The sequence below is a fragment of the Helianthus annuus genome, chromosome 6, assembly GCF_002127325.2.
Source record: "Helianthus annuus cultivar XRQ/B chromosome 6, HanXRQr2.0-SUNRISE, whole genome shotgun sequence".
NCBI lineage: Eukaryota > Viridiplantae > Streptophyta > Magnoliopsida > Asterales > Asteraceae > Helianthus > Helianthus annuus.
Window position 1 is genome coordinate 49,815,531 of NC_035438.2, and position 144,179 is coordinate 49,959,709.

The window sequence follows — 144,179 nt, forward strand, 5'->3', positions numbered from 1 at the left end:
CCTATCCATCATTGACACACAATTGGATCAACTTCCCCATTATATATGGGTGGTTTACAAGCCATGAATTCCTTGTACGAACAAGGCTTTCGTCCTCCAGATTTTTCCTTTGCTAGATTCGAGTTATCCTCTAGCTTCTTGATTCTTTCTTCTACTACTGATAAAACCGTATTTTGGATTTTATCAATGAAGTTCGATAAACTGTTTTCGATCGCCTTTCCAACCTCCTCGGCAATCACTATTCTCATTTGTTCGGTGACTCTTGGCACCGCATCACCATCACCTCCGCCCGCCATCTTTAGTACTGAAATGTTTACATATATTGTTAAACATTCCATTTGTAACACATGCTTTACTTGTTTTGATTTCATCAAGTTCATAACTTGATTTAATCATTCTTGTTTCATGCATTTCTTGTATTTGAGTGAGCTTACACACCCTTTTCATGCATATTTGTTCATGATTTATTTCTATATTCTCTAATTTTTACTTAAACGATTAACTCTTACCGGATGCTTGATCAAGCTTGAACCGAACACTTATTGGCAACCTTGGGCTCTGATTACCAACTTGTAAGACCCAGTTTATAATACTAAATGTTTATAAGTTAGAACCGTACATTTAGTGCCAAAACTTTAGAGTTTACAAAAATCCTTTGAAGATTTAAAGCCAACTAGTTACAACATTCACATCATTAACCTACTAAACGATGTTCAAGGTAAAACTATTAGCGTTTACATAGTTACCAAAACAAAAGATCAAGTGCGGAAGCGTTATAATATGTGTATTCGGTTCGACACGATTGCTTGATCATCATCCTTTTTCTTGAGTACCTGAAAACTAAATGTTTTAAACAAGCATTAGCACTATGGTTCTAGAATTTCACGTATACAATCAAATTCGAACACGCTATTCGAGAGATTAAAATAGAATTCACATCAAGCTGGGCTCCACCGTAATTTACGGTGTCACCGTAAATTACGGTGGCTTCTGGGCAGTTTGGGACCTACCGTAACTCAGTAGGTTCCCACCGTAACAGTATGCTGGCCACCGTAAATTACGGTACCACCGTAATTTACGGTGTGCCCTGCACAAAACCCCTTTGTTTCAAATGCAGTTTTGCTAGTTATTTTCGAGCGTCAAACATCTTAATCTCACATTAATTGTTAAGCGACTGGGCTAATTTCTCCATACTTGTATTTCACTTATGATAATACTCAACTATTATCATGAGGGCATGTCTACGGATTAGCTTACAACTAAATTACAAGGCATCTAGTTAGTCGTTCGTGCTATTGTCATGCATCAAATATCTAAACTTTAACTCCCATATTAAGAGCAAAGTTTCTTATCTTGCTTATGGTATTAGCTACACGGCTTACGCGTCATGTAGAGCGTGCATTACGTAATAGTGTCTTGCTTCTTGCTTATTACAAAAACTTGTTTGACCCATTTGGGTGCTGAATTTACACACCATTCGGGACATGCAAGATTTCATGCTTATCACTTGTTTTGACCCGTTCACTTGTTTAAGACGAAAAGTCTCTTTCGTGACACAAGGGTCTAACCTGTTTACCATGCTTTATACTATGACATAAAGTACACAATAATTAACCTTTACGTAACGAAACGGTAATTTCGTACCTTTAGAGCACACCCTTTCCCCGTGGATTCCCTTCGGCTTGTCCGCTTGACGATCCGGACTCTTTGCCTAGAAATTTCAGTTTACAACATGTTTAGAACTCTCTTTATGACCACAATCACATCATTATGGACCATTATCAAATCTGCGTTTTTATCAACATTTTACATTTAAATCCTCACTTAGGCATTTCAACAAACACCTAACGGGTCAGATTTTCCTACAATCATTACCAAGTTCATATCTTGTAGTTTTCTTCGGATTTCACTTTAATTAAACAACTTTGCACATATCTTATCATTCTAACATTTCAGAAATCACTTCCAAATCTATGATTGTGCTAGAACAAGAGTTTTAAATTCTGCATCTATCAAGTTCCTTAGAGTTCGCTACTCACCTACAATGGTGATTATGTAACCCTACAAGTATTATACAAGATTATGTCAAGAAATCATCTAGGGTTTGATCCTAAACCTAATAACCCTTCTAATTTCACCCATGCATCAGTAATCAAGCTGAATTTTTCATGTTTCACATTTAATCTAGAATTTGTGATGTAACAAAATTACTAAATTTTACATACCTTTTGATCCTTACAACGAGGTGTTCACTAATATGTGTTTAAAACTCGATTTGGAACGGATTTGAGGCTTCAATTGGGAATTTTTGTGTGAAACTTAGGGTTTTGGAGAACCCCTTTGTCGCCCCCTTCCTCTTGTTCGACCAGGCACACCCAAAAATGGTGTGTTTGGTGTATTTTGTTACAATCAGCCTATAACTTTCATTCTTTGGCAACTTTAGTCCCTCACTTATCATTTATTTTTAAATATTAGTGTTTTAACCAAGTGTAAGTTATTTTCAAGACTTGTAATTTTTAACTAGGTTAAAAATTTCTACATGGTTATCTCTTGTTTATGAAATCCTTAATTTCTAATATAAAGGTTATATTTTCGGGGTGTTACACTAATATAGATATGTAAGAGCATTCGCATCTATTCCACCATATTTTCACCCTAAATTACACAAAAACCACTACATATTCTGTCTCCTTTTCAGTTAAATAATATTTTTTATACCTTTATCATTAACTTTTCCCTCTTCTTCACTCACAACCAATTTCAAAATATATTAAAAAATTATAGGGGGTGAACAGTGTCCCCCCAAATATACAGTTGAACAGTAACATTTTCTCTCTCCTCCACTCACAACCACTTTTTATACTTTTTATATTTTAAAAACACCACACACACAATTTGATTATTTGGATGTGAATGCTCTAACTAGGATTACTTTTTAAAGGCACAAATATTGTTCCACGGAAAGTCTTTTTTAGATTGTGGCAAAAAATAAAGTGCCACTAAAAGCATAAAAACCATGTGCGGCACATCCAAAAAGTGTCATTAAAAGGCTTTATAGTCAGCGCTTCTAGTATTATTTTTTTGTGTGTGCATCTCATTCCTATAGGGGTCTTTAGTGACACTTTTTTTTCTGTGGCACTTTTTGTAGTGTATGTCACTATCAGTTTGTCAAGTTAAAATTAAGATCCATTAATCGATCAAGATTATGTAGCTGGATAAACAATCCTTATAACCAACTTGTGAACTAGGGTTGTTTTTCATTAGAACTTAAGGTGTCCATTTATTGTAGTAAGGCACAAGGAGGTCGGTTAGTTCAAGTATTGGACTTTAATTGCTAGGTTTACACGAGAGTATCGAGGTGAGTTTGACGACCCACTTTTTACAGTTTTATAAATGTTATTTTTTTTGGAGGGGGTGGGGGTGCATGCAGGTTTTCTTAAACAGTATTCAATAAAATAATCAACTTTCACAAACGGTTTATACAAGTTTATGCAATATACTTCACTTTTACAAAAGCATATAAAGTTTTACAAAACATGCATGATACATTGTTGTGGACTGGATTCTCCATATTAGTTACTTCTTTGCGGACTGGATTGTCCCTATTACATCTTTGCGGACAAGATTGTCCATATTACATCTTTGAGGATTGGATTGTCTAAATTACATCTTTGAGGACCGGATTGTTTGTGTCACATCACTGTGTCACATCTTTGAGGATTGGATTGTCTGTGTCATGTCACTGCGTCACATCTTTGAGGACTGGATTATCCATTTCACATGTCTTAGCTAGGCATTAATTTGGTCAGTCCCAATTTCATAAACTATGCATACATTTTCTAAACAATTACCATGTTGTTCAAATATCAGAGAGGAGATGATTTACGAGTCTTCACGGGTATCTCAAGGGAATGACTTAGGGTTTCAAGTATTTCAAGGGGTTGGTCTGCATTTCATAAAGATTTCTAGGAATACCGTACATGGATTCCCAAAAAGATGATTTATAAATTGTTTCCTAAATTAAATTCTCAAATAATTTCTGGAAAACGATTTATTTGAAGTTTCTTAAACTTATGAATTCACCAACTTTATGTTGACGTTTTAGCATGTTTTCTCATGTTTTATTTGGCAATGGAACGGTTGGAATAGGTGAAACCTTAGTTTGGAAGGCGTTCAAATCCAATACAAGCCTTAGAAATATTTTCCGTTGCATTTGTAAGTTATAGATTCGTTACGCCCAACTATGATTTTGCGGGTGTGAGAGATTAGTATAAAAGCCATAGGTTTCAGTGAATTAGGTGTCTGTAGGGATACCTAGCCTTTAACCTGATTTTTTTTAGGGACTGAGATTACAAGACTTGGGTTATGTTATGAACGCCTATGATTCGTTATGGGACTTCCAACCATTGCCTGAAACTTGAGTCAAATTTAGTATTACATGAAATGATTCATTTTGATGAAAATGTTTTCTGAAACATTGTTTTACCATGATGATTATGTGATTAATGTGATCAACATGTTGTCATACTTGTGATTAGATGAAATTAGGAATTTGTGATTTAGGTGAAAATTGAGACTTGTACATGATGATAAGTGATACAGGTGAATTTTCAAGGTGATATAGCTATATATTATGAGAATGTATATTAATGATACAGGAATTGATGATTTTGGTTGAGAATGTGATAAGTATGATTAAGTATGCTTTTGGATTGCTAAGTGATTGATAGGTAAACATGTACGTGTATGATTGAGTTGGTAGATATGAGATAGTGATTTGTGAATAAGTGATTGTTTATACCTTACATAAATATGTGACGTACTTGAGAATATTTTAGTAAAAATAAATATATGATATATTTATTTGACAAGGTGAAACACGATACAGGTTAAATATTATGCCTACTATATAAACCTGAACACGAGCGTCACGAGTACCCAGGGATACAAGTATAGGTCATAACGTAGGATGTTATGTAAAATCATATACTTTAATATATATGCACCTCAGGACTTTTAGAGCATGGTCAAAGGTCGTGGAGTTGAAGCTTCGAGAAGCGAAACACGTACTCACGTCATATCTAGCTTGGGAGAATTAGTTACGCTTGCATACAAGTGGTGAGGAAGATACATCGGAAGCATCACACCTCAAATTCAGAGTGTGGTATGTCATCAGAACTAACAACAATCTAAAGCATAAGTATGAAATCTAGTCACATTATTGATGTTGAAGGTGCTAGCATACCATCCGAAAAAAGGCACAGGGAAAGGGGCAGAAGTGATGCACACGACAAATTATGATATGCGTATTACGTGAGATGTCACGTCATTGCAAATTTACAGGTGCTCATGCTCGATAATTCCAAGGAATTCTATGGTGATCACCTATTAATAACATAATCATTAATATTACTAAATGATATATACAAAATGCCGGTTCTCCCCTGTACGTCTCATTTGTGACTTCGGTTTCTAGTTTGGATATTGCAATAAGGCGATAATCAGTTTGAAAATCTTGGCAATCTAGCATCTTAAACCTTTGGATTCACACCGTCATTTTTATCATGCATACCTAAGTAGACAAAAGGGAATACTTATGTTTTGCACCGAACTACGTCAGCAATTACCATCTACCATTTTATCCTAACCATTGAAGTAGTGTGACCAATTACAGAATCCATCCTACAATTCAACAAAATTATGTATTTTACATGATAAGGTAGGAACATATACAAATAGACTTAAATCTAAAAATCTAAGAACCAATATAACATTGCCACATGGCATATGGTTTAATTACCGGTAAGGGTATCTAAGTCGTATATTCATGAGCTGGTGTTGGTAAATCATTAATTTCATGGATTTCATTATTCAAAATATCAAATCGCAAATCATGCAACCTATAATTCCATATTTTTAATTCAATTTTATTTTAGGGATTCAGATTCTTAAGACAATGAAGGCAACGAGTCTAAATATTCATGCTCTTCATTCAATTATATCCAGTTGATATGCAACCAGTTATTCATTTTTAATTTATCACTGAATGAGCCTAATTAGGTGATAACATTCATTTGACATGCAACCTATTAGTAAAAATATCAATGGTTTTTGTCACGTCGAAGAATTTCAAAGATATTCTGATATGATCATTTTATGATGTGTGAGGATATCAATCACTTTCATAATTCATGATAATAAGAATAGTAATTAAGCATTAACAAAAAAAAATAAAAACTTATATTTGAAAGGCAAACTACATGACCTACTCCTAAGATCTAAAATATTTCTCTTTAATAGACTTGAACTCTCACCACATAAGATATAAATATCAATACAACACTCTTGATAACATTATTAACTATGTGGTATATAAGCTATAAATATTTTGAATACTTAAAATATTGATAATAGTAAAAAGAATAGTGAAATTTGAAAATGATATATTAAAATTTTAATTTAGACTCATGAACTTCTTTCAAAAAAATAATAATAATAACAATAACACTATTGTCCTGAATTTAATTAATAAACAGTAATGATAATTATTATGGTAAACTGATAATAGTAATTATGATTTTTATGGTAACATTGATCATAATTAGATTGTTTCCTAATGTATCCATGTTTATTTAGAATAAAACTAGAAAATAATTTTTTTTTTAAATCTTGCAAGTCTATTTATGATCAAAAGCTGTGAATAAAAACCATTTTTTAAAGAAATAGATAGCTACTTACTTACTTTAGTATGCATACCAAATTTAGAATATGTGAGCGTGTCATTAGGCATGGAAGTATCTTTTTCGTCAATAATTATAATGGTGCAGAGGATTTGAAGCATGCTTCCTTTCTGAATAAATTGGAAATTGAAGTTGTATCCTAGAATGAATTGTACCAAAATGGCTAACAAAAATTTGAGCATCATCATCCTCATAGCAACACTAGTGGCTCAAGCTACTTGGGTTAGAGCAGCAGAGCATATAGTTGGAGATGATAAAGGTTGGGCCGAGGGTGTCGATTACGATGCATGGGCTAAGGGTCGGGAATTCAAGCCGGGAGACAAACTTGGTAAATATTACACATGCTTTGTTGATAATTATATGTCTATGTCTTGCAGCAAGCTAACTATGTTGTTGGTTTAGTGTTCAATTACGATCCGGCAAAATATAGTGTATTATACGTCAATATTTGCAACTACAAGTGCTGTTGTGCTGAGGGACCAATTATGCATGTACAGGATGTGGCCGTCTTAGGAGGAGGGGGCGACTATACGTTTATTTCTGATCGAGATAAGTGTTTGAAAGGTATGAAGCTTCTTGTCCCTGTCAAGCCATCTGGAGAGTGTCCCGGTGGGTGTCCTGGTGGATGTCCCGGTGGGTGTCCCGGAGGATGTCCCGGAGGATGTCCGGGTGGGTGTCCCGGAGGGTGTCCGGGTGGGTGTCCCGGTGGGTGTCCCGGAGGGTGTCCCGGTGGGTGTCCCGGAGGGTGTCCATGTCCTGCAAAGCCATAATGTCCTGCAAAGCCATCATGTCCTCCATGATACAAGCACAAAACTCTAAGCTTTGAAGATGGCATGTCTTGTTTCTTTTTTTATTTGTTGTTTGTTAATAAATGTTAATATCTGATCAATAATTATATCATATGTATTGGAGAATAATGAATTTAAGATTTATCATGATCAATATCAGTTGTTAAGTAAAGTTCTGCATTAAAATAAATAAGAATTACGGAATCTTGAGTGATGATAACTACAATATGTTATTCTAAACCAAAAATATTAACTAGTCCACCATGAAACCATGATATTTGTTGGAATTATGGTGCACATCACGCAAAAAGACCTTTTGCAACAGTTGAAGGCGTTGCCGAACTGTCACAAGTGCTCTTTTGTGGCTGATTTCCGCATTTATGGAATCATTGATCGGAACCGATTTTTGGGACTATTATTATTTATCAAATGAAATTTCATCTCAAACTGGGCATCATATTTGTTTGCAACTAAACCAACTACCACATAATTCGCACCTAGATTGCTTTTGCCACAAAAATTGTGACAAAATGTTTTTGCAACCTACATAACTTTTGAAATTTATTACTTTTTGGTTAGTTTATCTGTGTACAATCTATTTAAGTTGCAAGAAATATATACAGAAACATATCTTAATAACCAAATTTTAGTGTTTGTGAAACATTTGTTGATACTTGATTTTTATATATTTTTCTAAACAAATTATAGGCTCCTCAAATATAATAGCCTTAATTGTTTGATACAAAGTTTAGAGTCTTTAATGTAATTAGTGTAAAGTATAGTTTGAGTCATTCTATGTATTTGTTAAGTGTACGTCAAAGGATTAGTTTGTAACAATTATACATTAGAAACTAGGGTAAATTACACTTTTCGTCCTTTATGTTTGTATTAGATTGCAATATATGACCTTTAACTTCAATACACAGTCACGGTCCTTGTTTTGGAAAACCCATTACACCTTACGTCCTTTATCACTAACCTTATTAATTTTTTTAGTTAACTATGGCATGTGCCCTGCACATGAGGGTAGGTTAGTCATTTTACTAGTATAAAGGACCAAAATTGTAATTTACCCTCTCTCTATCCAACTAACCCCGCCACTACCACCACTCCCAAATCCCACCCCCACCACCATCGCTGAGATAACTCTCCATCATTCCACGCCGACTGGCTAATTCAATCATCAGTTGTTTGGAAGCATGTCCCACAATATGGTTGTGTTTGTAGCTGAAGAAACACTAGATAAATGGTCGGGACCGAGATATCTAGGGGGTTTGATTCCGCATAAAAGGGTTAGCTCTCTCTCGGTTGATTCAGTTGCTGTCGAACTTCTTCTCCGGTGATTCTGCAAAACAGAGCACCGTTAGCCTCGCCAAGGGGAGAAGAGGGTTCTCTCCTTGACCCGACTCCGGTGTGAGAATAAGTATTGGTAATGGAGAAGAGAAAGTATTTGAGAAGTGAGAGTGATCTGAGTTTATACCTGAATAGTTCTCGTATTTATAACCGGGAGTTTGGGAGGGAAAACCTGTTATTGAAAAGATGACGGAAGATGCTAACGCCGTAGCGGTTATATTTCCTTCCGTTAAATTCTTTAATCCCACGTTAAGTTGCCTCGATCCGATGTGATTGCACACGGATCGTGGTTTGATCTATGGCTGGGGGATTGCCATGTGGAAAGTGATTAAGTGGAGATCATTCTCCAATTGCATGCTTTTGTTGTGATTTCAGGGATGCTTGTGATAATGACACGTGTCCAGACGGTTATAACCGTCTGGGTGGTGCACGATCATATTCTTTCTAGAAGATTACTGCTGTAATCTAGTGTGACACCTTACTGTGTGTACACAGCTGAATAAATCCCAAGTCTGGGTAAAATGATATCCAAGTTTGGATATTTGGGCGGAAGTATTGATCTCAGGGTTTTAATGGAAGAAGGCGCAAGGATTTTATGCTTTCCTTTGAGCCTGCGACTATAATTTGATGATTACTTTCTCCCTTTTGTAAGACCAATGCGCGGCCGCGCAAGGTTAAAAGGTTGAAAGGCCAGTTTGTGGTATGGTCTCAAATCCTTTTTATGAGGTTTTTGGGACCTTACCCCTTCAAGTCCCCCAAGTCGAGTGTTGTACTTATGCAAATAAGTGGAGCACTGGACTTATGAGAGGGAAATGTTTTTGGGCGCGAAAAATGCGGAATCTTCTATGGGAAGATTTAATTTTGTTGGAAAAGGAAAAAATGTGACTTTGTAATCATGCTCTGACATGTAATGACGTCATCTGGCAGTAAGAGTGGGTATTTTTCTCTTTGGTCTTGAGACTTGTAGTGGCGCTTTGTCAGACTTCATTAATGGGGAAATGACCCTGGTTCCTGTAGCGCCGTTTAGATGTGATGTAATTCTGACAGTTAATGATAGGTTTCTCCTTTCTCGAGGTTGAGTTCTCTTTATATATGTATTTTCGAGATACCTTGTCTTCCTAGTTGATTCTTATTAAAAAGGATGAAACGTTCTTACCGCACTCGTCTCTTGCTGGATGTTCTTAGGGTGTATGAAGCTGCTGAAGGTCTCGTACTTCTTTCTCGTTCACCACTACTCACTATTATTCCGGTAAAGAATCTGGTCAAACCTGCTTCTCCGGCGGTTGTTGATTCTGACTGCAAGGTTCTTCAGCATACTGATGTTACTGCTGGTGCTAATATTGTGTTGGATGTCGATGGGTTGATGGCTCGGTTCCCGATGCTTCAAAAAGGAGAATGCCGGTTAGTGTATCGACGCCGGAAAATTTGTCAGAGTGAGCAGGTGTCTGATGGTGATTCCGGTGCTGGTTAAGTGTTTTAACTTTAGGACCAGTTTCTGTCTTTTGTTAATGCTTTTTTGTAAGCTTTTGGTACTGGACAATTTTTTTTTTTTTTGAAGATCATTGCTATGATCTTGTTAAGTGTTTATGTTACACTTTTTTGATGATGTATATTGTGATATACTTTTATTCCGTAGGGTTTAATTCTTGTATGTGTGGATTACAATATGTTGCATGTGTATAATTACTTTTGGATAGGTAAGGCGAATGAGGGATGGTATTGTGCTCATGTGTGGACGTTTGTCTAAAAGGCACAACAGTTTGTCTGTTTTTAGACTGTTCATGAGGTGTACAATGTTTGACCATATCGTTTTCGCGCGAACCAAAGAAATTACATGCAATTTGTAATTAAGCAGTGATGCAAGTAAAAATGATGTTTGTATTGATAAGAGCGCAAGGCTTTGTGATACAAGACATAATAAAGAAATACATTGCCTGTATGTTCTTTCCGCTTTTGTAGACTTGGTTCATATGTAACACCTGCGCAACTGTTGTGCGTTCCAGGTGCGGGGAACTAAGGTCCCATCGATCCTTTTTAGGGTATATGCCCCCTTGCCTAAGACCTCGTTAATGACGTACGGTCCTTCCCACCTTGGCGCTAATTTGCTGGGCTTTTCGGCGTTTGAAGCCTCGTTGTCGCGTAAGACAAAATCGCCAGGGACAAAGGTGCAAACACGCACGCGCGCATTGTAATATTTTTCGAGCTTGGATTTGTACCTCGCTTCCGTTATGGCAGCGTTCTCGCACCTCTCTTCCAGAAGATCCAAATCCATTCTTCGCTCTTGTTCATTGTTCTATTTTTCCATGGCTAACATGCGCGGTGACGGTAAACCTATCTCAGCTGGAATGACCGCCTCAGACCCATAGACTAGACTGAACGGAGTTTCTCCGGTGCTAGTTTTTGGCATTGTTCGATGCGCCCAGAGGATGCTGGGAAGTTCGTCAACCCACCCTCTGCGCGCTGTCCCAAGTCGCGCTTTTATGCCGTCAACGATTTGTTTGTTTACGCTTTCTACCTGACCGTTCGCTTGAGGATGTGCAACGGAGGCAAAGTTGTGCTCGATCTTCATTTCTTTGAACCATTTTTGAAGATCTTCTGCGGCGAAGTTTGTACCATTGTCGGAAATAATGCGCAATGGTAACCCGAATCTGCAAATGATATGTTCCCATATAAATTTGCGGATTACCATTGCTGTTGTTGAGGCCAAAGCTTTAGCTTCCACCCATTTTGTGAAGTAGTCCACCGCGACGATGATGAATTTTACTGCTCCCGGCGCGTCAGGAAATGGGCCAACAAGATCGATGCCCCACTGTTGGAATGGCCAGGCGGAAGTAACGGGAATTAACGGATTTTTGGGTCGGAGTGTCTTTGGTGCGTGGCGTTGACATGCCTCGCATTTTCTTAATAGATCAACTGCGTCTATGTGCATTCCTGGCCAGTAGTATCCGGCGCTCATTATTTTTGCCACGACCATGCGCGGTCCCGCGTGTGTCCCGCATAATCCCTCGTGGATTTCTCTGACTAGGTATTAGGCGTCTGTTTTATCAACACAGCGTAGTAATAGGCCTATGAATGACTTTCGATAAAGGACGCCATCCGCCATCTCGTAATTTATTGCTTTGTGTTGTATTTTTCGAGCCTCTGCCTTTCCTTCCGGAAGTTTTCCGTGTTGAAGGTACAAGATGATTGGAGACATCCAGGATGGATCTCCCATTTCTATGACGCTTACTTGCTTGAGATGAATAGAAGGGTTGGATAATACCTCTATGCGTAACTCCTTTGCTAAGTGCTTAAAGTTGGTAGCAGCTAACTTGCTTAGTGCGTCAGCGTGCTTGTTCTCGCTTCTGTTTATGTGATTAACTTTAAATGTTTGAAATTGGCTGATTAGCATCCGCGCTTGTTCAAGGTACAACGCCATAGCTTCCCCTTTCGCATCATAACGACCATTAACTTGTTTAGCTACTAGCTTTGAGTCAACGTTGGCTTCAAGGTTTCTTGCCCCCATTTTGAGTGCTAGACGGAGACCTGCTAAAAATGCTTCGTATTCTGCTTCATTGTTGGTACTTTGGAAATCTAAGCGTATTGCATATGTAAGTTCGTGATTATCCGGACTGATTAATCGGAGGCCTGCTCCTACTTCATCATCGTTGGAAGTACCATCTGTGTGTAAGGTCCAGACTCTGTCGTCGAAAACAGGTGCTGGGTTCTGGATTGCCTCACATTCTTGTATTTTATCGATGGGAACTTCAGTGGCGAAGTCTGCTAGAACTTGCCCTTTGATTGCTGGTCTTGGTCTGTAAAAAATGTTGTAGCCTCCCAGCTCAATGGCCCATTTAGCTAATCTTCCTGCCACATCAGGTTTTGACAAGATTTGGCCTAAATGATAATTTGTGAGGACTGTGATGACATGGCCTGAGAAGTACCTGCGCAAGCGTCTGGATGCGTGAACTAGTGCTAGAACCAATTTTTCTCGTAATTTTTCTATCTTGATGTTTAATGCATTATAGTATTGGACAATATTATTTATTTAAAACATAGATTTTAAATTTGACGTCCCAAAACATGACATAACCATGACATGATAAAGTTGTCTTTGGTCCGCACGGATCTTATTACATTGTCCCAAAAAGTTTAAAAGTCAGTCCAACATTTTAAGTGACAAAACATGCACCAACAAACATAAGATACGCCATAATTCCCGAAGCCGAACTCAAGTACCTGTAGAACACGTTAAAATCAAGTGTCAACACAAAGGAAGGTGAGTTCACATATTCAAATCTAAACAATTTGATTTCCAAAGGAAAACTTTCTGATTATGTGTTTATTTTAAAACATCCATATAATTTTTAGAAAGTCCATTTACTTCCTTAATAAAATCCATGGGTCATCCGTCATAAGTTCAAAAACCCGACATTAAGGCATTTTCCCAGGTTTTGTATATTAAATTCACAGCGTCAATGTTCAGACTCGTATGTTAGCTAGACAAAACGAACTATATATTTACCATGCAGGGATAATCAATGCTAGACAATAACCAGAATCTAAATTCGTCGTTTGACTTGACACCAGACGACCGGTCAGACGGGGTTGACAACCCGATAGATCTACCAACAATTCCTCGCATACATTACTTAATCAATTAAACGACATCATGGGCGCAGGGTCCATATTGAGACCATATATTGATGTCTGCCTCACATACAATATATATATATATATATCTTACTAATATGACAAATTTAATATACGAAGTTTTACGAATCCCCTGAAATCCCCACCGAAATGTAAGCCGATGTTGGTACTTACTCTCTTGAGACCTGGCGGCATTCGTTCCAACTTCACGGTCGGTTTCTCCTCGGAAACACCGTATCATCCCAGTTTCTCCTCCAAACATACATTCATCAAAAACGTTTTACCTCGAAACGTATGATTTATCAAACTCCATATATTTTTCATATATTTTCAACGAAAATATATAATTTATATAAAAAGGTATGTTTTAATCCAAAAACATTATTAAACCCTTTTTGACGTGTTCTACCCCCAAAACATATACAAAGCAGTAAAAGAGGGTTTAGTGACACTCACCTTTGGGTGCGTATTTTTAAATAGCGCAATCCCATAGTTTGATTTCTACACGTCCTATTATATGTAGGAACGATTTATAAATCAATATATCACAAAAATCCTAAGTTTCTCTGTTTCTTAGAATCTTCACATAACTTTGAGATTTTCTTAAAAAGTTATTGTTTTTTATTATGTTGGCAAGTTAATATATATATGAGTCCATATATATAGTTTTAAGATTTTGCGACTTGAACAATTTTATTGGTGACCGTTATCATGTAAATCCATTAACACACCCGTTTATACGTAATATATCTACGATTTGCGCGTCGTAATATATATATACATAAACGTACACATAAATTATCATCGAAATACGTGTAATCTCGTTAAATTATTCATGTTGTCATTTTTAAGGCAAGCATACATAAAATAACTTATATGTATCAAATTTCATGCTCGACAAACAAGTTACACATTTAACCCGATTTTTTACCGTTTCTACCGCACATAACGCACAAGTATACATGCATAATCTAAATTTCCAATATCATGTTAAAACTTAACATATTTTCACATTCACATGTTTAAATCACATAACACATCTTAACACATAAGGTTCACCCAAAATTTACCAACACTAGTGTTCATCAAAAAATGCGTATTTTAGCTTTTCGGTAACGTTTTCGGGCGTCAGAAGTCACGTATGACCAACCAAAAACCAAGTAAACTTAAAATTAGTTAAAATACATATTTTTAAACTAAAAATATCAGTTTACTTTCTGATCTAATTCAGTTTCATAAAAATCATTCGAAAAACCGCTTTTTGACTGTTTTAACGCATAGTTTTGCATTAAACTTACTATAACCATCCCAACTCGAAATGACTTGATATTTTAACACAATACATGTTATTTACTGATTAAAATGATGATCATAATCAGATTAGTGTAGTTTTTGTGTAAGTCACATAAATCATGTGATTTCACATATTTTACAACACATAAAGCACCAAGTACAATATGCAAAGCTAGTAAACTTTATGACAAAGTTTTATACTATTTTAAAACTCCAAATATTCCTCTTTTTAATGTTTAGAATCTGATTAAAAATTATTTTCATCATATCGTACATAAATCATCATTTCATGACCATTCATTCTCATGCATGTTTAAGTACAAGCATCTAATGCATGCAATTCCTGTCATCATCAACATGCATGAATTAGATTATATCTATCATGCATTTAGCTCATGTTTAAACATTCAAGAACATCATCATCTTCATATGATCATCATTTAATCTTTTTACATAAAAACAAGGCATATACATTCTTTGTATATCTAAGACTTTTAATCATCAAAAATTCACATACATACATACATACACGACCATATACATATTCACATGATTCTAAAAATTCACTTTTTACTTAAACTCGTTTCAAATCAAAAAGCTTCCATATAACAACTTTTAAAACATGCATGCATTCTACTATTCAAGTAACATGTTAATCAAGAATCACTCAATCAAAAATCAAAACATAATCACCTACACACACACCCACACTCACGGCCACACATGCACACATGTTCATCCATTCTTGTTTCCTTTAAAAACCCATGTGTTTTAGTTTTATGTTTTGTGAAAATCTCAAGATTTAAGAGAAACTTTCCAAGTTTTACAACATCACTATGAACCAAGAACAAAATTTAGAGAAATGTTTTTTATACCTTCAAGGTTCTAGTGGGGTTTTGACAAAAATGATGATATGGATCTTGTTCTAGCTTGAATCTTCTTGAAAAACACCTTTAAACCTTCAAATGAACTTGAAACCTCCTTGAAATGGATTTGAATTCTTACGATTAAAGTTGGAAAATGGAAATGGATGTTGTAGAGGGGTGTTCGGCCGAATGTATTAAGAGAGAGAATTAGAGTGTTTTGAAATGAGTTTCTTGGATTTTGAAGGATATGAGAAGTATTACATGAAACATAATCATGACTCACCTTTTTTATCCAATAGGGGGAAGAGAGTGGAGAGAAAGTGGGCTTGCATGTGTACCAACTAATATTCCTTGTCTCACATTCACCTATATTTTCGAATTTATGTGTATACATATACATATATATATATGTAGTTTTGGCTAAAAACTGATATTTTACTGGATACTGGGTATTTTATCTAGCTTTTTAATCCCGTTTTAGAGCGTTATAAATTATTTTTATCATTCTATTAAAATAATCACACAAAATTATCACTGCCAGTTGCCTTGACTGGCTGTGTTGACGGTATTTTGGCTAAGGCGCGCAGTATCGCGCGGTACGCGCTTAAACTCGAAAAATAGAGTTTCTTAGCGTTTTAATTTATTTTTCCTCACGAATATGATTAAAATTACTATTCTAATCATAACAGACTATTTTTAGGATTTGAACACTGATCGGGTGGTCACCAACATTCGTTTCGCATTTTAACCGTTACGCGATAAGCGTTTATCTTACCGTTGCCAACATAACTTTTGCCGAGGTTTAAATTTACCGACACATTAAATATCATATATAACCATCAGAATCAGTCAAATATAGCCTTTTATCTATTCACAACACGTGTTGGAGTTGTATGGTACGACCTGAAAAGCCGGGTGTCACAGTCTCCTCCTTTTAAGGAAATTTCGTCCCCGAAATTTTACTCTACAGGTTTTGTTTTCGCACTAGGTGGAAATAGTAAAAACTGGCTTGCTAAATATGGTCTTGTAGTTTCTATGAGAAACTTTGATTCTTAGGAAGAATCTTCGTAGACCTATATTACATACATTCTTATTTCCAAATCTCATGTCTCAACGCTCTCTATCTTTTCCAAGGTTCAACATTTGCAAGCACTTAATCAGGAAATGTTAGATCAAAGTTCCACCATTTGGGGTTCATTATACGTATATTTACATATACATTACCCTGTACCTGAGGTAGTCTAAGTTTACACATGACTGATCCAACTCGAGATGGGCTCTCGAAAGTATCTAATCTCATAAACTCGTTTCCTTTCCTTCTTGCATTCATTTCAGATATCCACAAATTGCACAACCAATAAATCACATATACTACTAGAATTCTGTTATCGCCTCTCCGGTTATCATTATAACTCTTCTAGCCATCCGTACTGCTTCTACGGTACGTCGATAAACTTTCGATTATCGCCTGAATAAACCTCAACAAGAATATAATCAGTGTATTATCCATTATACACTTTCACAAACTGGACACATCTAACATATCATGTACTCCACTCATTCCCTATGGTAGCTTGAGCCTATAAGCGACTGATCCAACTCAAGATGGGCTCTAGAAAGGACCTAATCAATGTGGCTCAGCTTTTCTTTCTCTCCTAAACCTAATAACACCTTTTAAGATAACTCCTTCAACAAAACACACTCTTCGACCCAAAGCTGCAATAGTTCCCTTCAATTGTCCATGTAATTCTTCTGTCGATCAATGACGACTTTTAACCTTCCCTCGATCTAGGAAAACCCTGTCGCTGGTTTCCTGGATAAGCTCGGGTCTGGTTAATTGTCTTTTTGCCACATTAACTTATCAAAGTGGCGATCAACACTTCCATCCATACAAGGCTTGAAATTGAGCAACGTAAATACTAGCGTGATAACTATTATTGTAGGATAGCTATGCCAAGGGTATGAGAGTATCCTAACCTCCTTCGAAATCCATCGCACACGCTCTCAATATTTCCTCCAAAGGTTTGAAAAGCTTCCTCCTATTTTTCTGTCCAACGAATCCCCTTTTTCCTTTTGGGGTTATTAGTGTCGAAGGCTGCACTAATTTAGAGAAATTCTTAATAAATCTCCGGTAGCACACAGCTAGTCTTATGAATTGTCGTACTCCTGACGGGGTCTTTGGCGCTTCTCATCATTTGATTGCCCCAATCTTAGACTTATCTACATGCATGCCTTCCTTAGTCAACTTCAAATGTTACTCATGATTCTCTTTGGTTCGCGAATAGGCAAGTATATCGTCGATGAATATTATCACGAATTTATCCATTTAGGGTTTCCATGCCCTGTTTAGGAGATCCATGAATAAAATGGCGCATTAATTTAGTCAAAAAGGCATGACTAATAACTCGTAATGGCCATATCGTGTTCAAAAAGCAGTCCTCGAAATATCTTCGTCAACAACCTTCAACTGATGATACCCTGATCGTAGGTCGATCTTCGTGTAATAGTTGGATCCCTGTAGCTTGATCGAACAAATCCTCAATCCTTGGTAAAAGGGTACCGATTCTTGATAGTCAACTCATTCAGCTCTCTGAAATCATCACACATCTTAAAGGATCCATCCTTCTTTCTCAGAACAAAACAGATGCACCTCAAAGAGAAAAGCTTGATCGAATGAAACCCTTGTATAGTAGCTCTTGAAGCGATTCGACATTTCCTTCATCTCAGACGGTGCTTAATCTAGAAGGAGATTTTGCAATTGGTGCAGCACCGGGTACTAAATCGATCCGGAATTCGATCTGTCTCGCAGGGGGCAATCCAGGTAAGTCTTTTTAAAAAAACTTATGGATGATCACAAACAATAGGAATCTCTTCGATATTCCTACATTTAGCCTGCATATCCAATACGTTAACAAAGAACGTAGGATAGCCTTTTCGCAACAACTCGAGCATCCTCATAACACTGACGACTCTTGTAACGCTCCGCGTTTCCATAACCTTCCTAATTTAGAAATCGAGACTTAAAAATCTATTTTTAGAAGCTTGCCTCTTTCAAAAAAATTTAATCCATTGTAACGTCGAAAAACCTTTAATCCTTAATTTAATTTATTATAATTATGGTTATTTATTCCTTATTTTAATTAATTAAATTAATTAATTTTATTATTTAAAAGTTATTTTTTTATAATAAACTAAGTTAGTCTCGTTAAATCTTAAAGTTAGTAAACTAACTTATTGTTCTATAAAATTAGCTCCCTCTTTTAAACTATATAACTTGGTTAATTAAAGTTCAGGGGTAAATTATGTAATAAATGAAAATATAAGGGTTTTAAATCTGAAAAAATAAACAAATAAAAAGAATGCTGACCGCAGGGATCAAACCCGGGTCAACACATTCACAAGCACACGCACAAGCCAGTTGGGCTGGGTCTTGACATCGAACATAACTCGGCTCCTAATTCATTTAAACACTCGTTCAAGCGAAACCTAAACCCAATAACCAAACCCTACCTATTTAAGAGTGAAAACCCTATCTCTTCACTTTTAGATCAGCTGCATATAACGTTCCTTTCCCCTGTTTCCTTTTGTCTGCGACTCAAAAACAGCACGCACGCATCGGTCTCTCGCTCTCATTCAGACATCGGCGACAGGAGCCGCTCCGACCGTCTTCTCCGGCGTCGGTTCCGGCCGACCACAGACGCCCAAACACCCCTTCTTCTCCAGTGGGTGCCGACAACCACCACACACCTCCCTCGCTCACCCCTCCTCCCTGCTAATCGAATGACCGACCACCGCCATTGGTGGCGGCACTCGTTGGCAACAGAAACGGAACAACGGCAGAACCGTCGAGCGGCGAGAATGGCGGCGGGGCTAGGGATTTCTTCGCGGCGGCTCGTTTCAGTGTTGGTTTGACTCGTGTCGCGTCGGCTCGGTCCAGATTCGGTTCAATTCAGGTATAGGCTTCAACTTGGTTCTGATTCAGCTTTGGGTTCGGTACATGCTTGGGTTCTGTTTCGGTTATGGTTCAACCGTGTCAGTTTGGGTTGCGGGGTAGCTCGGGTGACGTCCGGGTCGGCTCAGTTGGTTCGGTTTCAAAGTTCGGGTCAAAGACGGTTTGATACAGTTCGAATCTAAGGTTCTGTTCGATGTTTTCGGGTCAACAAACCGGGTCAGCTCAGGTCAGTTTTGATTCGAGTTTCGTTTCAGTTTGTTTTGGTTAAGTTTCGTTTCATGTCCGATTATTTTAATTGTTCGGGTTAACTCGGTTCAGCAGGTTCGGACCTCGTTTCGGTTCAGTCAAATCTGGTCAACATAAAGCAACACAGTCAAGGTCGGTCAACTGTTGGTCAACATTAGGCTCGGTGTTGGGTTCGGGTCAAACCTGGTCAAACAGTCAAATCGGTCAGGTTCGGTAAAATTCTAAGCGTCTTAAAATTTATCCTTTCGTATGTATCATTGTTATTAAATTGTTGAATTTTGACAATAATAAACGACGCTTTGGTTGTCGGGATCGTCCAAAAATAGAGGAAACTCTGCCCGTTTTTCATAAAAAAATCCACGAAACAAAACATGTCTAATTTCAAAACGATTAATTATTTTGATTGGTTTCTTTTATAACAAAATCTCTAAATTTATAACATAGATGAAAATTCTTTTTATAACAATAATTTTTTTTTATGTCGAGATAAAATATAATGTTCGAATTCCAAATTATGCAAAACATAAATATTAGGGTTATTCTTTTTCAAAAACCAATAAATAATAACGAATTCGTGATATTTTAAATATCTTCGATATACACTCTCGTTCGTTCTCTTGGATTCCCGTTTACTCATGCACCATCGTTTTCCCATATGGGGTGACCACGGTGTTCCATCCTTTTAAACTCGTACACTCGTCGACACTTGGATAATCGGAAGACTTAGCAATTTGTGTGTATACTCGATCCCTTTTTCCCCTTTACACTTTGGGATGCAACATGTATAATTATGCAAACATCTTTAAACTAAACTAAACATACTCAATCCTTGTACAAACATGAAACTAATGTGCTTTACTTATGATTCTTGTATGCTCTATTTGAACAATTTGGAACGTATATGCTCATTAACTTTGCTAGCCCACCTTAACAATTATAGCGCTATAGGATTTACGCACCGCCCGTTAAACTTGGGGTATTGTTAAGTTAAACATTTACCATCCCGCTATCAATTGGGATTAGGCTATTTTATGCGTTGGATTCTTGGGTTTGATCATAGTGTACGCCAAAATTGCATACTAGTAATTCACATATTATGAATCATGTTGGATGTTGGATTTGAGCCTTTTTATTTTATTATGCTATGTAAACAAACTTATATACTCGCCTTTGCTTTTGCATTGAACTCTATTTTAATACATGTTGTAGGTTAAGTATTGAAATGATATTCAAGACGAAACAAGATTTAGGGTGGACTAGATACACACCTAGATTAATCTATCTTTGTTTGTTATGTTATGTTATGAAACAATGTTGTTATTTCTTTTGAATTTTGTATGACATTTAGTTTTGAAATGAAATTTGAATTTAATTAAATATTGTCACATAGTGTTATGACGTCTCTAGCAATCTATACACACTTCGTCTCATCCCGATGTTTCCGCCATGGGGTGTGACAGATTGGTATCAGAGCCATAACTATAGGGAATTTGGAAAAGTAGGAATGCTTTAACCTAGTCTATAGTTTTAGAGCTTTATTTTTGTGTTTTGCTTGAAACTACATTGCATGCTACTTTACTTGTCTTTATTCATTCTCTTTTGATCTTTTAAGCATACATGTCACTTATTTGTTAACACTTGACATGCTACACTTGTCTTATTACGTGCTAATACTTGTTTCCTCGTTCTACCCTTTATGTGTCATTCTTAACATATTTTTATGTGTTAATAATTGTTTCATTATTCCATTCCTTCTTTGCTATTCTTGACATGTTTATACTTGTTCGCCTAATCTTTAAGATACACTTTTCCTCTTACATTTTACTCGAGTAATCTAAATCCGACAACACTCATATTGTACAAAAGAGACAAGTTTACCAAAATAGGCGTGAAACCCACAATTTGGTAAACAACTCTCATCCCGCTTGATTTCATTTTTGTTGCACGAAATTACACCATTAAGTTAGGAGTGAAATCCACATCTTAATGGAAATTTCAAATTTCAAATTCAATTTCTAGTGGACCCTCGTTAACGTGTCGAAATTAAATTTTGACCCAACGAGTACCAACCACACTTAGGGTACGAACTCGTCAAGCTAGGGGTGAAACCCGCATCTAGTCGACTAGTCCCACTCCTTGATTTTACATAAATCTCGCCAAGTCTCGAATTTTCGATTGAATTGGAGCATGTAGTAACCGGAAGGGTTAATACCGTTAACCGACTTGTCGGCGAGAGTATACCACATATTAGGCCAAAGCATGCTCTCAGATTCAAAAGACATTTCGACCACTTTGGTTAGTCAACGTTCCGTTTTGGAACCATCCAAGTTTCTTTTTATCAGATGTGCGCTTTATTATCTTCGACCTTTTATGATGAAACTCTTTCTTGTCAATTTTGAACCATTTTTAAGATTTCACTTTTGCGCATACATCATACGATTATACATCATTAGCATGCATAATTTCACTTAATTTTAATTACACTTTTGTAACAACGAGTGAAGACATATCATCAAGATATGAGTGATTTCCTTACCTTGACGATTAACTCCGCTTCCTTTCTCATCTTACAACGACCTCACCAACGGATTAGGGGTGATTCCTTTACCTAGGTGATCGTTACCAATGCTTTCTTTTAATAGATTATTTTATGTAAATACGATCATGTTTATATCCAAATCGTTTATCATTACAAACCTCTAATTATTTCAAAATGCATTACTTATATAAAGGAATTTCTTACCTTACCATCTATTTTCCTATAGCTCACATACACGAAATTCTTAACTTTTTCATAGACGCTTGTTCTTCAACATTCGAAATTTCACAAAATGCTACTCATCAACTTAGTCAGTCTAAAAAAAAAATCCATGGCCCACGAAATTTCGCATTCAACATGATCATTAAAACACGCTCACCTCACAACATTAAACTAGGGATTTTTATTTTCAATCGGGAATCAACCAACTTTTTTGCACACGTCTATAAAACATTAAAAACTTTATTCAAACATTTACTAGAACTTCTTTCAAAATCAATAAAACATTTTATTAAAAGACGCTTTCAATAATCACTAAGTTCATGCACCAAATTTCTTTTCTAGGGATCAACTTTTTCTCAAGAATCTATAAACTTCAAAATTGTTTATATACAAAGCTATTTAACACGATACAAACTTATTAAACCCTAGAACTTTTCAAATCTCACTCGATACGTCAATTAAATTCAAAACACGTGGGTAAGGAAACTTCGTAGGAACCAATAATTTCGACTATATAAATTCTTCTAAAACCATAGTAGCATTCCCATTCGTCTACAAAGTAAAATTTACATAGTCAATGGATGATTTATACTCCCTTTTACATTTACAAACTAGATTTTACGCTCCATGATAACTCAATCTATTTTAACTTCACGTTTTGTTCAAACAACTATATATGCATATCATTTTACACGTTTTAGTCAATATCTCTCAACAATCTCACGCGCGTCACTCGTCCCCTTTTTCTTTCATACTCAAAACTTTTAATCTTTTACGCGCATAAACTCGTGCATTTCGATTTATACTGTAAATAAAATCATTATTTCCTACATCCATACTTATACATTCTATGCCTTTACTTATGTTCACACTTACACATTTATGTTATACTCATGATTCAAAATTCATACGTTTTACGTTTATACACACACTCACAATTATACATTTACGTTGTCCTTACATTCATGTCTATACTACATTCGTATTCATATTCATACGAGTTATGTTTTCATTTGCACTTTTACAACTTTGTTACACTTATACTCATACACATGTATTTTATTCATACTTAAACATTCATGTTTTACACTTAATTTTCACATTTACATCCATACTCATGCATCTTGTGTTTATACTCATATTTATACTCGTATTCACACTCGTACTCGTGTTTATACTCTCATTTATACGATTTACCTTATATTCGTACTCGCATTTATACTCACGTTTATAAGATTTCTGTTGTACTCGTACTTTTGTTTGTACTCTCATTTATACGAATTGTGTCTATACTCACGTCATTCGTTTGTGCTCAAATTGTGCTCACATTTATGCCCATTTTTAATACACGTTATGCTTATACTTTTACTCATACTCCTGGCATGCTTTTTGTGTTTATGCTCACGTGCGTGTTCAAATTTAAACTTATACTATGCTCATGCTTTTTACTCAAAAAATTATACATTCGCACGTGTACACGGGCGAAACCCGAAGGATTCGCTTACGTTGGACTTATACTATTTGGAACGTAAACATGCTTATATGCTACATTTCTATACTCACGCATTTTTGTTTTCAAAATTTATGTATACCTTGATTCATACACAACTAGTACAAACTATGTGGATCATGCGACGATCGGTATAATCGCGGGTGCACACGGGATTATAGTGATTGGCTCATGAGAACCATAGAGTGTACTACTGTGTATGGTAAGACACGGAACGTAACATGACACCGAGTAACGAAACGGACGTTACATGGTCAGAAACATGGTGGATACGCCGCTGGTACTTCCTATATATAAGTGTTTTCACCATGTTACCAAACTTTCGTAAAACGTGCCATGAGAAATTCGGTTTCTTGCAGACCTACTTAGACCTAATACGTGAACTTTAACAACTCACAAACGCACTATATCTGATTATCCATGATGAGACTTCATTCTTAACTCATTACTTTCGTCTATCCGATACTTACGCTATTCTTATACTCATAATCGTTTATTAGATCAATCGTTTACCCTTATACCTCAATTATTCTCCGTTGTCTCAAACTCCAAAGCCTCAATTTTAAAAAATCCTCTTCTGTTTGCCAAAACCCCTTCAAGTCTTCCTCCTAAATAAATTTCGGGACGAAATTTCCTAAAGGAGTGGAGACTGTAACGCTCCGCGTTTCCATAAACTTCCTAATTTAGAAATCGAGACTTAAAAATCTATTTTTAGAAGCTTGCCTCTTTCAAAAAAATTTAATCCATTGTAACGTCGAAAAACCTTTAATCCTTAATTTTCATTATAATTATGGTTATTTATTCCTTATTTTAATTAATTAAATTAATTAATTTTATTATTTAAAATTTATTTTTTTTATAATACACTAAGTTAGTCTCGTTAAATCTTAAAGTTAGTAAACTAACTTATTGTTCTATAAAATTAGCTCCCTCTTTTAAACTATATAACTTGGTTAATTAAAGTTCAGGGGTAAATTATGTAATAAATGAAAATATAAGGGTTTTAAATCTGAAAAAATAAACAAATAAACAGAATGCTGACCGCAGGGATCGAACCCGGGTCAACACATTCACAAGCACACGCACAAGCCAGTTGGGCTGGGTCTTGACATCGAACATAACTCGGCTCCTAATTCATTTAAACACTCGTTCAAGCGAAACCCAAACCCACTAACCAAACCCTACCTATTTAAGAGTGAAAACCCTATCTCTTCACTTTTTGATCAGCCGCATATAACGTTCCTTTCCCCTGTTTCCTTTTGTCTGCGACTCAAAAACAGCACGCACGCATCGGTCTCTCGCTCTCATTCAGACATCCGCGACAGGAGCCGCTCCAACCGTCTTCTCCGGCGTCAGTTCCGGCCGACCACAGACGCCCAAACACCCCTTCTTCTCCAGTGGGTGCCAACAACCACCACACACCTCCCTCGCTCACCCCTCCTCCCTGCTAATCGAATGACCGACCACCTCCCTTGGTGGCGGCACTCGTTGGCAACAGAACGGAACGACGGCAGAACCGTCGAGCGACGAGAACGGCGCCGGTGCTAGGGATTTCTTCGCGGCGGCTCGTTTCAGTGTTGGTTTGACTCGTGTCGCATCGGCTCGGTCCAGATTCGGTTCAATTCAGGTATCGACTTCAACTTGGTTCTGATTCATCTTTGGGTTCGGTACATGCTTCGGTTCTGTTTCGGTTATGGTTCAACCGTGTCATTTTGGGTTGCGGGGTAGCTCGGGTGACGTCCGGGTCGGCTCAGTTGGTTCGGTTTCAAAGTTCAGGTCAAAGACGGTTTGATACAGTTCGAATCTAAGGTTCTGTTCGATGTTTTTGGGTCAACAAACCGGGTCAGCTCAGGTCAGTTTTGATTCGAGTTTCGTTTCAGTTTGTTTTGGTTAAGTTTCGTTTCAAGTCCGATTGTTTTAATTGTTCGGGTTAACTCGGTTCAGCAGGTTCGGACCTCGTTTCGGTTCAGTCAAAGTCAAATCTGGTCAACATAAATCAACGCAGTCAAGGTCGGTCAACTGTTGGTCAACATTAGGCTCGGTGTTGGGTTCGGGTCAAACCTGGTCAAACAGTCAAATCGGTCAGATTCGGTAAAATTCTAAGCGTCTTAAAGTTTATCCTTTCGTATGTATCATTGTTATTAAATTGTTGAATTTTGACAATAATAAACGACGCTTTGGTTGTCGGGATCGTCCAAAAATAGAGGAAACTCTGCCCGTTTTTCATAAAAAAATCCACGAAACAAAACATGTCTAATTTCAAAACGATTATTTATTTTGATTCGTTTCTTTTATAACAAAATCTCTAAATTTATAACATAGATGAATAATTCTTTTTATAACAATAATTTTTTTTATGTCGAGATAAAATATAATGTTCGAATTCCAAATTATGCAAAACATAAATATTAGGGTTATTCTTTTTCAAAAACCAATAAATAATAACGAATTCGTAATATTTTAAATATCTAGGATAAACACTCTCGTTCGTGTCACACCCCGAATTCGGTCATTCCTTACAATCCTATCAAACCCAGGACTTCAGGAACGGGAGTTGTCAATTCCTATGGTACCACTACCTACTAACGAACGGCGTAGCTAATGTTAATGAATGTATTGTCCCATGTTTAAACAAACCAAATGTCATAACAAAATGAAGGCATGTGATGTAAACAATTGTACTAAGTATGCTAAGTAAACATACGAAGCAGAAATGTTCATGTAAATCAATGTGCCCATATGCTGAGTAAACATATGCAGCAGAAGTGTTCATGTAAATCAATGTGTCCATATGCTGAGTAAACATATGCAACAGAAATGTTCATGTAAATCAATGTGTCCATATGCTGAGTAAACATATGCAACAGAAATGTTCATGTAAATCAATGTGTCCATATGCTGAGTAAACATATGCAACAGAAATGTAATGTAAATCAATGTGTCCATATGCTGAGTAAACATATGCAACAGAAATGTTCATGTAAATCAATGTGTCCATATGCTGAGTAAACATATGCAACAGAAATGTAATGTAAATCAATGTGTCCATATGCTGAGTAAACATATGCAACAGAAATGTTCATGTAAATCAATGTGTCCATATGCTGAGTAAACATATGCAACAGGAACGCAATGTAAATCAATGTACTAAGTACGCACACAATGGGCATACATAGAATGAAATGTAATGAAATCGTGTACTATAATGTACTAACAACATAGCAGGCATATGATGTGAAAACATGGAAAGCATGAATGTAACAGATAGGCACATGTGTTTCACCCCAAAACAGTTTAGAAAACAGTAAAAGAGGGGTTCAATGTACTCACCTGAGATTGCTTTGGAGTTCTTGAATAATAACCAAATAATGCTAGAGATCACGGAATATCAAACGGCACATAATAGGTAGCTATGTTAATATACCGGACCAAATCAGAAGGATCGGATAGTATGCGGGTTCGTAAACCAAACGAGTATGGAGACTCGTGTAATATGGTTTAACAAAGCCTACATACTAAAATGAAACCTAACCTAAGTGCTTGCGACCCATCACGACCCGTTTAGGTATCTTATGCTACCTTAACGCGTCGTTCGCGTAGAACGCGTTTGGAACGCCTAACAACGTGACCACAAGGCATAACCTCGGGAGGTTATAGCTATGGTCACCTAATGTGTTTGGTCGGATCCTAATGATCGACCAAATGGGTCGGGTTCGAAAGTATAAGCGATGGTTTAGATCGCTTACCTTACGACCCTATATAAGCACTAAACTAAAAGTGACGAGCTAAGCATGTTAGAACATGCTTAACTAAGTTTAGAAAACAGGTTTGGCATCAAAACAAACGGCTTTGATGCCTACGAGTAGTTTGGTTAAAAAATACGCAAGAATGCGCATTTTGGCCGAAACTACGACTCGTCACTGAGCCTAGATAACGTGGTAATCAGTAGGTATAGTCACTACGGACTATAACCATCGTGATCACGCTCACGTTATGAAGTTCCAACGAACTTCGCATTGACCATAAACTGGTCAATGCAGAAAGTCAAACATAGTTCGACTTTCGGACGAAAAGCGAATAAAAGAACGAAAGAATACTTACGGAGGGTCCCCGAATGCTAATCTAGATCAAAATGGCTCAGGTATGAAACAATGGTTCCAACTTAGAGCCTTTAGATCAGATTGTGTGAGATTTTAGCAAAATGGGGGGGGGGTATTTATAGGAAAAGCATAACCGTTAGGATCGTTTATCGAATATCGTGCCATGATCTCGTCCATACACTTGTCACAATGTTGTGGTTACTGAAAATGGCCCTTGGCTCTTGATTGGGTGAAAGGGCATTGCCCCTTGAATGAACGAAAGGCCTACTGCAAGTGGATTCAATGAATCTGCTGTACTGGGGACCCCTTACGGATAGTATGGCTTATGGCTTACGGTCCGTAAGCGCGAAAGACGATCCAAATTGCGCGACGAATGGATTTTTCTCATGCCATACACTAAGGCATAATATAAGGATGCTTACATAAATTTTTGGATGTCCGGATGTATTCAGAACGTAAGTTATGCGCGAAAGTGCAAACTTGTGCACTTTTTGACACTTTTAGCCCCTGAATGATCCAAAAGTTTGTTTTAGCATACCAAACCCCTCAAAGCCTATTCCTAAGCTATGTAAAGGATATTTATGGTATGTCTAACTTATGGACATGTTCCGGAATGTTCGTTACAGTTCAAATTTGCATACTTTCGCAGTTTGTCAAGTTTAGTCCCTGTAAGCGAATTAACTTGTTTTTGCCATACCAAAGCCTTCAAAACTTATTTCTAAGTTATGTAAGGGTTATTTAAGGTATGTTAAGTATATGTTGCTGTTCCGGAGTATTTGTCACATTAAACTGAGTACGTTTACGCACCATTTTGCGTATAACTCCCTAGAAAGCGATGTAGAGCTTGAAATCGAACAAGAGTTGATATGTGCAAACGATACACATATTTATACAAGTCCAAAGTATGAAATACAATATTTCATTGGTTTGGCGTTTATTTGATGGTTGAAGTGACACAGGTGTCACAGTCTCCCCTACTTTAGGAAATTTCGTCCCGAAATTTAGTTTTAAAGGAAACTTGTGAAGACAGCTGTGACGGTTTCGCTTTCAGACAAATCCATTGAACCCTTAGGTAAAACTCTGGGCCATGTTAGGATCCTTAGCGAAAATTTCAACCCACAAAGTGAAGTCCTTGTAGTAACAAAACATGGAGTTTCGAACTACGGGCAGGAGAACGTTTCCCGTGAAGAGTTATCATAGGAAACTTGTGTGTGCTTGAAATCCGAATTGGGGAGTGTGAGGATAAATGACATTGGTCAAAATCCAAAACTTCTCCCGTATCATTACTCTTGTCACTGCAGGTCTTAACACATGACAAAACTTCCTGTGGTTTCTGTGCACTGAATTCCATAATTATGTAGGCCTCCATAATTATGTACTTCCTTGCACAGTCCGCACAGTTCATTTCATAATGCGTATGGAAAAAAAATTAAACGAATAATCTCTTCAGCTAAACTACCCAAGAGAAATATTTAACTACATCAACGTAGGATGTCTTTAACTAGATTGTCGAACCAATCTATTTAACTTAGATCGACGTAGGATCTCTTTAACTAGATTGTCGAACCAATCTATTTAACTTAGATCGACGTAGGATCTCTTTAACTAGATTGTCGAACCAATCTATTTAACTTAGATCAACGTAGGATCTCTTTAACTAGACCACCCGAGGGCCTTTTTAACTATATCAACGCATGATATATTCAACTAGATTGTCGAACCAATCTCTTTAACTTAGATCAACGAATGATCTATTTAACTAAACCACCCACGGGGAATATTCAACTAAACTACCCACGGGGAATATTTAACTACATCGATGTAGAATGTCTTTAACTAAATCAACACATATTGTCCTTAAACTTTGGAATAGTACATTATAATCCAAGGGACTTAACTACAACGTAGAAGTCCATTTAGGATTTAAGATAGTACCTTTTTGAATATCCTTCTACGAATCCCTCATATGAAGGTATGAAAGATTCTATGAGGATTTGGATAACGAATATCCAGAGTATACAGAAACACAAAATGCATATATGGAAAGACAAGATGTATAAACACATAGTCACATAACCACAAAATTGTTTATCTAGATCTCAAATTTGTTAATTTGTTTTGTTGATTACGTACATGAATTTAAAGCACCCTAGGAATGCATTTCATGGATTTCATTCGGTACTTTAAACATTAGCAAGAATCTAACTATGAAGATAGAAAGATCTCCTATAAATTCGATTTCGTTTTCAAGAAAACACAATTTTCGAATTAAGGTACAATAATTTTTGAATATACGGAAATATCCTTTGGTACCCTATTAAGAATTTATAGTGGTACTTTGGGTATTCGCGGGAAACACAAGAGATAATAAAATGGAAGAAATTACGGGGTTGTCTGTTCTTCAAGGAATACGGTTCCTTGATTGTTGGTATTGTAGAGGATACGTTGTTTATACATGACATCACATTTGTACATTGCAATGTAGAATAAAAGATTTATTTATAAACAACAACAACTGTTTCATGGACCTTGACTACAATAGAAAATAATACATAAGGTTTGATTATCTCTAAACAACATTGTCTTCTAGTTGGTCCGATGCTCATCCTTGCGCTGGATTCGCATTAGCAATCTTTGGGCAATTTCTCCGGAAATGGCCCATTTCATCACAGTTGAAGCAAGGACCTAGTGGAAGACGAGCTTGAGCAGGATTTACTTGAGGTTGGTTTGGACCCCCTTGGTTTGGGGTAAATCGACAAGCATTTGCCAGGTGATCGAGTCGCCCACACGATGCACATAAACGACACTGTAAGTGAGCTAAGTGGTGTGCATTACATTTGTCGCATATCGGTGCAGTACCGGCATAAGGTTTCTTTGCAGGAGGTTGAGTTGGTTGGTTGCGGGTGTTTTGGTTGGGTTAAGCAGCAATCGCAAAATTCTGCGAAGCCTTACGCTTCTTAGACTTCTCAGGGGATCCAGTCTGTTCATCCATGGTCTTTGATTCCTCGATTGGCTTCTTGTCACCCTTTCGAAAAAGTTTATGCTTTCTGATCTGCGATTCAGTCAAGGTTGCAAATAGCTCAATGGCCTGACGGAGTGTGGTAGGGTTGCTACCAGTGACAATGTCTTGTACCGAGTCAGGCAGGCCGTCGATGTACCTTTCGATAGCCTTGTCGAGTGGGGCGACCATAGTCAGGCAAAGTAGACTCAACTCCTCAAACCTATCAGTATATGCCCTGTGTTCGCCACTATCTTGTTTCAAATCATCAAACTCTTTCTCCAACGCTCGTTGTTCATGACGAGGACAAAACTCCCTCATCATAAGAACTCTCAGTTTAGCCCATGTTTGTGCTAGAGCAACATCTGCACCACGGTCTCTCTTTACCCCGTTCCACCATGTAAGAGCCCTCTTCTGAAACACACTCGAAGAAAACTCGACCTTGCGATTATCCAGACACTGTACGTGGCGAAAGGTATTCTCGATGCTCTCGAACCACTGAAGAAGCCCAGTTGCTCCCTCAGAACCACTAAACTTGAGTGGTTTAGCCGAGTTAAAGTTCTTGAAATTGCATGTACCATTGTTGTTGTTGTTGGCTTGGTTCCATTGAGCAAAGAGATTTGGGAATTGAGTAGCCATCTACTGCGCAATAATTTCTGCCAGCTCGGCAGTTGCTATCTGGTGTTCGCGTCGAGGAGGCATTCTAAAAGAGGAAAACATGAAAGGAAACAAATAAATTGGAATTGGGTAAGAATAGGATGTTACAATCACCGACCGTAATCACGGTTGATGGTCATTTGTTTGAATCATGAATCAAACAAACAACACCAAGGCTGAATCAAAGCAAATAGATCCTCATAGTGTATCGCGAAGACATGCTCGCCTATAAGTGGACACTCACCCCAAGAGTTCCCAGGTAAGAGTGACTGGTCCGATTATGTGGATTTGTACGAACACTCTAACCTTAGACAGAAAACCCAGGGTACAGGCATTCACTCTTCCAGTTCGCACGTGTTCACACTATTTAGGACCCAAAATTTTGACGAGAGTTTTGAAAATTCAAAGGGGTTCAAAACCTTATAACAGAGAGTTCAAAACCTAGTAATCAATCATCCTAGAACAGATGATTGGTTTTCAAAGCGGTTTTGAAATTTATGTTCTTGTTGTGGTCGTCGCCTAAGGATAGGTGACGGTATTGTTTTATGACTAAACGCAAGTGAACTCGCGTTAGGGTCCTAGAAAGGTTATAGACTAGGTCAAAGCATTACTAATAACCTAATTCCCTATAACCATTGGCTCTGATACCAACTTTTCTGTCACACCCCGATCACGTAAGACATACAAAACGTGGCGGAAACGTCGTGGAGTGTTGTAACAGAATCAATTGTTTCAAATCCATGGCAAATGAAGTTTCGTTTTATTAATCAAATATGAAAGTATACATTGTTTAAACAAGAACTAAAGAGTACATAACATTAATTAACTAGTTCTTGTCTCGTTTTAGGTCACTAAGGCACAGTTCCGCCTAAGTATGTCTTGATAAGTCCTATGCATCATTTCCTGAAAACACATGTGAAAATAGGTACGTCAGCATAAAAATGCCTATGAGATACATTGGTTTTATGAAAACGGAATTCATGACTTATGTTTGAGAAAATGTTTGGTCATGAACCTTGTAATTTGCTTTATCTTGTAAATCATTTGAAAAACGATAAAATCAGATGATATGTATAAATAAGAAGACACTGTATGGTTAAACGGATAACCATGTAAAATGGGTTTGTATAAGATAAGTCGTTTGTAAAACAATGTCTCGTGAAAAGTGTGTTATTTGTATAAAATGTCATATGTCTCAAATTGAAATGATTCAAATAACGCTACGATATGTAATACCATACAAACACTTATATATAGGAAGGACCGGCGGCGTATCCACCATGCTTGTATCATATTACACACGCCTCGTTACTTAATCACTTACCCAAACCATCCACCATGTAAGATTGTTCTTGTATAACTCAATTGTTTATTGTGTAAACCATGTCAAATGTCTATGTTCAATGTAAATCACCAAATGTGTATGTCAATGTCAACGTGTTTATGTTCAATGTAAATCATGTAATGTGTATCCCAAAATGTATCATGTATGGTAAGCGAAATGTATCAACTTAAACCATATGTAAAATGCACAAAACAAGTCGTTGAAGTAAAACGTGGTTTAAATCAATGTTATGTTCTGTGGAAAAATGCATGCTCTATTGATATTAACATTTATGCGGTATTGTTAAATATGCATACATCCAAGCCTTGAGACTGTGGCGATAAACCCTTAAACAAATTAAAGGTTTATCTAAGTTATGTATATCGAATTCGGTCATTCCTTACAATCCTATCAAACCCAGGACTTCAGGAACGGGAGTTGTCAATTCCTATGGTACCACTACCTACTAACGAATGGCGTAGCTAATGTTAATGAATGTATTGTCCCATGTTTAAACAAACCAAATGTCATAACAAAATGAAGGCATGTGATGTAAACAATTGTACTAAGTATGCTAAGTAAACATACGAAGCAGAAATGTTCATGTAAATCAATGTGCCCATATGCTGAGTAAACATATGCAGCAGAAGTATTCATGTAAATTAATGTGTCCATATGCTGAGTAAACATATGCAACAGAAATGTTCATGTAAATCAATGTGTCCATATGCTGAGTAAACATATGCAACAGAAATGTTCATGTAAATCAATATGTCCATATGCTGAGTAAACATATGCAACAGAAATGTAATGTAAATCAATGTGTCCATATGCTGAGTAAACATATGCAACAGAAATGTTCATGTAAATCAATGTGTCCATATGCTGAGTAAACATATGCAACAGAAATGTAATGTAAATCAATGTGTCCATATGCTGAGTAAACATATGCAACAGAAATGTTCATGTAAATCAATGTGTCCATATGCTGAGTAAACATATGCAACAGGAACGCAATGTAAATCAATGTACTAAGTACGCACACAATGGGCATACATAGCATGAAATGTAATGAAATCGTGTACTATAATGTACTAACAACATAGCAGGCATATGATGTGAAAACATGGAAAGCATGAATGTAACAGATAGGCACATGTGTTTCACCCCAAAACAGTTTAGAAAACAGTAAAAGAGGGGTTCAATGTACTCACCTGAGATTGCTTTGGAGTTCTTGAATAATAACCAAATAATGCTAGAGATCACGGAATATCAAACGGCACCTAATAGGTAGCTATGTTAATATACCGGACCAAATCAGAAGGATCGGATAGTATGCGGGTTCGTAAACCAAATGAGTATGGAGACTCGTGTAATATGGTTTAACAAAGCCTACATACTAAAATGAAACCTAACCTAAGTGCTTGCGACCCATCACGACCCGTTTAGGTAGCTTATGCTACCTTAACGCGTCGTTCGCGTAGAACGCGTTTGGAACGCCTAACAACGTGACCACAAGGCATAACCTCGGGAGGTTATAGCTATGGTCACCTAATGTGTTTGGTCGGATCCTAATGATCGACCAAATGGGTCGGGTTCGAAAGTATAAGCGATGGTTTAGATCGCTTACCTTACGACCCTATATAAGCACTAAACTAAAAGTGACGAGCTAAGCATGTTAGAACATGCTTACCTAAGTTTAGAAAACAGGTTTGGCATCAAAACAAACGGCTTTGATGCCTACGAGTAGTTTGGTTACAAAATACGCAAGAATGCGCATTTTGGCCGAAACTACGACTCGTCACTGAGCCTAGATAACGTGGTAATCAGTAGGTATAGTCACTACGGACTATAACCATCGTGATCACGCTCACGTTATGAAGTTCCAACGAACTTCGCATTGACCATAAACTGGTCAATGCAGAAAGTCAAACATAGTTCGACTTTCGGACTTGAAAAGCGAATAAAAGAACGAAAGAATACTTACGGAGGGTCCCTGAATGCTAATCTAGATCAAAATGGCTCAGGTATGAAACAATGGTTCCAACTTAGAGCCTTTAGATCAGATTGTGTGAGATTTTAGCAAAATGGGGGGGGGATATTTATAGGAAAAGCATAACCATTAGGATGGTTCATCGAATATCGTGCCATGATCTCGTCCATACACTTGTCACAATGTTGTGGTTACTGAAAATGGCCCTTGGCTCTTGATTGGGTGAAAGGGCATTGCCCCTTGAACGAACGAAAGGCCAACTGCAAGTGGATTCAATGAATCTTCTGTACTGGGGACCCCTTACGGACCATATGGCTTATGGCTTACGGTCCGTAAGCCCTCACTTTGGCAGATTTACAGTTTTGGTCCCTGCAGCTCCAAAACTTGGTATTTGATGCATTTTTGACACGTTTAAGCCCCGTTAACCCCATTTCAAAGCTCTAAAATGAAGTTAAAGTATAGGGAACTTAAAATGTGCTCAAAAATATCCCAGATGTTGGTTCATTTGGCCGTACGGTCGCGATGTTCGGTTAATTACGACGGAATGCGCATAAGCGCGAAAGACGATCCAAATTGCGCGACGAATGGATTTTTCTCAAGCCATACACTAAGGCATAATATAAGGATGCTTACCTAAATTTTTGGATGTCCGGATGTATTCAGAACGTAAGTTATGCGCGAAAGTGCAAACTTGTGCACTTTTTGACACTTTTAGCCCCTGAATGATCCAAAAGTTTGTTTTAGCATACCAAACCCCTCAAAGCCCATTCCTAAGCTATGTAAAGGATAATTATGGTATGTCTAACTTATGGACATGTTCCGGAATGTTCGTTACAGTTCAAATTTGCATACTTTCGCAGTTTGTCAAGTTTAGTCCCTGTAAGCGAATTAACTTTTTTTGCCATACCAAAGCCTTCAAAACTTATTTCTAAGTTATGTAAGGGTTATTTAAGGTATGTTAAGTATATGTTGCTGTTCCGGAGTATTTGTCGCATTAAACTGAGTACGTTTACGCACCAGTTTGCGTATAACTCCCTAGAAAGCGATGTAGAGCTTGAAATCGAACACGAGTTGATATGTGCAAACGATACACATATTTATACAAGTCCAAAGTATGAAATACAATATTTCATTGGTTTGGTGTTTGTTTGATGGTTGAAGTGACACAGGTGTCACAGTTCGTTCTCTTGGATTCCCGTTTACTCATGCACCATCGTTTGCCCATATAGGGTGACCGCGGTGTTCCATCCTTTTAAACTCGTACACTCGTCGACACTTGGATAATCGGAAGACTTAGCAATTTGTGAGTATACTCGATCCCTTTTTCCCCTTTACACTTTGGGATGCAACATGTATAATTATGCAAACATCTTTAAACTAAACTAAACATACTCAATCCTTGTACAAACATGAAACTAATGTGCTTTACTTATGATTCTTGTATGCTCTATTTGAATGATTTGGAACGTATATGCTCATTAACTTCGCTAGCCCACCTTAACAATTATAGCGCTATAGGATTTACGCACCGCCCGTTAAACTTGGGGTATTGTTAAGTTAAACATTTACCATCCCGCTATCAATTGGGATTAGGCTATTTTATGCGTTGGATTCTTGGGTTTGATCACAGTGTACTCCAAAATTGCATACTAGTAATTCACATATTATGAATCATGTTGGATTTGAGCCTTTTTATTTTATTATGCTATGTAAACAAACTTGTATACTCGCCTTTGCTTTTGCATTGAACTCTATTTTAATACATGTTGCAGGTTAAGTATTGAGATGATATTCAAGACGAAACAAGATTTAGGGTGGACTAGATACACACCTAGATTAATCTATCTTTGTTTGTTATGTTATGTTATGAAACAATGTTGTTATTTCTTTTGAATTTTGTATGACATTTAGTTTTGAAATGAAATTTGAATTTAATTAAATATTGTCACATAGTGTTATGACGTCTCTAGCAATCTATACACACTTCGTCTCATCCCGATGTTTCCACCATCGGTTAGGGTGTGACAACTCTCAACACTCGACACTCGACACTTGATGTGTGTAAAATGCAACATATAAATTACATCAAATGAGGCATAAAACTAACATTTTTTTAGTACTAATGTTGGAAAAAGTGTGCTTTTGTCTTCCTTTTGTATTTTCAGGGTTAAATGAGCGTAAATGAACAAAAGAAGCAAAAATACAGCTAAATCTAACATAAATACAAGAAAAGGAATAAACATGGCATGCCCGACCCCTCGATAGCATCTTCCCAAGCAAAAACAGAATAACAGAAGGCTGAATACGCCCCGTGCCCAGCGGACACGGGGGCGTGCCCAAGTGTCTTCAGAATGGACAAAGTTGCAGAAGCTTCTATTTCCCAACACGGGGGCGTGCCCAGCTCCACATGGCCTTGGTCAACACTACGATTCGCATAATCCAAGCAAATCTTGATAGTACAAATAGGCTTCTGCACATGGGGCCGTGCCCAGCAGACACGGGGGCATGTTAACTAATACAGACAAACTGCATTAAATGAAGAAAGAGAAAGAGGATGGACACGGGGTCGTGCCCAATGGACACGGGGCCGTGTCCGGGCTTCTGTGCAGGATATAAATAGAGGTGCTTGGTTCATTTCAAAGGCATCCCTTGACAAACCACCTCTCTCCCACTTCACCCACACTCCACCACCATCACAACTGTCACACCCCGACCACGTAAAACAACAAAACGTGGCGGAAGCGTCGGGGAGTGTTGTAACAGAATCATTGTTTCACAACCATGGATTAAACAGTTTTGTTTTATTGCATTATTGAACTAAATGTTTTGATACAAATTTGATAAACACAACTATTATCTTTCAAGTTTTAAAGTCACTAAGGCCTTGTTCATTCCTATGTGAGAGTGCACCAATATCATCATCAAGCATCATCAACTATAGTACCTGAAACACATGTGAAAATAGGTACATCAGCATAAAAATGCCAGCGAGTACATAGGTTTTGTATGAGTTTCAGATTCATGACTCGTTTTACATGTTGCAATACTTATTTAAAAAAAACCTTGTTTTGAAAAGTATTGTATTGCAACATAAATAACCAACTCAAATCAAATTGGTTACAATTTATAAAAATCTCGTAGTCATGATTCTTAACCCCAAAACATTTGTTTAATTAAAATCCAGATTTGTAAATCGTTTTTGGAATAAAAACTCGAATAGTTTAATATATTGTTGGAAAAACCTTGTATTACAACCTTGTTTTGTTTACCATTTCCCAAGTGATCTAGATAACGCGACGATATATAATGTATTAAAAGCACTTATATATAGGAAGTACCAGCGGCGTATCCACCATGCTTTTAACACATTATACCCGCCCCGTTACCAAATCACTTCCCTAACCCATTGGTTCAAACAGGTTTCAACGGTTCATGTCAATCAACGGTTACAAACGGTTCACATAGTCAAGTAGTCACAAACGGTTCATATAGTCCAACGGTTGCAAACGGTTCACATAGTCAAATGATTACAAACGGTTCACATGATCAAATGGTTACAACGGTTCAAATGATCAAATGGTTACAACGGTTCAAATGATAAAGCAATGTGTCCATATGCTGGATGAGCATATGCGACAAAATGTAGTATATGGAAATCAATGTGCTAGCATGTTAAGTGAACATACATAGCAAAACATAATGAAATCGTGTACTAATAATGTACTATTGAACATAGTAAGTATATGATATAAAAACATGGGAAACATGAAAGTATCAAGTAGGCACATGTGTTCCACCCCAAAACAGTTTGAAAACAGTAAAAGAGGGGAATATGTACTCACCTGAGGGTGCTTAGAAGTCTTGAACAACAACCAAGCAAAGCTAGAGTGATCAGGGAATCAAACGGCACCCTATATATGTAACTATGTAAATAACCGGACCTAAATCGGGAGATAGGATAGAATGAGGTTCTATAAATCAAACGAGTAATTAAACTCATATGGTATGATTTAATAGACCTTACATTCTGATTGGAAAGTCTACCTAAGTGCTTTTGACCAGTTTTGACACATTATTGTAACATAAGCTACTATAAGGCGTCGTTAGCGTAAAACTATGTTCGGATGGTTAACTATGTGCTATGCCAAGTCTTACATGCCCAATTATCCCTAAACATGTTACTAAATCAGATTATATGGCAAAAATATGTTCACAAAGGCAAAATACGGATTTTAGCTTCAAAAGGGCGTTTTGGTCATTTCTTATGGGCATACAAGCTAACTAGCAAATGACTAACCAATCCAATGTGATCATAAGGTATAACCTCAGTGGTTATTCCCTATGCGACTATGATCACTAACTAAGCTTGGTCGGATCCTAAAGATCGACCAAACGGGTCGGGTTCGGAAGTATAAGCGGTTGTTTAGACCGCTTACCTTACGACCCTAAATAAGCACAAACTAATAGTGTCGAGTTAAACATGTCAAAACATGTTTAACCTATTGATTTGGTATCAAAACAAAGTGTTTTGATACCCTAAAGTAGTTCCGTTGCAAAATGCGTGCTAAAACGCATTTTGACCGAAACTTTGACTCGACACTACAACTAGCTATTGTGGTAATCAGCAGCTATAATCACGAAGGATTATAACTATCGTGATTATAATCACGTTTCAAAGTTCAATTGAACTTTGACTTGACCAATTGATGGTCAAAACCGAAAGTCAAACTGTTGGCCAAACGTTTGACTTTCTGCACTACATAAGGAAAAAGCCATAAAAAGAATGAAAGAATGCTCACTAAGGGTCCTTGCTATCTTTTCAACAAAGAAGACAAAGTCCCAATGCTTAAGAGAGCTCCCAAGTCAGATGTGAAGAAGAGAAAGAAGAAATGAGCAAGGAACAAGTGAAATGGGATGGCCTATATATAGTTTTTCGCAACCGTTAGGATCATTTCTTGGAGAAGAGGGCATGATCTAGGCCATACAATTGTCAAAGAATGATTGGGGGACTTGTTCTCCACACAAACCAGCCCATAGCATGAAAAACCATTGATCAAAACCATTGGAACAAGAGGAAATGACCAGATTCAGTGTTTCTGCAATTCTGCTGATCTGGGGACTGCTTACGGACCGTAAGCACATGTCCATACGGTCCGTAAGGGACCTGCAGACCAGCAACTTTCAAAAATGACAATTTAGCCCCTAAACTTGCAAAACTTGCATTTCGGCTCATTTTTGACACGTTTAAGCCTCGTTAACCTCATTTCAAGGCTCTAATATGAAGTTAAAGTATAGAGAACTCAAAACATACTCAAAAACATCTTGGATGTCGGTTCGTTTGGTCGTACGATCGCGTTGTTCGGTTAATTACGACGGAAGTCGTAACGAACGCAAAAACGGTCCAAATTAAGCGACGAATGGAATTTTATCATGCCAATCACTAAAATAAAAATATTTTAGTGTGTACAAAAATTTTGGATGTCCAGATGTGGTCAGAACGTAAGATATTCGAGAAAATGCAAACTTACGCCGTTTTTGACACTTTTAGTCCCTGTAAGATCATATAAGCATGTTTTCGCACACCGAACCTATCAAAGATTATTTCGAAGCCATGTTTAGGTTATATATGGTATGTTTAACTTATGATCAAGTTCCAGATTGTTCATTACAGTACAAATCGGCATACTTTTGTAGTTTGTCGAATTTAGTCCCTGTAAGCGAATAAACTTGATTTCGGCATACCAAACCATCCAAAACTTATTTCTAAGTTATGTAAAGGTTATTTAAGGTATGTTAAGCCTATGTCACTATTCCGGAGTGTTTGTTGCATTAAACTGGTTATATTTATGCATCAGATCGCGTATAACCTTCAAGAAAGCGATTTAAAGCCCGAAATCGAACAAGAATTGATATGTGCAAATGATACACATATTTTCACAAATCCCAAATATGAAACACAAAATTTCATTGGTTTGGCACGTGTTCGACGGTCACAGTGACACAGGTGTCACAGTCTCCCCTACTTTAGGAAATTTCGTCCCGAAATTTATTCGTAGGAGTCTGTCTGTGACGTTGTGTTAAGTAACCACCAGAGATATGTAAGGCGTAATCCTGTCATTTCCTTAACGGATATTCTTCAGAAACGAAAATGAACGGACGGAGTCATTTTCAACAGATGCTTCCTCAGAAACGGAAATGAAAAGGATAACCAAACGGATATTCATTTCCTTCAACGCATATTCTTCAGAAGCGAAAATGAATGGATAATCCATTTTCCTCAACGAATTCTTCATCAGAACGGAAATGAAGGATTAAACAAACGGATATTCATTTCCATCAACGAATATTCTTCAGAAGCGAAAAATGAATGGATGATCCATTTTCCTCAACGGATTCTTCATCAGAACGGAAATGAAGGATAAAACAAACGGATATTCATTTCCATCAACGGATATTCTTCAGAAGCGAAAAATGAATGGATGATCCATTTTCCTCAACGGATTCTTCATCAGAATGAAAATGAAGGATTAAACGGATATTCATTTCCATCAACGGATATTCTTCAGAAGCGAAAATGAATGGATAATCCATTTTCCTCAACGGATTCTTCATCAGAACGGAAATGAAGGATTAAACAAACGGATATTCATTTCCATCAACGGATATTCTTCAGAAGCGAAAATGAATGGATGATCCATTTTCCTCAACGGATTCTTCATTAGAACAGAAATGAAGGATTAAACAAACGGATATTCATTTCCATCAACGGATATTCTTCAGAAGCGAAAATGAATGGATGATCCATTTTCCTCAACAGATTCTTCATCAGAACGGAAATGAAGGATTAAACAAACGGATATTCATTTCCATCAACGGATATTCTTTCAGAAGTGATAAATGAATAGCTAGTTCATTTTTCTTCAACGGATGCTTCATCAGAATTGGAAATGAACAGGGTTCACTCAAGGCTCATGACAAAACTTGATGTTGTTTCTGTGCACTAAATTCCATAATTATGTAGGCCTCCATAATTACGTAATTCCTTGCACAGTCCGCACAGTTTGTTTTGTGATGTGAAAGGGATTGAATTACAACAAGCTTGAGACATCATTGATTGGGTTAACATATAAACACATAGGCACATAAATATTTCTCTTGGATTATTATCTTGTTATTGGTTACTATTAACTTGACGTTCATTTGAACATGGGTATTTAAGGTATACCAGGAACCTAGTCGATGGGCCTCAACGTCCTGAAGCATCTTATCTGAAAAGATAGAATGATCCTCCAAAAATCGACTTTTGATTACTAGGGATCACTATATTCGAATTAAGGTATACAACAATTAAGGGCTTACGGAAATACCCTTAGGTATCCTATCAAGGATTGGGTATTTGTCCAGAGTTGTAACTTGCGCCTTGTACTTTGTTTCCTTGGAGGAAAACAGGTACTTAGGATTGTCGTTGAAAACGCAAGAGATCATGAAATGGAAGAAATTTGGGGGTAGGTCTGTTCTTCAAGGAATGCGACTCCTTGATTGTCGGTGTTGTAGGGGATATGTTGTTTATACATGCAACCATAACAATATATTGCGATGTAAAATAAAAATTTTTATTTATAAACAACAACAACTGTTTCTTAGACCTTGACAACAAAAGAAAATAATATAAAAGGATTGATTATTTCCAAACAGTGTTGTCTTTTCTGCCGGTCAGATGCTCATCCCTGCGCTGGATTTGCATTAGCAAGCCTTGGGCAATTTCTTCGGAAATGGCCCATCTCGCCACAGTTGAAACAAGAACCTGGTGGAAAACGACCTTGAGCAGGATTGTTGCCAGCTTGATTTGGTGCAGCTGCAGCTGGGCAAACTCTTGTTGTATGGCCTATGAGTCCACAAACTTGGCATGTGCGGCACTTCATACCAGCATGATGATGTAGGCTACATTGGTTGCACAAAGGTGCAATTCCGTTGTAGGGCTTCCTAGCAGGGGGTTGAGCTGGTTGGTTGGGAATGGCTTGATCATTGTGAGCAACCACGGCGAAGTTCTGAGAAGCCTTTCGCTTCTTTGACTTCTTGGAGGATTCAGTCTGTTCATCCCTTGGTTTTGATTCCTCAACCGGTTTCTTGTCACGTTTTCGGAAAAGTTTACCTTTCCTGATTTGAGATTCAGTCAAGGTAGCGGATAGCTCAATGGCCTGTCTAACTGTAGTGGGATTACTACCAGTCACAATGTCCTGTACTGAGTCAGGGAGGCCATCGATGTACTTTTCGATTGCCTTATCCAAAGGCGTAACCATGTTTGGGCATAACAGACTTAATTCCTCATAACGGTCCGTGTAGGCTCGATGCTCACCGCTGACTTGCTTAAGATCGTCAAATTCCCTTTCCAAGACCCTGATCTCATGACGAGGACAGAATTCCTTCATCATCAGAGCTCGAAGCTCTTCCCACGTTTAAGCCAGTGCCACATCGGCACCCCTATCTCTCACCACAACGTTCCACCACGTCAAAGCTCGTTTCTCAAAGACACTAGAAGTGAAATCTACCTTTCGCTCGTTTGGACATTGAACATGTCTGAAGGTGCTCTCTAAACTCTCAAACCACTGCAGAAGTGCAGTCGCTCCTTGGGACCCAGAAAACTTTGATGGCTTAGCTGAGTTGAATGTCTTAAAGGTGCATTGAACATTGTTATTGTTATTGTTTGCCTGATTTATCTGGGTGATAAGGTTCGGGAGTACAACAGCGATTTGCTGAGTGATTAAAGCTGCCAAAGCGGCATCCTGAGCTTGATCACGTCGAGGAGGCATATTCTAAAAGAGCAAAGGAAACATGAGGGAAAAACGAGTGAGATGTTATTGGATATTCAAAACAGAATGTTAAGAATATCAACAAGGCATAAGGATTGTGATCATTTATTCGTTACTTAAAACAAACAAACGACACTGTGAGTGTGACAAATCAAAGTAAATAGGTCAATATAATGTATCACTGAAGACATGCTCGCCTATAAGTGAACACTCACCCCAAGAGTTCCCAGGTAAGAGTGACTGGTCCGATACTGCGGATTTGTACGAACACTCTAGCCTTAGACAGAAAACTCAGGGTACAGGAATTCACTCTTCCAGTTCGCACGTGTTCACATTATTTAGACCCAAACTTTGACGAGATTTTGAAAACTCAAAAGGCACAAAGCCAAGGATGAATCGAACCGGAAGGGTTCAAAACCATATAACAGAGGGTTCAAAACCTTATAACAGAAGGTTATAAACTTAGTAATTAATCATCCAAGAATAGATGATTAGTTTTCGAAACGGATTCCTTATTATGTTCTCGTTGTGGTTATCACCTAAGGATAGGTGACGGTATTGTTTTATGTCTAAACGCAAATAAACTCGCGTTAGGGTCCTAGGAAGGTTATAGTCTAGGTCAAAGCATTACTAATAACCTAATTCCCTATAACCATTGGCTCTGATACCAACTTTTCTGTCACACCCCGACCACGTAAAACAACAAAACATGGCGGAAGCGTCGGGGAGTGTTGTAACAGAATCATTGTTTCACAACCATGGATTAAACAGTTTTGTTTTATTGCATTATTGAACTAAATGTTTTGATACAAATTTGATAAACACAACTATTATCTTTCAAGTTTTAAAGTCACTAAGGCCTTGTTCATTCCTATGTGAGAGTGCACCAATATCATCATCAAGCATCATCAACTATAGTACCTGAAACACATGTGAAAATAGGTACATCAGCATAAAAATGCCGGCGAGTACATAGGTTTTGTATGAGTTTCAGATTCATGACTCGTTTTACATGTTGCAATACTTATTTAAAAAAAAAACCTTGTTTTGAAAAGTATTGTATTGCAACATAAATAACCAACTCAAATCAAATTGGTTACAATTTATAAAAATCTCGTAGTCATGATTCTTAACCCCAAAACATTTGTTTAATTAAATCCAGATTTGTAAATCGTTTTTGGAATAAAAACTCGAATAGTATAATATATTGTTGGAAAAACCTAGTATTACAACCTTGTTTTGTTTACCATTGCCCAAGTGATCTAGATAAAGCAACGATATATAATGTATTAAAAGCACTTATATATAGGAAGTACCAGCAGCGTATCCACCATGCTTTTAACACATTATACCCGCCCCGTTACCTAATCACTTCCCTAACCCATTGGTTCAAACAGGTTTCAACGGTTCATGTCAAGCAATGGTTACAAACGGTTCACATAGTCAAGTAGTCACAAACGGTTCATATAGTCCAACGGTTGCAAACGGTTCACATAGTCAAATGATTACAAACGGTTCGCATGATCAAATGGTTACAACGGATCAAATGATCAAATGGTTACAACGGTTCAAATGATAAAGCAATGTGTCCATATGCTGGATGAGCATATGCGACAAAATGTAGTATATGGAAATCAATGTGCTAGCATGTTAAGTGAACATACATAGCAAAACATAATGAAATCGTGTACTAATAATGTACTATTGAACATAGTAAGTATATGATATAAAAACATGGGAAACATGAAAGTATCAAGTAGGCACATGTGTTCCACCCCAAAACAGTTTGAAAACAGTAAAAGAGGGGAATATGTACTCACCTGAGGGTGCTTAGAAGTCTTGAACAACAACCAAGCAAAGCTAGAGTGATCAGGGAATCAAACGGCACCCTATATAGGTAACTATGTAAATAACCGGACCTAAATCGGGAGATAGGATAGAATGAGGTTCTATAAATCAAACGAGTAATTAAACTCATATGGTATGATTTAATAGACCTTACATTCTGATTGGAAAGTCTACCTAAGTGCTTTTGACCCGTTTCGACACATTATGGTAACATAAGCTACAATAAGGCGTCATTAGCGTAAAACTATGTTCGGATGGTTAACTATGTGCTATGCCAAGTCTTACATGCCCAATTATCCCTAAACATGTTACTAAATCAGATTATATGTCAAAAATATGTTCACATAGGCAAAATATGGATTTTAGCTTCAAAAGGGCGTTTTGGTCATTTCCTATGGGCATACAAGCTAACTAGCAAATGACTAACTAATCCTATGTGATCATACGGTATAACCTCAGTGGTTATTCCCTATGCAACTATGATCACTAACTAAGCTTGGTCGGATCCTAAAGATCGACCAAACGGGTCGGGTTCGGAAGTATAAGCGGTTGTTTAGACCGCTTACCTTACGACCCTAAATAAGCACAAACTAATAGTGTCGAGTTAAACATGTCAAAGCATGGTTAACCTACTGATTTGGTATCAAAACAAAGTGTTTTGATACCCTAAAGTAGTTCCGTTGCAAAATGAGTGCTAAAACGCATTTTGACCAAAACTTTGACTCGACACTACAACTAGCTAACGTGGTAATCAGCAGCTATAATCACGAAGGATTATAACTATCGTGATTACAATCACGTTTCAAAGTTCAATTGAACTTTGACTTGACCAATTGATGGTCAAAACCGAAGGTCAAACTGTTGGCCAAACGTTTGACTTTCTGCACTACATAATGAAAAAGCCATAAAAAGAATGAAAGAATGCTCACTAAGGGTCCTTGCTATCTTTTCAACAAAGAAGACAAAGTCCTAATGCTTGAGAGAGCTCCCAAGTCAGATGTGAAGAAGAGAAAGAAGAAATGAGCAAGGAACAAGTGAAATGGGATGGCCTATATATAGTTTTTCGCAACCGTTAGGATCATTTCTTGGAGAAGAGGGCATGATCTAGGCCATACAATTGTCAAAGAATGATTGGGGGACTTGTTCTCCACACAAACCAGCCCATAGCATGAAAAACCATTGATCAAAACCATTGGAACAAGAGGAAATGACCAGATTCAGTGTTTCTGCAATTCTGTTGATCTGGGGACTGCTTACGGACCGTAAGCACATGTCCATACGGTTCGTAAGGGACCTGCAGACCAGCAACTTTCAAAAATGACAATTTAGCCCCTAAACTTGCAAAACTTGCATTTCGGCTCATTTTTGACACGTTTAAGCCTCGTTAACCTCATTTCAAGGCTCCAAAATGAAGTTAAAGTATAGAGAACTCAAAACATACTCAAAAACATCTTGGATGTCGGTTCGTTTGGTCGTACGATCGCGTTGTTCGGTTAATTACGACGGAAGTCATAACGAACGCAAAAACGGTCCAAATTAAGCGACGAATGGAATTTTATCATGCCAATCACTAAAATAAAAATATTTTAGTGTGTACAAAAATTTTGGATGTCCAGATGTGGTCAGAACGTAAGATATGCGAGAAAATGCAAACTTACGCCGTTTTTGACACTTTTAGTCCCTGTAAGATCATATAAGCATGTTTTCGCACACCGAACCTATCAAAGCTTATTTCTAAGCCATGTTTAGGTTATATATGGTATGTTTAACTTATGATCAAGTTCCGGATTGTTCATTATAGTACAAATCGGCATACTTTTGCAGTTTGTCGAATTTAGTCCCTGTAAGCGAATAAACTTGATTTCGGCATACCAAACCATCCAAAACTTATTTCTAAGTTATGTAAAGGTTATTTAAGGTATGTTAAGCCTGTGTCACTATTCCGGAGTGTTTGTTGCATTAAACTGGTTATATTTATGCATCAGATCGCGTATAACCTTCCAGAAAGCGATTTAAAGCCCGAAATCGAACAAGAATTGATATGTGCAAATGATACACATATTTTCACAAATCCCAAATATGAAACACAAAATTTCATTGGTTTGGCACTTGTTCGACAGTCACAGTGACACAGGTGTCACAACAACACCCACATCCACTACCATCATCCATCATAGAGTGTGTGTAGTAGTCTCGGGATCCAAGATTGATAGTAAGATTTGTTGACAATCAAAGGCCATGTTTGCCTATGTTGGACCGTTCTTTGACCCTAAAAGTCAGTCAGAGTAGCTCATCTTCATGTATGAAGGCGGAATCAACATATATGAAGTTACAACAACACATCCTTTCAATTCCTATCTTTTTATTGCTTTCTGATGAAATTTTGACAGAGTTTCGGCTCCCAAGCACACACATACACGTTATGAACTAATGAACCGCTCAACCCTATATATAGAGATCCTGGGTCGCTCATAAGACATGCCAAATGAGCGATCCAGATCACTTGACAAATAAGCGATCCAGACTAATGACACATAAGCGGTCCAAGATGATACATTGACTAATAAGCGGACCAACACCTATTTAACACAATATTTACACTTTGACCCCCTGTTGACCAATCTTGACTTCAGACTTCTTGTAGACGCAGTCAACAGACATTCCGTGTATCAACAGACTCCCCCTTGGATGTTGACGTAGTCTTTTAGCATCTTCAGATCCGTAGTCTTCAGTCTTAGTCTTTTCACCAACTCTGTCTATCTTCACAAGCATTCTTCACAGGTTTCAGCATGCATTAACACCTGACTCTAACATCAACTTCCCAATGATTGTCAATCCAGACTCCCCCTTTCACAGACTCCCCCTCTCAGTATGCTGGAATCTTGAGATATCTGGTTCAAGCTTTGACAATTTGCCTCCGTTGGGAAATAATGTCCAAACCTGTTTCTCAACCAATAATCATTAAAATCTAATCCTTTCTAGCAATAAACACTAATTCAATCAGCTTTAGAAATCCACTCAAGTTTTAAAGTTCAAGTTAATGACCCTGAATACTTGATTAATCTACCAAGTTCAATTTAATGACCCTGGTTGATCTTTTTGACGAAACAAACTGATTTTGTAAAAACATTGTCAATTTCTTCTGAAAAATAATAAGTATCAACTTAATGAACTTGTTTTAACTTTGAAAACAAACACATTTCCAACAATGTAAGCTCTCCTCGATCTTCAGCTCAGAATCTCCTGCATCTGCTTCATCTTTCTAGAATCCGACAATCAACTTTCTACTCTGGTTTGTCTAAAATAAAGCAGAAATAAAATCTTTTTGGATTTTAAAATGATCTAAACTAAGAAATGAAATAACAGAAAACTTAAATTGCAGAAAATAAACTATTTACAACTTTATTTTTGGTGAGCGTGTCAGGGAATCATATCAGCTTTTCAGACAGATTACAAGTACCGTTAAGCTATATTACATATTCAGACTTCAACAATTCACCTCGATTGTCGATATACTGATCCATCTTAAATTTTCACACAAACTTTAATCTATTCAGGATACTGTTTAAGTGTTTTAAGAACATAGATCAATTCATGTGTTCCACCTCTTGAATATACTCCCGTATCCAGAATCTCAATATTCAGTCTTACAGGCAAGAATACTACAATGATGTCTGTACATAAATTAGGGGTTAAATGCGAGAACTGAGGGATCTCAGGTCAGAACTTCCGTTCAGCAGAGAGATATCAGCTTCGACTTAGCAGTGTGTCCCCTTTAGAGGATCTTTTCAGCTACAACAACTGATTATCAATTTTATTGTCTAATCAGCTGAGGGCTTCATGCTATATTTCAAGCATTTTGGATAAAGTATTAGCCAAGGACTAGGTCAGAACTACCGTTCAGCAGAAGTCCCGGAATAATACCCCAGACATCATAGAGTACAAACACCTAGTATATCAGAATACGAGACCTTTCAAACGAGATTTCAGGGGTTACCTATATATCCAAGTAGTGTTCCCCACGAATTTCACCAGTTTGAAATTTTAGGTTTATATCCCGAATAAATCTACTAAATGTACGAAAACCTATCGACACATTGTTAGTGAGACTGTTTAACTCATTTTGTCTTTCCAAATCTTTAGCATACTGTAATTGTCTAGCTGATGTACTATCATTTTCCCTATATACACAAGCTCTTTTTCAATTTTATCATGTTTTTGTATTTTTGCATTTTTTACTGTTTTTGTATTTTTCTGCAAATAAACTATGTACAACTATCTATCTCCCCATAAATACCAAAACACGTAAAAAACCGACAAACCATCGCAGATTGTTTCTCATCTTCATCCGCAACAGTACTCTCATCAACGCTCACAACCCCATCCAACACCGAAAGCAATTTCATACCATTAAGTTTTAACAAATATTGAAACCGATTTTTATCAAAAGCTTTGGTATGCAAATCAGCTTTTTCTTCGTCAGTGTGGATTTTCTCAATTCGTATCAACTTTTTCTCGAAGCAATCGTGAATAAAGTGATGACGAATCGCAATATGTTTAGTTTTAGCGTGATGTACTGGATTTTTAGTTATATTAATTGCGGCCTCATTATCAACAAACAGAGGTGTGTTAAGAAACTGCAAACCTTAGTCGCGCATCTGTTGCTGTATCCACAGGATCTGAGAGCAGCAACTGCTAGCAGAAACATACTCCGCTTCACATGTAGATAACGCCACAGACGTTTGTTTCTTACACTGCCAGGTAACCAATCTGGAACCAAAGAACTGGCATCCTGCAGTTGTTGATTTCGCGTTGACTTTGCAGCATCCGAAATCTGAATCAGAATACCCTTCGAGTGTAAAATCGCTTTTTCTAGGATACCATAACCCCAATGACGGAGTACCTTTCAGGTAACGTAATATCCTCTTAACAATAATCATGTGCGATTCTCTCGGGTTAGACTGAAATCTTGCTGCGAGGCACGTTGGGTACATGATGTCAGGACGTGAAGCAGTTAGGTACATCAAAGAACCTATCATGGATCGATAAAGTGTCTCATCAACCCTGTCTCTGGTGAGATCTGGGTGAATCCCATGATTAGTCGCAAGTGGGGTAGTAGCTGGAGTAGAACTTGACATTCCAAATTTCTCTAGAATATCATGCACGTACTTCGTTTGATGAATGAAAATTCCTTTAGGAAGTTGTTCAACTTGTAGACCCAGAAAGAATTTCATCTCCCCCATTGATGACATTTCGAACTTCTGCTTCATCACCTGTTCGAAATCTTTGCATAATTTCTCATTTATTGACCCAAAAATTATATCATCCACATAAATTTGTACTATCAGAAGATGACCATCAACGACTTTAGTGAAGAGAGTGGCATCCACTTTTCCACGTATGAACTGGTTAGCGAGTAGGTGTTGAGACAAAGTCTCGTACCAGGCTCTCGGCGCCTGATGTAGACCATACAACGCTTTGTCCAGCAGATAAACTTTGTTCTTGTGGATTGGGTCAGTAAAGCCCGGCGGCTGACCAACATAAACCTCCTCTTTGACCTTCCCATAAAGAAACGCTGATTTAACATCTAACTGAAATACTTTGAAATTCTTCCAAGACGCAAATGCTAGGAAAATTCTGATAGCCTCTAGTCGTGCGATAGGAGCATAGACTTCGGTAAAATCAATCCCCTCCTGTTGACTAAAGCCCTGAACAACGAGTCGAGCTTTGTTCCTTACAACCACTCCTCTATCGTCCCTCTTACATTTGAAACCCCATTTTGTATTGATTTTTCGTTGACCCTCCGGCAAATCCACTAACTTCCAAACACCTAACTTCTCAAACTGACCTAACTCTTCTTGCATTGCTATGACCCAAGAGTCAGTAAGCGCCTCTTTGTAAGTCCTCGGTTCGACCTGCGAGATAAAACAACTTAATGAAAATTCAGTTTGTAAAGGTGCTACTGTAGAATAAAAACACATTAAGCCCTGGTCAATTTGACGTCTCGTGCGAACGCCCGATTGCAATTCTCCTATTATCAACTCCTCTGGATGATAAGAAAGAGTTCGCGGCATCACTTCGCCTGGAACTTCTACATTTCCCTCCAGATTAGTAACATTCTGCTCTGCATCTTGTTCACCAACTTGGTTTGTTTGACTTGATAACTGGATCTGCTCCCCCTCAAGGTCTGAATCACCATGGTAAAAAACTGGCATATTTTCAACTTCTTGATCATCATTCACCTCCGACTGATTACCAGGAGCAACTTCATCATCATGTTCACCAGCATTACTAGGACCTGCTTCATCGTCATTTTAAGTTTCCCGAGGTCTTCTAGAATACTCTGCTGGAAACCTGAGCTGCGACTCATACTCTCGCAAAATATCCAGCTCATCAAAGAAATCTTCTTCTTCCTCTGATTCTTCTTTCTTGTCAAACGAATCCCAAAGTTTGTCATAATGATAACGCCATGAATCACCAGGATTCTGTGGTGGCATAGTGTAACCTTGACATTCAACATTTGCTGCCTCAATAATATGCTTGTCGCTTGGAATGAAAACGCGTCGCAAAGGACTTGAATAACCCACAAAGATTCCCTCAACGCTCTTCGGACCAAACTTTCCTTTAGGCTCTATCACCGTACAGGGTGACCCAAACGGTTCTAGATACTTCAAATTCGGCTTGCGTTTATTGAGTAGCTCAAAACACGTCTTGTTGAACTTCTTTACAGTAAGAACTCTGTTGAGAGTATAACATGCAGCAGAAACAGCTTCAGCCCAGAAATTAATTGGTAATTTAGAATCTGCAAGCATTGTTCTGGCTGTCTCGATTAGCGTCCGGTTCTTGCGTTCTGCAACTCCATTTTGCTGAGGAGTGTACGGAACACTAAACTCATGCAGTATACCTCTTTCATCACAGTATTCCTCCATCTTACTGTTTTTGAACTCAGTACCATTGTCACTCCGAATTCTACAAATCGGTCTCTGGTACAGATTCTCAATTTTCTTAAACAATACCACCAAACTATCAAAGGTTTCGTCTTTCGATTTCAAAAACATAACCCACGAAAATCTGGAGTAGTCATCAGTCACGACCAGACAATAGGAATCTCCTGTTATACTTTTGACGTTCACTGGACCAAATAAATCCATATGAAGTCGTTCCAATGGTCTCGAAACTGAATTAACTTGCTTTGTAGGGTGTGATTTTTTCTTCTGTTTGCCTTTGACACAACTTATGCACTCCCCTTCCAGATGAAACCCTTTAATATTCACTCCAGTGACCAAGTCGTTATGCACTAAGTGATTCATTTTCCTTAGGTGAATATGTCCCATCTTTCGGTGCCATAACCGTGATTCTTTCTCCGTTGCTCTGGACACAAAACAATGAGCCTGACCCGTGGTTGTAGTAGCAACGCTCATGTCCAACACGTACAGATCGTTGACTCTCGGTGCCCTCATGATGATCCATTCCTCAGGTATCACAAATCCAGGTTTCAAGATCAAACATTCTTTGTCGGTGAAATGAGTAGTGTACATCCTGTCACAGATCTGGGAGATACTTAGCAGGTTGTTCTCCAGCTCAGCGATGTAGTTAACTCTTTCAAACGTTATAATGCCATTTGACAATGTTCCTTCACCTATGATCCTTCCTCCTTGATTACCCGCAAAACCCACATAACCACCGTTAATGTTATTCACATCATACAGCAATGCGGTCTTCCCTGTCATATGCCTTGACGCTCCACTATCCATTATCCACCTGGATACAAATTTTGGAAGATCCTGCATATAACAAATCATCATTTAAAACAACTTTAAGAAAGATGCCGATTCATGCTTCGCAATCCAGGAAGCTCCGGCAATTCAAACTGTTTAGTCAAACATTGAGTCCACCCAGGCCTCATCAGCCTTAGGTGCAATCTTGACTCTCGCAATTTGAATTTTGAATTTTTCAGCCTTAAGTGGCGGAAAATTTGCATCATAATCAACAATAATTGGCTCTTCAGCCTTGTTCTCTTCAGAGTTTGAAACTTTCTTCTCAACTTTTGATTCAATTTTTGGTTTCCACACCTGTTGAGTTTCTGCCACCCTTTTATAAAATTTATTATTTTGAGTTACCAATTTCTTTACGGGTTCAGTTTTTGCTTTTACGTTGTCGATTTTAACGTTTTTCTTCTCAGCCACTTTCTTCTCAACATACATTGGTGCTTTACCCTTCACATCAACTTTCTTTTGTTGAACCTTCACAGCTTCAGTCCTAGGCTTCACATATGTACACTTTCGTGCAATATGACCAACTTGTTCACATCTAAAACAAGTACGAGTATCAGCTACTCGACTCGTGCCTTCAGACTGAGCCTGCGAAGCTCTCTTCTCAAAAAATTCTTTGTTTGATTTTAAAAAATTTCTTTTTCTTCATCAGCAAGTGAACTTGAACTGTTCACAATTTTTTTCTTTTCGACAAACCTCTTGTGTGAAACATTCCTTTTCTGAAACAGTTTACCCCCCTGATAACCACCCGACCAATTGTTTCTGTTGTTATTGTAAAAACGCGGTGGATAACCAGTTTTCTTGTTGTAAACCCTCTCTTTCTTTCGATTCAAATTGTTCACTGCTGACAACTCGACTTCAACAAGTTTGAAAACATTTGTCAATTTGTTTATGTTAACATTCTCTAGTCGAAACTCAGAATCCGAAAACAGCTTATCCGAACCCATCATCTTGTACATGACAAGGTTTGATTCTTCATCTAAGTTGTTCTTGGACTTTTGTTTCGGAATGTATCTGTCTAGAAAACACCCATCCTCCTCAGAAGTGTCACAATCCGGTTTAAGCACATTGTCTACCACACTTTTCACCACATCACTTTGGACACCCTCGTCATTGGAAGACGTGAACGTGACATCAATGTTTTCAGGAAGTGTAACATCACTTTCTTCCTCAAGTTCAACCAACCCAGATTCCTTTTTAGTGTAATTGTGCAAAATCGGCGGTGGAACTTTGTGAAACCCTACACCGGTACCATCTGAAAACACATCCTCGCCAGCTTTGTTTTTTCCTATAGGTTTAGGAACAATATGCTGCAACACAAAGCTTGCTGAGTTATAACTGTTAAGTTTCAACTGAATTCGCTCATTCTCTATTTCAGCTTCTTGAACTTTAAGTTTCAATTTAGCAATTTCATCCAGTTGTTTATTAATTGATTCTTCTTTTATTCTCACCACAGCTCGCAAATGTTCATTTTCTTTAAACGTTTTACCATTTCGTTCATCACTTTCTTTAACTGTGGTTTTGAGCTTTTCAAATTTTTCAGAAATTTTACGATTTTCAAGAATTAACTTTTCATTTTCAGTTTTAACCTTTTCATGATCAATTTTATCTTTTTCCATTTGAGAAGTTAACTCTTTGATTCGTTCAGTTGAAGCTCTCACAGTTTTGTCACGACCGAGTATTTGATCCTCAACACTGCTGACCTTGGCTGTCAGGTTTTTAATTTTCTCATTGTTGAGGTACGTGACAGTACTACAGAAATTGCATTCTTTTGTGCAATTTTTGCAGTCAATATTTCCATCAATCTTCTTACCTGACGCATTAGTTGACACATTTTGACTGACCTGATCCTTAGACTCAGAAACAGAATTAGGATCTACCTCAAGTGCTTTTGCAGCTAGCACTTTGTCAGCCATCTTTCCCAGATTTTCAGCTGTCAACTCCTGCGTAACATCGATCAAGCCCGTATCAATCTTTTTCACTTCATTTATCTCTTCTTTTTCTTTCTTTTCTTTCTCTTCTCTCGCTTTCTCTCTCTCTTCTTCAATCATCTTTGACGTTGGTGTTCCCCACCACTTGTGCTGCCAATATTCATCTTCTTCTTTATACTCCTTGATGATGGCCTCGATATCAAGCGTTTTGTCATCAATTGCAATGTTGCCATACTTATCAAGGTAGCACTCTCTGTCTGGATCCCATCTATTCGCTCTTTTTGCCTCTAGAGATACACCAGACAATCTGATAATCTTGTTTTCAGCAACCATCTTTCGGTATTTATATTTCTGTTCCTCTGTTCGATTATCTTTCCATGGAATAGGCTCATTCTTCACTCTAAAAGCATAACCAACAACATCTTCTTCCGGTAAAACCTCTTTGCTCCAATCGTAACCCTCATCATCATAAATCACAGCTAAAGCCCTCGATTTGTCTCGGTTCTCTTCCTGTTGCCTTTTTGTAGTAATCATCTCGAAACGGTAGATTGCCTTTTTGTAGTAATCATCTCGAATTTATTCTGATGGTAGATTGCCTTTTTGTAGTAATCATCTCGAAACGATTCTCCGATTCATCAGCATATGCATTCCTGCATTCCCTCTTGAAATGACCCTTCTGCTTACACTTAAAGCACGTCACCTTCGATTTATCAAACCCCAACTTTGTAGACGGACCACCGATCGTTTTTCTCCTAGTAATCTCCATGAAGCGTTGTGCACGTCGAACTGCACTTGCCATTGCCCAACGGATGTCGATCAGCTCCATTTCTTCGGGGTCTATCTGATCGTAGTCTTCTTTCGTCAGATTTGTATTTCCAATCTTTCCGGCCACCAATCCTTCATAGGACTCCAACACAGACGCCAGAAAAACCATTTGTTGCTTGGCCGACTCTTCATCAAAATTTTGTCCATTCTTCAGATCTATCGCGATGTTGCATGAAAACTTTGCATCAGAACGTTTGTCAGAAGACGAAGATCCACCGTGATAACCACTGTGGCTTCCATAGCTTGAACTACTTTGACTTTCTTTGTTTGCTGAAGAAACATTTTCAGCAGAAAATGCAGTTTTCAGAGAAGTAGCTTTCGGCATCAAGCTTTTTGGATAATAAAGATCCAAGTTTTGCTGATAGGATGAGTGATTGACTTTGTAAGTTTTCTTCAATTCAAGCTCATGACTTTCAAGTCTTTCAATCACCAAATCTAGAGTCAAATTTTCAGGAGAAATAGTGTTCTTCAACATTAATGCGTAATATCTCCAATCCACTTCATCTGGTAAGGAATCGAACAATTTGTCAACAAGTTCTTCCGGAGAATACGTAATCTTATGTCGTGCAAGTTCCAGCTTCAGATGACCGAACCTTTCAATCATTTTACAAACCGATTCATTTTTAAGACAACCAAACATATCAAATTCTTTTCTAAGCAGTTTCGTCTTATTTTTTACAATCTCATTACTCCCTAGACACTTTTTCTTGAGTTTTTCCCATAAGTCTTTAGCATTGGAGTAGTCTATCAATGAAATGATGTCTTCCCGCACCGACTGAAACAATAAAGCCACACACTTTTGTTCTGCCACAAAAGATTCAATTTCGTCAGCTGATGATAAAGTTTCTCCATTTTTGTCTCCATGATCATATCCATTTTTCAAACTCTTCCAACTTGCATGCGCGAAAGCCATCAACCAATCCTCAAATTTTCTCGACCAACGACTATATTCATCGATTGCCATAAGCTTTGGGGGTTTGTTGAATGTACCGAATGCACTCTCAGACTCCCAAGCTTCCTTCTTTTTCTCCTTTGATTGATTCTCGTTCGTATTGTTCGATGTCGTATCGTTGTTTCCCGAACTACCTGTGAATGCGTACATGTCGCTAAATGGATTCAAGAACATATAGTCCATCGTGAACGTACCTTCAAAATCAGACAACACTTAGAAAAATTTTGATTTTGAAAAATAACAGAACCACAAAAGCGATCCTGTCTGTACAACTTGACAGTAAAGCGAACTGATTTGGTTCAGATAAGCGAACCAGAAATGTCCAAATATGCGGACCAGACAATAACCAACTATGTCCTCTCGAGCGGTCCACAAAATGTCAGAAAAGCGATCCAAATGTGTCCGTTCGAGCGGTTCAGACAAATTATGGTTGTTCGAGCGAGTCAAGAATGTCCGAATGAGCGATCCAAAGTATGATCGTTCGAGCGGGCCAGGTAATGTCCGTTCGAGCGATCCAAACAGGAATATTGTCTGAAAAAGCGATCCAAACAGATTTTTCGAGCGATCCTAGCACTAAATTTTGAGCGATCCAAACAGATTATGTCCAGATAAGCGATCCTGAATGTTCAAAAACGCGATCCATAGTTTTTAGTCTGTTTTACCTATTTTTAGTCCAAATTTCACTCTGAAACTTTCTAGGGTTTGTTATTAGTGTGTTTTATACAATATACTCAAATTTCAGACAATTTTGACCGTTGGAACCACTAGAAACTGAAAAAGTATGAGAGATTTCTGCAGATCTATGTTGTAGTAGTATGAACTCCTCGTCCTGAGCTCTGATACCACTTGTTGGACCGTTCTTTGACCCTAAAAGTCAGTCAGAGTAGCTCATCTTCATGTATGAAGGCGGAATCAACATATATGAAGTTACAACAGCACATCCTTTCAATTCCTATCTTTTTATTGCTTTCTGATGAAATTTTGACAGAGTTTCGGCTCCCAAGCACACACATACACGTTATGAACTAATGGACCGCTCAACCCTATATATAGAGATCCTGGGTCGCTCATAAGACATGCCAAATGAGCGATCCAGATCACTTGACAAATAAGTGATCCAGACTAATGACACATAAGCGGTCCAAGATGATACATTGACTAATAAGCGGACCAACACCTATTTAACACAATATTTACACTTTGACCCCCTGTTGACCAATCTTGACTTCAGACTTCTTGTAGACGCAGTCAACAGACATTCCGTGTATCAACAGCCTAAGTCTCTTACATCACTTGGTGAAGACAAGCATTTAGTGTAATACTTTTGTTTTTTTTATCTTTTCGCACTTTTTATTTGGTTTTGTATTAATGACTTTAATAACTAGTTTCTTATGTTGAAGGTGAAACTTCATTATCATTTGTCGGTGGTGTCCTAGCGTTATTTTACTGTCTATATAAAATAAAAGATTTACACCATTCATATTTCCATGGTTTATATGGAGATATGTTGGCTACTTGGTCGAGGGTTAAGGGAATGGTTTGGTAAGGTTCTTGCCTTGTTCAGTGTATAGATCCTGCAAGGACCTGGGTCAAGCTTACTAGGACCTCATTCAAAACCCACTGGTATTGGATGGCGGGGGTGCGAATGGCTTGATCCTCTCATATGTAAACTGTAACACCCCGTGTTTTCAAAAGTCAAAGTCAAAGTCAAAGTCAAAGTCAAGATTGAAGTCAAAGGAAGAAAAGATCGCTAATTCGATCTGTCACTCCTTATTCAACTACTGTTTTGACTTCTTTGTCTGTAGTAGTATATTTTATGTTTTCATTAGTTGTATTTTGTGGAGTAAGTGTTAATAATCAAAGTAACCGAATGTTTATCGATGCGAAACGCTATACGACTGTGAATGATAGGAAGTAACAATGCGATAAAGTCAACTAATAAATAATCAAGCTAATCAAATCATCATCGAACTCGAGACTCGAATTATGCGAATTTGGTGTTATTATACGTGTGTGTTCCTTATGTGTTACTTGTGCGTGTTTACTTTATGTTAGGTGTGTAGTAATCAATCGAAACTCGAATCGAAACTCGAATCGAAACTCGAAACTCAATCGAACTCAATCGAACTCAATCGAAATCGAATAATGATAATTGGTGGAAAAGGGATAGTGCGAGATATAGATGCTTGTATGTTAGACATAGTGGTTGGGATTAAAAGTAATTTGAATAGGAAACTCTATCGTCTACGTATCGTCCTCAATCGAAATTGAAATATCAAAAATCGTCGCACCGAACGCTCAAAACAGGCAGCTGAACGATCAGGCTCTCAGCCGATCGAACAGCCCAGCCGATCGGACTGCTGTCCGATTGGGATACCTGGCCGATCGGCCAGCCCTTTCCTCTTTTGGCAGCCTATAAATATCCCTGTCATTGTAATCTTTACCACTTTTGGAAAGCTCTGACCGACCAGCTCGTGCTCTCATCCTACTTCTCATATTTCTCTCAATTCCGGTAAAATTTCATCCTAAACCTTGTACTTTCTTGATCTACACGCACTCCTACACCTTTCTATCTTTCAGATCTTAACTTTTAACCGTGAAATCATCAAGATTCAAGTGTTCTAGGATGATTTCATCATGGTGTTCTTGAAGAACTTCATGTTTTGGCCTCAATCCACCAAGAATAACTTGGATCTAACTGATTTCCACATAAACAAACAAAGATCTGTAATAGATCTAAACAAAAACACGGTGTAAAGGATTGAAAGATGGATTTACCAACTTTCTTTCAACTCTTTTACACTCAGTGCCTTCAAACCGATAGAAACAAAGCTTGTGCCGACTCACTGAGCATTCTAGTAGTTGAGCGGTTCAAGATTCGGATTCTATCTACAAGGTTCACGATTTCGGGTTAAACGCTAAACTCCGTTCCGAACAGTTCACCAGCCGGACTTGGGTGATTCCTGTCCGATCGGGAGAAACAAGTAAGAACGAGGGTTCAATGGTTCGACTCGTTGTCAAAATACCTTGATATAACGACGAACAAACCAGAATAGCCAAGTGTTAGACGAACAGGCCGACTAGGTCAGGAAGCTGACTTACCGGACTGCTATCCAAACGGACAGCCCAGCCGATCGGCTAGCACATGGCCCCACACTTGAACAATTCATTGAAGTCTAGTATTGAACGAACTGCTGTTCGATCGGACTATCGTCCGGTTGGATTACTCTTTGGATCATGAGATACTATGCTTCAACACTTAATCGATTTTTAACTTGATCGATGCACTTGGAGTGCCACCCGATCAAACAGCCATCCGATCAGGTGACACCCTGCTAAGAACTTGTTTACTTAAGTACCTAACCGATCGGTTATGCCGACCGATCGAACGGTCCGTTCGATCAATCGACGTGAAAGTTAAGGATACTTCAATGTTCTCAAATACTGCAACAAAAACCTCAAAAGGTCAAACCATCATGCACAAACACATCTTACTCAAAGGAAGAAACAATCCACTCGAACAGCCCATCCGATCGGCCTACCGACCGACCGGACAGGCTGTCCGAATAGACTGCTAACCGAACGGTCAAGTCATCCGATCGGACCTACCGTCCGATCGACCAAGCCATCCAACCCTCCAACACTTGTTTTCGTTTTATGCGTTACTCATTGTTATGCTATCATACTATTCAGGCTAACCCTACACTCAAGCGCTCCCTTCAATCCATCAACCGCTGTGAGTATACCCGAACCCTTTTTGCTTTAGCACTTTTGGGTGTTACATACGTTACTTATTCTAAATCACAATCGAACACACTACTCAATTACTTTAAACGCTAACCATTACTACGTGTATTACGTGACTAAATGAATGCTTGTTGTTATGTTTACACGTGGAATGTTGTCTATCTGCCTTAGCGACGTAGTACTATAGTTTGGACTCAGCACCCGTTCACACGGGGATTGTTAAGGACAATTACTTGGATGGATTACGGTGGTAATCATGTATTGGGAACTACCTCGGGTAGTCAACCCGCAGTCATTGGTATCGATAGATACATATCGATAATTAACATGCTTCGTTTTCCTCTGTGTACGTGCTGGTTATGCGTAAACTATTTCGAACTCTATATGCTATTATCAAACTTGTATGCTCACCTTTACATTTTATGTATTGACTTTATTTTAGCGTATGCGACAGGTGTTTAAGATGCTTATCTGCTAGGAAGGCGAAGCTAGAATAAGAGTCTAGAGCATAGTTGTCTGTAGATCTTGCAGCTTGAGTCTCTAGACATAGATAAACAATATTTATATTTAAATCTGAGTTGTCGGAACAAAATATTTTCCTAGATGTTATCTGTAATAATTTGTTTGCTATTTGAGGTACGGTATGGGACGTATTATATAAATTTAATAGTAATGATAATTGTTGTGGAACTTCTGGACAATCTGTTTCACTCAGTGCCATGCCCCGATGATTCCGCCATCGGTTGGGTTGTGACAGATTGGTATTAGAGCCATAACTATAGGGAATTAGGCTAGACACGACCTAGTCAAGGTCGATGTCTTAGAGACCTAGACTATAGTTAGGAACCAACAGACCAAGTTTGCATGTTATGTCCTGCGATTACTCGCTTACTCTTCACTATCACTGCACTCGGATTTTCAAATAGAGTCAAGCGATTTAGTCGAGAATAGGTGTGAAAGCCGCAAACTCTCAACTAAGTTGCTTGATCAATGCTGTTTTTATCAACTTATCAATGATTTCTTCATTATCCTTCTTAATAACAAACGCTTGTACAATGAGGAGAATTATACCAAATCAGGAGTGAAATCCATATTTTGATGAATAACCTCCTCAATTTTGCTAAAGACAAGGAAGAAGTTGCTAAGCCAGGGGTGAAACCCTAACTTTGACAACTTGTTCCGAGTTTTAATTATCTCACCAAAGCCTCGACGGACTCCAACGACCTGAACTCACGAGTATGACCTAGGGAATGCGTGCGGATGCCCAAGAATCGAGGCAGAAACACGATCCCGAAAGTCGAAACGTGACGACAAGTCTAATGAGAATAGTCGAATCGCTTTGGATAGTCGATGTCTAATAGCCGCAGACAATCTATTTCCCAACTTTTATGTGTTTCGATTCTGAGCCCGCAACTGCCGACTCTGATAATTCGTTGATTTTATGTGTTTTATGTGTATTTATCTGTTTATGTGTTTAAATTTTTGGAGAATTATTCGATTTTGCTATCACATCAACCGGCACACACGACTCGCATTGCTCTTCTACCTCAATACGCTAACAAGTCGTTGCAATCTAGACGATATTATGCTAAGATATATGCTTATACTGTCACACCCAGTCTTTTGCGGAAGCGTATGATGTGTGACTGGTTTAATATCATTGCATTCAATCGTAATAAACAACTACATGATCAAAAGGATGTTCATCCATTCATAAAATTTATGTATTACAATCATTGTTTATTCAAGTTTTAAAAACACAACCTTCGACTAGGTTACAAACCAACAAAAGTGGATGACATCTAAACTTCTAGTTACGACACCTGCGTCCAAGATCCATCCTGTTACTTGAAATACATGTAATTTTGGAAAACATCAACAAAAAGTTGAGTGAGCTCATGCGTCTAGTTTGTGTACTGTAATCGTTGTAAATCTTTGAGAGACTCTTTTGTAAACAGGTATGAAAAACGTGTATGAACATGAATGTTTTACAAGAACTTTAAGGCATGTGAGGACATGGGGAGTACTTGTTATGACTCCTTGTCAGAATACTCGTTCTGATTCCTTGTCGGAATACTCGTTCTGATTCCTTGTCGGAGTACTCGTTTTGACTCCTCGACTGTGTCGATTTCCCTCGACTGTGTCGATTAACCTCGACTGTGTCGATTAACCTCGACTGGGACTACGAAGCACTACTAGGTACTAGTTTTGACCATGAGTGGGGTTCGGCCATAGCCGTTAGATCTAACCGTCGTCCCTAATAAATGGATGTTTTTAATGGCTTGGTACTAGTTTTCACCAAGACTTTATGGCATTTTTAGTATTTAGTCTATGCTCACATGATCTAGTATTTCATAGGCATTTCATACCGTTTAAGTATTTGTACATGTATTTCACCCCCGAGAGTTATAAAACCAAAAACAGTTAAAGAAAAAGGGGAGCATGAACTCACAGTTTTGCGTCTTCAGTACTCGTAACTCAATTCTCGTCAGCAAACACGACTACCTACAATGTGCTAGGGTCTATTAGACGAGCAGGCCGTGCCTTGCCTTAGTACTCATGTTTTGAGTTATGTTTTCTTTATGTCTTTACATCATTCCAGAATTATAACACCTTTCAAGTATTCGTTTTCGTGTTTCCTTCCCGAGGATGGGAGTATTTCATTCATGTATTCTGGTATTCTTGTGTTTGTGGTTTCAAATTAATATATTTTCACTTAGAAAATATACGTAGACTTGTTTTGTCCAAAAATAATGTAGCGTCAAGAAAATATACATTTTTCTTCAAAAATCGTATATCTTCTAAATATTCTAAGAAAATATATTTTTTACTTTCAAAAGTAATATATTTCCTCTTTGTCGAAAATATGATATACTTTGTAATAATAAAAATCATACTTTCGTTTCTTTTGTATCCAAAATAGTATTTACCAAAAATATATCGTAACAGTACGACTCGGAATATTTCGTAAGTCACGTTATTGCGTTCGGTCTCACAATATTAAGTGTGTAACTTATATATTTCATTCCATGTAATTTTTGTATTATTTTGGTGTTGTAAATTCTTTATATTTGTGAGTTATATTATTTTGAATCCTAAAATAATATAACTATTTCACATAATCACACACAAGTGTCTTAATATTTTATATCCTTAATATATATTTATCCATTTTTGTTTACAAAAACCAACCTCCAATACTTGTATTTTTGTAACAAAATCTATGGCAAAGTTTATGTTGAAAACCATAGCTAAAACTCACTTGTAAATACTTGTTTAGAAAATATTTTTCTAAGTGTTTATATTTTTTTAGAAATTTTGCCATTGTTTCCCCTAAAAATGGAGGTGTCCATGCTTTCAAAGCATATCATTTTCTTTTAAAATCATCACCATTCATCAACAATTCATTCAAGACTTAACATGTGCCAAAAATATGAAATTTACACTATGTAATGAACTTGAAACTTCGTAAAAATTTGTAGTAACTTACTAGTGTATTTAGTAAACTTAGTTACCCTTTAAAGTGTGGTTATTTATTTAAAAATATCATTCTTGAAGAATTTAGATCTTCACAACTTGTAAAGTGATTTTCTAAAATTATTTCTTCTTGAACTTTTCTTGTTAAACTTATCTCTACACTTGATTAACCACTAAAAATGTGGTTAATTTCTTTAAGAACCAATTTTATGTAAATCTTGCATTTTTAACTTAGTTTCTTGAAAAATCTATCTTTGAAATCATCATTCTACAAGTCTTATAACATGTTTCATACTTCATCATGCATAAAAACAAGTTTATTTTCAAGTTCATGATTTACATAAAGGATGATCATTAGAAACTTCTCAAGATCTATCCTTACACTTGCTAGATCATGTGTTTAATCATCACCTAGCAAGCTTCATATGGTGATCTACACCATATACACAAGAAATCAACAAACAAGTTCAATACATACACTAGAACAACTTGACCTTCATGTTTTAGAGCTTTATGATAATGTTCATCTTTATGTTTTCTTTAGATTCTTTAGTTCACCAAGTTACTTCATACTTTAACCACTAAAACTATGAGTAAAAACAAGATCAAAGAGGCTTACTACTAGCACTATGGCTAGGGAAGAACTCAAGTTGATGAAGATGATAAACTAGGTGGATAAAAGCACTAGAGAGAGGTCCTTCAATTCCTGTTGCTTCTAGACTTCTTATCCTTGCTTCTTACACCCTTGTAGCACCTTAGATTGGTAGAACAAGACTTGAAGATGGTGGGTTGGTGGGTGGTGGTTCACGGCCGTAGCCAAGGGAGGAGGGAGAGAGTGTGGTGAAGTGTTGGTGTTATGAAGATGAGTTATGTTGTGATCTTGTGGGTTTTAATAATAACTTTCCAACATGTTGTTATCTAATGGTTTTTGTGTTTCTTGGACCACCAATATATCAAATAAAATAATGAAATAAAATCTCAAATGGGGCCCACTCTTGTAACCGTCCTTAGAGGGGGGGGGTCTTGTTGAGTTTTAATGGTAGTTAAGTAATCTAGTTACAATTCAAGTATAATGTTTAGTGTTTAATGTGTTATAGTGTTTTAGGATGTAATATGGTGTTTGGTGATCATAACTTGCTCAAAAATAATAAAACAATGCTTTTAGCAATATTTTGGGGTTCTGGCTAATGTTCGGTTGTTCGGTTACATACCGGTTCGTTAAAGTGTCTAGTTATTTCGTATAGTGTTCATTAAGTACACTTTTGTGACACTTTTAATTCCCAACACTTAGGAAAGCATACAGGACCAATAAACCACTTTCTGCATTATATTTAGGAGTTTAAATGCTGGAAATAGCTGAATTTTGGTTGTTTTCTGCAGAATTCTGCACTTTTAGTGTGTTTTAGGCACTTTCCGGCACTTTGTCTATCACTTAAGCATGCAGTTTTGTGGTCCTCACTTCCCTATACACTATACTAGTGTAATACGTCATCTCTGGCTCATACTGGGCCTCATAATATTGTTTGTCTATGTACTGAACTTCGTCAGCATTTTTTTGTTTGTCTGGTAATGGTGCCAATTCTGCTCTGTGTATCATCTGTACTCTCTCGTGTTGCATGTAGCAACGAATAAATTCTTGTATCATGAAATGCCATTGTATGTATATAACAGTAATTAAAATTTCATTTGTCTTGTAAACTAGATCATGCACAATTATTTAAGCACAAATTACTGTTCAATTAGTGTACGGAATGTACGGAAAAGTGACGATTGTCACAGTCTCCCCCCGTGAAAAGAATTTCGTCCCGAAATTCAAGCGATGCCATTGGTCGCATGGGAGTTGTGAATCAGATATGGTCACTTATGTTTAACATTTGTCTTCATGTGCCCATGTACTCTGGGTCATGTTATAAATTCTATCGTACTCAAGTAAATCAATTATGTCCTTTCGGTGTCTTGTGGACTCTTGGTCCGTAACCTTAACAGGTTTTATAGTATTGTGGACTCTTGTTAGTGCATACATCTGTCGACTTCGTCTTGTATCGAGTCTTAGATTTCATTGTATAGATCAGAGCACGTTTTATGAGAAAATATAAAAGTTTAGAATGTTATAGGCTGATTTCGCTCCTAGATGCACGTGAAGGTGATTCCGCCCGAAATCATATATATGTGATTTCGCCCAAAATCACATGTTCTAATTCCGCTCCAAATGGTATGAGGTCATTACGAGCGGAATCAGACACCTATAAATAGGTTTCTTTAGAGCGAAATCAACATCGAGTCCTTGTATTCCATGCCGAAGTGCTGCCGATGTGAGGTTTGAATGTAATAAATGTCAGATCAATACAATCAGTGATTTAAGTGAAGATTAAGTTGTTTCTACCTTTGTTTCTTGTTTTCCGCACCTGAAACAGAGTAAAACTCCTCTGAACGACTCATTCGGATCAGTCACACGATCCTACAATTGGTATCAGAGCCAGTTGGAGGAGTTCTGCAGTTTACAGCCGAATTTCATTGAAATTTCTAGCTTCTACACCTTCTTTCATCATTTCAGGAAGTTTTCACGGTCAAAATCAAACCAAATTTTCACAGATTGTTTAAAATTGGACATAGATAAACCCTTGAAAGTTTCACACCTAAAATCGGACTAAAAATGGACCAAAATGGACTCCGAGCTGATTCCGCTCGAACAGACAATTTGTAATTTCGCTCGAGATCAGGGTTTGATTCCGCTCCAGGAGACAATTCATTGTGATTTCGATCCAAAAGTTGTGAGTGATTACGCTCCAGGCTGTCAAAATTGTTGATTTCGCTCCAAACTTAGTGTCTAATTCCGCTCCAAGGCTGCATAATTCTGATTTCTCTCCAAATCATTGTGGTGATTTCGCTCCTGAGTAACAATCATCTGATTTCGCTCCTGCGATGCTGTTATTTGCTAATTCTGCTCTAAAGCTACTGTTTTTGTAAAACGTGATACGTAATCATGAGTGAAGAGTTCTACAACGCATTCGCTTCATCTCCGACTACTCCGGCATCCATTGCTCAGAATATGAACTTGGAAAATGAGACCGGAATGTTACAAAAGCCCCCGAAACTGATGAGTATCGAAGAATACTACGGGTGGAAAGACAGATTCGAAAACTGGGTTCAGGCAAACCATCTTAGGTCATGGGAGTGCATTCTAAAGAAATATGTGTTACCACGCACAGATTTGCAGGTTATCAAAGAGCTATCGGAGTTCAATGACAAAGAGCGTGATATGTACAAAGCCGAGAAGATGATGATCAGTCTGCTTCAACAAGCCATCAAAGAAGACATCTTCATTCTACTTCAACACGACAAAACTTCAAAATCGATTTGGGATGCTCTTCGTGTGAAATTTGAGGGTAGTGAGAACATGATTAAGAGCAAGAAAGCATTGCTTAAGAAAGAGTTGGATTTGTTTAGTAGTTTACCGGGAGAAGATACAAAGAAGCTGATTGAGCGATACTGTCACTTAGTACGATCCATGTCGATGCTAAGTATTACAAAAGATCGTGAAGAGTGGGTAGACAAGTTAGCTGATGCGTTACCGCGGAAAGAATGGGGAACCTACTTGATGATTCTGAAAAATACCGGGGTTTATGATGGGTTAAGGATTTCTCAGTTTATCGAGAAGATTGAAAGTCAGGATTTGGAACAGCAAAAGATTGCGAGGATGAATAGTCCAAGTGGTCAACAAGATGTAAAGATGTACTACAAAGGCAGTGTTCCGGAAGCTGAAAGAAGTCCGAAAATACAAACTGCGTTTAGTTCTGGGGATTCAACTGAAAAAGCTGATCAGACTTTAAACAAAAGCAGGGGATTCTCTTCATATCCGAGTGTTAATCCCAAGAGTTCATCAAAAAGTTTTCAGAGTCAAAGCTCAAAAACAGGAAATGGTTGTGTGATTCAATGCAATATTGCTCTAAATCTTCCTGATGGTCAAAGTTTTTCGAAAGAAGTCGTAAAAGATCATATGGCATTACTTGGTTCTGTGCTTCTATCTTATGAAGGATTGGTTGCTGGTCGGATCGGGAATCCTATGCTCACAAAGGAAGATTACGATCAGATAGACGCCGATGAAATGGAGTTAATGGACATCAAATGGTGTCTAGCTAGCATTCTTAGGCGTGCTGAAAAGTTCAAGATGATTACTGGGAGAAATGACTTTCTTGATGCCCATGTTTCTACTTTAGGTTTTGATAAATCTAAAGTTACTTGTTTTAAATGCAGGGAGAAAGGCCATTTCAAATGGGAATGCAAGAACCGAGAGGCTAGTAATGCTCAGAATCCATTCGGAAAAGACGACTACTACCGGAAAGCCATTTATCAACAGGATGGTCAACAGCAAGAACAACAGGTGGCTCATGGTAGAAAGATTGAAGATTCAAAGAGAGCTTGTTTGGTGGATTTTAACTGGAATAATTACATTTTGTGACACCTGTGTCACTTCAGCCATCAAACGAATGCCAAACCAATGAAATATTGTATTTCATACTTGGGATTTGTATAAACACGTGTATCATTTGCACATATTGATTCTTGTTCGATTTCGGGCTTTAAATCACTTCTTAGAAGGTTATGCGCGATCTGATTCGTAAATATAACCAGTTTAATGCAACAAACACTCCGGAATAGTGACATAGGCTTAACATACCCTAAATAACCTTTACATAACTTAGAAATAAGTTTTGGAAGGTTTGGTATATGCCAAAATCAAGTTTATTCGCTTACAGGGACTAAATATGACAAACTGCGAAAGTATGCCAATTTGAACTGTAACGAACATTCCGGAACTTGACCATAAGTTAAACATACCCTAAATATCCTTTACATAGCTTAGAAATAGGCTTTGAGGTATTCGGTGTGCTAAAATAAACTTTTTGGTCATTCAGGGACTAAAAGCGTCAAAAAGTGCATAAGTTTGCACTTTCGCGCATAACTTACGTTCTGAATACTTCCGGACATCCAAAAATTTATGTAAGCATTAAAATATTATGTTTTAGTGTTTGGCATGAGAAAAATCCATTCGTCGCGCAATTTGGATCGTTTTTCGCACTTATGCGCATTCCGTCGTAATTAAGCGAACACCGCGATCGTACGACCAAACGAACCGACATCCGAGATATTTTTGAGCATGTTTTGAGTTCCCTATACTTTAACTTCATTTTAGAGCCTTGAAATGAGGTTAACGGGGCTTAAACGTGTCAAAAATGGGCCGAAACGCATGTTTCTAAGCTGCAGGGACCAAAACTGACAAATCTGTCAAACTATGCCCAGGCGGCCCGCGTGAAGATTCATGCATTCCTTAGGCGGGCCGCGTGAGATGCCCAGTTCAGCAAAAATTGCAATCCAGCTTGTTCCAGCTGTTTCCCTCTTGTGCAAATGGTTTTTAGCCTTCTATGGGCTGGTTTAGGAGTGCCCAAGGTTTTCTAAATCAGTGGGTGCACTTGTACGCTCCAGATCGAAGCTCGGGATTCAAGAAACGATCCTAACGGCTCTTGTTTTCCTATAAATACCCATTGCCTTCACTTGCAAAAACCCACACTTGAATTCTGAGGTTGCTCTCTAAGTTGGGGTGCTTTGACACTTCATACCTGAGAGTACTCGGAATTCAATCTTGCGGGGACCCGTTGTAAGTATTCCTTCGTTCTTTTATTGCTTTTCGAGTCCGAAAGTCAAACTTTGTTTGACTTTCTGCATTGACCAGTTTATGGTCAATGCGAAGTTCGTTTGAACTTCATAACGTGAGCGTAATCACGATGGTTATAGTCCCTAGTGACTATACCTACTGATTACCACGTTATCAAGGCTCAGTGACGAGCCGTAGCTTCGGCCAGAATGCGTATTCTCGCGTATTTTGTAACCAAGCTACTTTTAGGTGTCAAAACCGTTTGTTTTGATACCAAACCTATTTTCTAACTTTGTTAAACATGTTTCGACATGTTTAGCTCGTCACTTTTAGTTAGTGCTTGTGTAGAGTCGTAAGTCAAGCGGACTAAACACCCGCTTAGACTTTCGAACACGACCCGTTTGGTCGATCATTAGGATCCGACCAAACATATTTAGGGACCATAGTTGCATAGGAAATAACCTTCCGAGGTTATATCTTATGGTAACCTAGTTTAGGTAGTTGTATGATAAGTAGTTTATATGCCTTAGGTAAATTACCAAAATGCCCTTTTCATACATAATTGGTAATTAAGCATATGTAACCCAAACTTTTGTCACTTAACTGATTAAGAAACATAATTAAGCATGTTTAGGCATATAATACTTGTCATAGGACTAGTTAAACGGTCCGAACACGTTTTACGCAAACGACGCGTTAAAGTAGCATAAGCTACCTAAACGGGTCGTAATGGGTCGAAAGCACTAAGGTTAGGTTTCCTTTTAGTATGTAGGCCTTGTTAAACCATATCATATGAGTTCCCATACTCATTTGGTTTACGAAACCTCATACTATCCAATTCCCCGATTTAGGTCCGGTTAATTATGTAGTTATCTATATAGAGTGCCGTTTGATTCCGTGATCCCTCTACCTTTGCTTGGTTGTTGTTCGAGACTTCTAAGCACCCTCAAGTGAGTACATAGACCCCTCTTTTACTGTTTTCCAAACATTTTGGGGTGAAACACATGTGCCTACTCGTTACTTTCGTGCTTTTCTTGTTTTCATATCATATATTTGCTATGTTCATTAGTACACTATTAGTACATTGATCTACATGACTTTTCTGCTTTGTATGTTACTTAGCGCACTTAGCACATTGTTTTCACGTAACTGGTTTACATTTGGTATGACATTTGGTATGCATAAACGGTTCTTTACTACATTCATTAACATTAGCTACGCCGCTCGGTAGTAAGTAATGGTACCATAGGACTTGACAAATCCCGTTCCTGACATCCTGGGTTGGTGTGGATGTAAGGAATGACTGAATCCGTGAACATTTTACTTTGATAATCCTTGCTCTAAGGTTATCCTGCTGTCTCAAGGCTTGAATGTAATGCGTTTAACTTACCACATAAATGTTGTATCAATAAAACCAGTTTTCTACTTTGCAAAACATAACTTTTTGATTTACTCAAAATACTTTGTTTTGGTTCATTTTTACTTATGGTTAAGTATTCTCATTTTGTTACTTACCATACATAACTTTTGTTTACACATAACTACATGACTACATTTTGGGTTTTAACATTGACAATGGTTTAGACAAGAACATTTGATGATTGGTTTGAACATGAACTATATGCTTTGGTGGTTTGTTTGAGTGACTTAAGTAACGATATGGTTGTAGTATACTACAAGCATGGTGGATACGCCGCTGGTACTTCCTATATATAAGTGCTTGTATTATATTACATGTCGTAGCGTTAATTGAATCATTCATTTGGATTTATACATTTCTACACAAATAACATATTTTTCACAAGACATTGTTTTACAAAACAGTTGGTTATATACAAACTCATTTTTACTTGGTTATTCATTTAACCTTACATCATTCTTTTTAACTATACATATCTATTATCGATTTTCAAACGATTTTATAAAACAAAACATTTTACAAGGATCATGACTGACTTTTGTTAAACAACTTTCTTTTTCCAAACTTATAAGTCATGAATCCTAAATCAATAAAACCTATGTACTCGCCGGCATTTTTATGCTGATGTATTTTCACATGTGTTTCAGGTACAGTAGTTGGTGTTATAAGATGATGATATTGGTGCATGCTCACATAGGAATGGACGAGGCCTTAGTGACATTAAAAGATGCAAGACTAGTTAATTATGTTATGTTTCCTTGTTGTTTAGACATTGTAATACATTAAATTCAATAAAACAAAATTTGTTCATTCCATGGTTGTGAAACAATGATTCTGTTACAACACTCCCCGACGTTTCCGCCACGTTTTGTTGTTTTACGTGGTCGGGGTGTGACAGAAAAGTTGGTATCAGAGCCCATGGTTATAGGGAATTAGGTTATTAGTAAAGCTTTGACCTAGACTATAACCTTCCTAGGACGCTAACGCGAGTTTACTTGCGTTTAGTCATAAAACAATATCGTCACTTATCCTTAGGTGACAACCACAACAAGAACATAAATTTGATCCGCTTTGAAAACTAATCATCTGTTCTAGGATGATTGATTACTAGGTTTTGAACCCTTTGTTATAAGGTTTTGAACCCTACCAGTTTAACTCATATTTGGCTTAGTGCCTTTCGAATTTTCAAAATCTCGTCAAAGTTTGGGTCTAAATAATGTGAACACGTGCAAACTGGAAGAGTGAATGCCTGTACTCTGAGTTTTCTGTCTAAGGCTAGAGTGTTCGTACAAATCCGCAATATCGGACCAGTCACTCTTACCTGGGAACTCTTGGGGTGAGTGTTCACTTATAGGCGAGCATGTCTTCAGCGATGCATTATTATGATCTGCTTACTTTGATTCTTCACCATCTCATTTGTTTGCCTTGGGTAACAAACAAATGATCGCAATTTCTATGCGTTGTCATTTTGTTTTGATCACCCGATAACCTTTCACTCGTTTCTTCCTATGTCTTTCATTTTTCTTCTAGAATGTCTCTTTATCTCAGCAACGGTCAGATGTCCAAGCAAGCAGCCAAACTTGCCCGGCAAATAGGCGAAGTAGTTCTGAAGACCGTGGACTTAGGTATTGCCATGTCCCGCCTCAAAAATGGAGCCACTCAAGAATCACTGAGGAAAGTAGAAGTCAAACCTGCACCAAAATCAAGAAAACGTAAGGCTTCAAAGAAACCCGCAGCAGTTGCACCTAATCCAGCACGACCTAGCCAAAAGGCAACACCACCTGCCAAGAAGCAATACAAGGGAACGGCACCACTATGCGACAGATGTAATGGGCATCACCAAGCTCACTTACAGTGTCGTCTGTGTGAATCATGTGGGCGAGTTGGTCACCTGGCAAGTGTTTGTCGAATTAACCCAAACCAAGGTGGTCCAAATCAACCACAAGTCAATTCTGCTCAAGCTCGCTTTCCCCGTGGATCGTGCTACAACTGTGGCGAGACAAGCCATTTCAGGAACAAATGCCCAAAGCTTGCTAAGGCAAATCCAACCCACGGATAAGCAGTTGGCTGATTAGAAGATATTGTTGTCTCATGCTTCTGTTATTTTTGTTTTCTTGTAATGTGAAACAATCCGTTTTGTTTATAAATAAATTGTTATTCACAATTCTGATGTACAAATGTAGTTACATGTGTGTATGGCATTTCTCTATAAATACCTACATCAAGGAACCTTGTTCTTTACAAACTACTCTTATGATTCTCCCTTTCAAGTGATCACTCATGATTTCCTCAAAATTTTGAGTACTCGTCTCATTCTAGGAGGCGAAGTACATCAAATGAAATGACATTATGAGTAATCGTGCTTCCGCACATTTGTGCCTTTGAATCCTTGGTTAGATAACTAAGGGTATTTTCAAAATCTCATACTCGTTACATTCTGATTTTTTCAACATGCATAACATAAGTTTTCAAAACAACCTTCATGACTTCAAAAACATTTTATATATAGTTCAAAAACGTTTTTAATATAGTGTATTTACTTAACATATCATATGCATAATTTCAAAAACATTGTCTGTATTTTCAAAAACGACCTTCATGATTTCAAAATATTATTAATACAGTATAATTACTTATATCAAGTGCATGATTTCAAAAGCATCATTCATGTTTTCAAAAAAAAAAAAAAAAAAACCTTATACATAATTTCAAATTCATCCCGCATGATTTTTTTAAAAAAAAAAACATTTTTATAAATATACCTACCTAATACACCTACTTTATGATTTCAAAAGTATTATATATAAGGTTTCAAAAACATTGAGCACATTTTTTAGAACCTCATGCATAGTTTTAAAAAATATATTTTCCTCATACATTGACTTAACCTTCAAATTCCGCTTCATGTGTCGCCTTGGCATAATCCAGCATCTCATCTTCATAAGCATTTTTTTTACTTCATGTTCTGACTTAAAGCACATCCAGTGCAAGGTTTCAAAACATATTCAACTTCTAGAATCCATATGGGATCTTCTTACCATTACAATTAGATCCTTGTGCATAATTATCATTCAAATCAGAGTCCTTAATTGGATTCCTTGTGTATCTTAATTCGAACATTTCAGTTCCTTACAATCGAAATCGAATTTTCTCTTTAAGATCTTTCTATCTTCATAGTTAGATTCTTGATAATGTTTAAGGTACCAAATGAAATCCACGGAATGGAATCCTGGTGTGCTTTAAATGCGTGTGCTCAGTTAACAGAACAAATTAAATCATGACAAATTTAAAATCAAGATAAACAATTTTGCGGTTATATGACTAGGTGTTTATGCATTTTGCGTTTTCTTTTATGCATATTTTGTGTTTTTATACTCTGGATATTCGTTATCCAAATCCTCGTAGAACCTTTCATATCTTCATATGAGGGATTCGTAGTAGGATATTCAAAAGGTACTACCTTAAATCCTTAATGGGCTCCTGCGTGATAGTTAAGACCCATGGATTTTATAAGTGCCACTCCATCATTCATAGAGACCCCTTTTAGTGGTCTAGGTCAAAAGATTGATTCAAATTCTGGTTGAGAATGACATGCGATGATATAAGCTGAAAAGACTCCTTGGCGGTCTTGAGATCATTTATTGACTCAATTAAAAAGGACCCCATTATGGTCTAATCACAATCATCACAGGCTCGTTCATCGTTTTCCCTCCCCTACACATTATAAGATGCACCACGTGACTATGCAAGGAATTACGTAATTATGGATGCATACATAATTATGAAGTTCAGTGCACGGAAGCCGCGGTAAGACTTATTATGTGTAAGAACCAATAGTGCCAACCATAACAAAATGTGAACAATGTAATAGAGGTACGGTGGACGCACCAATAACGCTTTATATACTTGTATATAAGTAACCCTCTCTCGTTGCAAGCATGATGTTATTTAAGGTTACTAGAAGTTCAGGATTCTAACCAGTGTTGTTCGATCTTTTCAACTTCATGTCTCAAGCTCTCATAAGTTTCCTCTAAATAAATTTCGGGACGAAATTTCCTGAAGTAGGGGAGACTGTGACACCTGTGTCACTTCAGCCATCAAACGAATTCCAAACCAATGAAATATTTTATTTCATACTTGGGATTTGTATAAACACGTGTATCATTTGCACATATTGATTCTTGTTCGATTTCGGGCTTTAAATCACTTTCTAGAAGGTTATGCGCGATCTGATTCGTAAATATAACCAGTTTAATGCAACAAACACTCCGGAATAGTGACATAGTCTTAACATACCCTAAATAACCTTTACATAACTTAGAAATAAGTTTTGGAAGGTTTGGTATGCCAAAATCAAGTTTATTCGCTTACAGGGACTAAATATGACAAACTGCGAAAGTATGCCAATTTGAACTATAACGAACATTCCGGAACTTGACCATAAGTTAAACATACCCTAAATATCCTTTACATAGCTTAGAAATAGGCTTTGAGGTATTCGGTGTGCTAAAATAAACTTTTTGGTCATTCAGGGACTAAAAGCGTCAAAAAGTGCATAAGTTTGCACTTTCGCGCATAACTTACGTTCTGAATACTTCCGGACATCCAAAAATTTATGTAAGCATTAAAATATTTTGTTTTAGTGTTTGGCATGAGAAAAATCCATTCGTCGCGCAATTTGGATCGTTTTTCGCACTTATGCGCATTCCGTCGTAATTAAGCGAACACCGCGATCGTACGACCAAACGAACCGACATCCGAGATATTTTTGAGCATGTTTTGAGTTCCCTATACTTTAACTTCATTTTAGAGCCTTGAAATGAGGTTAACGGGGCTTAAACGTGTCAAAAATGGGCCGAAACGCATGTTTCTAAGCTGCAGGGACCAAAACTGACAAATCTGTCAAACTATGCCCAGGCGGCCCGCGTGAAGATTCATGCATTCCTTAGGCGGGCCGCGTGAGATGCCCAGTTCAGCAAAAATTGCAATCCAGCTTGTTCCAGCTGTTCCCTCTTGTGCAAATGGTTTTTAGCCTTCTATGGGCTGGTTTAGGAGTGCCCAAGGTTTTCTAAATCAGTGGGTGCACTTGTACGGTCCAGATCGAAGCTCGGGATTCAAGAAACGATCCTAACGGCTCTTGTTTTCCTATAAATACCCATTGCCTTCACTTGCAAAAACCCACACTTGAATTCTGAGGTTGCTCTCTAAGTTGGGGTGCTTTGACACTTCATACCTGAGAGTACTCGGAATTCAATCTTGCGGGGACCCGTTGTAAGTATTCCTTCGTTCTTTTATTGCTTTTTGAGTCCGAAAGTCAAACTTTATTTGACTTTCTGCATTGACCAGTTTATGGTCAATGCGAAGTTCGTTTGAACTTCATAACGTGAGCGTAATCACGATGGTTATAGTCCCTAGTGACTATACCTACTGATTACCACGTTATCTAGGCTCAGTGACGAGCCGTAGCTTCGGCCAGAATGCGTATTCTCGCGTATTTTGTAACCAAGCTACTTTTAGGTGTCAAAACCGTTTGTTTTGATACCAAACCTGTTTTCTAACTTTGTTAAACATGTTTCGACATGTTTAGCTCGTCACTTTTAGTTAGTGCTTGTGTAGAGTCGTAAGTCAAGCGGACTAAACACCCGCTTAGACTTTCGAACACGACCCGTTTGGTCGATCATTAGGATCCGACCAAACATATTTAGGGACCATAGTTGCATAGGAAATAACCTTCCGAGGTTATATCTTATGGTAACCTAGTTTAGGTAGTTGTATGATAAGTAGTTTATATGCCTTAGGTAAATTACCAAAATGCCCTTTTCATACATAATTGGTAATTAAGCATATGTAACCCAAACTTTTGTCACTTAACTGATTAAGAAACATAATTAAGCATGTTTAGGCATATAATACTTGTCATAGGACTAGTTAAACGGTCCGAACACGTTTTACGCAAACGACGTGTTAAAGTAGCATAAGCTACCTAAACGGGTCGTAATGGGTCGAAAGCACTAAGGTTAGGTTTCCTTTTAGTATGTAGGCCTTGTTAAACCATATCATATGAGTTCCCATACTCATTTGGTTTACGAAACCTCATACTATCCAATTCCCCGATTTAGGTCCGGTTAATTATGTAGTTATCTATATAGGGTGCCGTTTGATTCCGTGATCCCTCTACCTTTGCTTGGTTGTTGTTCGAGACTTCTAAGCACCCTCAAGTGAGTACATAGACCCCTCTTTTACTGTTTTCCAAACATTTTGGGGTGAAACACATGTGCCTACTCGTTACTTTCGTGCTTTTCTTGTTTTCATATCATATACTTGCTATGTTCATTAGTACACTATTTGTACATTGATCTACATGACTTTTCTGCTTTGTATGTTACTTAGCGCACTTAGCACATTGTTTTCACGTAACTGGTTTACATTTGGTATGACATTTGGTATGCATAAATGGTTATTTACTACATTCATTAACATTAGCTACGCCGCTCGGTAGTAAGTAATGGTACCATAGGACTTGACAAATCCCGTTCCTGACATCCTGGGTTGGTGTGGATGTAAGGAATGACTGAATCCGTGAACATTTTACTTTGATAATCCTTGCTCTAAGGTTATCCTGCTGTCTCAAGGCTTGAATGTAATGCGTTTAACTTACCACATAAATGTTGTATCAATAAAACCAGTTTTCTACTTTGCAAAACATAACTTTTTGATTTACTCAAAATACTTTGTTTTGGTTCATTTTTACTTATGGTTAAGTATTCTCATTTTGTTACTTACCATACATAACTTTTGTTTACACATAACTACATGACTACATTTTGGGTTTTAAACATTGACAATGGTTTAGACAAGAACATTTGATGATTGGTTTGAACATGAACTATATGCTTTGGTGGTTTGTTTGAGTGACTTAAGTAACGATATGGTTGTAGTATACTACAAGCATGGTGGATACGCCGCTGGTACTTCTTATATATAAGTGCTTGTATTATATTACATGTCGTAGCGTTAATTGAATCATTCATTTGGATTTATACATTTCTACACAAATAACATATTTTTCACAAGACATTGTTTTACAAAACAGTTGGTTATATACAAACTCATTTTTACTTGGTTATTCATTTAACCTTACATCATTCTTTTTAACTATACATATCTATTATCGATTTTCAAACGATTTTATAAAACAAAACATTTTACAAGGATCATGACTGACTTTTGTTAAACAACTTTCTTTTTCCAAACTTATAAGTCATGAATCCTAAATCAATAAAACCTATGTACTCGCCGGCATTTTTATGCTGATGTATTTTCACATGTGTTTCAGGTACAGTAGTTGGTGTTATAAGATGATGATATTGGTGCATGCTCACATAGGAATGGACGAGGCCTTAGTGACATTAAAAGATGCAAGACTAGTTAATTATGTTATGTTTCCTTGTTGTTTAGACATTGTAATACATTAAATTCAATAAAACAAAATTTGTTCATTCCATGGTTGTGAAACAATGATTCTGTTACAACACTCCCCGACGTTTCCGCCACGTTTTGTTGTTTTACATGGTCGGGGTGTGACACATTTCACCCGAAAGCAAAGCATGCTTAGTTGATCAAGATGATGAAAGGCTACCTGAAGGCTTTAGCTGGGATATGTTTATTGATGAAAAAGGAGAATTTAAAGCTTTCATTGCTAAGATCGTGAAAGAACCTGATATGTTTGCCACATGGATGAAGTCTATTGGTGAGACTGTGAAGAGTGTGGAAAAAGAATCTGTTGCATCTGATGAAAGCTCAGAGAGTGTAGATGAAAGCTCACAAAGCTCAGATGACAGTTCAGAAAAGGAAATTGTTTTTGATAAAACTCCATCTGATACTGGTTCATCGGATGATAGTTCTGAAAAATCTGTAGAGTTTGATCAGTCATCAACTGATGACAGTAGTGATGATGAGGAAGAAAAACATATTAACATTGCAAAATCCCATCTATCTCCTCAAAGTTTTCATTTTTATTTTGCAGAACGCTTGAACAAGCTGAAGGAAAAACAGGCTGCAAAAGAACAAAAGGAAATGAAATCTGAAACTGTTGCTGAGAAGACTGAAAGTGTTGGTCAAAATGAGAAAGTTGAAAATGTTGCTGAGGAGATTGTTGAGACTGAGCAGATAGATGAAGAAGAAAAGGTGATTGAAAAAAAGAAAGTGTTTGAAGCTGAAAAGATCATTGAGGTCGAAAAAATTGTTGAAGTCATCAAGCCATGTTCAAAGTGTCTCGAACCATGCAAAGAATGTGCAGTCAAAGATGAGAAGTTGGCAGAGTATGAGAAGATGAAGACGCAGTTACTGTTCAATCTCAATTATGTAAAAGAATCTTATGATGTCTTGAATAGAACGGTAACTAGTCTTCAAAAGACAAACTCCGAAAGAGAGGATGCGTTGACAATGATGAATGCAGTAATGATGTCGAAGCAAAAAGCTATCAATTTCTACATCGAGGAAAATGCAAAGTGGAAGCAAGAGTTGGAATCGAAAAGATTGAGAATGAGAGAACTAGGCGTTTGTTACAAAGTTTTTCTAGTTCTGATTATCTCATTGATCGAATTTATCCAACTGTTGCAGGTATGGAAGCTTTTCAAGATGAGAAGTCAAAGAAGAAAGATTGTGGTAAGAAACCAACTGTTAGCTATAACAAGTGTCCGCCTCCAATCTGGGAAGGGTATTCTCCTAGAAAACCAAATGAGGAGCAACTTGAAAAAGCAATTAATATAAAGTTAAAAACCGACACAACTGATGAATTACCAGAAAATATTGACGTCACGTTTACCTCTTCTGACACTGATCATGAGTCTGAGTTAATCAAAAAGGTGGTCGATCAGGTGTTGGATACTGATGAGGAGTCTGAGTCAAAGTCTGAATCTGGAGGGTCAAAGTCGTCAGTCAATGGTCCAAAGTCGTCAGTCAAAAGGGCTTACAGTAAAGAGTTTTTGTTATCAAAATCGAACTTGAATGATGAAACATTCGAAGTTGCATATACTTTGAATGATTCTGACAAGTTATATTCTGACAAAGAGTTTCCAATAAGAAGTGTTCGTTTTGAAATGATCAAAAAGGTTTTCAAAATGACAGAAATTAATATTTCTGAAATAAAAGATTTAAATCTTACTGGAAAACCTAAAAAATACATTTCAAGAGTTCAACAACGATTAAACAAGAAAAAGGGTTACAATTCTGGTTCTGGTTTTCAAAAGAAACCAAACCATAATCGTAGCTACAAAAAGAAAGGTTTAGGTTTTATTCCACCAGAAAATGATAAAAATGAGAAAAATTCTAAAATAAAAACAGAATTTGTTTCAGGTGGAAGTGCTGAGGAAGAATAGAAGAAACCGTTCTGGAAACAATAAAACCAGGAGTTTCTTACTGAGAAGAAAAGTAATGGAACTGGAGTGTTTCATCAGAGAGAGACTCGAACCTGTTACAAATGCAATGAAGTTGGTCACATTGCATGGAACTGTCCGAAAAATGCCAAGACAAAACAGGGAGTTTTTGACAAATTGAAAGAAAAAGTTGTTAATGTTGAACCACCAACCGAAAAATTTAAAATTTTTGAAAACTCAACTTATGAGGTTGGTGAGTGTTCTAAAAAGAAAGTTTACAAAAAGAAAGCAAAATACAACCAAGTGTGGGTTGTTAAAAAGGTTGATGAGAAAGTCGGCGATGAATCTGGTTCCACAAAGCCAGATGAGCCACAGGTTGAGGTAAAAGATTCAGTAAGTGATGATGAATTTCCATCACTAAAATTTGAAGAAATTAAACAGAAAGTTGGTAAAGTTGAGATCTCAGATCAGTTTTATTCTGAGAAAAATGAGTTTGATGTCGAGAAAACATTCAATGGGAATGTTATGAAAATTTTTGGGAAAATGCTTGATGGGAAAGTAAAAGGGGTTAAAGATTTTTATGCAACGAAAAAGGTAACTTTTAACCCAACTGAACAAGAACTAAGAGAGCTAAAAACACCCAAGGTTGGTCAGACTTGGGTGGAAATTCTTTTCCCTTGAAACATCTGACTTTGCCGGAGATCCCAAGTTTGTAATCGTGGATCAGAAATCGGCATCATTCTAGTTTTTTTATAGATTGTTTGAAAGAGTTTGAATGGGTTTAAATTTTACAGGTTGAAGGACTATGCCGGAGCTTCCAGGTTGGTAAGTGAGAAGCAGGAATCGGCATCTTTGATTGGTAAAATGACGTGTGTAGATGTTTGTTTCCTACACATGGTACAGGTGTTTGTGTTTTTACAATTGGTACAAAGGGTGCATATTTGCATATGGTAAATCAGGGACATTAATTTGTACTTGAATTACTACAAGTGTTTGATAAACAATATGATGAACCACATCCCCATTTATTCAATTGATAAAATCAAACAAACTTATTTTCCGGAAAAATCATTTTGATTAAAACAAACTAAAGTGTTTTGAAATCTAAATGAGAAAATAGTTTGTTGAAAGGGGGAGTTCTGATTGTTTATGACTAGTGGATAGCGATTTGATGCGATTCGATAACAGTTGTCACTTTATTTGTACAGTTTGTTTTGAATTTTCTTTAATTGGGTCAAGAGCTTAGATAGTTTTCAAATTTCCTTTGAAATGTGTTTGCATTTTAGGGGGAGTAGAAAATTTCAGAAAATCTAAAAACATTAGAAAATTTGAAAAAGTTCTAAACTCATTTTTGATTTGAAAAATATTGATAAAACAACAAAAACATGATAAAATGTAAAAAGAGTTTTGTTGAGAAAAAGAGGAAATGATAGTACATCAGTGGACTATCACAACATGTTAAAGAATTGAAATGAAAAATGTGATAAACAATCTTATCGCGAATGTGTCAGTAGATTTTTACACATTTAGTAAATTGTGACGAGATATAAACCTAAAAATTCAAACTTGCTTATTCTTGGGTAACAACTTCTTGGATATATAGGCAACCCTTGAAATCTTGTTTGAAACGTCCCTTATTCTGAGATACTAGGTCTTTATACTCAGTGATATCTATATCTGGGGTATTATCCTGGGACTTCTGCTGTATGGAAATACTGACCTAGTCCCTGTATAATACTTTCCGCAAATGCTTTGAAATATATGCGCCGCCCTTAGCAAAGTTATTAAACAATAAAATTGATAATCATTGCTCTTGAAACAAAAGATCCTCTAAAGGGGACACACCAAAAGTCGAAGCCGTCATCTCTCGCATATAATCCCTTACAGATATCATCTGGGGTATACTCACCTGTAAGACTGAATATTGGGATCTGGATACGGGAGTATATTCAAGTAGTGGGACACACGGATAAGTTTAAGTTCTTAAGACATTAATATCGTATCTCGAAACAATTGAATTTTGTGTGAAAATTTAAGTGGACAAATATACTGACAATCTAGGTGAATTGTTTAAAACTTAAAATGAAATGAAGCTTAACGGTGTTGGTGATTAGTCACAAAAACTGATATGATCCTCTTACACAAACTCGCAAAAAATATTGTTTGTAAATATTTCATTTTTGTAGTTCGTTATCTCTACAATTGGTGTCTTTATTTTCTTTCCTTTTCAAAAACCAAAAATATTTTCGGTGTGTTTTAGCATAAACTTCTGAAAATTCAAAAAGATTTTCGACAACTGATATTGAAAAGCTGATTTTCAAAATTCCGAGTGCTAAACATGATGAACAAAATTTGAGGGGGAGTGTGTACTTTGAAATTAAATGTTTTTTCAAAATCTAATCTTTCAATTGGTTCATCAAAATTCTTTGTTTGATCTGAGGGAGAGTCAGAGTCAGTGTTTGTGCAAATTTCTATTTCTGAAAACTTACTTTGAGGTAGAGGTTATGCAGGGTAAGTATGAGCTGAATTATCAATCCTGAGCAGAACTAGAGCCAAGTTTCGTTCTTGGAACAATCTTCTGAAGAGCCAGGTAATTTGATTTTGAAAAGCTTTTGAGAGCCAGTTTTAGATACCTGAGGACTCTATGGATAGAGCATGTGCCAGGTTTCAATTTTGTGGAACAAAGCTTGAGTCAGGATAACGATCATATACCTGTGAAAGCCAGACAATGATTCTGAAGCAGATGATGCTGAAGAACTAATGGAATGCCAGCATATCGCAAAGGGGAGTCTGAAGATGTGAAAGAGAAGAGAGAGTGAAGCCCAGAGACTGATCAAGACTGAAGATGCGAAGACATGACACTGTCAAAGACTCGACACGTGCAACTCATCAACATCTGAGGGGGAGTCTGTTAATGCATACATCTGTCGACTTCGTCTTGTATCGAGTCTTAGATTTCATTGTATAGATCGGGGCACGTTTTACGAGAAAATAGAAAAGTTTAGAATGTTATAGGCTGATTTCGCTCCTAGATACACATGAAGGTGATTCCGCCTGAAATCATATATATGTGATTTCGCCCGAAATCATATGTTCTAATTCCACTCCAAATGGTATGATGTCATTACGAGCGGAATCAGACACCTATAAATAGGTTTCTTTAGAGCGAAATCAATATCGAGTCCTTGTATTCCATGCCGAAGTGCTGCCGGGGTGAGGCTTGAATGTAATCAATGTCAGATCAATACAATAAGTGATTTAAGTGAAGATTAAGCTGTTTCTACCTTTGTTTCTTGTTTTCCGCACCTGAAACAGAGTAAAACTCCTCTGAACGACTCATTCGGATCAGTCGCACGATCCTACAACTCTTGGTCAGTAACCTTGATAGGTTTTATAGTATTGTGGACTCTTGGTCCGTAACCTTGACAGGTTTTATAGTAATTCTTGTCGTTTGTCATTGACGTGAATCTTATTTGTGGGAACAACGACTGTTCCTTGAGTCAGACTCCTCTAAAGACTAGACATATGAATGTGTCGCGATCACTACTGATCTTTTTCTTGAAGTTTCATCTTGTGAGCAATGTTTCCGATCCCTACATCGGGGATTCAACCTTTTCGTTTTCCTAATCACCCTACGCCTTGTCTAGGCGAGGCTCTCATTTTAGTCATACTTCTTGTCTCAAATTCTTACGATTTCTGCCGCTCATCGGCGTAATCTTTCTGTATTCTACGGGCTGTCTCGATATGATCACATAACTGAACGATTTGCCTCCAGTTTTTCCTAGACCTACTCGACCAGTACATTGCTTATTCCCGGTCTCTGATCAACACGATGGGGATGGACTTATTATGTTCCACCTAAAGCTTCACACGAAGCAGTCTAAATGGCGATGTGATAAATGCAGTCGTAGGAAAACTCTACTAAAGGCAAGTGAGTGTTCCAACTTTTATCAAGTTTATCACACAAGCACGTATCGTGTTCATATAGTCTGCATCGTTTAGTAGCTTAGTCTATTCATTGTCAATAAATCAAGTTTTTACGATCAACGGAGTGCTGTAATCTTTGTGATCAGTAAAGATCGTGCAACATTTTCTTTCATGTAATGACGTCAATTTTTCGGCGCGCAAATACGGTATCTAGATCATGGCTTCTTTTCATGATCTCTTGATCAATGTGCCGTGTATGCAATGTTGTGGTCTCGTTGCATCGACGTATAATCGAGACTTTGTCGAGAAGTGTCACATAATTGCAACTCTAGCTCCTTAGCTTTTTGTGGCAGGGTTGGCATGAATTTCGTTCTTATCCACCATGTATCTTAAAGTTCTCACTTCGTGAACTCGAAATCCGCCTTCCGTTGTCATAGCACATAACTGTTCTTTTCTCTAAGAGTTGCGAGGTAAATTGCAACTGTTGCCCACGACCTTCCTTGGTCGTTGGCCATATAAGAATGTAGTCAACCAATATAATCATGATCTATCCAGGTATGGCTTACACGTTCGATTCATGAGGTCCATGAATATTGTCGATGCATGTGTTAAGCCAAATGGTACGACAAGGGACTCATAATGCTCGAAGCGAGTCCTATAGGTCGTTTTAGGGATATTTCCTTCTTGTATTCGCAGTGGAGGACAACCTGTCCTCAAGTCGATCCTTGAGTGGTAACTAGGATCTGATGATTGGTCGGTTCATGGCATCAATACTTGGGAAAGGATACCAATCCTTGATATCCAATTCTATGGAATATATGCAAAATGGAAACTGTCAACTTTCTCTTTGTGTCCTTAACTAAGGGCATCATGTCCTTAATTTCCTCTGTCTAGCAGCTTTTACAGTTATATCGGAGGCTCATGGTTCGCGGACGAAGCTAGTCGGTAAGACGTCATGTGGCACCGGTGCTGCTCCTGGCTCGAGGTTTATCCTAAACTCCTCTTGACGCCGTGGAGGGGCGTTCCTGGCAAGACTTCAGAAAAGGCTTCTGGAACTTCTTTCATAACGGGGATGTTCTCAGGCTCTATACTTGGATATCCAATCCATGCTGGTTATCATATTATGACTTCTCGAGTCAACGGTAACAGAAGGTTCCGGCCTTCTGAGTCCCTAAATACAATCCTTGATTGCTTTGTCTACTTAAACTAGCCTTCCATATGCCCATTTCTAAAGAATACGAGACGTCTATTTTACTCGAAACTAAACCAAGCAGTTTCTTAAGTTCTAAGCATACAAAATTAAAGTTGATGCCAGTGTTAATAAAAAATAGATGCATAAGGTTGGTTAATAGGGAACGCACCCGTACCCGCATCTGGATCCTTGCGTGTTTCACGAGTTTCGATCGTGGAAACCCTTCCTTGCTTGTTTCTTCCTAGGGCAATCTTTCCTAAAGTGCCCTGCTTCACCACATCTGTAGCAACCTAGTACTCTCTTATCTCTTCCATCTGGGTCTTTCGCCCAACAGACATCCTTGCTGTGCCCTTCTTTTCCACACTTTCTGCACTTAGGCCTCAGACATCGACCTTTATGGTAAGAATTGCATTCCCCGCACCTCGGCTTAGTCCCCGAGTAAACCTTACCTCCGGCCTTATTAGTGGCTCCAACAGTTTTCCTGCCATGCGACAGATTCACTTTCTTTCTTTTGTTTGCTTTAGAGCTCCTATAGCTGACTTGGGTGCTTATCTTTAAGTTTGAAGACTTCCTCTTCTTGTTGCCTGATGACTCCACATGAATCTCTTTCTTGTTATCCTCAGATTCTGAAAATTTCCCCATGCGTAGAGATTCTTCAGTAAGAGTAGTAAGAGTGACACTCAAATCGATAGCTTCTTCGATCGTCGAGGGCTTTGAGGAAGTAACCATGCTCCTGATCTGAGTTGCCAGTCCCCAAATGAATCGTTCAACGCTTTTGAATTCCGGGTTGACTAAGTGGGGGACGACCCTAGATAAGTCATGAAATCGCTGGACATATTCAGGAATCTTCGGTCCGTCCATTTTCAAATTCCAGAACTCCACCTCAAGCTTCTGGATTTCAGCCCTAGAACAGTATTTCTTTTCCATCATTTCCTTGAGCTCGTCCCAGCTCAGTGCATAAGCTGCATCTGCAACAAGGGTTTGAACCTGAAGGTTCCACCAGGAGAGTGCGCCATCTAAGAATAAACCTGAGATATAGGTAACTCGCTACTGGGGTGAACAGTTACTCATCCTTAGAACGGAGTCAGTCTTTTCTGTCCAACGAACAAACGCAACAGCACCTCCTCTGATGTCAAAGTTTAATGGCTTGCAGTCCAGGAATTGCTTATAGCTGCAGCCAGTTGGAGGGTTATTTCCGGTAGTGCCACCGCTGTGTTCAGAGCGGAGGGCTTCATGTGTGCAATTGCCTGTGAGATTCGTTCTTGAAGCTCGACTTCTGTCCTTGGTAATGTACTGGTGTTTGTGTCTCGTCTGGGCGGCATTTTCTTCTGTCAAAATGGTATGAAGTAGGTTAGACAACATTCCATAATTGTCTATGAGGTACATAGCACTATAAGTCATCATGTAATCGCCTAATTTCACATGTATATATAATCAATAATGTTTGAGCTAGGAATCAATAACTGAGCCTTCACATAGGTTTGGTAACTTGGCCAATTGATTGTAATAATGTATTTGAGGCTACATCGCCCTGGTCATACAAGTTTCATAAGGTGGTAGAGCGTAACGTCACCGAACCTTTCTGAATGTTATTCCTCTTCTCTTGCTTAAGTATCGTTTCTCAAGCTTCTGGTACACGAAATAGGCAAGACAGGTTTCCTACTTTAATAAGTGCTAAAGCACTGGTCTAGGTATTGTTCTACCATATGAAGGTGTGAACACCTAGAGTTTATTTTTGTATAGTAATCGTTAGCTTCACCTGCAGAGTCCACCAGGATTTACATGCACTACAAATCTTTATTACGTGGGCCCCCGTAATAATAAATTGTCTTGCACAGTTACCACAGTGTTCTCTTGTCCAAGCAGATGATCTATCATGGAGGGGACACTACTATCCTTATACCTTTGTCATGGAAAGGACCATTGCGGTGGTCCACGCGCTAACACTCGATATCGTCACGCGCGAATAGGCACGATGATTAAATGGAGTAGGAATAAAGAGAATTCCCATTAGTTAGAGGGGCACCTTCAAGATGAATACTTCATCTTCCTTTTCTGGTCAAGTATGTCATCAATCTTGCTTACACAAAAGTCGTAGGGATTTTGTCCCGTTGATTAAGAATTCGTTCAAGGTTGCTGCCTCTGCCTCGCCATCATCACCGTAGTCAGGCACCTTCACGATCGAGAAGGAAGAGCAGCCATCTCCTACGGTAGCAAGCTCAGAATCTTGTCTGGTAATCACTCTAGCTATGAGCTTTGCAATGAACGTGAGGTCGATCGCTTCATCTGCGGGTTACGTACAATAATAGGAGTCGGAGTCGAAAGTATCTTGTTGACGTCAATAATTATTCCGTACACTTATTAGTATGTATTCACGTCAATATTTATTTCGTACACTTATTCGTATGTATTGATAAACAAATATATTACTTTGCATAAACAGGCATTTTGATCATATCACGTATAACTCTCGTTTTGGGGGGGGGGGTCATTTTTCTAGTTGTTGATTCACAGCAGAAACACTACTTGGTACTCGTTCTCACCAAGAGTGTATTTTAATTTTGGCAAGTCTAAGTCGTGTAGACTATGCCTTAGTTGGCACCTTATCTTGAGGGTATTCCCTACTAATGTCCTTGCCTTGTCTCTTTTTGAAAAGTGTTTGACTCGTGGATCTTGACGCTTACGTAAATGCAATGAAAACCTTTTAGTAAAACGTTTTCGTGAGAGAACTCTAGTGATTGTAATCTAGACTCGAGAAGGAATCCTAGTTCACTACAATCGAAGCTCTGATACCAAACTGTCACACCCTGTCTTTTGCGGAAGCGTATGATGTGTGACTGGTTTAATATCATTGCATTCAATCGTAATAAACAACTACATGATCAAAACGATGTTCATCCATTCATAAAATTTATGTATTACAATCATTGTTTATTCAAGTTTTTAAAACACAACCTTCGACTAGGTTACAAACCAACAAAAGTGGATGACATCTAAACTTCTAGTTACGACACCTGCGTCCAAGATCCATCCTGTTACCTTAAATACATGTAAATTTGGAAAACATCAACAAAAAGTTGAGCGAGTTCATGCGTCTAGTTTGTGTATTGTAATCGTTGTAAATCTTTGAGAGACTCTTTTGTAAACAGGTATGAAAAACGTGTATGGACATGAATGTTTTACAAGAACTTTAAGGCATGTGAGGACATGGGGAGTACTTGTTATGACTCCTTGTCGGAATACTCGTTCTAATTCCTTGTCGGAATACTCGTTCTGATTCCTTGTCGGAATACTCGTTCTGATTCCTTGTTGGAGTACTCGTTCTGACTCCTTGATTGTGTCGATTACCCTCGACTGTGTCGATTAACCTCGACTGTGTCGATTAACCTCGACTGTGTCGATTAACCTCGACTGGGACTCCGAAGCACTACTAGGTACTAGTTTTGACCATGAGTGGGGTTCGGCCGTACCCGTTAGATCTAACCCTCGTCCCTAATTAATGAATGTTTTTAATGGCTTGGTACTAGTTTTCACCAAGAATTTATGGCATTTTTAGTATTTAGCCTAAGCTCACATGATCTAGTATTTCATAGGCATTTCCTACCGTTTAAGTGTTTGTACATGTATTTCACCCCCGAGAGTTATAAAACCAAAAACAGTTAAAGAAAAGGGGGAGCATGAACTCACAGTTTTGCGTCTTCAGTACTCGTAACTCAATTCTCGTCAGCAAACATGACTACCTACAATGTGCTAGGGTCTATTAGACGAGCGGGTCGTGCCTTGCCTTAGTATTCATGTTTTGAGTTACGTTTTCTTTATGTCTTTACATCATTCCAGAATTATAACACCTTTCAAGTATTTGTTTTCGTGTTTCCTTCCCAAGGATGGGAGTATTTCATTCATGTATTCTCGTATTCTTGTGTTTGTAGTTTCAAAATAACATATTTTTCACTTAGAAAATATACGTAGACTTGTTTTTTCCAAAAAAAATGTATGGTCAAGAAAATATACATTTTTCTTCAAAAATCGTATATGTTCTAAATATTCTAAGAAAATATATTTTTACTTCCAAAAGTAATATATTTCCTCTTTGTCAAAAATATGATGTACTTTGTAATAATAAAAATCATACTTTCGTTTCTTTTGTATCCAAAATAGTATTTACCAAAAATATATCGTAACGGTACGACTCGGAATATTTCGTAAGTTATGTTATTGCGTTCGGTCTCACAATATTAACTGTGTAACTTATATATTTCATTCCATGTAATTTTTGGTATTATTTTGGTGTTGTAAATTCTTTATATTTGTGAGTTATGTTATTTTGAATCCTAAAATAATATAACTATTTCACATAATCACACACAAGTGTCTTAATATAAAATACATATCCTAAATATATATTTATCCATTTTTCTTACAAAAACCAACCTCCAATACTTGTATTTTTGTAACAAAATCTATGGCAAAGTTTATGTTGAAAACCATAGCTAAAACTCACTTGTAAATACTTGTTTAGAAAATATTTGTCTAAGTGTTTATATTTTTTTAGAAATTTTGCCGTAGTTTCCCCTAAAAATGGAGGTGTCCATGCTTTCAAAGCATATCCTTTTCTTTTAAAATATTCACCATTCATCAACAATTCATTCAAGACTTAACATGTGCCAAAAAAATGAAATTTACACAATGTCATGAACTTGAAACTTCGTAAAAATTTGCAGTAACTTACTAGTGTATTTAGTAAGCTTAGTTACCCTTTAAAGTGTGGTTATTTATTTAAAAATATCATTCTCGAAGAATTTAGATCTTCACAACTTGTAAAGTGATTTTCTAAAATTATTTCTTCTTGAACTTTTCTTGTTAAATATATCTCTACACTTGATTAACCACTAAAAATGTGGTTAATTTCTTTAAGAACCAAGTTTATGTAAATCTTGCATTTTTAACTTAGTTTCTTGAAAAATCTATCTTTGAAATCATCATTCTACAAGTCTTATAACATGTTTCATACTTCATCATGCATAAAAACCAGTTTATTTTCAAGTTCATGATTTACATAAAGGATGATCATTATAAACTTCTCAAGATCTATCTTTACACTTGCTAGATCATGTGTTTAATCATCACCTAGCAAGCTTTATATGGTGATCTACACCGTACACACAAGAAATCAACAAATAAGTTCGATACATACACTAGAACAACTTGATCTTCATGTTTTAGAGCTTTATGATAATGTTCATCTTCATGTTTTACAGCTTTATCAAATAAAATAATGAAATAAAATCTCAAGTGGGGCCCACTCTTGTAACCGTCCTTAGAGGGGGGGGGGTCTTGTTGAGTTTTAATGGTAGTTAAGCAATCTAGTTACATTTCATGTATAATGTTTAGTGTTTAATGTGTTATAGTGTTTTAGGATGTAATATGGTGTTTGGTGATCATAACTAGCTCAAAAATAATAAAACAATGCTTTTAGCAATATTTTGGTGTTCCGGTTACTGTTCGGTTGTTCGGTTACATACCGGTTCGTTAAAGTGTCTAGTTATTCCGTATAGTGTTCATTAAGTACACTTTTGTGACACTTTTAATTCCCGACACTTAGGAAAGCATACAGGAGCAATAAACCACTTTTTTGCATCATATTTTGGAGTTTAAATGCTGAAAATAGCTGAATTTTGGTTGTTTTCTTCATAATTCTGCACTTTTAGTGTGTTTTAGGCACTTTCCGGCACTTTGTCTATCACTTAAGCATGTAGTTTCGTGGTCCTCACTTCCCTACACACTATACTAGTGTAATACGTCATCTCTGGCTCATACTGGGCCTCATAATATTGTTTGTCTATGTACTGAACTTCGTCAACATTTTTTTGTTTGTCTGGTAATGGTGCCAATTCTGCTCTATGTATCATCTGTACTATCTCGTGTTGCATGTAGCAACGAATAAATTCTTGTATCATGAAATGCCATTGTATGTATATAATAGCAATTAAAATTTCATTCGTCTTGTAAACTAGATCATGCACAATTATTTAAGCACAGATTACTGTTCAATTAGTGTACGGAATGTACGGAAAAGTGACGGTTGTCACATATACTATACTCGACATGCTATACGACTATACTATATTACTCGATATGCTATGCGCGATCGCTATATTCGAATACTCGTAAACTTTGGGGTAGTCAGGATACTGTATGTGCTACTGTGTGCTGATAGGAGGATTACGTGATATTATCTACCTCTGTGCTTAAATGCGTATGTGCTTATGTGCTTCTGTGCCCTACGTGCTTATGTGCTTTTGTGATTATGTGAATCTGTGATTTCGTGCCTATATGTTTATGTGATTCATGCTTTACCTTATTCCTGAGCTTTAGTTAGAACTAGACGTGTGAGGTGGGATTTGATTTAATGTGTCTAAGACCTACAGCGATGTCTGTTGCAGACCATGTCGTCATCTGGACACCGAACCCCTCTTACTCGCCAAGAAAAGAGAGACAAACGTCTTACTGCTATCATCGCCATACAAGTAGCGAAAGCTGTGAGCGATGTCTATGAAAATGTCAGCAAATCGTCTGAGGAGTCAAGAACTGAAGCTCCTAAAGATGCTACCAAGACTGTTTTCAGCTTCAAACAGTTCAAGGCATGCGGACCAAAGGAATTCACCAGAGAAGATGTGTAGGATCGTGCGATTGACCCGAACGAGTCGTTCAGAGAGGTTCTGATCTATTTCAGGTGCGGAAAACAAGAAATAGACTTAGATACAGCAAGCAATTCACTTTAAACACTGATTATATTGATTTGACAGCAAATACAATCAGTCCTCACACCGGCAGCACTTCGGTATGGAATTCGACAAAAGTTACAATGATTTCGCTCGAAATCCCTATTTATAGCAGTCTTGATTTCGCTCGAAATGAACAAGAAACCGTTCGAGCGGAATTAGCAACATTGTGATTCCGCTTGAAAGAGACTCAGATCATTTTAAGCGGAATAGGCTTCTTCGAGCGGAATCAACTACTAAACAACCTAAACATTGATATTTTTTCGTAAAACGTGCCCTGATTTATACAATCTAATCTAAGACTCGATACAAGACGAAGTCGACAGATGTATGCACCAACAGACCCCCCTCAGATGTTGACGATTCTTACGTGTCGAGTCTTCGTAACTTTAGTCTTTATCAGTCTCTGAGCTTCACTCTCTCTATTTCCTCTTGCATGTCTTCAGACTCCCCTTGCGATATGCTGGCATTCCTTAAGTTCATCAGCATCATCAGCTTCAGGATCGTTGTCTGGCTTTCACAGGTCCATGATCATTGCCTGGCTTTCTTCAATCAGAGTTCTCAGGTATCGTAACCTGGCTCTCTAAAACATAAGCTTGACAGTGTGACATTTGTGCTTGTAATCATTGTAAACAATTTAGTTATCAATGAAAAATAAAGTTATTTGATCCCAATGTTTGTTTGTTTATGTTTGACGTTTTTCATGTTTTGGTTTTTATTCAATTTCAAATTCTATATCGGTTTCTGGAGAATTATACGCAAACTGGTATGTAAACGTACTCAGTTTAATGCGAAAAATACTCTGGAACATCAATTTATGCTTAACATACCTTAAATAACCTTTACATAACTTAGAAATAAGTTTTGAAGGCTTTGGTATGGCAAAATCAAGTTTATTCGCTTACAGGGACTAAAATTGACAAACTGTGAAAGTTAACCAATTTGAACTGTAACAAACATCCCGGAACATGCCCATAAGTTAAGCACACCCTAAATATTCTTTACATAGCTTAGAAATAGGCTCTGAGGGGTTCGGTGTCCTAAAATAAACTTTTGGGGTCATTCAGGGACTAAAAGCGTCAAAAAGTGCATAAGTTTGCATTTTCGCGCATAACTTACGTTCTGAATACATCCGAACATCCAAAAATTTATGTAATCATTAAAATATTATGTTTTAGTGATTGGCTTGTCAAAAATCCATTCGTCACGCAATTTGGACCGTTTTTGCGTCCGTTACGACTTCCGTCGTAATTAACTGAACAACGCAATCGTACGGCCAAACGAACTGACAACCGGCATATTTTTGAGCATGTTTCATGTTCCCTATGCTTTATCATCCTTGTAGAGCTTAAAAATGGGTTTGACGGGTGTTAGAAGTGCCCAAACACGATCATACGCGCACAGGGACCAAAGCTGCCAAAACTGAAAGTTAGCTGGTCTGCAGGGTCCTTACGAACCGTATGGACATGCTTACGGTCCGTAAGCAACCCCCAGAACAGCAGAAAGTGTTTTCCAGCAAGATCCAGCTATTACCCATTTGTGCACATGGTTTTTGGGTTTCTATGGGCTGGTTTGTGTGCCCATCAAGGTACCCAATCAAGGTATGGCAAGTGTACAGCTTAGATCTTGCCCTCTTCTCCAAGAAACGATCTTAACGGTAGTGCTACACCTATAAATACCCCCACTCTTTTCATTCATTTCCCACAATTGATCTGAGTTTTTCTCTAAGTGGTTGTGTTTGTAAACTTCCTACCTGAGATTACTTGGAATCAAATCTTGCGGGGACCCGTTGTAAGTTTTCTTTCGCGTTTTTTGTTCATTTTAGCGTTAAAGTCAAACTGCGTTTGACTTTGTGCATTGACTAGTTTATGGTCAACGCAAAGTTCGTTTGAAGTTCATAACGTGAGCGTAATCACGATGGTCATAGTCCCTAGTGACTATACCTACTGATTACCACGTTATCTAGGCTCAGTGACGAGTCGTAGTTTCGGCCAGAATACGTTTTCTTGCGTATTTTGTAACCAAACTAGTCTAGGGTATTAAAACCGTTTGTTTTAATACCAAACCTGTTTTATAACCTTACTAAACATGTTCTAGCATGTTTAGCTCGTCGCTTTTAGAATTGTGCTTGTCTAGGGTCGTAAAGATAAGCGATCTAAACCATCGCTTATGCTTTCGAACCCGACCCATTTGGTCAATCCTTAAGATCCGACCAAATACATTAGGTGACCATAGTGTATAGGGAATAACCTTCCGAGGTTATAACTTATGGTCACGTCGTTTTAGTAGTTGTATGATAGGTAATGTATGTGCCTTAGGTAAATTACCAAAATACCCTTTTTACGCTAAAATTCATTTTAAGCCTATGTAACATAATTTTTGATATCTAAGCTGATTTAGCAACAATATTAAACATGTTAAGGCATATCTTGCTTGTCATAAGGTTAGTTAGGCGTTCCAAACGCGTTTTACGCGAACGACGCGTTAAAGTGGCATAAGCTACCTAAACGGGTCGTAACGGGTCAAAAGCACTTAGGATAGGTTTCGTTTTAGTATGTAGGCTTTGTCAAACCATATTACATAAGTTCCCACACTTATTTGGTTTACAAACCCTCGTACTACCCGATCCTCCGTTAGGTCCACTTATTAATGTAGATACCTATATTAGGTGTCGTTTGAATCCGTGATCTTCTAGCTTTGCTTGGTGGATATCTAATGTCTATTAAGCAATCTCAAGTGGGTACATAGTCCCCTCTTTTACTGTTTTCCAAACATTTTGGGGTGAAACACATGTGCCTACTTGTTACTTTCGTGCTTTTCATGTTTTCACATCATATACTTGCTATGTTCATTAGTACATTATTAGTACATGATTTCATTATGTTTTTGCTATGTATGCCCATTTTGTGCATACTTTTATGCTATGTATGTTCATTTAGCGCATACTTAGTACATCGTTTTACATGACATTTTATGCTATGTATGTTCATTTAGCGCATACTTAGTACATCGTTTTACATGACATTTTCATGCTATGTATGTTCATCATACTTAGTACATTTTCATCACATGCTTACATTTTGGGTATGAGATTTGGTTTGTTTAAGTGAGACCATATACATTCATTAACTTTGATCACGCCGCTCGTTAGTAGGTAGTGGTACCATAGGAATTGACAACTCCCGTTCCTGACATCCTAGGTATGTTTGGATGGAAGGAATGATCGAATTCGATTAAAACATAAAACAGATAGACCTTTAATTTGTTTAAAGGTTTATCACCACAGTCACAAGGCATGGATGTATTCATTTTCACAATACCGCATAAATGTCCGTATTCAGTATACCGTGCATTTCCACAAAACATAACATTGATTTAAACCACGTTTTATTTCAATACACTGTTTTGTGCATTTTTACCCATGGTATAGTTGATACATATTTCAATTGCTATACATGACATTTTGTTTACACATTACATGATTGATATTTAACATAGACATTTTGATATTGATATACACATTTCTTGGACAACATTTTGACATAAACATTTGACACGGTTTTCACAAAGACATTTGACAAATGGTTTAGACATGGGCAATTTACATTGGTGGTTTGTTGGGTAAGTGATTTAAGTAACGAGACGTGTGTAATGTGATACAAGCATGGTGGATACGCCGCTGGTACTTCCTATATATAAGTGCCTGTATTGTATTACATGTCGTAGCGTTGTTTAAATCATTCAATTTGGATTTATATATTCTTAAAAATAACATATTTTTCACAAGACATTGTTTTACAAAACAGTTTATTTTATACAACTTAATTTACTTAGTTATTCTTTTAACCATACATTATTCTTTTACTTATACATATTATCTGATTTATCGCTTTTCAAATGATTTACAAAACAAAACATTTTACAAGGTTCATGACTGACTTTTTATTAAACATTTTCTTAAACTTAAGTCATGAATCCTATTTTCACAAACCTATGTATCTCACAGGCATTTTTATGCTGACGTACCTATTTTCACATGTGTTTCACGAGCTAATGCATAGGATGTTCGTGACACGCTACGGTGGACTTGGGCCTTAGTGACAATAAAATGAAGCTAGAATAGTTAAAACATGTTATGTACTCTTGATTCAAATTGTTTTAAGACAATGTAACTCGTTTATTTGATGAATAAAATATATCTTTGTATGCCATGGTTGTGAAACAATAATTCTGTTACAACACTCCCTGACGTTTCCGCCACGATTTGATGTTTTACGTGGTCGGGGTGTGACAGAAGAGTTGGTATCAGGGCCAATGGTTATAGGGAATTAGGTTATTAGTAATGCTTTGACCTAGACTATAACCTTTCTAGCACCCCAACACAAGTTGTCTTGTGTTTAGATCTTAAAACATGCACTTCACCTATCCTTAGGTGATTACCAAAACAAGAACCCAATTTTCTGAAACGATTTTTGAAAAACAAATTTCTATTTTCAAATGATTTATTATATGGTTTTGAACCCTTTTGATTTTTTTCAATTTGATTTTGAAAATTTACCATTTGTTTTTGAATGATTCTTTTGGCCTTATGCCTTCCAAGTTTTCAAAATCTCGTCAAAGTTTTGGGTTCTAAATAGTATGAACACGTGCAAACTGGAAGGGTGAATGCCTGTACCCTGGGTTTTCTGTCTAAGGCTAGAGTGTTCGTACAAATCCACATAATCGGACCAGTCACTCTTACCTGGGAACTCCTGGAGTGAGTGTTCACTTATAAGCGAACATGTCTTCGCTAAGCATTATTTTTGGACCCATTTACTTTGATTAGTCATGTGTGTCGTTTGTTTGCTTTGTGATACAGAAAAATGACCACCATCTTTGCCTTTGTTGATTTTGTTTCCTCTCGTTCTTTTCATCTAATCATCTCACTCGTTTCCTCTCATGTTTCCTCTTTTTAGCATGTCTCCTCGACGTGAAAACCCGTTATCCAATGCCGAAATGGCAGATATTCTGGCACAGCACATGGCTGCCGTACTCCCAAACATTATCGCTCAGGTGAACCAAGCCAACAACAATCAGAATGCTCCTTGTAACTTTAAAAGTTTCAATTCGGCTAAACCACTCAAGTTCAGTGGTACCGAAGGGGCAACTGGGCTCCTTCAATGGTTCGAGAGCATTGAGAGTACATTCCGTCATGTTCTGTGTCCTGAGAACCGGAAGGTCGAGTTCGCTTCTAGCGTTTCTCAGAAGAGGGCTTTGACATGGTGGAACGGGGTTATGAGAGACCGTGGTGCTGAAGTTGCTTTAGCACAAACATGGGCTGAACTGAGAACTCTTATGATGAGGGAGTTTTGTCCTCGTCATGAGTTGCGAGCATTGGAGAGGGAATTTGATGATCTGAAGTAGGAAAGTGGTGAGCACCGGGCGTATACTGATAGGTATGAGGAGTTAAGCTTACTTTACCCAACAATGGTTACCCCACTCGACAAGGCTATCGAGAGTTAAATCGATGGTCTATCTGACTCAGTGAAAGACATCGTTACTGGTAGTAATCTTACCACAGTCCGTCAGGCGATCGAATTAGCAGCGACATTGACTGAGTCGCAGATTCGAAAGGGTAAGTTGCACAGGAAGGGTGACAAGAAGGGTAAGAAACAGGAGTCTGACAAGAAGTATAACAAGAAAGGTAAAAACAAGCAGGGTAAGGATTCGGGTTCTGCAAAGGATTCTAGGAAGCGTAAAGCTTCCCAAAATTTTGCCGTCACTGCCCAGAACCAGGAAGCTCCCCATCAGCCAGCGCAGCCTCCAGCAAAGAAGCGTTATGAAGGGAATTCACCTTTGTGCATTAGGTGCAATAGTCACCATCAACAGCAACTTCCGTGCCGTTTCTGTACCAACTGTGGGAAGTCTGGGCATCTTGTAGAAGTTTGTCGTTATGCTCGAAATCAGGTAGCTCAACCACCTGTTCAACAGCAAGCTGCACGACCCCACTTTCCTCCTGGCTCTTGTTTTAATTGTGGAGACCTGACCCATTATCGAAACCAGTGTCCAAGACTGGTTAATGCGAATCCAGTTCAGGTTCAGGCTCGTGGACGAGTTTTTAACATGAATGCACAGGAGGCGCAAGCAGACAATGACGTGGTGAATGGTACGTTCTTTGTCAATGATCAACCTGCGTCTGTTCTTTTTGATTCAGGGGCCGATAAAAGTTTTGTGTCTTTATCTTTCGAGCCATTGCTTCGTGTGTCTAGAACGAAACTAGGTAAGCCTTTGACAGTCGAAGTTGCGAATGGTGAACCCGTTGTTCTTGATTCTGTTCTTCGCAACTTCCAATTGAACCTATGCAACTTGGAAGCTTCGACATTATTGTGGGTATGGATTGGTTAGCCAAGCATCGCTCAAAGGTACTTTGTTTTGAGAAGATCGTTTGGGTGCCGCTTTCGTCAGGCAAGATTCTACAGGTTCGTGGTGAGAAACCTGCTAGTAGTCTCAAGCTTATGTCTTGTTTCCAAGCTTAGAAATATCTGCGAAAGAATTATGTGGCCTTCTTGGCGCATGTTACAGTAGATAAGGGCCACGGTTAGTCTATTCAAGATATCCCTGTTGTTCGGGATTATCCGGAGCTGTTTCCTGAAGAGTTACCTGGTCTACCCCCTGCACGCCAAGTCGAGTTCCGTATTGATCTTGTACCTGGTGCAAATCCTGTTGCCAGAGCTCCATATCGTCTTGCATCGTCTGAGATGCAAGAGTTGTCTAAGCAGCTTCAGGAGCTTTCTGACAAAGGTTTTATCCGTCCTAGCTTTTCACCTTGGGGTGCTCCTGTTCTTTTTGTCAAGAAGAAGGATGGATCCTTCAGGATGTGTATCGATTATCGTGAGCTGAATAAGCTTACCATCAAGAATCGATATCCCCTACCTTGCATTGATGATCTCTTTGACCAGTTACAGGGTGCTACTTGCTTTTCGAAGATCGACCTTCGTTCTGGGTATCATCAACTTCGTGTGCATGAAGAGGATATTCCCAAGACAGCATTCCGTACTCGATATGGGCATTATGAGTTCACAGTCATGCCATTCGGTCTGACCAATGCTCCTGCTGTTTTCATGGACTTAATGAATAGGGTCTGCAAACCTTATTTAGATAAGTTCATCATCGTTTTTATTGATGACATCCTGATTTACTCTAAGACGGAAGCTGATCATGAGCAACATCTTCGTCTTACTCTGGAACTCCTAAAGAAAGAGCAACTTTTACCAAGTTCTCCAAGGACGAATTTTGGCTTAAGGAAGTTCAATTTTTGGGACATATTGTCAACAAACAAGGTATTCATGTAGATCCCTCCAAGATCAGTGCGATTAAGGATTGGGATACGCCTACTACTCCTACTAAGGTTCGTTCATTTCTTGGTCTTGCGGGTTATTACCGCCGCTTCGTTGAGAACTTCTCGAAGATTGCAGTTCCTCTAACTTCTCTAACTCAGAAGAATAAACCCTTTGAATGGGGTTCTAAGCAAGAAGAAGCATTTCAGACCTTGAAGCAGAAGCTTTGTGACGTACCTATTCTGACTTTGCATGAGGGCAATGATGATTTTCTTGTTTATTGTGATGCATTGAAATTGGGTCTTGGATGTGTTTTGATGCAAAGGAATAAAGTCATAGCCTACGCATCAAGGCAGTTAAAGGTGCATGAGAGAAACTACATGATGTGGAAAAAGTAGTTCAACTAAATAAACTAAAATTACCCTAAATTAAGACTCAAGTAATAAAAATCTAGACTCTCTAACCCGACTAAACTACTCACCGGCAAGTGAACCGGTCCACTCTAACACAGAAAAGTAAGTCCGGATGTCGAACCCACAAGGACTCTAATGAATTACGTTAACGACTCTATTTAGACTAGACACTGACACGACTAACAATTGTTGTGTTTTAAGGGGGGGGGGGGTTACTAAAATCCTAAAATTTCAATTAAAATGGAATTAAACTAAGACACGAACGAAGACTAGGGTTTGATTCAGATGAGATTAACGACTACCTAGACTTGAATCCAGTTTAACTTTGAATGGACTTCTAACGGTATTATTGTTGTATGGAGTCGGGATCGTAAATTACTGAACCTTAACGTATTTCAATGCTAAGACTACACGACCCTTCTCAGGAAGAAACCTAGGAAACCCTACAAGGCTGTTGTGTATACCGACTGTTAGACATCCTCTCAGTCCTCTAACGACTCTAAAAGTGCCCCAATACGACTATCTACCTCTCAGCGCGACAATCTAAGGCAATTCTAGGTTCTGACTTGGTATACTAGACACAAATGCAAGTAGGGAACTAAAACCGACTTCTCTCAAAATCTATCTTAGCTATATATTGCACCGAGACCTAATAACTAACTCGAGCCTCTCAGCGACAAGTTAAGCAGAATACTTACTTCTAATTGTATTTTATTTACTGTTTCTAAGGCTATCGGCTGATTTACCCAAAGATCACCCGAACCCGCAAGGATGCAAATAATCAACACAAATTTATTATGTGAAAGACATTCACCAAAATCTATGTGAAACAGTAAACAGTCAACAACCAAAAGTAAATATGCACACGCACCAAATCAGAAATACTAGAATACTTTACTTTCAAAAATCAATCCATAATCAAACAATAAACCGTTAAAAGATCCAAACTTGATTTGTCTAAAATAAACAAATCAAGTTCAAAACAAGAATTCATCGGAAAATATTGAAAACACGAAATTAAAGAACACCGGGAGATAAAACCCGAACAATCTTCACTTCCACGAACCAAGCTTCAACCGAATGATTCTCGTGAGCTAAAGCACTCCAAAATACTCAAAATCTCCTTCAAAAATCGCCCTAGGGTTTCTTGATTAGTAATCAGGGTTATGTGTTAAGTTTCTTGGAAATTCCTCTACAAAACCCTAGCTGGGAACAACTTTTCCAGGAAACCCAGGGCATCGCGCGACGCCAAGGGGGTGTCGCGTCACGCGGCGCCTCCATGTCTTGATTTTATTATTTTTTATCCAGTTTCGACTTCCAGCTTCTCCGACGCGCGTACGAATCCCGGTTTTCTTCCAAACTGCTCGTTTTTACTCGTTTTTCATCACTTTAAGCTACGGGACCTCAAATCAAAGCTTAACGTCAGCAGTATCGAAATTCTAACCTAAACTAGACTCAAAACAACTGAAAACTGACCAAAATATACACTATAAACATATGTACTTTGCAGTACATCAAACATCCCCACAATTGTTCTTTTTTCGTCCTCGAAAAAGAATTATGCAACGGAATCATAGATAAATAATCACTCGGACCAAAAACATAGATATACTTAATTACAACCAAAACTTGCGTTAGCTGCGATTGCGAATATACTTGTCCGCTTTAAACCCGAATCCAATCCTACCTAGGGTCTCACGCTAGAATCTACAGTCTACCTACTCCCACCTCAAGCTTATAGGACTAAGAGAACGACCATTTGACCAATTCCCAACCGTCTTATATCAAAACCAAGAGAGTTTACAATCAAAATTTTTTTTCCATTTTTTTTTCTCTTTTTTTTCATGAGCGAGTCTAGACCATGCTTTCCCTAACCAAGAGGCAATCCGGCTATAGAGTCGCTATCCCCAACCACAGATTACTTAAGTTTCGGTATTTTTTGTTCTTTTTATTTGCACAGTCGATTTCACACACCCTAGCGGTAATCTTGCTGTAGAGTCGCTATCCCCAGCTCCAATTACATATGAGTGCATTACTTTCATTCAGTTTCTAGCCCACTTTTTTTATTCTACTTTTTTTATGATAAAAAACTCTAACGATTTTAACTTATAACGGTGCCCCTTATACTATTATTGGCGGTTTTAGTTTCCCATATCTCCCAGGCGAAAACCCACTAGCAGACCAACAATTAAGGTATATTAATTCAAAGGGACTTAAAACCAAACCCGGGCCTATCCACATATCCCTAACTAGACGCAAGCTCGATTTGTTTAACTCTCATATTATTATTATTCGAACCCTAGCAAGAATTTGTCTTTTCTATCATTTTCCGTTTAAAAATGCAAACTTCTTTTTATTCGAAAGACATTTTCTGATTTTTCAATTTTTTTGGCTTTTTTCAATCTTTTAATTTTTTTTGTATTTTTTTAATAATTGAGACTCGATTATTTACATGTATTCCCATCCCCACACTTAGAGATTGCATTGTCCCTAATGCAAGAACGAAAACACAACTCGACAACTACCTAAAAATAAAAACTACCAATGAACTAAATAAAAATATACAACAACAACAAAAAGGAAAACGACTTAACTGAATATGTGAGACTGTCAAAGTGCCAGTCGTTTCCACATAAGCCCTCCAATACCGAACGTGCTCAGCAAACAATACCAAAACTCTCTCTCACACGAACGGAAAGCGGCTCCACATCATCAACCTAAAACATAAGTACCATACCAACCATACGAGTACCACGTGTTCAACATACCATCATCCAGAGTTCAAACGAAAAATAAAATATATGTCCTACGGATATAACCACATCGAACTACTGAAACAACATAAATAAAGTAAAACATGAAAGGATATATATACTGCTGCAGTCTGCTACATCACTCGTCCTCTGAATCTTCCTCCATCTGCTGGGTCCCCGAACCTCCAGCCTGCTGCCACCCGAACTGACCACTATACGCATAACCACTTTGCCCCCCCACTGGTCATACCCCGGATACTGACCATAAACATATGGGGTCTGCTGCTCACCTCCATAAACTGGTGGAGGTAATAATCCCGCAAAGGGTGGAGGTATCTGAGCATCTAGTGACATACCCGACATCATGTACCTGAGCATGTCGTCCTGTCGGTGGTGGCTCTACATCGTCCACTGGTGGTCAACCCGCATCCTATCTTCAATCTGAGCAAACCTCTACTGTGTGTAGTCAAAAGCAGCCTCAGGAGTGAACGGGTCGGGTCTTGGCTGTCTAACTGGCTGCTGTGGCGCTGGAACCGCACGCCTCTGTCGAGGTGCCGGCTGTCGTTGCGGAGGAGCACCATGCGCAAAGTTCCACTCTGGCGGGTCCGAATATGTTAGAATACCCACCAACTGTAGATCCGCAACATCCCAACGAACCGTTGGCATACCCTCATGCATCTGCTCAAGCTTGTATTTTGTGAGGGCCCGTATATTCCTTGCCAATCTAGCTATGTAAGGCCCATGATCCATTGCAGCCCGTTTTCCTCCGACGAGGCCTATTGCACGACCATGCAAAGAAACTTGCCAAGTTCCAATTTCGCTTTTCAACCATACACATCAACGCAAACATCTCCAACCAATTTGCTTTATTCTCGCCCGACTTCCTCGCCACAACCGTAGTCGCCAATGCCTTCAGAATATACCTATATATCGGATCACGAACCGATGTGATAAGGTTCGTGTGGGCGAACGGTTGAGTCGAAATTGTGTCCCAAAATTCAGCCAAATCCTCCGGGCCTAAACATTTCTGCCGAGCATGATTGTACACACCCCTTAGACCATTGACAAACTCCTCTGTCTGCACTTCCTCCGGTGTGTAAAAACCCAGGGCCACTCCAAACTGAGCAATATTCATTTCATATAGATTTCTGCCAATGAGAACGATACCGCATCCTTTTCAGCAAAAGCACCCTCTTTATGACGAAAGGTGCAATGAAACTCAATTGTAAGTTCCGTATACTGCGGCCAATCACAATCCATTGCCGCTCTCAGTCTCGGCCCTAATAATTCTGCCACATGCTCACTCGCTCCCATGCCTTGCAACCACTCCCAATCAATTATACGATGCTCCAATGTTTGAGTTACCACATATTTCTTGAGCTTTACCCTCTCTTCAGTATCCTCTTCAAAATCCAAAACCGGGTGATCGACCAACCTCTCAATTCGGGCATACACTCTCCTATCGTTCCCGCGATACTTGATCTTCCTTTTTCTTGGGTTTGACGACGAACCTTCACCCGACATGTTCTTCAAAACAAGAAAGATTTGACAAGAAAACAATGCAGACTGTTAGTAATCACAAGCTATTTTTGGTGTTTTTAATTTTTTTAATTTTTTATTTATTTATGAAATAGCCGTATAGCATTTCATTCGCGGCTAATTTTGAAAACATGGGTTACCGTTTACAAAAGCTTAAGTTACACATCATTTTACCCGAATGGAGATTGAGTACGGGCAAAATGTTGTGAACTTGTACGTGCATATAAGTAAACCCGATACTAGACTCAAAATACTACTCTAAAGAAACTACTAGACTCAATAACTCGAACGACCTAAGACTCAATGTACACTATCTCCTCCCGGCACTTTAATTGTCCTCAATTAAGCATAAGTGCCAAAATATCCCCACACTTGAGGCGAAACACGTGAGAGTTTGACTTTTTAAACCTTAACGCAACGTTTGTGGCAACAAAATCCGTTTAGAAAACTAATCACACTTGCAAAAAACAGTTCAAAAACCTATTTTTTTAGCAAAAATTCTTTAGTTATAGCTAAACAAACCCGTAAAGCTCAAACATGTTGTTTAGTTGTCCAAACATGCCCCACAAGTCTCAAACAACCTCAAGCAAACCAACCCGAACCATCCGCAAGCCCCATTGTATGTAAATATCCCAAACATAACCACCCGCATACCACTAACAAGACTAAAAGCTCAAAAATCCTAACTTTATCAATCTACACAAACCCTAGATCTAAAACATGACTGACCCGACACTACAACTAAGCAATAAAGTTACCTACTAGCAAGAAATCATAGAAATCATACCTTGGATTCGGATTTAGCAAGAAAAATGAAGCCTTGAACTTGTGGTGCACGAGTTTGTCCATGAATTCGGGTGAAATTGAAGGTTAAGATTGTGGGGAATGTGATTGTGGTGATTTAGGAAGAAGAATGGAGTGATTTGGTGGAAAAACAAGTGAGTTATGGTGATTTGTGTGAAACTCACGACTTAGGGTTTTGAAAATGGAGAAAGGGAAAGTGTTTCAGCGACAGGTTCATCTAACAAGGTTTAATCCGGTCCAAGAGGGCGTCGCGTGACGCGAAGGGGTCCGATGGGGGCCTCGCGTAACACGGCGGGGTGATTTTTTTTTGTTTTTGAACCTTTATGGGTCGCGTGATGCGAAGGCCCTTGGCGTCACGCCAAGGGCCGTTTTTCACAGAATGTTTCATGGAATTCTCTTGTTCATGCCTTAGAAAAATTTCCAACTTTCTCCCAAACCATCCAAAACCCACAAAATTTTTTCTGAGTGTCCAAGAAACATACCTGGGACATCTTTTCTCATGCTTTCTCTGTTCCGTAGCGGTGATGAAACCTGCAAAATCCTCAACGACACAAAACAAACACCGAAAAACTTCGAAAAATACGAAAAAATTAAGAAATTTACAAACGGTACATACTCTACACACGAAGCTTTTCGCACTCACTGATTGATGAAGGTGGGTGGGTCCTCTAGAGGAATTTCTTCCTCTTCGGTGGTATCAATGGGACCTCCCAAGTAATGTTTCAATCTATGACCGTTTACCTTCCATACTCCTTTGTCGACTTCGTCTTATAATTCAACCGTGCCATATGGAAACACTTCTTTCATCACATACGGTCCACTCCATCTTGCTTTTAGCTTCCCTGCTATCAATTTCAACCTCGAATTGAATAGGAGCACTTTATCACCTACCTTAAACTCTTTCAAGCCTCGCAACCTCCTATCATGCAACGCCTTAGTTTTTTCCTTGATACTCCAAGATCGTTCATAGGCGGCATCCCTCAAGGATTCCAACTCGTGAATTTGGAAGAACCTCCTTCTAGCGGCTTCGGTTAGGTCAAGAATAATGGTTTTCAATGCCCACAACGCTCTATGCTCTAGCTCTACCGGAAGATGGCAAGCTTTGCCATACACAATCATAAAGGGTGTCGTTCCTAACGGTGTTTTATAGGCGGTACGGAATGCCCACAAAGCGTCGTCGAGCTTTTCCTACCAATCCTTTCTACTTTTTCCACCATTTTCTCTAAGATTCTCTTCACCCCTCGGTTAGCATTCTCTACTTGGCCACTAGTTTGCGGGTGGTATGCGGTAGAAAGACGGTGAGTGACACCGTAGCGTGCAAGTGCCTTTTCTATGGTGGAATTGCAAAAATGTGTATTACGGTCACTTATTATAACTTTAGGGACTTCAAAACGCGTGAATAACTTTTTAAGGAATCTCACCACCACTCGGGCATCATTGGTGGGCAAAGCTTGAGCTTCGACCCACTTTGAAACGTAATCAATGGCCACGAGGATGTACCTATTCCCACCTGAGGGTGGGAAGGTCCCATGTAGTCAATGCCCCAAGCGTCAAAGATTTCAAGAACTTCGATGGGATTTTGAGGCATTTCATCCTTGGATGAGATGTTGCCGGTACGTTGGCAACGGTCACATGTCCTAACAAACTCTATGGCATCCTTAACTACCGTTGGCCAATAAAACCCACTATCAAATACCTTTTGTGCCGTCACATTTGCTCCGTGATGACCTCCCGTTAAACCCTCGTGCACATGTCTAAGGATGTCTAAACCATCCTCCTTTGAAACGCATCTCCTAAGCACTCTATCTCCACCTATCCTAAATAGGTACGAGTCGTCCCAAATATACTTCCTAGCCTCCCTAAGAAGCTTTTTCTTTTGTTGGTAGGACATACCCCTCACAAGATCTCCGGTCGCTAAATAGTTTGCCAAATCTGAGAACCATGGCAAGCCCTCTACCTCGACACTAACAAAATCTATGGTTTCGTGGGGAAAAGTGTCTCCTATGGAATCCTCATGAACCTCTTCTCTCTTTGGATCCTCTAAACGTGACAAGTGGTCGGCGGCCACATATTTCGCTCCCTTTTTATCCTTAATTTCTATATCGAACTCGGAGAGCAAAAGAATCCATCTAATGAGACGTGGCTTCGCGTCTTTCTTTTAGAATAGAAATCGCAAAGCGACGTGGTCAGTGAACACGGTGGTTTTGGAAAGCACGAGATATGAGCGAAACTTATCAAACGCAAACACTACGGCTAAGAGTTCCTTTTCCGTGGTGGTATAGTTCTCTTGAGCATCATTTAAAGTTTTGCTCGCATAGTAGATTGGATGAAAGTGTTTATCGACTTTTTGACCTAGGACCGCACCTACGGCATAATCGCTCGCATCACACATGAGCTCAAAAGGCAAGCTCCAATCGGGCGAAACAAGTATCGGGGCACTCACGAGTTTTTCCTTCAAGAAGTCAAACGCTTTGATGCACTCATCGTCGAAGACGAAAGGTACATCCTTCTCTAAAAGTCTAGTCATCGGGCGTGTGATTTTGGAAAAATCCTTTATGAAACGCCTATAAAAACCCGCCTAACCTAGGAAGCTCCTAACGGACTTGACACTAGTGGGTGGAGGTAATCTACTTATGGTATCTATCTTGGCCCTATCCACCTCTATACCCTCTCTCGACACCTTGTGTCCTAAAACTATCCCCTCCGTCACCATAAAGTGACACTTCTCCCAATTCAACATAAGATTTATCTCTATGCACCACTTAAGCATCCTATCAAGATTTAAAAGACATTGTTCGAAAGTGGTGCCATAAACCGAGAAGTCATCCATGAAAACCTCCATGGAAGTCTCAAGCATGTCTTGGAATATAGCAACCATGCATCTTTGGAAAGTAGCCGGAGCGTTGCATAACCTGAAAGGCATGCGGCGATACGCATAAGTGCCATAAGGGCATGTGAACGTCGTTTTATCTTGATCCTCCGGGGCGTTGGGGATCTGAAAATAACCCGAAAATCCATCGAGAAAACAATAGAATTGTTGACCTGCTAGACGCTCCAACATTTGGTCAATGAATGGCAAGGGGAAGTGGTCTTTCCGGGTGGCGTCGTTTAACTTTCGGTAGTCTATGCACACACGCCAACCGGTGACGATACGGGAAGGGATCAACTCGTTCTTTTCGTTCATGATCACCGTCATCCCACCCTTCTTTGGGACGACTTGGGTCGGGCTAACCCATGGTGAATCGGAAATGGGGTAAATCACCCCGGCATCTAACAACTTAAGTACCTCTTTCTTAACGACCACTTGCATGTTCGGATTGAGGCGCCTTTGAGGTTGCACCACCGGCTTATAGTCATCTTCCATGAGTATCCGGTGGGTACAATAAGCGGGGCTTATGCCCTTGATATCCGAAAGACGCCATGCAATGGCTTCCCTATTTTCTCTCAACACCTCTAATAACCTACCCTTCTCTCCCTCTTCTAACTTAGACGAAATAATGACAGGAAACTCGGAACCCTCACCTAAGAAAGCATATTCTAAGTGGGACGGGAGGACTTTGAGTTCTAATGGGGCGGGTTTCTCTATAGGTGTACTCCCACTCTCACTTTTGATCTCACTCAATTCTAGCACTTCGGGGACCCACTCGTTCTCTTCTACTCCCTCACTCTCACTCTCAACCTCCTCTACCTCGTCAACTACCTTATCTATCCTACTCTCAACTAGGTCGACTCCACTAATATAGTCAAAGAAATGGTCGACACAAGATAAAAACGATTCTATGAAATAGACTGAATGACAAGGATTACTAAGATCATCAGAACCACTAGGGTGTTCCATGGAGCGTGCTATCTCGAAAGTGACTCTCTCCTCACCGACTTGGAGTGTGATTTTCCCGTCGAAGACATCAATGATGGCCTTGGCGGTACACAAGAATTGGCGTCCTAGAATGATAGGAACCTTTTTGTCGGCTTCCATATCAAGAATGACAAAGTCTACGGGAAAGACGAATTTATCCACTTTGACTAGAAGGTTTTTGATAATGCCACGTGGATACTTAACGGATCTATCGGCTAGAGACAAAGACATGCGTGTAGGGGACAACTCTCCTAGACCTAACCTCTCGTACATGGAATACGACATCAGGTTTATACTTGCTCCTAGATCGGCTAGGGCCCTACACTCGGTATCACTCCCAAACAAGAACGGGATGGTAAAAAGGCCCGGATCCGTCAATTTTTCCGGGACCTTGTTCAACACTACGGCGGAACATCCTCCACTAAGGGGAATGTTAGAAACCTCTCCTAACCTATCCTTGCGTTTTAGAAGGTCTTTTAAGAATTTTGCATATTTGGGCATTGATTGGAGAGCTTCTATGAAAGGAAGGTTGATTCTAAGCTGCTTAAAGATTTCTAAAAATTTCCCGTACTCTTTGGAGTAAGTTTGATTTTTAAGGCGTGAAGGAAACAGAGCACGGGAAATATCAACATTGGGTGATGGAACAACTTGAATGGGCTTTTTACCTACGCTTTTCTCACTTGAAGGCCCCCCGGTGTGTGCGGTACTTGCTGGGATTAACCTAGGTTGCACTTTACCGGGTGCCTCCATTTCTATCTCCTCATCTACGGGCTCCTCATCTTCTATCTCAACACTCTCGGGTCTCACTATCTCTCCTAGAGTCCTACGACTATGGGTCGAAATTGCCTTCAAAGTACCAGATGGGTTGGGCCTTGTGTTGCCCGAAAATTGGCCGGGAGGTCGTTCTTGCAACTGGCGTGCAATATCCCCAACTTGCCTTTGAAGGTCTAAGAAACTTGAATGATTATTCTTTAGGAGCGTAGCGTGGTCCTCTAAGGTACGTTGGGTAGCCTGATCCTTAACCAACAATTGGGAAAGAAGGTCCTCTATCCTAGACAAACTACCATTTGACCCCTCATTCTTAGGTTGAACCTCTTGGGTTGACCCCTCACCTCTGAACTGCCCACCTGAACCTGAACTAGCAAATGGACCTGTTTGACCCGACCCCCACTAGAATAAAAACCTGGCTCCCTGCTTTGATATTGACCTGATGGAAACCAGGGGGGTTACCTGATGAGCGATAATTGTTAGCATGCCAATTAGAGTTACTATTGTTGAACGGGTTAGTTGGACCCCTATTTTGACCTGCTATATACTCGACATGTTCTAGGGTAAGGGTTGGACAATCTATGGTGTCATGTCCACCTCTACAAACCTCGCATCTATCTACCTTCTTCTTAATTTCTAGCAACTCTTTGGTGATATAGTCAAGTTGAGACACTACCTTTGAGTCTAAAACGACTTGGTTCACTCCTCGAGAGGATGAAGAAGTAATCACAGGATTGGAATTCCTGCCGGTAGCACTATGATCTATATCAGCATGAGCGAAGCTCTCAAAGAGGTCATTGCAGTCAGCCACAATTTTCTTTCCCATTAGGTGGCCTCCTGCGGATGTGTCGAATCGGGCCTTGCACTCAGGGGTAAGACCGTTATAAAATTTTTCTACTAAGGCCCAATCCGACAGTCTATGTTGGGAACAACGCGAGAGTAAAGTTTGAAACCTCTTCCAAGCTAAGTGATATGGTTCGTCAGGCTCCATTCTGAAGGAATGGATCTGATCTCGAAGGCGAGAGGCCTTCGCAGGTGGGAAATACTTAGCAAGGAAGGCATCCCTAAGTCCAGCCCAAGTAGTGTAAGTACCTACTGGCTGCGAATCAAGCCATGTGGCTACGCGGCCAGCAAGTGAAAAGGGAAAGACTTGGAGAAAGCGGGCATCAAGATTAACACCTTCGTTGCCGAAGGTGCTACACAGACGGGTGAGGCGATTGATATGTGCCGGCGCGTCCTCATCATCACGACCATGAAACTGACAAGAGTTGTTAATGGCAGTCATGATGTATGAAGGAATTTGCCAAGACTTATCGTTGGTGATTTCAGGAAGGGTGATGGGTGAGTTTTCGGTGAAACCCGCGGTGGAACGCTGGTGGACAGTTTGGTTATCGGCCATTTGGTGAACTGGTGGTGGACTAGGGTGACAGGAGGTTGGTGGGGAATTGTGGGGTGATGACTTCGGGGTGAAGTCGTAGTTCGGTGGTTTAGATTGAAGTGTAGAGTCAGAAGGGGCTGAAGATGAAGTTGAAGATTTTTTTACCTTCACTGGTCCCTGCGAACGCGTGTGGGGCATGAACTGCAAAACCAAGAATAAACAAGTAAGACAACTCCAACAAAAGACTCGAAGAATACGAAAAAGACACTAAAATTACTTGGACTCCTACGACTCACAAACACACAAAAAGCACGTAACGATATCAGTTGAAATCCAAATTAAGCAGTTAACGCAATTGCCAAGAGTCCCCGGCAACGGCGCCAAAAACTTGATGTGGAAAAAGTAGTTCAACTAAATAAACTAAAATTACCCTAAATTAAGACTCAAGTAATAAAAATCTAGACTCTCTAACCTGACTAAACTACTCACCGGCAAGTGAACCGGTCGACTCTAGCACAGAAAAGTAAGTCCGGATGTCGAACCCGCAAGGACTCTAATGAATTACGTTAACGACTCTATTTAGACTAGACACTGACACGACTAACAATTGTTGTGTTTTAAGGGGGGGGGGGGTTACTAAAATCCTAAAATTTCAATTAAAATGGAATTAAACTAAGACACGAACGAAGACTAGGGTTTGATTCAGATGAGATTAACGACTACCTAGACTTGAATCCAGTTTAACTTTGAATGGACTTGTAACGGTGTTATTGTTGTATGGAGCCGGGATCGTAAATTACTGAACCTTAAGGTATTTCAATGCTAAGACTTCCCGACCCTTCTCAGGAAGAAACCTAGGAAACCCTACAAGGCTGTTGTGTATACCGACTGTTAGACTTCCTCTCAGTCCTCTAACGACTCTAAAAGTGCCCCAATACGACTATCTACCTCTCAGCGCGACAATCTAAGGCAATTCTAGGTTCTGACTTGGTATACTAGACACAAATGCAAGTAGGGAACTAAAACCGACTTCTCTCAAAATCTATCTTAGCTATATATTGTCACACCCCCAAAATCCACCATGCGGAGTATCACCGCTTGGAGGGGTGACATGACCAGGATCGAGCCACCAATCATATCGAACAACATAATTAAGTAAATAAAACCAAACACAATACGATTGGTGACCAAAAGGAAGTAAACCGATTTTAGTTTAACAGCGAAAGCATAAATCATAAGTTCAAAACATAGTCCATAGTTCATAAGTTTAAAGTCCAAAACGTAGGTTTAATAAGTTCATAAAGTTTATTTATTAAATACGGGACATATCAGTTCGCATCCCACAACGACCACCTCCATATGCAAGCTCCAAGCATTTAACGACCTGTAAGGCATGTAACAACGAGTCAACAACAAAGTTGAGTGAGTTCTCGTTTAGTTGTTTAGTTTTAAGTTGTTTCTGAAAACGTGGTTTGTCTTTCGTTGGCGTAATTGCCGTGGGGGTTACCCCGTAGTTGAAAGTAAGATTAACCAGTTCATTCTTTATTACCCAAATCATTTCCATGATTAGTGGGGGCTTCCCCATGTGAACCACTAGACCGTATGATATCGACTACTACGCAAGTAAGTTGTGCCCTACATCAGTGTCTATCATCACTGATGGTTTGCCATAGTCCATTAGTACACGCCCGTCCGACTGGCACGGTGTGAGGTTTGTTAAACCTAATAGCGCTATTAACTAATGAGCCGCTCGCCATTGGCCTCGGCGATTAAGTCGATATAAAATGAGGGACTTATGATAGAGTTTTGTCTAGTAAGTTTTAAAGTTGTTGTCCTACCCAAGGAGGACGAATATACGTAGTTCTACCCAAGGAGAATACGCAGGAATAATATTGGCATCCTACCCAAGGAGGATGGCCGTACATATCCTACCCAAGGAGGATATGTAGATTCAATTTTAAGTTCTTTAACCCATTCCCAAACCACCGGGAATCCCATGCCTTAGAAAGTGTGTGAACTCACCTCGGTTTGCTCGGTTAGATTCTCAAATATAGCTAACAGTCAAGGTCGGTCAATCACGTCCTAATATAATTTACCAGTTAGTCATTTAGTGGCTTTCAAATAGAACACAAAGTTCCTACACGTATCTATCACACAACATGCATCGTTTTAATGGTTTATGCCCATCTAAGTTTCCCATCCATTCCCCACTCAAAATCAACATAGGATAATGCACATCACATATATAACATGTTAGATCATTCACGGATAGCATACTCGACATTTAGACACGCAAGTCACAACTTATCTCAATTCAGCATTTATATTCAAAACCGGCTGTTTTCGGACGTTTTAATAAAATAGTTAAATTATTCCAAAAATTCCCAAATTTTTATAGGATGTCTTAAACGTTCCATATTTTATTGTGTAAAAATATCGGGGTCCGGTTCACTACCAATATTTTATAAAAAATCATATTCCGGACTGAACTCAGATTTATGCATTTCTGACCACAGTCCACGGAACAATTTATTAAAAATTCATCGAGTGTCCGATTTACGAAATTCCTGTGGGGTAATTACAGATACATCAGTTGTCATCTTCTGTATGAATTCCATGAGCTGATTCATCATATTTTGCCAGTTATGACCAAAAACATAACACCTATTTTCAGCAGCAAAAATGCAGCTTGAGCTGCTGTTACAAAATGACCTTTTAAAAATAGTAAACGGAGTCCAAAAATTATGATTCCGGTGCCATTAGAACCGTATTTCCTAATATCACATTTTAGAGTCAAAATATCAGTTTATGGTAGCGTTTATGACCTGTTTACAGCCTGATGAAATCGGCTGGAAATCATTACTCAGTTTGCTGTTTTGTGGTTTAAATGTTACTAAACGTATTAACAAGTGTCCGAACAACGGGTTTATCAAAAGTTTGACGATCAAACATCATATATGCATTAACTAACCTTAAACCAACAAGTTTTCATCTTTATGTATCAATCATAAGTAAACTTTTAATATTTATCTATTTGTTCTTGACACTTTAGTGATTTTAAACATACTACACCCTTTGATCATAAAAACGAGATGAAACAAAATTAACAAGAGTGTAACAAAGGACTTACTACTAGCTTATAGCTAGGGATGAAATCTTGTGAAGAAGTGATGAGAAAGTGATGGTGAAAAAGACTAGAACAAAGCCCTTCTTGAAGCTCAACAAGTAGTAACCTTCTTGATTCACCTTCTAACTTAAATGGAACTTGTATAAGGGAAGAGATGAAGATGTTTAAAGATGATGGTGGTGGATTCGGTTGTGGTAAACCGAATAGAGGGAGAGAGAAGAGTGATGAGGATTGAGTGTGAATCTTGAAAATGATGATGACAAATCCCAAGCTTCATACTTATAATTGTTCTTTCAATATTTTGGTTAGATCCACAAGTAACCATCCATTATAAAAATGGAATAAAATCAATGAGAAGATTATGGTGTATGGTGTGAGGGTTGAGTGTGAATCTTGGTGGAATGATGAATATCTTAAGACCATGCTTCTTATAGATTTTTACACATTTTGTTTACTTACATAAGTAAGTAATCTAATAAACAAATGGCAAAAAAATCAAAACAAATATTTAGAGCATGGTGAAAATATATGGTGGGGTCCATGAGGGACCAAAAATCGGTTGGGGGGGGGGGGTATATTTGCAAAGTTTCAACTAAAATGTAAGTATAAGTTAGATAGCAAGTAACTTGAGGTAATATATTAGTTATATGGTTTTTTTTTTCTTTTTAGTGGTTGTTATGACAAACGGGGATCATGACTACCCAAGAATAATTAAATAATATTTTTGGCAAATATTTGGTGTCCCGGGTAATGTCCGGTTGTTCGGTCGGATACTGTTCCGTTAAGTTGTTAAATTGTTCCGTAAGGCGTCTTATACATATATTTTTGTAACACATTTAATTCCTAACACAAAGGAAAATATTCAGGACCATTTAGTCAAGTTTTCTGCATACTACTAGTATGCTAATACGCACATGTAAGTATAACACAGTAATCAGAGAGCAGTTAAATAATTCCACACCGTCGTCAAGCACTTTAATTTTCATTAATAAACTGTACGGTTACATGTAATTTGAGGGTTGTCACATTCTCCCCTTGTTAAGAAAATTTCGTCCCGAAATTTAGCACGTGGTTACTGAGGAAGCTAGTTAAGTTGTGTTAGTTTCCTGGTTTTCCTGGGGTGTCACATCATCCCCCCGTTGATTTGGAATTTCGTCCCGAAATTCTGCGGTAGCTTCAGGCTCAGTAGTGGTTGCATTTTTCTTAAACAGCTGGGGATACTTGAGTTTCATTTGGTCTTCTCGTTCCCAGGTATACTCTGGGCCACGATGGGCATTCCAACGAACTCGGACGAGAGGTATTCTGGTGTGCTTGAGAATCTTAACGTCTTGATCCGTAATCTCTACTGGTTCCTCAACGAATCGCAGCTTGTCGTCGATTGAACGGTCCGACATAACGCGGGTTGAGCTTGCCTCGTTTGCGAAAACGAACTACGCCTTTCCAAGGTGAGACTTTGAGTAGCACTCGATCCCCAACCTAGAACTCGAGTGGTTTTCTTCGCTTATCGGCATAGCTTTTCTGACGGTCATGAGCTGCCGCCATTCGCTGTCGTATCTGAGCAATCTTCTCGGTTGTATCTACTACAAGTTCTGGACCAGTGATTTGACTGTCACCAACTTCTGCCCAACAAAGAGGTGATCGGCACTTTCGTCCATACAATGCCTCAAACGGAGCGGCCTGGATGCTGGTGTGGTAACTGTTGTTGTATGAAAACTCCACTAACGGGAGATGCTTTTCCCAGCCGTTACCAAAATCGATTACACATGCCCTGAGCATGTCTTCAAGGGTTTGGATGGTGCGTTCAGATTGCCCATCCGTCTGTGGGTGATAAGCGGTGCTCATATCTAAACGTGAGCCAAAAGACTTATGCATAGCTTGCCACAATTCAGAGGTAAAACGAGCGTCACGATCAGAAATGATGGAGGTTGGCACTCCGTGCCTTGATACCACTTCTTTTAAGTAGATGTCTGCTAGAGTAGAAAACTTATCCGTTTCTTTGATAGGCAGAAAATGTGCAGACTTGGTCAGTCGATCTACGATCACCTAAATGGTATCGTTTCCGCGTTGAGATCTGGGCAGGCCGGTAACGAAATCCATGGAAATTTGCTCCCATTTCCATTTAGGTATCTCTGGTTGTTGGAGTGGGCCTGATGGTTTCTGGTATTCGACCTTGACTCTAGCACAAGACAAGCATTTACTGACGTAGGTCGCTATGCTAGCTTTCATACCAGGCCACCAGTATGTAGTCTTTAGATCGGGGTACATCTTATCCGAACCAGGATGTACTAAATAACGAGACTTATGTGCTTCATCCATCACAAGCTCGCGTAAGTCTCCATACAGCGGAACCCAGATGCGTCCGTTAACATAGTAGGCGCCGTTTTCCTTTTGTTCTAGCCGTTGCCTTGACCCTCGTAAGGACTCAGCCCTGATGTTCTCTGCTTTCAATGCTTCAACCTGAGCATCGCGAATCTGAGCGGGAAGGTTAGATTGGATGGTAAGCTGTAACACACGTACATGCCTAGGTATAGTATCCTTTCGACTGAGGGCGTCAGCCACAACATTGGCTTTGCCCGGATGATATTTGATAGCGCATTCATAATCGTTCAAGAGTTCTACCCCTCGGCGTTGTCGCATGTTCAATTACTTTTGCTTGAAGATATGCTCGAGACTCCTGTGATCGGTATAAATGGTGCACTTGGTACCGTACAGGTAATGTCTCCATATCTTAAGCGCGAAAACAACTGCTCCCAGCTCCAGATCATGAGTAGTGTAATTTCTTTCGTGAACCTTGAGTTGGCGTGATGCGTAGGCAATGACCTTGTCACGTTGCATCAACACGCAACCAAGTCCTTGGATGGAAGCATCGCAGTAAACCACAAAATCGTCTGTGCCTTCAGGCAATGAGAGGATAGGCGCGCTACAAAGTCTATCCTTCAAGTGCTGAAATGCGGACTCCTGTGCATCACCCCAACGATAAGTGACACCTTTATGAGTCAGTGAAGTGAGAGGTTGCGCAATCTTTGAGAAATCTTTGATAAACCTTCTGTAATATCCTGCCAAACCCAAGAATTGGCGGATTTCTGTTGGTGTACGGGGTGCAGGCCAGTTCTTGATCGAGTCAACCTTGGATGGATCAACATGAATCCCATCCTTGTTTACCACATGGCCCAGAAAATGGACTTCGCGAAGCCAGAAGTCACATTTTGAAAACTTGGCATACAGCTGCTCTTTACGAAGTAGTTCCAGAATTAGCCTCAGGTGTTGCTCGTGTTCCTCCTGACTCTTAGAATAGATCAGGATGTCGTCGATGAAGACTATGACAAATTTATCCAAGTAAGGCTTGCACACTCGGTTCATGAGGTCCATGAAGACCGCAGGTGCATTCGTCAATCCGAAAGGCATAACCAGAAACTCATAATGGCCGTAACGAGTCCTGAATGCTGTTTTGGAGACGTCCTCCTCTCGGACTCTCAGCTGATGGTAGCCTGACCTTAGGTCAATCTTAGAATAGAAGCTCGACCCTTGCAATTGGTCGAACAAGTCATCAATGCGTGGAAGAGGAAAATGATTCCTCACGGTCACCTTGTTGAGTTCGAGGTAGTCAATACACATCCTGAAGGTACCGTCTTTCTTCTTTACGAACAAGACGGGAGCTCCCCAGGGTGAAGAGCTAGGATGTATAAAACCCTTTTCCAAGAGTTCTTGTAGTTGTGTGGACAGTTCTTCAAGTTCTGATGGAGCTAGACGATATGGTGCTCGAGCTACTGGCGCTGCTCCAAGAGCTAGCTCGATTTGAAACTCAACTTGGCGATGAGGCGGAAGTCCAGGTAATTCCTCAGGAAATACCTCAGGAAAGTCGCACACAATAGGAATGTCTTCTATCTTCCTTTCTTCCGCGGATGCATCAGTAACGAGGGCTAGGATAGCGGTGTGGCCCTTTCGTAAACACTTATGGGCTTTAAGGAAAGAGATGATGCCTACAACAGCACCACTCTTGTCGCCACGAATCACGAGGGGTTCTTTACCAGAACGAGGGATACGGACGATTTTCTGCTTGCAAATAATCTCCGCTTGGTGTCAAGATAACCAATCCATTCCAATTACAACGTCGAAACTACCCAGAACGATAGGAATAAGATCGATGGAGAAGGTCTGACCAGCTAGGACGAGGTTACAGCCCTTAACTATGTGTGTGGCTTCAAGACTTTTACCGTTTGCTATTTCTACCGTGTGCTTGGTGTTCAAAAGTGTTGGAGTGCGCTTAAGCATTTGGCTAACTTTTAAGGACACGTAGCTAGTATCGGCACCCGAATCAAATAAAACAGTAACAAAGAAATAATCCAGAAGAAACTTACCCATCACAACGTTGGGGTCGTTCCTTGCTTCTCCCTGACCAATCACGAACACTCGACCTTGGGCGCCGTTGCCATTATTGTTACCTCCGTTGTTGCCTCCGTTGTTGTTTCCATTGTGGTTCTCGTTTCTTTGGTTGTTATTCTGATTTTGGTTCAGCTGGGGACAGTTTCTTTTAAAGTGGCCTTGGGCGACACACTGAAAGCATCCTTTATTGCCCTGCTGATGCTTCTGCTAGTGGTTCTGCGGAGCTTGTTGCTGTTGTTGGCGATTCTGATTCACAGGACGTGGGCTCCTGCAATCCTTAGCTTCATGACCCAGCTTGTGACACCTCTGACAACGACCCTTGTTGCACTGGCCGCTGTGGTGCAGATTACATCGATTGCACTTAGGGTGATTTCCCATGTACCCACCCTGACCTTGATTTCCAGATGATTGCTGACTGGGGCTCCTGTACTCATCTGTCTTTCGCTGCTGAGATTGAGCTGAAGTAGAACCCTTTCCCAGATTTCCATCCCACTTGCGCTTATTGTCGTTGGGAGCATCAGAAGTAGTGGCGCTAATACGTTTGGGCAGTTTGTTCTGCTCAACCGCCTGATCAGTGAGACGATGAGCCAACTTGATGATTTGTTGTATAGTGCCAAGGTTAGCTGAGGCTATGTGGCTTTGAATTTCTGGCACCAAGCCCTTAAGGTACAGCTCAATGCGTTTGTAGGGAGGGTCCACCATAGTGGGGCACAGGATGGCCAGCTCGTTTGACCTCTTCGTGTATGCCTTGATTTCAGACCCAGTCATCTTCAGATTGAAAAATTCTACCTCCAGCTTATGGATGTCGTCACGACTGCAGTACTCTTCTCTAATCAGTTCTTTGAAACTGTTCCAGGGTGTGGCATTAGCAACTACCAGTCCTAGTAGTTGAACCTGCGCCTTCCACCAGGTTAACGCAGCTCCTTCAAGTGTTCCGGTAGCATATTTCACCCTACGGTCTTCGGGGCATTCGCATATCTCGAAAACTGACTCAAGTTTTTCAAACCAGTGAAGAAGGCCTACAGCACCTTCTGTGCCGCTGAAAGTGCTAGGTCGGCAATCCATGAAGGTTTTGAATGTGCACACAGGAGGCTGAGCATGCTGACCTCCTGCAGGAACAGCTGCGAGTGCCTCAGCAACTCGTTCGTTGATCAGAGCCGTCAACTGGGCTTGAGTGAGGTTGATACGTCCTCTGCGTCCGTTATGATCTTCATCACGAAGCAACGTAAGTGAGAAAAGTGTCGTGAAAGTGCGTAAGTGTGGGACGACAGTAGAGAGTAAGCACACAAGGTTCAAGTAGCAGTTATCACGTTAACTAATACACAGTGTGAGCTATCTAACCGACAATATAACATAAATCATACCACCTATTATGTCGAGTCTTGCACGTGGAACGAGGCGTCGTTGTGGATCGTTGAGAACTGTACAGGTTATAGTCTGGTTTAATCGAAAAGCTTTTCCCTTTTTAAAACCAAGTTCACTATACCAATTGCTCTGATACCAATCTGTCACACCCCCAAAATCCACCATGCGGAGTATCACCGCTTGGAGGGGTGACATGACCAGGATCGAGCCACCAATCATATCGAACAACATAATTAAGTAAATAAAACCAAACACAATACGATTGGTGACCAAAAGGAAGTAAACCGATTTTAGTTTAACAGCGGAAGCATAAAACATAAGTTCAAAACATAGTCCATAGTTCATAAGTTTAAAGTCCAAAACGTAGGTTTAATAAGTTCATAAAGTTTATTTATTAAATACGAGACATATCAGTTCGCATCCCACAACGACCACCTCCATATGCAAGCTCCAAGCATTTAACGACCTGTAAGGCATGTAACAACGAGTCAACAACAAAGTTGAGTGAGTTCTCGTTTAGTTGTTTAGTTTTAAGTTGTTTCTGAAAACGTGGTTTGTCTTTCGTTGGCGTAATTGCCGTGGGGGTTACCCCGTAGTTGAAAGTAAGATTAACCAGTTCATTCTTTATTACCCAAATCATTTCCATGATTAGTGGGGGCTTCCCCATGTGAACCACTAGACCGTATGATATCGACTACTACGCAAGTAAGTTGTGCCCTACATCAGTGTCTATCATCACTGATGGTTTGCCATAGTCCATTAGTACACGCCCGTCCGACTGGCACGGTGTGAGGTTTGTTAAACCTAATAGCGCTATTAACTAATGAGCCGCTCGCCATTGGCCTCGGCGATTAAGTCGATATAAAATGAGGGACTTATGATAGAGTTTTGTCTAGTAAGTTTTAAAGTTGTTGTCCTACCCAAGGAGGACGAACGTACGTAGTTCCACCCAAGGAGAATACGCAGGAATAATATTGGCATCCTACCCAAGGAGGATGGCCGTACATATCCTACCCAAGGAGGATATGTAGATTCAATTTTAAGTTCTTTAACCCATTCCCAAACCACCGGGAATCCCATGCCTTAGAAAGTGTGTGAACTCACCTCGGTTTGCTCGGTTAGATTCTCAAATATAGCTAACAGTCAAGTTCGGTCAATCACGTCCTAATATAATTTACCAGTTAGTCATTTAGTGGCTTTCAAATAGAACACAAAGTTCCTACACGTATCTATCACACAACATGCATCGTTTTAATGGTTTATGCCCATCTAAGTTTCCCATCCATTCCCCACTCAAAATCAACATACGATAATGCACATAACATATATAACATGTTAGATCATTCACGGATAGCATACTCGACATTTAGACACGCAAGTCACAACTTATCTCAATTCAGCATTTATATTCAAAACCGGCTGTTTTCGGACGTTTTAATAAAATAGTTAAATTATTCCAAAAATTCCCAAATTTTTACAGGATGTCTTAAACGTTCCATATTTTATTGTGTAAAAATATCGGGGTCCGGTTCACTACCAATATTTTATAAAAAATCATATTCCTGACTGAACTCAGATTTATGCATTTCTGACCACAGTCCACGGAACAATTTATTAAAAATTCATCGAGTGTCCGATTTACGAAATTCTTGTGGGGTAATTACAGATACATCATTTGTCATCTTCTGTATGAATTCCATGAGCTGATTCATCATATTTTTCCAGTTATGACCAAAAACATAACACCTATTTTCAGCAGCAAAAATGCAGCTTGAGCTGCTGTTACAAAATGACCTTTTAAAAATAGTAAACGGAGTCCAAAAATTATGATTCCGGTGCCATTAGAACCGTATTTCCAAATATCACATTTTAGAGTCAAAATATCAGTTTTTCGTGGCGTTTATGACCTGTTTACAGCCTGATGAAATCGGCTGGAAATCATTACTCAGTTTGCTGTTTTGTGGTTTAAATGTTACTAAACGTATTAACAAGTGTCCGAACAACGGGTTTATCAAAAGTTTGACGATCAAACATCATATATGCATTAACTAACCTTAAACCAACAAGTTTTCATCTTTATGTAACAATCATAAGTAAACTTTTAATATTTATCTATTTGTTCTTGACACTTTAGTGATTTTAAACATACTACACCCTTTGATCATAAAAACGAGATGAAACAAAATTAACAAGAGTGTAACAAAGGACTTACTACTAGCTTATAGCTAGGGATGAAATCTTGTGAAGAAGTGATGAGAAAGTGATGGTGAAAAAGACTAGAACAAAGCCCTTCTTGAAGCTCCACAAATAGTAACCTTCTTGATTCACCTTCTAACTTAAATGGAACTTGTATAAGGGAAGAGATGAAGATGTTTAAAGATGATGGTGGTGGATTCGGTTGTGGTAAACCGAATAGAGGGAGAGAGAAGAGTGATGAGGATTGAGTGTGAATCTTGAAAATGATGATGACAAATCCCAAGCTTCATACTTATAATTGTTCTTTCAATATTTTGGTTAGATCCACAAGTAACCATCCATTATAAAAATGGAATAAAATCAATGAGAAGATTATGGTGTATGGTGTGAGAGTTGAGTGTGAATCTTGGTGGAATGATGAATATCTCAAGACCATGCTTCTTATAGATTTCTTACACATTTTGTTTACTTACATAAGTAAGTAATCTAATAAACAAATGGCAAAAAAATCAAAACAAATATTTAGAGCATGGTGAAAATATATGGTGGGGTCCATGAGGGACCAAAAATCGGTTGGGGGGGGTATATTTGCAAAGTTTCAACTAAAATGTAAGTATAAGTTAGATAGCAAGTAACTTGAGGTAATATATTAGTTATATGGTTTTTTTTTTCTTTTTAGTGATTGTTATGACAAACGGGGATCATGACTAGCCAAGAATAATTAAATAATATTTTTGGCAAATATTTGGTGTCCCGGGTAATGTCCGGTTGTTCGGTCGGATACTGTTCCGTTAAGTTGTTAAATTGTTCCGTAAGGCGTCTTATACATATATTTTTGTAACACATTTAATTCCTAACACAAAGGAAAATATTCAGGACCATTTAGTCAAGTTTTCTGCATACTACTAGTATGCTAATACGCACATGTAAGTATAACACAGTAATCAGAGAGCAGTTAAATAATTCCACACCGTCGTCAAGCACTTTAATTTTCATTAATAAACTGTACGGTTACATGTAATTTGAGGGTTGTCACATATATTGCACCGAGACCTAATAACTAACTCGAGCCTCTCAGCGACAAGTTAAGCAGAATATTTACTTCTAATTGTATTTTATTTACTGTTTCTAAGGCTATCGGCCGATTTACCCAAAGATCACCCAAAACCCGCAAGGATGCAAATAATCAACACAAATTTATTTTGTGAAAGACATTCACCAAAATCTATGTGAAACAGTAAACAGTCAACAACCAAAAGTAAATATGCACACGCACCAAATCAGAAATACTAGAATACTTTACTTTCAGAAATCAATCCATAATCAAACAATAAACCGTTAAAAGATCCAAACGTTAATCAAACTATCATCTTGTCTAGGTAGTATCTAGGGTTTAGCCAAGAAACATGTTGTCTAAAATAAACAAATCAACTTCAAAACAAGAATTCATCGGAAAATATTGAAAACACGAAATTAAAGAACACCGGGAGATAAAACCCGAACAATCTTCACTTCCACGCTCCAAGCTTCAACCGAATGATTCCCGTGAGCTAAAGCACTCCAAAATACTCAAAATCTCCTTAAAAAATCGCCCTAGGGTTTCTTGATTCGTAATCAGGGTTATGTGTTAAGTTTCTTGGAAATTCCTCTACAAAACCCTAGCTGGGAACAACTTTTCCAGGAAATCCAGGGCATCGCGCGACGCCAAGGGGGTGTCGCGTCACGCGGCGCCTCCATGTCTTGATTTTATTATTTTTTTATTCAGTTTCGACTTCCAGCTTCTCCGACACGCGTACGAATCCCGGTTTTCTTCCAAACTGCTCGTTTTTACTCGTTTTTCATCACTTTAAGCTACGGGACCTGAAATCAAAGCTTAACGTCAGCAGTATCGAAATTCTAACCTAAACTAGACTCAAAACAACTGAAAATTGACCAAAATATACACTATAAACATATGTACTTTGCAGTACATCACTACACCACTCATGATCTTGAGTTGGGTGAAGTTGTCTTCGCTCTCAAAATCTGGGACACTATTTGTACGGTACAAAATGTGTGGTTTTCACTGACCATAAAAGTCTTCAGCATATCTTCAATCAGAAAGAACTCAACATGAGGCAAAGACGTTGGGTAGAACTCCTAAACGACTATGATTGCGAAATTCGCTACCATCCTGGTAATGCGAATGTCGTGGCTGACGCATTGAGTCGTAAGGAACGTACTAAGCTTCATTGTGTTCGTGTTCAATCTGACATTCAAGCTCGATCCGATATTCAAGCACGCATTTCTCAGGCTCAACATGCTTGTGTTTCACAAGACTTGATGGGTAAGGAATTGCCCTATCACATTAAGCCTAATCTGGTGCTGAAGGAAGATGGATCGTATTATTTCATGGACCGTTTGTGGGTCCCAAGCCAAGATGATCTCCGCGCTTTGCTTATGGATGAGGCCCATAAGTCTCTTTACTCTATTCATCTTGGCTCAGATAAGATGTATAAGGATCTTCGTACTCGGTATTGGTGGCCTGGTATGAAGAAAGACATTGCCTTGTACGTTTCAAAGTGCCTTACTTGTCCTAAGGTTAAAGCTGAACACCAACATCCTTCTGGTCTTTTGGAGCAACCAGAGATTCCAGTTTTGAAATGGGAAAACATCGCTGTGGATCTCATTACTAAACTTCCGCGCACTAAGAAAGGTCATGATGCCATCTGGGTAGTTGTTGATCGTCTTACTAAGTCAACGCATTTCTTGCCAATCCGTGAGGATTTTTCTGCTGAAAAGCTGGCTAAAATTTATGTGGATGAAATCCTATCTCGACATGGTGTTCCTCTGAACATTATTTCTGACAGAGATGCTCGCTTCTCTTCTCGTTTTTGGAGAACCATGCAATCTGCTATGGGGACCCAACTTAATCTGAGCACAACATATCATCCACAAACAAATGACCAAACTGAAAGAACAATCTAGACTTTGGAGGATATGCTTAGAGCTTGTGTGATCGATTTTGGTGGTAGTTGGGATTCACATCTTCCCTTGATTGAATTCTCCTACAACAACAGTTGTCACTCCAGCATCAACATGGCTCCTTTCGAGGCTCTCTATGGTCAAAAATGTCGTTCACCAGTCTGGTGGAATAAGATAGGTGAGGCTCAGCTTACTGGACCTGACCTTATTCTGGAGACAATTGAGAAGGTTAAGAAAGTTCGTGATAACCTACAGACAGCTCGAAGCCGTCAAAAGAGTTACGCGGACCGACGACGCAAGCCCTTAGAATTCCAAGTCGGTGATCGTGTATTACTTATGGTCTCACCTTGGAAAGGTGTGTTCAGATTTGGAAAGTAAGGAAAACTTGCACCTAGATACGTTGGACCATTCAAGATCGTCGAAAAAATCGGTAAGGTAGCCTATAGATTTGAATTACCTCCTGAACTTGGAAATGTTCATCCAACCTTCCACGTATCCAATCTCAAAAAGTGCTTAGCTGATGAGAACCTCCACATACCACTTGACAAAATTCGTGTTGATAAAACACTACATTTTGTTGAGAAACCTGTGGAAATTATTGATCGTGAAGTCAAATGGCTTAAACGCATACGCATTCCATTGGTAAAAGTTCGCTGGGAATCTAAACGCAGACCTTAGTTTACTTGGGAACGTGAAGATCAAATGAAGGCGAAGTATCCGCATCTTTTCCCACGAGTTTCCTCTAAACAAATTTCGGGACGAAATTTCCGCAAGTAGGGGAGACTGTGACATTTGTGCTTGTAATCATTGTAAACAATTCAGTTATCAATGAAATAAAGTTATTTGATCCCAATGTTTGTTTGTTTATGTTTGACGTTTTTCATGTTTTGCTTTTTATTCAATTTCAAACTCTATATCGCTTTCTGGAGAATTATACGCAAACTGGTACGTAAACGTACTCAGTTTAATGCGACAAATACTCCGGAATATCAATTTATGCTTAACATACCTTAAATAACCTTTACATAACTTAGAAATAAGTTTTGAAGGCTTTGGTATGGCAAAATCAAGTTTATTCGCTTACAGGGACTAAAATTGATAAACTATGAAAGTATGCCAATTTGAACTGTAACAAACATTCCGGAACATGCCCATAAGTTAAACACACCCTAAATATCCTTTACAGCTTAGAAATAGGCTTTGAGGGGTTCGGTGTGCTAAAATAAACTTTTGGGGTAATTCAGTGACTAAAAGCGTCAAAAAGTCCATAAGTTTGCATTTTCGTGCATAACTTACGTTCTGAATACATCCGGACATCCAAAAATTTATTTAATCATTAAAATATTATGTTTTAGTGATTGGCTTGTCAAAAATCCATTCGTCGCGCAATTTGGACCGTTTTTGCGTCTGTTACGACTTCCGTCGTAGTTAACTGAACAACGCAACCGTACGGCCAAATGAACCGACATCCGGCATATTTTTGAGCATGTTTCATGTTCCCTATGCTTTATCATCCTTGTAGAGCTTAAAAATGGGTTTGACGGGTGTTAGAAGTGCCAAAACACGACCATACGTGCACAGGGACCAAAGCTGCCAAAACTGAAAGTTAGCTGGTCTGCAGGGTCCAAACGGACCATATGGACATGCTTACGGTCCGTAAGCAACCCCCAGAACAGTAGAAAGTGTTTTCCAGCAAGATCCAGCTATTACCCATTTGTGCACATGGTTTTTGGGTTTCTATGGGCTGGTTTGTGTGCCCATCAAGGTACCCAATCAAGGTATGGCAAGTGTACAGCTTAGATCGTGCCCTCTTCTCCAAGAAACGATCTCAACGGTAGTGCTACACCTATAAATACCCCCACCCTTTTCATTCATTTCCCACATTTGATCTGAGTTTTTCTCTAAGTGGTTGTGTTTGTACACTTCCTACCTGAGATTACTTGGAATCAAATCTTGCGGGGACCCGTTGTAAGTTTTCTTTCGCGTTTTTCGTTCATTTTAGCGTTAAAGTCAAACTGCGTTTGACTTTGTGCATTGACCAGTTTCTGGTCAATGCAAAGTTTGTTTGAACTTCATAATGTGAGTGTAATCACGATGGTTATTGTCCCTAGTGACTATACCTACTGATTACCACGTTATCTAGGCTCAGTGACAAGTCGTAGATTCGGCCAGAATACGTTTTCTGGCGTATTTTGTAACCAAACTACTCTAGGGTACTAAAACCGTTTGTTTTAATACCAAACCTGTTTTATAACCTTACTAAACATGTTCTAGCATGTTTAGCTCGTCGCTTTTAGAATTGTGCTTGTCTAGGGTCGTAAAGATAAGCGATCTAAACCATCGCTTATGCTTTCGAACCCGACCCATTTGGTCGATCCTTAGGATCCGACCAAACACATTAGGTGACCATAGTGTATAGGGAATAACCTTCCGAGGTTATACCTTATGGTCACGTCGTTTAAGTAGTTGTATGATAGGTAATGTATGTGCCTTAGGTAAATTACCAAAATACCCTTTTTACGCTAAAATTCATTTTAAGCCTATGTAACATAATTTTTGATATCCAAACTGATTTAGCAACAATATTAAACATGTTAAGGCATATCTTGCTTGTCATAAGGCTAGTTAGGCGTTCCAAACGCGTTTTACGCGAACGACGCGTTAAAGTGGCATAAGCTACCTAAACGGGTCGTAACGGGTCAAAAGCACTTAGGATAGGATTCGTTTTAGTATGTAGGCTTTGTCAAACCATATTACATAAGTTCCCATATTTATTTGGTTTACGAACCCTCGTACTACCCGATCCTCTGTTAGGTCCGCTTATTAATGTAGATACCTATATTAGGTGTCGTTTGAATCCGTGATCTTCTAGCTTTGCTTGGTGGATATCTAAAGTCTATTAAGCAATCTCAAGTGAGTACATAGTCCCCTCTTTTACTGTTTTCCAAACATTTTGGGGTGAAACATATGTGCCTACTTGTTACTTTCGCGCTTTTCATGTTTTCACATCATATACTTGCTATGTTCATTAGTACATTATTGGTACTTGATTTCATTATGTTTTTGCTATGTATGTCCATTGTGTGCATACTTAGTACATCGTTTTACATGACATTTTATGCTATGTATGTTCATTTAGCGCATACTTAGTACATCGTTTTACATGACATTTTATGCTATGTATGTTCATTTAGCGCATACTTAGTACATCATTTTACATGACATTTTCATGCTATGTATGTTCATCATACTTAGTACATTTTCATCACATGCTTACATTTTGGGTATGACATTTGGTTTGTTTAAGTGGGACCATATACATTCATTAACTTTGATCACGCCGCTCGTTAGTAGGTAATGGTACCATAGGAATTGACAACTCCCGTTCCTGACATCCTAGTTATGTTTGGATGGAAGGAATGACCGAATTCGATTAAAACATAAAACAGATAGACCTTTAATTTGTTTAAAGGTTTATCACCACAGTCACAAGGCTCGGATGTATGCATTTTCACAATACCGCATAAATGTCCTAGCATGCATTTCCACAAAACATAACATTGATTTAAACCACGTTTTACTTCAACGCACTGTTTTGTGCATTTTTACCCATGGTATAGTTGATACATATTTCACTTGCCATACATGACATTTTGTTTACACATTACATGATTGATATTTGACATAGACATTTTGATATTGATATACACATTTCTTGGACAACATTTTGACATAAACATTTGACACGGTTTTCACAAAGACATTTATCAAATGGTTTAGACATGGGCAATTTACATTGGTGGTTTGTTGGGTAAGTGATTTAAGTAACGAGACGTGTGTAATGTGATACAAGCATGGTGGATACGCCGCTTGTACTTCCTATATATAAGTGCTTGTATTGTATTACATGTCGTAGCGTTGTTTAAATCATTCAATTTGGATTTATACATTCTTACAAATAACATATTTTTCACATGACATTGTTTTACAAAACAGTTTATTTTATACAACTTATTTTACTTAGTTATTCTTTTAACCATACATTATTCTTTTACTTATACATATTATCTGATTTATCGCTTTTCAAATGATTTACAAAACAAAACATTTTACAAGGTTCATAACTGACTTTTTATTAAGCATTTTCTTAAACTAAAGTCATGAATCCTATTTTCACAAACCTATGTATCTCACAGGCATTTTTATGCTGACGTACCTATTTTCACATGTGTTTCAGGAGCTATTGCATAGGATGTTCGTGACACGCTAGGGTGGACTTGGGCCTTAGTGACAATAAAATGAAGCTAGACTAGTTAAAACATGTTATGTACTCTTGTTTCAAGTTGTTTTAAGACAATGTAACTCGTTTATTTGATGAATAAAATATATCTTTGTATGCCATGGTTGTGAAACAATAATTCTGTTACAACACTCCACGACGTTTCCGCCACGATTTGATGTTTTACGTGGTCGGGGTGTGACAGAAGAGTTGGTATCAGAGCCAATGGTTATAGGGAATTAGGTTATTATTAATGCTTTGACCCAAACTATAACCTTTCTAGGACCCCAACACAAGTTGTCTTGTGTTTAGATCTTAAAACATGCACTTCACCTATCCTTAGGTGATCACCAAAACAAGAACCCAATTTTCTAAAACGATTTTTGAAAAACAATTTTCTATTTTCAAATGATTTATTATATGGTTTTGAACCCTTTTGATTTTTTCAATTTGATTTTGAAAATTTACCATTTGTTTTTGAATGATTCTTTTGGTCTTGTGCCTTCCAAGTTTTCAAAATCTCGTCAAAGTTTTGGGTTCTAAATAGTGTGAAAACGTGCAAACTGGAAGGGTGAATGCCTGTACCCTGGGTTTTCTGTCTAAGGCTAGAGTGTTCGTACAAATCCACATAATCGGACCAGTCACTCTTACCTGGGAACTCCTGGAGTGAGTGTTCACTTATAGGCGGGCATGTCTTCGCTAAGCATTATTTTTGGACTCATTTACTTTGATTAGTCACTGTGTGTCGTTTGTTTGCTTTGTGATACAGACAAATGACCACCATCTTTGCCTTTGTTGATTTTGTTTCCTCTCGTTCTTTTCATCTAATCATGTCACTCGTTTCCTCTCATGTTTCCTCTTTTTAGCATGCCTCCTCGACGTGAAAACCCGTTAACCAATGCCGAAATGGCAGATATTCTGGCATAGCACATGGCCGCCGCACTCCCAAACATTATCACTCAGGTGAACCAAGCCAACAACAATCAGAATGCTCCTTGTAGCTTTAAAAGATTCAATTCGGCTAAACCACTCAAGTTCAGTGGTACCGAAGGGGCAGTTGGGCTCCTTCAATGGTTCGAGAGCATTGAGAGTACATTCCGTCATGTTCTGTGTCCTGAGAACCGGAAGGTCGAGTTCGCTTCTAGCGTGTTTCAGAAGAGGGCTTTGACATGGTGGAACGGGGGCGTGGTGCTAAAGTTGCTTTAGCACAAACATGGGCTGAACTGAGAACTCTTATGATGAGGGAGTTTTGTCCTCGTCATGAGCTGCGAGCATTGGAGAGGGAATTTGATGATCTGAAGCAGGAAAGTGGTGAGCACCAGGCGTATACTGATAGGTATGAGGAGTTAAGCTTACTTTGCCTAACAATGGTTACCCCACTCGACAAGGCTATCGAGAGGTACATCGATGGTCTACCCGACTCAGTGCAAGACATCGTTACTGGTAGTAATCCTACCACAGTCCGTCAGGCGATCGAATTAGCAGCGACATTGACTGAGTCGCAGATTCGAAAGGGTAAGTTGCACAGGAAGGGTGACAAGAAGGGTAACAAACAGGAGTCTGACAAGAAGGATAACAAGAAAGGTAAAAACAAGCAGGGTAAGGATTCGGGTTTTGTAAAGGGTTCTAGGAAGCGTAAAGCTTCCCAAAAATTTGCCGTCACTGCCCAACAGAACCAGGCAGCTCCCCATCAGCCAGCGTAGCCTCCAGCAAAGAAGCGTTATGAAGGGAATTCACCTTTGTGCATTAGGTGCAATAGTCACCATCAACAGCAACTTTCGTGCCGTTTCTGTACCAACTGTGGGAAGTCTGGGCATCTTGCAGAAGTTTGTCGTTCTACTTGAAATCAGGTACCTCAACCACCTGTTCAACAGCAAGCTGCACGACCCCACTTTCCTCCTGGCTCGTGTTTTAATTATGGAGACCTGACCCATTATCGAAACCAGTATCCAAGACTGGTTAATGCGAATCCAGTTCAGGCTCAGGCTCGTGGACGAGTTTTTAACATGAATGCACAGGAGGCGCAAGCAGACAATGAGGTGGTGAACGGTACATTCTTTGTAAATGATCAACCTGCGTCTGTTCTTTTTGATTCAGGGGCCGATAAAAGTTTTGTGTCTTTATCTTTCGAGCCATTGCTTCGTGTGTCTAGAACGAAACTAGGTAAGCCTTTGACAGTCGAAGTTGCGAATGGTGAACCCGTTGTTCTTGATTCTGTTCTTCGCAACTTCCAATTGAACCTTAGCAACCATCTTTTTCCTATAGATCTCACGCCTATGCAACTTGGAAGCTTCGACATTATTGTGGGTATGGATTGGTTAGCTAATCATCGCGCAGAGGTAGTTTGTTTTGAGAAGATCGTTCGGGTGCCGCTTTCGTCAGGCAAGATGTAAGTCCCCTTGATATGTATGGATCTTCACAGAATCGTCTTTCCAATCAAGAGTGCGGAATCCTCTTGATCAGAATTAGCAGAAAACGTGTAGGAATAAGAAATCAGCAATCACTTTCAAACCGGATCTTTATTGATTAACTATCTGACTGATTACAATCAATCAAGATCCCTTACAAACCCTAATTTCGTCCAAGACTTATCTCTCATGAAATTCAATCTCTCACAAATACTGTTTTGGCTGATTAACTGACTAACCTCAAACCCTAATGTCTAACCTTGTTTATATAACACAAGGTTTACAACTGGGCTAGGTCAAACATCATGGGCTGCAAATTGGATAGGCCCAATTCGCCCCCCATCACCCAATTCTTTGGGTTTAGTTAGCCCAAACATTACAACTAACTATTACAAAGCTAAACCTGCTAACTGTTTATCGTTTAACCAATTACAAGATATCCAAAGACCAAATCCAAGCTGTTGTCACAAACATGCACCAACAAACTCCCCCTTGACAATAGCTTCATAAAAACTTTGTCTTCAGTCTTTTTGCAATCTTCAAGTAATCTTGCACTGTCTTTGGTCTTTGGATAGCTTCAGCTTCAATAGCTTCTGTCAGCAACAGACTCCCCCTAAGCTGATGCATCCAATCACCATATCTTCAACACATTAGCGTTTGAGTAAACTCCAGTACAGCATTTGCACAGCAATCTTCAAACTCTTCAATCTTGTCTGCAATATAGAAAGGAGGTTCTACCATGCATCCAATCAAACTCACATCTTCACACTTCACAGCAACTTCTCAGCAACAAACTGCTTCAATCTGTATACTATAAAACAAACATCTCGAAAAACCATAAGAATTTTTCAACATAAGTTAAATAAATTATTTTTCAAGAGATTAGTTAAACTGTATAACAAATTAAGCTTTTTCAACTTATCACCAACACGCAAAACTTTTTCTCCAACACATAAGATCCTGCCTGATTGAGAATTTTGAACTCACTTTCTAACACCGTCTCCCCCTATCAGTAACAATTCCTCCAAGAGTAACAATTTTCCGTACGTTAAGAATTTTAAACAGAAAAAGACACTATTTTTGTATTTTTATATGTTTCTGAAAGCAAGTAAATAACAAAAGCAATAAACATTCTATTTTTATGAGAATCACTGGTAAGAAGATCATATCAGCACAATCAAACTGTTTCACACAATTAGATAATTCTTTATGTATTTTTTCATGAAAAACAGTTCAAGACGATTACCAGTATGTTTGTCCACTTAAACAAAATGCATGAACATTTCAAGTACCATTACCGTGTGATACGTTAAGGTAATTTTATTTCTGAAATATTAGCGTGTCCCACAACAGGATATACCCCCGCGATCAAGGTATGCACAACGATTCATCGTAGTAGGTGAGTATACTGAAGTCATCCTTTAAGATATCCTGACTGTGTCTAGTTCTGCATATAAACTGTTTTATCATGTTTTAATTGCTTAACTATGAACACCCAAATAAATACTAATCAAATCCTGGAAATATAAATAGCACACTCTATCATGCAAGTATCTTCCGTACCACATATTTCACAAGTCCAATCCAGATTTCTGAAATCTTAACTGGGAATAGGTTGAGAAGAGAACAGAATAGATCTTTAGCAGAGATGGTATAATATACAGATCAAATGAGATTTTCTCAGTTTGATATAGGTTTCTTGGGTTTCTTTTGGGCACTTGAGGGCCTCTTTCGGGTGTATTAGATCTATAGCGCGACAACGTACAGCTAGGTCAGCATGTATCTGGATGCAGCAGAAGCTGTCGTTGCCTAGCACCTCCAGGTCAGCATATATCTGGATGCAGCAGAGGAGGTACACGACTTTGTTCAGAGAAGATTTCAAAATTAGATCAAAATTGTGTGTATCGGGAAATATACAGACATTCAAATAGAAATGAGCTAATTCCAAGTGACTATCTTTCCTGGGGTTATGTACAATTTTAGTTCTAACAGACAGACAGCCAAGATATCCCTAGTTGAAACAACAGTATAAAGACCCAAAACTTCAGATTTTGGCAATCTATCAACACAAGAATTAAGGAAATTAAACCATACACCACTGATGTGTTCCCCGCTCATATTTAGTTCATTTATGTTTATATCACATTGGTAAGTTGATTATTTCATGCTTTTTGCCTACTGGTACATCATGTGATGAAGCTGCTATCACACTTAAGCAATTTTGATTCAATTTCAGTGTGACAGTCTAACTTGCCGATGTGCTATCATTTCTTCTTTTCACACAGTGATAACTCATTTTTTATTTTCTATTTTTTTATGTTTTTGATTTTTCAATTTTTTTTATTTTTGATTTTTAAGAAAAGCAATAAACTATTTACAAAAATTCTTATGAAAAACCAGTTATTCAGGATTCCTCATCCCGTTGATTTCGACTAAGTGTTCAAAGCGAGCCCTGTCAAATGCTTTAGTATAAAGATCTGCCAGATTATCTTCTGTGTCGACTCGATGAAGTTCAATTAATCTCTTTTCAGCACAATCCCGTATAAAATGATGACGCATGTCAATATGTTTTGTGCGACTGTGATTCACGGGATTATTAGTTATAGAAATTGTGGCATTATTGTCTATCATAATAGGAGTACGAGTGAAATCCAAACCGTAATCGCGCATCTGCTGTTGTATCCAGAGAACCTGAGAGCAGCAGCTTCCAGCAGCAATATATTCAGCTTCACATGTAGAGGTAGACACACAAGATTGTTTCTTGCATTGCCAAGACACGATCCTGCCTCCTAAGAACTGACAACCACCTGTTGTAGACTTTCTGTTCGACTTGCATCCTCCAAAGTCTGAGTCAGTGTAAGCAACAAACGTCAAATCACTATCGGCTGGATACCACAACCCAAGTTTAGGTTTTCCCTTCAAGTAACGAAGAATCCGCTTCACTGCTTTCATGTGTGACTCTTTAGGATTCGCCTAATATTTGGCACACAAGCATACGGCAAACATGATGTCGGGTCTTGAAGCAGTCAAGTACATTAGAGAACCAATCATTGCCCTGTATTGAGTAGGATCAACGTCTTCAGTACTTTCATGATCTGGGCCAAGATTGTGATTTTCACATATGGGTGTCTTGGAAGTAGTGCAATCATTCATTTTGAACCGACTCAAAATGTCATACACATACTTTGTTTGATGAATAAACATCCCATCCGCCTTCTGTTCAACTTGTAATCCCAGAAAGTAAGACAGCTCACCCATAGCACTCATTTCGAACTTGCTCTTCATCACCTGCTCGAACTCTTTACACATGCATTCATCAGATGACCCAAAGATGATGTCATCCACGTACACCTGTACCAGCAGAAAATCTTCCTTCTTCCTCTTAATGAAAAGTGTATTGTCTATCTGACCTCTTTCAAAACCATTCTTGATCAGATGTGTAGACAGTGTCTCGTACCACGCCCTGGGAGCTTGATGTAACCCATACAAAGCCTTATCAAGTTTGTACACTCGATCTGGATATCTGGATCAATGAACCCATCTGGTTGTGAGACATACACCACTTCTTGGACTTTCCTGTAAAGAAACGCACTCTTCACGTCTAGTTGGTAAACTTTGAAGCCCTTGAAAGTTGCGAAAGCCAGAAACAAAAGAATTGCTTCCAACCTTGCCACTGGTGCAAACACCTCATTGTAATCTACCCCTTCTTGCTGATTGAAACCTTTGACCACCAATCGAGCCTTGTTTCGCGTGACTATACCTCTTTCATCTTTCTTGCACCTAAATACCCATTTAGTGCCAATCTCTCTTTCACCTTTAGGAAGATCAACCAACTCCCAAACCTTCAACTTCGCAAACTAGGCCAATTCCTCTTGCATAGCTTCAACCCATGAATTGTCTTTAAGAGCCATATGAATGTTCTTCGGCTCCTCTTGGGAAATAAAGCAACTGTACAAGCACTCGTTCACAATCCCAGTCTTCTCAATCGACACAAATAAACCAGTATTCGCTGCTATGCTTCTTCTCGTCTGAACACCTGCAGTAGGATCTCCAAGTATCATGTCAACTGGATGATCCCTATTTGCTCGTGTAGTTGCAACAGCATCGACTACTAGATTGTTACCCAGGTTTGATCCAACCTCCCCCTGAATATTCTGATTTGCAAACGGATTAATGAAATCCTCCCCCTGATTAGGTTCGGGTTCACCATCACTTGAATCAGTTTCAGCAGCATCTTGGGAAGTTTCCGGAGCATCTGTCATATCAACATTTGATCTAGGCATGAACTCGCCTTCATCATCTCCATTTATCACTGTTTGAATCAGCTGAGACTCATCTGCATTGGAAAACTCAGGAATATTAAATGATTTAAAAACACTTTCATAATCATATAATATAGCTGGTCCACTCGTTGACTGCTGAGGTTTGTAAGAAGTAATTTCAACATTAAACACAACCTCAATTTTACCAGTTTTTAGATTAAAAACCCTTTTATTCGGTGCGCCAGGTACGTAACCTAGAAAGTAGCCTTGTCAGCCACCTCACCGAATTTTTGTTTATCTTTATTTCGCACAATGGTGCAGGGTAATCCAAATGGTTCAAAGCCTTCTAAGTTTGGTTTCTTGTTAAACATTAACTCATGACAAGTTTTGTTAAAACGTTTAACAGTCAAAACTTTGTTTAGGACATAGCAAGCTGTATTCACAGCTTCTCCCCAGAAAAGAACTGGTAGTTTAGAATCTGAAAGCATCGTCCTAGCGGCTTCAATCAACGTCCTGTTTTTCCTCTCAGCGACTCCATTCTGTTGAGGCGTATAAGGAGCAGAATATTGATGTTCAATTCCCTTACGAAGACAGTAGAGATCCAGAATACGGTTCTTGAACTCCGTGCCATTATCACTCCTTATCCTCTTTATCTTTGCATCATGGACGTTTTCCAATTTTGTAAAAAGATCTATCAACATCTCTGCTGTCTCATCTTTTGTACCTAAAAAGAAAACCCATGAATAGCGTGAGTAATCATCAGTGACAACTAAACAATAGTACTTTCCACCTATGCTCCTCACGTTCACTGGACCGAATAAATCCATGTGAAGTAACTCATAAGGGGCATCTATGGAATTTACTGTTTTTGATTTGTGAGGTTTCTTGTGTTGTTTTCCCTTTTGACATGGAAGACATTTATCTTCCACTTGAAACCTCTGCAATGGAACCCCTTTCATTAGCTCATTTTTAACAAGATAGTTCATTTTTCGATAGTGAATATGGGCCATGTGTCTGTGCCACAACATCGATTCAGCTTTAGATGCTTTTGATAGTAAACACGCCACCACTGCAGTGGGATCCTTAGCTCCCATGTCCATGACATAAGTGTCATTTCTCCTTGGCGCTCGCATCACTATCCAATCGTCCGGTATCTCCAAACCTGGTTTCAAAACTAATGCTTCATTCTTGGTAAAATGGACCGAGTGACCCTTGTCGCAGACTTGTGACACGCTCATAAGATTGTGTTTAAGCTGCTCAACATAATTCACTTTGTCCAGTGTGATCTTCCCATTAGTCACCTTTCCTCGTCCTGTAATTCTACCACCTTTCGCACCCGCAAAATTCACATGTCCTCCATCATAATCTTCAAATTCAGTCAACAACCTCGCATCCCCCGTCATGTGCCTGGAGCAACCACTATCAACATACCACAAGTTGATAATCCTCCTTAGCAGCTCCTACACACACCAACCAAAAAATTAGTTAGATTGGGGGACCCAAGCCTTAATGGTCTTGGGTCGTCCAAATTCACCAACTACCGGAACATCCATCCAATATCCATTACTCTTAACTGGAGTCTTGGATCTTAGACCTGTTGGAATTTGATTTTGATTTCCACTAGGTCTTTGGTCCTGAGGGTTCCTATGTGGGTTTGGACTATTTGACCTTTGAAAATTTTGATTTTGATTCCAAGAAGCATTATTGTTGTAATTTCTAAAGCCATTGTTATAAAAATTTCGACCACCATTATTTTGGTATCGATTTTGATATTGACCTTGACTTCTGAAATTATTTGAATTTTGATTGTTCATTCTTGGTGAACTGCTTCTAGGTCTCTCAAATCTGCCTGGTGGAGATCTAGGCTGAAATCTAGGTTGATTTCTTTGAAAACGAGGAACTTGTGGAGTTCCTTTTTCAGCCTTATCCACACCAACAGCAACTTTCTCTGGTTGCTTAGGAGCAGATTTCTTTGGAGAGTTGGACTCTCTCTCCTGCTTATCACCACTTTTCTCTGGTGACTTCTCTCTCCTCCTCTCATTCACTTGTGCTTCATTCTTTTTGTTAGGACAGCAGCTAGCTACATGTCCTTTGGTGTGACATTTGAAGCACGACATCCTTTTCGAAGACTTCTTATCTAAAGCCTTTGAACTAGAATCAGGCTTTGATGATGATGCTTTAGAAGAATCTGGTTCAGTTTGCTTAGTTTCAGAATTTTCTTTGTTCTTGTTTTTAGCAAACTCTACATTAGATTCGTTTTCAATAACAGCTGTTTCATCTTTCATGTCACTTCCTTGAACAAAATTAATCTGTTTAACAATAGTTGGATTCTTATTCTTAGGATGTGAAGTTTTCTTTTTCAAAACTGGTTTGCTGTTATCATTCTTCTTAGCATCATCACACGCAGACTCATCACCTTGACTTGCTGTGGAACTACTTGGTGCTGTTGACACGAAATTGGTTAGCTCATCTTCATCAGGTAGGAATGAATAATCATGACTAAGAGGAGGTGGAACTTCATTAAAGCCTTGGAATCCCACACTAGTCTTGTCATTACTCTTCTTTAACCCACCCATCATATGTTTCATAACAAAAGTAGAATCCCTGAATTGACCCAATTTCTTTTCAAGTTCAACAATTTTCAGTTGTGCATCTGACAACTCTTTGTTTTTATCAGAAATCTCTTTTGTTTTCTCAGCCATCATGTCATGAGCTAAGTCTATGACTTGAAGTTTTTCATTTAGTTTACAAGTTAAAGAATCAATTTCAGTTTCATAACCTTTAATTTTCTTCAAGTATAGAGATTCATTTCTTTTAGCGAAAAAGTTTGATTCTTTTATGTTAGACATTTCGCTTACCAAACTTTGGTTGTGTGTGGACAACCTGTCAACCTCACCCTGTAGTTCACGGCATTTTAAACACACCGAATCAGACTTTACCTCTCCTGTCTGTTTGTCAAGGTTTGCCATTAGAGCCGCAAGCTGAGCTTCCATTCTCTTATACTTGGCATCATTTTCTTCAGCTTCCCTTTCATGTTCAGACTTTTGCTTTTCTTCTTCAGCAACTGATGTCTGATCAACCTTCTTTTCTTCTGCAGCTTTATTCTCTACCTTCACCTCAGCATCCTCTTTCACTTCAGCCTCTCCCACAGTAGCTTTATCATCTTCAATAGGCACTATCTTTGCCATGAATGCCTGAGTGGCATTCTCATTGTCTTCTAGATGAATACTCCAATCATAAGAACCTTCTCGTGCTGTGGAGATCAAAGCCTTTGAGCTAGAGTTGTTTGATGCACTCCTGTTGTTTGAACTCTGATTCGAATTATCTTGCTTTTGTTTTTGACATTCCCTAGCAAAATGCCCATAACTTTGACAGTTAAAGCACCTAACTTTGGTCTTGTCAAAACCAACAGACCTTCCCACAAACTTCCTTCTTGTCCTGTTCATGAACCTCTTCACACGCCTAGAAATCATGGCCATTTGCCATTGCAAATCCATTTCTTCAAGATCGTCAGGGTCAATCTGATCATAGTCTTCATCTAAAGTAGCAGGATCAGAAATCTTTCCCTGAATGTAGTTTTCATAAGAGGCAACAAACGAAGCAAGTAGAGCAAGATGTTCTTCAACAGATTTCACACTCATTGGCATTGACTTAGCACTACTACTCTGCTTAGCAGCTGAAGTTTTCTTTACTCCTGATGATCCTCCTGAAGCAGCAACGAAACACACATCACCATCCTGATTCACCATAACCTGCTCATTTTCACATGATAAAAATGCAGTAGCAGAGTCGCTAGAAGCGTTGTGAGATGAAGAAGATGTAAGCCCATTGTAAACTGCCGGATCTTGAACCTGATCATATCCAGTATCTTTCTTCTTCATGCTGAGCTCATAAGCTCTCAGCTTGCCAACAACCTCTTCAAGCTCTTTTGTCTCATAATCTGCTTCACCCTTGATCATGAGAGTGTAGATATCCCACTTGGTAGGCAAAGCATCTAGCAGCTTGTCATTCTTCTCTACATCAGTATAGCAATCGATCTCATAATTTTCCATTTCTGACATCAGATGGTAGTAACGAGTGATGACGTCTTCAAGTGACTCATGCTTCATGTACTTGAAAACAGCAAACTGCTTCTTCAGTAGATCAATCTTGTTTTTCTTGACATCAGCATTTCCAGCGTATCTTTTCTCCAAAGCATCCCACATATCCTTTGAGTTAGTGTACTTCTTGAAGGTATGCTTGATGCTATCAGGTAGCGACATTTTGATTGCAGCCAAGGCTCTCTTTTCAGCCTCATACATCTTTTTGTCATTATCTTGCATGTTAACATAAGCTGTTCTACGTGGTCTGCCCTCAAAGTCGTGTGTAGGGTTCGTGTACCCATCTTCAATGCATATCCACATGCGCGTATCCTGATATTCAATGAAGGACTGAAAACGATCCTTCCATGTCAGATAATTTTCCACCTTTATCATCTTAGGTGGTTTGTTGGTAGTGCCAACCTCATGCTCCATCTTCAACAGCTCATTCAAAGTAGACATGTTCGACATTTTTAACGTAACAGACTGAGAAAACCGTACAAAATTTTCCGAAAACAGTGATTACTAAATTACACCGTTAGAATCGTCTCGAAAAGACGAATCCAATGATATATAATGTCAAAAACCGAATTCGGGATTTTCCAGAGTTCTTTTTGTCCTAAAAATCACACGAATTCAACGGTGCAAACGGTTCTGTCAAACGAGCTACGGATCAAATTCTATTTGCAAAACACTGAAAATTTTCCGACACTTGCCAACTGAAATTCCACCCCTCCTTTTAATTTCGCTAGGTTTAATTTTGCTAGGTTAATTTCGCTGGTTTTAATTCGCAGGTCAAATTCGCTGACGAGTCAGTTAATTTTGCTGGTCTATTTCGCTGTTAAGTTCACAAATTCGCTGGTCAACTTCGCTCCAAATTCGCCAAATTCGCTGGTCAATTTCGCTATTACGACGACCAGTAAATTCGCCGAAAACCGTGATAATTTCGCTGTGGAAAATAACACGGTTACCAAAGTCGCCTTTGGATTTAACTTCGCCGATAAATATGCTGGATAAATTCGCAGATCAGTCAAATTCGCCCAGTAACAGTTAATTTCGCCCAGTAACTATGGAAACTCAATCTGTTCGAAAATTGTGAAGATTTTTCTGATTTTCTAACAACTTCCTGCAAAATCAAAGCAGCAAATCAGCAAAAGAATTTCGAAAATTTTTCAAGAACCGATTGAATAAACTCAAGAACACGAAGAACAGTCTTCGAATCTTCAAGTCTATCAGCCGAAAACTTTTCCAGAATCAACCAAATCTTTCCAGAAATCCCTAATTTTTCAGGTTTCACAAATTTCGAAAAATCTCCCTGTTTCTGCAGCAAACAATTCTGAACCGAGCCTTCAAGAGCCTAACGCTATGATACCAATTGTAAGTCCCCTTGATGTGTATGGATCTTCACAGAATCGTCTTTCCAATCAAGAGTGCGGAATCCTCTTGATCAGAATTAGCAGAAAACATGTAGGAACAAGAAATCAGCAATCACTTTCAAACCGGATCTTTATTGATTAACTATCTGACTGATTACAATCAATCAAGATCCCTTACAAACCCTAATTTCGTCCAAGACTTATCTCTCACGAAATTCTATCTCTCACAAATACTGTTTTGGCTGATTAACTGATTAACCTCAAACCCTAATGTCTAACCTTGTTTATATAACACAAGGTTTACAACTGGGCTAGGTCAAACATCATGGGCTGCGAATTGGACAGGCCCAATTCGCCCCCCATCACCCAATTCATTGGGTTTAGTTAGCCCAAACATTACAACTAGCTATTACAAAGCTAAACCCGCTAACTGTTTATCGTTTAACCAATTACAAGATATCCAAAGACCAAATCCAAGCTGTTGTCACAAACATGCACCAACACAAGATTCTACAGGTTCGTGGTGAGAAACCTGCTAGTAGCCTCAAGCTTATGTCTTGTTTCCAAGCTCGGAAATATCTGCGAAAGAATTATGTGGCCTTCTTGGCGCATGTTACAACAGATAAGGGCCAAGGTAAGTCTATTCAAGATATCCCTGTTGTTCGGGATTATCCGGAGCTGCTTCCTAAAGAGTTACCTGGTCTACCCCCTGCATGCCAAGTCGAGTTCCGTATTGATCTTGTACCTGGTGCAAATCCTATTGCCAGAGCTCCATATCATCTTGCACCGTCTGAGATGCAAGAGAGCTTTCTGACAAAGGTTTTATCCGCCCTAGCTTTTCACCTTGGGGTGCTCCCGTTCTTTTTGTCAAGAAGAAGGATGGATCCTTCAGGAAGTGTATCGATTATCGTGAGCTGAATAAGCTTACCATCAAGAATCGATATCCCCTACCTCGCATTGATGATCTCTTTGACCAGTTACAGGGCGCTACTTGCTTTTCGAAGATCGACCTTCATTCTGGGTATCATCAACTTCGTGTGCATGAAGAGGATATTCCCAAGACAGCATTCCGCACTCGATATGGGCATTATGAGTTAACAGTCATCCCATTCGGTGTGACCAATGCTCCTGCTGTTTTCATGGACTTAATGAATAGGGTCTGCAAACCTTATTTAGATAAGTTCATTATCGTTTTTATTGATGACATCCTGATTTACTCTAAGACGCAAGCTGATCATGAGCAACATCTTTGTCTTACTTTGGAACTCCTAAAGAAAGAGCAACTTTTTGCCAAGTTCCCCAAGTACGAATTTTGGCTTAAGAAAGTTCAAATTTTGGGACATATTGTCAACAAACAAGGTATTCATGTAGATCCCTCCAAGATCAGTGCGATTAAGGATTGGGATACGCCTACTACTCCTACTGAGGTTCGTTCATTTCTTGGTCTTGCGGGTTATTACCGCCGCTTCATTGAGAACTTCTCGAAGATTGCAGTTCCTCTAACTGCTCTAACTCAGAAGAATAAACCCTTTGAATGGGGTTCTAAGCAAGAAGAAGCATTTCAGACCTTGAAGCAGAAGCTTTGTGACGCACCTATTCTGACTTTGCCTGAGGGCAATGATGATTTTGTCGTTTATTGTGATGCATCGAAATTAGGTCTTGGCTGTGTTCTGATGCAAAGGAATAAAGTCATAGCCTACACATCAAGGCAGTTAAAGGTGCATGAGAGAAACTACACCACTCATGATCTTGAGTTTGGTGCAGTTGTCTTCGCTCTCAAAATCTGGAGACACTATTTGTACGGTACAAAATGTGTGGTTTTCACTGACCACAAAAGTCTTCAGCATATCTTCAATCAGAAAGAACTTAACATGAGGCAAAGACGTTGGGTAGAACTCCTAAACGACTATGATTGCGAAATTCGCTACCATCCTGGTAAAGCGAATGTCGTGGCTGACGCATTGAGTCGTAAGGAACGTACTAAGCT